This window comes from Pagrus major, chromosome 1 (assembly GCF_040436345.1).
Source record: "Pagrus major chromosome 1, Pma_NU_1.0".
NCBI lineage: Eukaryota > Metazoa > Chordata > Actinopteri > Spariformes > Sparidae > Pagrus > Pagrus major.
In genome coordinates this window covers 23,324,171-23,468,021 of record NC_133215.1, presented here as the reverse complement: position 1 = coordinate 23,468,021, position 143,851 = coordinate 23,324,171, and the positions used below count along the sequence as shown (strand labels likewise).

At 40.4% G+C, this 143,851-nt stretch overlaps 11 protein-coding genes across 11 annotated transcripts; 4 read left to right on the top strand and 7 right to left on the bottom strand.

Annotated features, from left to right (window-relative positions):
* The first annotated feature begins 5,015 nt into the window (after positions 1-5,015).
* On the top strand, positions 5,016-6,693 carry LOC140997906 (ecto-ADP-ribosyltransferase 5-like). The gene is made up of 2 exons (XM_073468008.1): positions 5,016-5,075; positions 5,959-6,693. Exons 1-2 carry the CDS (start codon positions 5,016-5,018, stop codon positions 6,691-6,693), a joined length of 795 nt encoding a protein of 264 aa, XP_073324109.1.
* A 1,594-nt stretch (positions 6,694-8,287) lies between these two features.
* On the bottom strand, positions 8,288-11,845 carry cbln18 (cerebellin 18). The gene is made up of 4 exons (XM_073467894.1): positions 11,752-11,845; positions 10,491-10,670; positions 8,917-9,048; positions 8,288-8,589 (listed from the first exon to the last, which is right to left on the bottom strand). The coding sequence occupies exons 1-4, from the start codon at positions 11,843-11,845 to the stop codon at positions 8,288-8,290; spliced, it is 708 nt and encodes a 235-aa protein (XP_073323995.1).
* Positions 11,846-18,076: 6,231 nt separating this feature from the next.
* On the bottom strand, positions 18,077-20,039 carry tppp2 (tubulin polymerization-promoting protein family member 2). Its single transcript, XM_073477332.1, has 3 exons — positions 19,849-20,039; positions 18,760-18,913; positions 18,077-18,268 (listed from the first exon to the last, which is right to left on the bottom strand). Exons 1-3 carry the CDS (start codon positions 20,037-20,039, stop codon positions 18,077-18,079), a joined length of 537 nt encoding a protein of 178 aa, XP_073333433.1.
* Positions 20,040-23,521: 3,482 nt separating this feature from the next.
* On the top strand, positions 23,522-28,394 carry ftr84 (finTRIM family, member 84). The gene is made up of 7 exons (XM_073475950.1): positions 23,522-24,201; positions 24,674-24,769; positions 24,906-25,139; positions 25,357-25,513; positions 25,613-25,669; positions 25,843-25,896; positions 26,102-28,394. Exons 1-7 carry the CDS (start codon positions 23,629-23,631, stop codon positions 26,641-26,643), a joined length of 1,713 nt encoding a protein of 570 aa, XP_073332051.1. The 5' UTR covers positions 23,522-23,628; the 3' UTR covers positions 26,644-28,394.
* Positions 28,395-35,992: 7,598 nt separating this feature from the next.
* Positions 35,993-37,067, bottom strand: LOC141004773 (NAD(P)(+)--arginine ADP-ribosyltransferase 1-like). Its single transcript, XM_073476436.1, has 2 exons — positions 36,996-37,067; positions 35,993-36,872 (listed from the first exon to the last, which is right to left on the bottom strand). Exons 1-2 carry the CDS (start codon positions 37,059-37,061, stop codon positions 36,129-36,131), a joined length of 810 nt encoding a protein of 269 aa, XP_073332537.1. The 5' UTR covers positions 37,062-37,067; the 3' UTR covers positions 35,993-36,128.
* Positions 37,068-41,404: 4,337 nt separating this feature from the next.
* Positions 41,405-42,169, bottom strand: LOC140997741 (ecto-ADP-ribosyltransferase 5-like). The gene has a single exon (XM_073467773.1). The coding sequence runs from the start codon at positions 42,155-42,157 to the stop codon at positions 41,405-41,407; it is 753 nt and encodes a 250-aa protein (XP_073323874.1). The 5' UTR covers positions 42,158-42,169.
* A 5,169-nt stretch (positions 42,170-47,338) lies between these two features.
* On the bottom strand, positions 47,339-48,978 carry LOC141003016 (NAD(P)(+)--arginine ADP-ribosyltransferase 1-like). Its single transcript, XM_073474393.1, has 3 exons — positions 48,741-48,978; positions 48,450-48,534; positions 47,339-48,366 (listed from the first exon to the last, which is right to left on the bottom strand). Exons 2-3 carry the CDS (start codon positions 48,513-48,515, stop codon positions 47,617-47,619), a joined length of 816 nt encoding a protein of 271 aa, XP_073330494.1. The 5' UTR covers positions 48,516-48,534; positions 48,741-48,978; the 3' UTR covers positions 47,339-47,616.
* A 94-nt stretch (positions 48,979-49,072) lies between these two features.
* Positions 49,073-52,051, bottom strand: LOC141003000 (ecto-ADP-ribosyltransferase 4-like). The gene is made up of 3 exons (XM_073474392.1): positions 51,767-52,051; positions 51,417-51,556; positions 49,073-51,263 (listed from the first exon to the last, which is right to left on the bottom strand). The coding sequence occupies exons 2-3, from the start codon at positions 51,552-51,554 to the stop codon at positions 50,358-50,360; spliced, it is 1,044 nt and encodes a 347-aa protein (XP_073330493.1). The 5' UTR covers positions 51,555-51,556; positions 51,767-52,051; the 3' UTR covers positions 49,073-50,357.
* A 164-nt stretch (positions 52,052-52,215) lies between these two features.
* LOC141007315 (NAD(P)(+)--arginine ADP-ribosyltransferase 1-like) lies at positions 52,216-55,101 on the top strand. The gene is made up of 3 exons (XM_073479696.1): positions 52,216-52,288; positions 53,042-53,186; positions 53,439-55,101. The coding sequence occupies exons 2-3, from the start codon at positions 53,049-53,051 to the stop codon at positions 54,291-54,293; spliced, it is 993 nt and encodes a 330-aa protein (XP_073335797.1). The 5' UTR covers positions 52,216-52,288; positions 53,042-53,048; the 3' UTR covers positions 54,294-55,101.
* Positions 55,102-57,339: 2,238 nt separating this feature from the next.
* Positions 57,340-66,352, top strand: vwa10.2 (von Willebrand factor A domain containing 10, tandem duplicate 2). Its single transcript, XM_073479796.1, has 18 exons — positions 57,340-57,460; positions 57,939-58,429; positions 58,917-59,124; positions 59,327-59,412; positions 59,510-59,603; positions 60,182-60,310; positions 60,552-60,738; positions 61,110-61,279; positions 61,642-61,754; positions 61,984-62,100; positions 62,204-62,407; positions 62,493-62,628; positions 62,733-62,885; positions 63,090-63,182; positions 63,469-63,578; positions 64,149-64,313; positions 64,878-65,201; positions 65,445-66,352. The coding sequence occupies exons 2-18, from the start codon at positions 58,229-58,231 to the stop codon at positions 65,874-65,876; spliced, it is 2,922 nt and encodes a 973-aa protein (XP_073335897.1). The 5' UTR covers positions 57,340-57,460; positions 57,939-58,228; the 3' UTR covers positions 65,877-66,352.
* A 4,766-nt stretch (positions 66,353-71,118) lies between these two features.
* Positions 71,119-141,802, bottom strand: LOC140999859 (cytoplasmic phosphatidylinositol transfer protein 1-like). The gene is made up of 10 exons (XM_073470410.1): positions 141,554-141,802; positions 87,197-87,345; positions 82,925-83,013; positions 81,743-81,750; positions 79,799-79,870; positions 74,707-74,802; positions 73,926-74,081; positions 73,350-73,413; positions 71,808-71,953; positions 71,119-71,208 (listed from the first exon to the last, which is right to left on the bottom strand). Exons 1-10 carry the CDS (start codon positions 141,599-141,601, stop codon positions 71,203-71,205), a joined length of 834 nt encoding a protein of 277 aa, XP_073326511.1. The 5' UTR covers positions 141,602-141,802; the 3' UTR covers positions 71,119-71,202.
* Between the last annotated feature and the right edge of the window lie 2,049 nt (positions 141,803-143,851).

Sequence of the window (143,851 nt, the reverse complement as noted above, 5' to 3'; positions counted from 1 at the left end):
ATATTTGAAAAGGTGCATTGCAGATATGTTGCACTGAAATGATTCTGCTATATGAGTGTAGTAGCAGACATGAGTTGTTTGCATGAATTTGGTTTGAGGTGTTGTTTCGTATTTAAACTGCACTGTTGACTGTTAATGGACCCCCATAGCTTGTGCTGTGGGTGCAAGTCTTCCTGTCTTGACTTTTGATGTATTTTAAGTTATAGACATCAGTTATATAAAATACAACAAAAGTAAAATAGCATGACCTAAACAAAAACAAAAAGCAGAAGAACAAAAACAAAATAAAATCTCATCCAAAGGTGCACTTAAGTGGTGTTTCCAAAGCTTTCACCTGGCCTGAAGTAAAACATTTAGTCAAATTATTGTCAAGTGGTGGGACAGTTTGTCTAACACCAAATTCATTTCCTGTCAGAGGCCACAAGCAACAAAACCTGTGGTTGAATATGAAACTGTGAAAAAGTTCTTCTGCATGTGAGGATAGGTGAAAAGACCCCATCATAAAAATAATATTAACTTAACGAGGAAACATTCATGTTGAATCAATAAACCTCAATGTTTATTCGCTGTCAACATAGTTCACATGTTTTTCCTACAATATCTGCTTCTTGCAGCTAAAGTACGATTGCTAGCTGCCTGGTGCTTTAATGAACATGCTAGAGGGCATGGTAGTTTCAGTAATCGGAGGCTTTATATGCATATGGCTAGCAATGTAACATGTCATCTACTGTGGTTAGGTTAAAGCTGCTACGATTGATATGTTTATATTAACAGTGGACCAAATGACTTTCCTTTAGCTTTACAGAGCATTTTAGCATCTTTAAGCCCATTCTTTTGGTCTTATTGCTATCACTAGTGTCATCTCCAGATGTTTCCAGCCAAATCGCTTCATTTTTGTTTTTCAACATCAAGACAAAGAAATGCATCCTCCTTGAAATTAACCCTTTTGTCTTGACTTTCACATCTCAATGCTAATCTTTCTTTGCAGTCCAATACATTTAGTGTTATGAGTGTTACAACTTCTCAACACAAACATAATTTTTGTAGTCAGATTTCTACTTCTTTGCAGAACATGCAGGTCATTTAGCACACAGTCATCATTACCACTCAGATTCACAATATATGAAATAATTCACAGTATATGCCCTATTTAAATGGAAATGTATTGTCTGTGCATGAACTGATTTCACTAAAATCTCATATCTCTGCTCAGGTTTTTATGAAACTAATACAACTCCCTTCATTTTGTCAATTTTTTTCTTTCCTGGGTAGGAAGAAGTGACATATTCATAGTTAGTTACCGCTTCAACCCTGCATTTGCATTCTTCCCTCAATATCTTCTTCTTTTATTTCCTCCATAGTTGTTTTCTTTCTTCACTTATCTCTGCACCCTTCCTTCATCTCCTTATATCTCAACTTCTTCACCACCACTGTAGTGGCATTAGTGCACAGTGGGCGATACCACATAGACAGCTGTTTCTCTTCTTCAAGTGTGAGGGGGAAAAAAGAGGTGAAACGCTTAAAGAAGTCTGACCTGGTGAGGAGGGAAACACAAAGCAAACAAACTACTTATGCTATAGCTAATACAGGTCCTCTGTAGCAACCATCACAACCTGAAATTACTGACAATAGATTGACACACAAACAAAAGTGTGTGTGTCTGTGTATGTGTTCCTGGTGTTTGTGTGTTTGTCTTTTTTTTCACAGTTTTGTAGGTGGCTTCTCACATGAAAGGTTGTTTGTACCAGATAAATGACACCTACGTATGTAGCCGCTTCAGAGAAATGACACAATCCCCCACAAAGTGGTTCACTGACCATTAAATACTCACTCAGTTTTTATTTTGTTTTTATCTTAGTTATTTTCTGCACAAACTGTCACTGTTTCTAAAAATACCTGCACCTTATGACTGAGGATAAGACCATATATGATCATGGACTATAACTTTGAAAGTATAAGAAAGTATGTACTTTATATAAATATTAAGGATAAAATAATATAAATACTGCTGGCCAGATTTCTTAGTGTAACATATTTTGGTTCATTGTAGGTTTTAGTTAAATTTGTAATTCTACATAGTGGGCACAGCTATTGGATAAATGCAGTGCGGTATAACAAACGGACAAAATTCACAGTAATGACGATACAAACAAACATAAAGTGTGTTTTTGGGACATTGTGCATTTTTATTTTAATTCAGTTTCTTTGGGTTCTCAAAATCTGATTAACAAATTTAACTTCAGGAGAGTCGAAACTAACAGCTGACAATTTTTCTAACATTCATGAGGAATTCAGAAATTTCACTCTGCAGCTTTTATTAGATTTAACACCTTAATTCACCATCAGTCACACGTCTCATAGTATCAAAGTGGGTTAATCCACAAAAACATGACCTTAAAGAAAAAGTTTCTCATGTTGGAGAAACACATGAGACATGAGAAAAGCATACTCACATGTTCCTTTCGTGACCTCAGATGGGGGTTGCAGAGGAAAAACATCATCAGTATGGTTAAAGTGTGAAAGACAGAGAGAGACTTGTGTCTCTGTGTGGGTATCACTGCTTCCAGACACCTTACTTTGTACCCTTTCACATAGGTGGGCCCCACACTTCTGAAATTTCTTGATTGTTAATGTAAGCACAAAAACAATATTAAAAAGATGCATTTTTATATATTCTGTCCAGAACATTGTAAATTATCTTTCATGTAGAGATTAATCGCTAAAAGTTGGAGACCTTTGTTCATACCATAAGAGATGTCAGAGAATAGTCTCACTTGCTAAAAGCACTTATCAGTAAATTGAAGATAAGATCCCGAAATAAATTATTTAGCTAGAGATTGCTACAAAAATATTTATAGTACAACCACCAACAACCAGAGGGTTCCCCTGGTCAGGGTGACACACAGGGCCCAGTTTAAAATATACCAAAAAATATTTATAATATAAAATATACAAAATATAAAGTGTTTAAGGAGTTGGCATGACATTGAAAGTAATATTGACAGTGATATTGAAAGGTAAAAAAAAAAAGTAGTAATGCACGTGATAACTAACATAACAATCACTCAACTTCCTGTCATGTGCCTATATAAACCTCACCACGCTTGACCTGCACTCAGGTTAACCGGTCGCGCTCACACACTCCAGTCAGATCTGCCAACGATTCACTTCTGTCTGACTGAATGGTGGCGGGCCTCCAGAGAGGCTTAAAGAAAGAAGGATCATCCTTCACCGCTGTGGTAACAAAGTAAAACTTTTCCAAGTCCTTACACACTCTTTCACACAATAAAAGTCGTACATCATAACAACCCTCACTCAGGTAGGCGCTGCAGGAGTGCGTTCATGTGTGACATCATCACGCTCTCTATAGCGCCTCCCGGGTTGCCAGCTCTGCTCCATATAACCCCCCATTCCCTCCAATAACTTATTCCAAGTCACACCACATCAAATGTGATCAATGGCACCAGGTTGTCAGGTTCACACAACACGTCTCATCCTTCCAACAACCTCTCCCTCACTCTACTGGTACAACTTCATGTGCTCGTTCCCAATTGCATACTTTTCGTTTTTACTCTAGTATGTACTGCAGCCACCCTTACAAATACTGTTGCATGCAGTATGCATGACAGCCATGTCCTTTCTCCTGTTGGAGGATCGCTGCATGTAATGTAATTAATATTTTCCTCATTAAGGACATATTTCACCCTCTCATCCCACCCATTATTGATCAGGACGATACTTTTTTCTTCCTGTCCTGCCTGATCCACAGACTGAGAATCGCAGAGTAGTCGATGGGACAGATGATTGTGAAATGGTGGGGCAGAGGTTCCAGCAGCCGAGGATCACATCCCTTTGTCTCAGCAAAGACAAGTGCTACTGTTTGATATGTGTCAGGTCCTGGCACACCTGGCTCTTAAAGGCAATGGGAGATGACACTTGGATTGGTTTGAATTATGTTCTGCCCAAAACACACCCATGACTAATTCAGAGTCTAAATACCACCTCTTTGCTCCATACGTCACCCAGAGTATACACCATTTAACTAGCAAAATGGACTTGGACACGCCCTAAATGCACTTGCGTGCTGCGCCTTGGATCAAGCGCCATAGACTGTCTAAATAAGGCCCTATGACTCTGTCCTCTTCCTGTACAATATATGACCATGTAGAGCAGTTTTCAGACCTCTGACATTACGATATGATGGCATATATATTTTGGCATGTCTCATACATAATATTTGAATTTTTATTATTTGAAAATATTTGAAAAAAAAGATGAATATGACATCCCTCTCACTATTACTTACCTACTACCACTGTCACTTTGGAGCACTGTAAGTACTTGCAATTTGGGTAACATATTGAAAATGATTCTGTTAAAACATATTAAAAAGTATCGATTGACACTGATAACTGACATTTAATGTAAACTGGCTTACTTGTGGATTTGTGATTCTGTTACTTGGTGTTGGTTGTTTGTTTGCTGCTGACTAAAAAGTTCTTTGACTAATAAGATAAACCGCAACTCGGGGTCAGGGTTTCCAACCTGGTGAATAGGTGTGTATTGTTACACGCAAATAAGGGTATTACACAAATACACACGCTAATTTAGGGGCACAGTCATGGTTAAACACATTCACACAGTCTGCCCACAAACTTACGTGCTTAGGCCATGCAAACTGCGCATGTGTGTGTGAGGGTATATAAAGTTGAGCATGAGTCCTCTGAACACATGCTGAGAAACAGTTTTCTGAACCAAACCTTTGGCCTGACGGGTTCACTTTGAGTGCCACATCTTCTAATCCTGAAGACTGGTAAGTTGAGCTTCAAGATAAACTTTTAAGTATTGTTAATTTTTGAAATTTCTGAAATAGTTTTAGCATTTACCATTAATTTAATTGACAAATTAATGTTTTAATATATGTGTTACTGGTAGTCAGTGTGATACAGTTCATTGTTGTTGACTCTTATGATGCAGGAACAGTTTTCCTGACTGCAGTGATGATGGGAAACACGATGATCTTTGCTCCACTGTGTTTGATCCTTTGCTGGATGCTGCCTGTCTACTCCATGAAGGTGAGTGCAGGATGTGACAGTTGGTGGAAAATTTTGTAAAGATTAACAAACAATGAAGGGTGTTTACACAACTTTATTTGGTTTCAGTTTCTCACACAAAACTTTGAGGCAAAAACACCTAATCAGAATAAAAGTCAACTAAAACGTGCTTAAATAAATACAGCACAGCAGAAACGTCAGATAGGTCAGACAATTTTGTTATACTATGCGTCTTTAAATGTTACAGTTACAGCTTAAAGTACATCTCCTGTAGGGCTGTCACAATATCAGATTTTCACTACACAATTATTGTGGCCAAACGACTTCATGATAACATTATTATCGCGATATTTATAGACATTAGAAAGAAAATGCTAGCAATCAAATTTATCTTTAACTCTGTTTACTGTGTGTTTTGTCTCTTTTTTGGCAAAAAAATTACCCTCAAAATACCAAGTCTAGGGAAGTGGAGAGAATCTGTAATCATAACTTTTAAAAAAGTGTGCAGGAAGAACAATTACACTCAATTACTAGTGAAGAGGCAACCAAATTAACTACTCGGCATAACATCTTCGCCAGATTATTCACACGATATTATCATATGTGTATTATTATCACAATATCCATATTTCATTTTTTGGTATCACTTTTATAATAAAGTAAATATTAAGATATCGATCAATGATGGTCTTAAAGTAAACATTAATTAGGAACACCAACACTAATATTTGATCGTGCCATTGTGCAAGCTTAAATACGATAGCTGCTGCGCTACTTAGATACCATTTACTGAGTTTTTCAGGGTTTGGGCCAATTCAATTAGATGTGTGATGGTGGGTGTTTCCATTTTTAACAGAGTCTGTTTAATGACCTCTCTCTTCATCTTTCTTTGTTTCCCTTTTAGATCCGTTTCAACGTCAATATACGAGATCCCAAACCAAGCATCCCGTTGAGCATGGCCGAAGATTCAATTGATGATATGTACTTTGGCTGCGACAAAGCAATGATGGAAAGAGTCAAGGAAAAATTCCTTGAGGAAGAAAAGTATCAGAAACCATTTGGAGAAACCTGGAAAAAGGCAAGGGAATGTGCTGAAAGGAAACTAGAACACAGGGAGGATAAGGCTCTAACCATAGATCACTTGCAAGCGATCTGTGCTTACACAGATGACAACATGTACAAGATGTTCAATGATGCAGTCCGGACACAGGGAAGCCTCTATGATTCCTCATTTAAGTTCCACTCTTTACATTTCCTGCTGATATCTGCAATACAGATCTTGAAAAGTGATGGCTACTGTCACACTACTTACAGACGATCTGATGTCAGGTTTACTGGGAAAGTCAATGACAGAATTCGGTTTGGTTCCTTTGCCTCCAGCTCATTCAGAACATACTTGACAGATTTCGGTCATGGGACCTGCTTTAAAATTGAGACCTGTCTGGGTGCTCCTTTGAAAAATTATTCAGTTTATGATGATACAGAGGCAGAAGTGCTCATCCCTCCTTATGAAGTATTCAATATAACTGAGATAATTAGTGGTCAGGATAAAATTGCCGGTCTGACTGATTGTGAAGTCCTCTTTGTCTTGAAGAATGCAGGGTGTAAGAGCAATCTAAACTGCAATGCTGTGTGCTAATGACAGCCTAGTGGTTCTTCTCTGACTACTGGGGAAAGAAAGCATTCTTCCAACCTTATGCCTGCTAACTGTCTCGTCAGAACTGAATTATTTAGATTGATATATGACATAGTTAAACACTCTCTGCAGCCACTGACTTTATTTTTTGGCTTTGTTTACTTACGGTGTACAATTTCTGTTGTTGGAATTTCTTGGAAAGAAATGCACATTTTCCTGCTTTTGCTGAGTGAATATTTGTCATTAAACTACTTGTTGCACTCATGTTGGTTTTATGGTCTCATTCCCTTGTGTGATGCTTAGAAGTAGGTGGACTACTTTCACTAACGTTCAAATCTAGCTGTTGACAAACAAAAGTAGCAGCTGGTGTTAAAAGGCTTCTTTTAGACAATGGTTGCTTTTCAGCTTCTGTATAGAGTGACTGGTTGTTGGAAATGTTCTTAATTTTTAAAAATTAAAGGTGCGGGGCTGTACACAGACGTCATGTGTTAGGTGGGTTGCCTTCCAGTAACTCCATAGTTGCCTTTTTTACTTTATATGTTGCATCTAATTAGTTGGATAGCCACTGATAAGACATTCACAACTTTTCTTAGTGGAGTGCTGCTGGCATTCACAAAACAAGAAGCAAGCAAAAAAGGCTGGTAAAGGAAGAGACGTGAAACACAGGAGACACTTCTCTTCTCATATCTCAGCTTGTACCTCCTCGCCCCCTGTCCTCGCCGCCTCTCCTCACATCTTTAACCCTAACCCACATGAGAGCGGAGGAGTTGAGGAAAAGACACAAGGACAAAGGTGTTGAGACAACAAACATTTAACAAATTGCGACATCTCTGCCTCAGAGACCTAAATCAAAGAAACAACAATTAAGTATGACGTGTAGCATAGTTGCACTATCAGACCATTGTCCATTGCAACTCATGACGTGTGAGACATAAATAACATCAAGGTAAAATGTCATTAAGGAATGCGTTTACAACAGTGCCTTACAAGGTGCTACACAAACAGTGAAAGGTAAATTGCTCATTATAATGAGTTATACAACTTCTGAATTGGAGTCCTCCCTCCACCATGGTTTGACTGTTCAAGCTGGATATCACGCATCATCATCTTTTGGTCAAGGGTGCTTCACTCAACCAATTCATAACTTTAAAATCAGGCCATTGACCGGCTCACAGTACATTTAGATCGATACAGAGGTCCAGGTGTCAGTGTAGTCGTATCTTTAACTTTAAACCTGATTTCCAATTCATATGAGTTAATTTTTACACCCCTAGATTCTGGGTTGCCAACTGATATGGCTTAGTGTGGTGCCATTCGTTCAGTATTCAAGACACCACCTCCCACTTTCACCATTTTTGAAACAAAAATATAAATTAAATGTCAGAAATACATTAGTTTTTATTTGTTTTTATTAAAGTAAAATAAAGTTAAAAAAGCCCACACAGTGCAGTTACATAAAGGACGATAGCATGCTTCAAAATATGTACTTTATGTTTATCCTCTCTTTCATGTGGGAATTTTAGCTTGAAGAAAAAATAGTAAACGCATGTAAGCTTTGGACAAGGCATACATTAGACCACAATGAAATACATCAATATTAGGCCTGAGTGGAGTAAATCAAGGAGCCAGAGAAGGTGTTCAGGCCCTCAACGATCCCACATAGCTGCCTGCCGCTCAGCAGCTCTACATAGACCTGGCCCCCCTGCTGCAGGGACAGCAGTACAGTCTGGGAGCTGCTGTCCTCCGAGTCCTCTCTGTTGTCTTCCCACGTGGATGCCACCACCTCCCTGTTTCTCATGAGTTGCACTTTGTAGTACATCCTTTCTCCTTCCCCTCCCACCTTGGAGTAGATCGAGAAGGAGAAGGAATATACTCCAGAACGAGGAGCTGTGAATATACCTGGAAATGATAACATGTTTAAAAAATGAATTTGCACATGGCACCTCTGCACTTTCACAGCCTCAAATGTCACTTTGAGGAAACAGAGAAATAATATTGTTGTTACAAAATCTGTAAGGTGACATCACTGAACAGCACAAAAGACATTCATGTGATGATAGAGTTCTGCACATGTCTACTTGTCAAATGTCTGCCAACCAAATACTAAAGCAACTACTCATGTGTGGTTAAAGATGCTCATCATTAGAGAGAAATCCATCCAAGACATAAATGATGGTTTGACAGCACTTTTATATGCCGTTAAAATAACCACTTGTGAACACTTACCCAGGGCGGGGTTGTATCCATGTCCATGGTTGAGGGTGATGACATCGTAAGGAATGGGGCTGTTCCTGGTGAAAGGCCCAATGCAGTTTGTTCTGCTGCTCACGGAGGCTGTGAACCCAATCCTCATCCCTCCTGAGACAGAGGGACAGGAGGAAAAACACTCTCTCATGTTATTATTGTCAGATGTGTCTTGTGGCATTGTAGATGTTCAAAATGTCATACTTTTTTAAGAACTTTGGGGACTTCTTTAGCCTAGTTCCAAACCACAGCTCTGTTCACCGACTCAAATTGGTCTTCTGTTATGCCCACAAACATCTTATCTAGAGAAAACATCGACTAATCACACTTTAATATTGGTGGGATTAAAAATCTGGAAATCTTCCTACATAGTTGGCGAGCTACCCAGCTACATCTTTGAAAAAAAAAACAGCTTTACAATAAAGGCAATGAGCGCAGATGAGATTGATGCAACTGTACAAATTGTGTTTTTCATTCAACTCTTAAATCAAAATATTTCTTTCACAAATGTGAACAGTGAAACAAACAATCAACAGCAACCACAGCTTTTTGTATTGACTGGAAACGCTGTATTTTGGAGAAATTGCTTATTTCTGGTTGGTTAGTCCAAAAGAAAACAAACCTCTCTCCCAACCAAGAATCCTGATAGTTATAAACATAATACCAACAAACACATCGCAAACTTGGTCTGGCCAAGTGATGGTCCACAATACAGCACTAAAGTATGGTCCAGATGTGGTTCAGTTCTGTTAGCCAGGTTGCCCATGACATATCAAAATCTCACTCACCTGCATGACTATAGCAGGCCCTATTCAGAACCAGAAGTTGGGTCTGTGTCACTAGCAAAGTGTTCAGTAAAATACCAAGAGGTGAGTTTGTTTTGTCAACATCCAGTTTGCACTTCAGCATAGACCGTCCTTTAAGTAAGTGACAGACTCAAAACAGCAAATAGTTTTATCAAAAGCTACTGAGGTGTCTGCTGTTAGATGCAGCATACTTATACAAATGGTTTGTATTAAGAGAATATATTGGAATGTTAGTTGTTGTTTGGGCCTTCCTGACTTAGAGGTTATTTGGTTAGGGGTACCAGAATGTAGACATGATGGTACTGCTGTCAGGACAACATATACCAAATGTTAGGTCAGCAGAGTCATGGAAGTCCTGGGTCAGAGGTGAAGAGACATGGTGGGGCATCCTAAAAGAGGTGCCTCTATTCTTATCTGTCCCTCTCTTAATGTAAACCATATGTGGTAACTAAGTTTTTGACCAGAACAAGCTCGGTATATAAGGAGCTGTCTGCATATGTTCGAGAGAGCTTCATTATTCGGCTGGAGGCTCTCCAAGTAACGTGTTACTTGTTTACGATACTGAACTGTACTGAATTGTAATAAATTTGTTATACAACTAAGACAGTGTCGGCGGAGTTTTTCTTCAAACATCTTCATCAGCATCGCCACAGAATATACGACACTACAATCACATCAATATGGATGTATGCAGATTGTAGTCTCTTGATTCTGCGGACTATTTCTACCAGTGTCCATGTCCCAGAGTACCTATCACTTCAACGATGCTGCCCCCCAGCTGGGACATGCTCGCCAACAGGTCCATCATTCGCGTGAAGATTTGGTCCTCCACTTCTTGGAGCTCAGCGGCGGCACAGCAGCAGCCTCGCTGGTGCTTGAATGCACAGTCACAGTCCCACTGTCTGCATGGTAGCTCCCCCTCCCACGCCACTGCAAATGTGGAAGGACAGATGGGAAAACAGTGTCATGGATCATTATAAACTGGCACACTCACAAGATGGATATATATATGTATATGTATGAAGTAAGAGGAGATCCTGCCATAACATTTCAAGACAAACACCAAATATTAAGATGCCACAGCACGCCGGTCATTGGTTTTGAACAAACTTCATCAAATTCACATCACATCAATTTCATACACAGAGTTTTTGAGTTGGCGTGACGGGAAATTAACAATGAGTGCATCAAAATAAGGTATAAAAGAGATCTCACTGGAGGAATTTGCTATAATATTTCAATCCAGTATAAAATATTATAGTATACTATGACGAATACAGTATAGTATAATACAGTATAGTATAGTATATTGTGAAAGGGATGAACACAATATAATATAATGTAAAAATCTTTGTCATTTTATAATCTTTTCTACATACAACCTATCGCACAAATAAGAATATCAGGGGCTCAGCCTTTAAAAACTTTGCACCATAATTATGGCCATAAGATATTCAAGCTCTGTGAAAATTGGGAAAAAAATAAACGACAATTGAAAACATATTTATTCAACATTACTTTTAACTAACTGGCATTGTTCCTTTGTTTTAGTTGTATCTTGCACATATTTTATTGTTCTTATGCCTTACTTTGTTTTTTTTTTTATCTTTTATCGTATTGTTCTTAGGATACCTGTTGTTGCTACTGCCTCGCTTGTTTTTTACCCATTTCTTTGCTTGTTGTTTTTATTTTCTCTTGTTCCTATGTATATATATATATATATATATATATATATATATATATATATATATATATATATATATAAATATAATACGTTTATTGTTTACCAGTACTTTGAGCTACAATCTTGTAAAAAAGGAACCATACAAATAAAGTTTATTATAGTATTATCATTATCTTTTTCTCTTATCTTTTGATCTTCTTTCTCTGATATCTTTGTCAGCTATCCACAATGTGCAGTAACACCCCTCCTAACCAACATGCCCTTGTTTACCCTCAATTATTTTTCACCATGTGAAGCGCACTCAGAACAATATACGGTTTGGTTTACCTGCTGCATCTCGTAGGCTGCTGATACTGTTTTCGGCTCTCACCCTGTCCCACAGCAGGTCCAAGATGAACAGAGTCCATGCTATAACTCTCATCTCACAACACAAGGAAATATCTGCAGACAGAGATTTTCATAGAATGAATACTGCTTAAAGTATTTCTTGACAGTCAACTTTATTTTTTAACACAAAAGACAACGTAACGTGGAATTTCATGTTTTGTAGTTATACAGTAACTCAATGACTCATCTCAGTCAAAAATGTTGCTTTTATCAAGTTATAAGTTAAAGTTGTCATTTTTGTTTTAATTTTGTTTTATCTTATTGTGTGTCCTTTGAATTCACTTAGTTAAAAAATAAACATTCCTCAAGGCCATCATCTTTGCCACGTAAAATTGACAGATATGTTTCTTGTTCTTTTAGCTTTCAATTACACTGGCAGACAATATTTTGTGCATGTGTTACTGTGGGAAAGATTATACCTTCCATCAAAATTGACTTTTTTCTGGACAGTCTGTTTCCAGCTTGGCTAAATGTTAAACAAGCTGGAAAAAAAGACGTAAATGTTGTTGTTTGCCTTGTAACTACAAGAATAACCTGCATTAACTGCCACAACAATAGCTTGTAAGAAAATTTACTTTATTTATTTAACACATTTTAGCAAAAGAAAAGAAAAAAAATACTCACAGCAGTCCAGCAGAGAATATCTTCTTCAGTCAGTATCCACTTAAAAAATCTATAGTCCAGCACAAATTGTGATAAAAGATAAAAGGTAAACACACTAATAATGAGGACCTTGGGGTCTTGCAGTAGTATGCACAATGATGGCTTGTAATAAAGGTCCCTTTTCACATCACTTTTATTTCCAAGTGGGTGGAGAGATATCTGGCAGCTCACACACTATGAACAGCTGATTTCCTTAACTTTATTCCCCTCCCATACACACTTGCAACCCTGTGCTCCTCAGGCGAGGTGTGACCTGTGAGGGCAGGATTCAGCAGGGACCTTCCTGATAAGCTCCCCAGTGTATATCAAAATCTGCTAAAGATTGTATCTTACAGAGTTGGTTATTAGGTCGGAGGTGTCAGATTGGCTGATAGGACCGTCCGGTTTGTTGTTTATTATAAGCCTGCTGCATTGTCCCTCCGCACCTGTCCCTCTATTGATGACACTGGGTCAAAGAAGGTTTAGTTTAGGTTAATGTTTCCAATAGTGTGTGTATGTATTCTGTCAATTGTGGTTGGACCATGAGAAACCAGTTTGAAATGGAAAGTGTTGAGCTCAATATTGACACCGGTATTATTTAAGTCTTAGTTAGTCTTTATGAGCAGTAAAGACACTCAGTAGGTCATAGGAGCTGAATTGTCTATTGTGTATCTTATTACCTACAATTAAGACTTTTGTAATACTGCACCATTAAGGGTAAGATCTTTGAAGCTACACATCAGTTTAATATCAGCTGTCTTACTATATGTAGGTTAGTGGGTTTGAACTGTGGTTTTCTAACAGATTTTAGAAAATCACAATTTGTCGTCAACTTATAATTGTTCTGATCATAGCGCCATTCTTCTGGTTGTCCCATCCCATTGTCCAAATCTGAAAGGGATGATTATCACTGGACTCTACAGTTCCCCTTTGGAGCATTTTACTCACTATTTTGGTTTACCGTCAGTAACTTTAGTGTCTTGATTGACTCTTACGGCTTTTATCTTCATTGTTTTCAGATGCAGCAGACATTTGTTCTCACTGAAAAACTCTAAAAACTGGCTGTTCACTACATATCTAGCACCAAACAATAGACGTATTTAGCGATTAGCCCAGCTTGTGAACATTGTGGAGAATTGAGTTTTTAATGGGGTTGTAAAAAAAACACGTTATTTTACATATATGTGTTAATCTTACTGCAATGCTCAATGTTTTCGATGTTGTGCTGCAAAGCGCATTGACTTGACCTGTGAAACACACATGGAGAGAAAAAAGGAGAGTAAACACTGGACCTAATATTCATCAAATGGCCATAAACAGGGCTCCAAATGATCATTTTGCAACATACCTAATTCATTCATCAATATTAATAAGTGACATACAGTCAATGCTGTGTTTACAGCTTGTTTCAAGTGACCCAAAAAGCAGAAAGAATGACAAAAATCGTAACATCAGATAACAAGCAGCGAATACATGAAAAAGATTTATTTTCTAAAAAAAAAAAAAAAGCACACACACAACAAAGCACAAATAATTACTCAAAAAGTACTACAGTTCTGCTAAACAGCATGAACTTACTGAATTATTTCTCCATTATGTGTTAAGATCTTAGTAGTGGGTCATGAGTTAAGCATGGTAAAGAATACATGGTCAATTGTGGAGAATACAGGCTCTGTATTATGAAATTCAATGGCAGTGTCCACACAAAACCCAAGTGATGCTTATCAGCTCAGGCCTATAGTGCGAGACATAGAGGAGGAAAGCGATCTTTAAACATGCACCATATGATGAGCATTGTTAAAATGGTACCATAAATGCTGCCAGTGTCACGTTACAAGGAGGGTCCAGAGTGTTTATTGTTCAACAAAGACTCTTTATGTTGGGAAATTGTATCCTTGACATTTCTGGTAATCAGCAGGGTTTTGATGAGGGTTATCCTCTTTAACCTTCATGGTTTCAATAGTTATTTATTGAGAACATATATTTGGGAAACTATTATTTTCTAATACTGCAAATCCATCTCCTGTCTGTTAAAGCTAACACCAGGGGCTTAAAGTTGTTTTTTAGAGGATTACAATGTATACTCTCTTATTTTCTTTTGTTGTGATGTTACACTGCAGCATCCCATACAGGTCAGGAAAATGTAAAATAAATGTAAAGTACAACATCATTTATATTCATGGAAAAACATTATGTTGGTGCATTTTCATACATCTATTTAAATTTTTACTTTCACTCCCCTCAAAATGCATTTTCAGATAAATAGGACATACAACTGATTCAACTTGTAATTAAATAAAAAAATAATAAAGCAACGTGAAACATTATGTGAGGATTAGAAATGACAGCATAAAGTTGTCAGCAAGGGAGAAATAAGGTATAAAGAAGATGTAAAAGTATCCTGTACTGTAGCTTCATCAGTAGTGTTCACAGCTCAGGCTCAGTAAGCCAAACAAAAAGGAGCCCACACAAGATTTGAAGTAATTTAAACAATATTTTATTAGAAACTGAGCCAAAAGCAACTTAATAAATGAATCTGTAGTCTGTAACTCTGTAATGTTTGCAGTGATAAATGTACTGTTTGTGTGGTTTTGCAGAGGCAAAACAAAGAGGAAAACCAGACCAGAAGGTTAGATGATAATGAGGAAAGACAGAGATACAGAATGAGAAACCAGCCTCAGGCAATGTCCACACTTCTACTGATATTTTGTAAAACAGACATTTTCCTCTATGATTTGGCCCCTCGTCTATGCACAAATGGCAATTTGTGCATGGAGATTTTTGAGAACACCTTGCAAAGTGCATTTTTTTTTAACTCTGGTTTCTGTCTATCTATGTGTACATGCAAACAGATTGTTCGGAGAAACAATGACGTCAGAAAAGCACCTCAGTGGAAAGATGTTAGGGTATGGCTATATGTGTCAAATAACAGTAAATTAATGAATAATTAGCTCCTACTCTTTTTGTTTTTAAGTCACTACCCCCAAAGGGGATAAAGTTCCTCACATGCTCTTCTCTGGTATTTGACATTTACATTTAGCAGATGCTTTTGTCCGAAGCGACCTACAGTAATTCATACACTGATGGCGGTGGCTGCCATGCAAGGTGCCGACCAGCACATCAGGAGCAGTTTGGGGTTCAGTATCTTGCCAAAGGATACTCTGACATGAAGACCAGGGGAATCGAACCAGCGATCTTCCGATAACAAGACACTGGCTCTACCCCCTGATCCACAGCCGCCGAAGTATCAGTGAAGTTGACTTTATCTCTACCTACAGGCCTGGCATGCCTGTTTCAACATTTTTGCAGTCCCGTGTGTACAGAGAGTCAAGTGGACAGGATTTTTTTTTTTTTTTTTAAACGGAGCAGAAAAAATTTCAGTTTAGAAAAATATCTGTTTAAGTGTGGACAAGGCCTAAATTACATAGACACAGCCTGCCCAGGTGCAAGACAACCAAGCAACCGGGGTGCAAACAGAAGAAAAGACAGCAGGAGGGTCACAAGCAGAGTCTTAGACTGGCTGTCACATCTCACCCTCTCAAGAACTGGGTCCTACCTGTATTTATAAACAGAACAAAATTACAATTTATCATTTAGGTAGTCCTACCTAAGGCAAAGCCTCTGCTCACACTAGATTTTAATTCAGCAAATTAAGCTATAAAATATTGCCTCCCATACATAAGCCATAAGAAAAGACGTGCACTCACATACATGTCAAAATGTTGTAACGCCCAAATGGAAAGTGGGGTTTCTTTCTCAATGAAGAGAAGGTTAAGCTGATATAAGTTCAACTTTTGGCAGCAATACAGCTCCAGCCCCTAACTCAGGCCCTAACTCAGAGCTGAAAATGATTATCAGGATGAGGTGCAGTAAGCACTGGCTTGGCACACAAAACCATGATAACAAACTAGAGATGAGCTGTAGCTGGCCTCAGCCTTCAACAAATCCTTTAAGCATCAGATGCACATCTGGCCAATTACATGTATCTGCTCCTGCTCAAATAAAGACAAAAAAGTGTTGGGATCTTGTTACTGAATTTTGATAATAACCTTAAATTAGTGCTTACTGTATGTTGAACCTAGAATAAGGTTCACCAGAACCCACACCAGTTCTGTGCAGTTTGTCCCGTTCCAACCTCTTTTTTGATCCTCTGCATTTTGAATTTAAGTTTTTCCAGTTCCAGCTGCATTTCAGGTTCTTTTGGTTGTTTCAGTTTATCATGCTCCAGTTTCTTTAATATTGTCTTTGAAGAGACCTAATGGAGAGGGGGTTGGATTAGAGAAGTTTGCACTTCTTCCCACTCCTTTTCAAACATGTCATTAGAATTGCACTGTTCTTTTGTTGGTTTGTTTATGTACTAAAAAAACACATAAAAACGAATCTACAATTTCAAATAAATCAATCAATCAAAAGTCTTGATGTCATAATGGTTAGCTATTTTTAACAGCTGATCTTTAGTACACGGACTGAGGAAGTGATCAAAGGCAGAGTGAAGAAACTCATCCACAACAGAAACCATGGTCGAAACCCTAACTTAAGGTATTCAAATTGAGCAAACACAAAAGTTAACAACTCACATCCAAAATGTATCAAGTAACTTTGTGTAAACCAAGATGAAGAAAAAGCCAAAACACAATCATAAGAGTCCCCTTAGATGTGGCCTTACCTCACAGAGAGACTCAACCCTTATCTTCAGGCAGTCACATGTGGAGGTCCCTTATGCTCGCTAAAACAGCATCCTTTTCACAGAGATGCTGTTCACCACCATCCTAGAATTCAGGACTTACAGGAGAAAACTCCTTTAAACAATGGCTATCCACTCCCTGTTTACAGAAGAGTAAACCAGTAGGTCAAAATAACAGGGACAACTTATGCTCTTTAAACCCCAGTAACAAGTCAGAGAGGCAACCTGGGTACTTATGCACAAGTATTGAGCCTAGTTGAAGTTCAAAAGCAGAGCAAGCCTACAATTATTTACTTATTCCATGTTCTTCACTGCATGTTACATTTGTCATACAATATATATTTAATGTAATGATATGAATAGTTTCCATGACAGCAATAATAGCTGGCACTGATTGGTCATGTAGCAAAAGGCACTGAAATGTATAGTGATAAGCTTAGCAAGTGAAGTAGTAACTCATTTCTTAAAGCCATTGCATCGAGGCAGCACATTACTGTATATCAGAGCATTCACGCTAGCGGCTACATCAATAGTAAGGCACACTGTTAATCTATAGTACAGAGCAAAGTTAGTTTCTTTAAAGCATGCTTGGCTACACTTATTTCTTTTGGTCCCTGTAAAATCACAGAAAATATACAGAGCAGTATGAGTTGTTCATGCTGCGATCCATTTAACCCATTTCTATACTCACTGCAGTATGTTCATTATCTTTTGGATTACTTTCAGCTGTCACTTATGAAAACCTTGAAACTCCAATTCAATATGTTTTTCATTAATCCATTAATTAAAAGCATGGTGTATGCTAGGCCCACACCAAATATACAGTATATTTGTTTTGTCTCCAAAAATAGTAGCCAATGAATTTATGTTGGTTTTTCTCAAAAACCTTGATTCAAATTATTGGTGAAACAAAGTTTTCATAATCTGTCAGCAGAATTATTACGCTTCTTTCACTTTTTCATCGTAGGTGCCACTGCCCTTGTAAGCTGACACGTAGCCACTCGTGTCTGGGATGTCCTCGCGCCCGGACTTTCCTTTTCCTTTGCCTGACCCATCGAAACGCTCCTTGTGTGATCCCGTGTACTTGGTGGTGTCGGTCAGCCTGTCCACTGCTGCTGCCTTTGCCACTTTCTAAAAACAACAGAAAATCAAATTGACTGTGAACAAACACATTTTTACATTTTATCCCCTCTACTATATTTGACAATTGCTTCATTATTTATTTTTCCCAGCACTGCTATGGATTATCTCAGTAAAATAACATATTCATACTAATTAAATGTCTGTTTAAAAGCCCCTGTGTGTTAGAGTTTAAATTTCTTTGGCACCATCCAGTGTTAGGACAGAGAATAACACTGTGTGCAGCCCAGTAACAGTCATAATTTCAATTTGGAGCTATACAACTGCACATAAACAAGATTTAGCAGCTAAAACAAAAAGATGTTTATCCTTTCAGGGTCTTAACCAAGTATTCTTAACATTAAACCTGAGCTTATTCAATTTTAAACATAATAACTCAGTTGTACGTCGATGGGTCAGTCAGAGGGATCCGTCAGTGCAGTCTCTGTCAGTTCTGGGCTTCAGGGTGAGTGAATTGTGCTTATAACTGGTGAAATACTCACAGTGACTCCCATGTTGGCAGGCTCCTTACCAACAATGAGACCATAGACCTGCTGAAGCGCCTCCTCTTTGCTTTTGCCTTTAAAACGTTTGGGAGCCAACTCCGTAAGGGCCTGGTTGAACTGCTCAAATGTGATTACACGAGCTGACTTAGCCCTGAGGAAACACACACACAGCGTCCAGACTGACATATCAGTGGTTGTCCATGATTTTTCCTCGAGCACCACCATGAGGTTAACAGGTTTTCAGTGAAATGCCTTGACCATATTGGATGGACTGCCATGATATGTGGTACATATATGTGATGACCCCGGTGATTCCTTGACTAATTTGTTCAATCCTTGCATTTATCACCAGATACCTGCAAAACTAATGACTTTTCCAGCAGCCTTAGCCTCAGTAAAGTTGTACTTTACTACACTTAGTGCTAATAAAGGTTGTCAAATGGTCTAAAACAATATTATTTGGACTTTTTTTTTACTTTTTGTCGTGGTATCAAACAGCCCAGTCACCAGGATATTATGTTAGCAGTTAACATTTCTGCAAACTACAGTAACTTCCAAGGTCAACATGTGTACCAAACGTGGCATATCACTTTCACATTATATGCTTATTAGCCACCTGTCGCAGGAGAAGGAGAGGAAAAGATGGTGGCGTTACAAGCCAACAAGGCTGCCAAACTGACAACTGGAGTTTGAGTCACACCACTGGATATCTTTAAGAACACCTGGAGACACTCACAGGAAGTTGGACCATCGCCATCCGTTAGCGTGGTGACCAAAACAGGTATTTTAAGCAAAACCATAAGCACAGTGTTGTGACAAAACAGAGATAGAAAATTTAACCTAAATAATCGGAATGTTGCAATATAAAGAAACTTTCAGTTTTAACTTATCTGTGGTTCTGCAGAAATGTACTTGAAGTGATTGGGTTGTATTGAAAGATGTATCGAGTATTGTTTTTTTTAGACTTGCGGTGTAAGTTTAAAATTCTGGAACACAGACTAACCAAAAAATGTGAGAAACACTGAGTTTACAGCTTTTCTTGGCTGTTTGTTACACTGTGGCAATATTGCCTGAATGAAATCTTACTTGACTTTGGTGAAAACTATATCAACATCCGTAGTGGTGACGTTCTTGCCGTCGATGATGTGGCATTCCTTGCAGATCTTAGCAAAGTTCTTGCCGTTCATCTCCTTGCCTGTGGCCTTGGTGTCTCCATGGATCGCAAACTTCTTGAAGGAGGCCTCCACCTCTGCTACAGACACTGAGCCCTCGGCCATACTGACAGGGACACAGTACACATGCATGTCTGGTCAGTGTGCAGGCAAACATTCAGATACATGGTCACACAACTGATTATGTTCAACATATCAGATTATTAGGAGCATATGACTGCATTGTCCAAAGCCTAAAATAGCCCTTCAAACAGTGATGACAAAACATACTTAAGTTGGCTGATGTTCATTTACTTTTTACCCGTGTGTCAAAGTAAAGAGCTCACATAAATTCATAATGACTCTATTAGCTGATTGGAAAACGGCACTGCCAAGGAAAGCTGCCATCACGGTCAGTCTAAGTGCACATTTTCTCTCTACCACACACACACACACACACACACACACACTTTCACATCCATCATTATGTTAATGTTACTCAAGCTGCTCTCGCGCCAATTTAATTCAATCAGCTCAATTTCCAAATGGCTGCTCTGCTGTTCAATCTCAAGCGAATGACCAAACATGCTCCTTCTCTTTCTCTTCTTCTCTTCCTACACCCGATCTCTCTCTCTCACACACTTCTCCATCATTTTATATGTAAAAATGTACATTCAGTGATGATTTATGAATCCAAATTTTAAGAAAAAGATTTAAAGGAAGACAATAATTTCATAATTGAAATGAGGTTTTTTTGATCAGAAGAAGCAGAAATATCTGCATCTACATGCAGTTTTCATGCATGTTTAAAGTAGCAGCTTGACATTAAGGCATTAAACCCCAAAAACAAATAGCAAACAAACACAGTATGTAAATGACACTGTGGGTCCAATGTGGCTACGTGCACTTTTGGCAACAGTAATGGATCTGTTTAAGAAAATCTAATATGAAAATGTGCCGTTCAGCTAAAAATGTCCACATAAATATTAGAAATTACTCTCACTATACTGGAGCATGAAATAAGACAACATCTAGCCGTGGCAACTGTTAAATATCCTGCCTGAAGACAGGATATTTCCATTGCCCTGATGTTGTAATAGATACCTGGGCATGGGACAGCGATGCTGAAAAAGAGAGAGTAACGTGTACCTGCTGCCGTAAACGGAAGGATGCTGTGTAAATATTCAGGGAAATCCTGATTTGCGTACGGCTGCTCAACCTCTTCGTCCTTCTCCTCCTCTTTCTTCCTCTTTCTCCTCTGCCTCTCCTCCTTCCTGCCACTCCCAGGCTTTCTCACAATGACGACAGAGATGGAGAGATACAGAGAGGCTGGAGGAGAGAGGGAGGGAGGGAGAGAGGGAGGGAGGGAGGGGGGAGGGAGAGAGTACCAGCCAGTACAGTCAATGACATCATGGGCACTCAGCCTCTCTTGTGTCTATTCAGGCTCATCAGCTCCTCGCCTCTGTGTGCACACTTGCTTCTGTGGAAAGATGTATCATGTTAAGTTTATTTAATTTTATTTCAATTCCTTATTCTATTCATTTGTGTTCCATGTCTTCTGATATTTCTTCTGTAACCCATGTTTTGGAGCACGTAGATTAGACATAAGATTATTACTCTTACCATTCTCCCTAGATCTTGCTGTTCTTACTGTCCCCCCCCCCCCCCCCCCTCTGTAATACTGAACTCAACTCACAGCTGTCTGTCATTCCCGCTCTCCATTTCCCTCCCACCCTCTTGCTTTCTCTCTTTTTCTCTCTTACTGTCATCGTCACAAGAGCCCTCTTGTCTGGACAAAGATGAGAGCGGCCCTTCAAAGGACAAAGGACACTGACAATGGAGAGCTGACACATTACAGGAAAGATTAGCCCATCTCACAGCTTCATATCAGTGAAACTGAATATCAGACCAGTAACACAGAGCACGCCTCTTTTCACACTCAGCAACTGCACTAAAGTGGTCAAACAATACTCTGCTGAATAATCAGTTTGCAGACAGGTGTTAAACTTAAATTTGCACAGAAGCTGACAGAGAAAAAAAACCCACTGGTGATATTTTTAAGGGGTTTTTTTTGTCTTCCTCTTTCAAAACTTTTTTTTCTATCAAGTATAATAGTACTGAATTCATTCATGTTTTCCTCCAGGAAAAGAGAAATTATCCTGACAAAATCTTTTTTATATACTTTTTTCACGTATAAAAAATAAAAAACCTTTTAAAACTTTTTTTACACCAGCCCTTTTTTTCCCACCTGTTTTCATGGATGAAAATGTTTTGTTTTTCTCTCTCTTGCCCTCAGGGGTCCCACAGATGTGCAAGAAGAGTTAACTTTGCACTGGGACTCGAGACTCCGCACCTAAAAATGCAACTGTCCACACACAAGTAAATTAATAAAGTCATAGTACTACACAATTGTAGTTCCCACAGACAAGATTATTTCAGTATTTTTGCAAATGTGTCCCCGTGTTAGTATCAGTCTGCCAGCAGCTTTATTTATTATAAATTATGCTCTTTCAACCATCAGTGATGAAACTGTGGTTTCTTCATGCATTTATTATGCATTTAAACATGAATACTCTTCAAATATATGAAGGCTATTATAATTCATACACGAGGAAGCCCACAGCTAAATATTTCACCTTACGAGAAACCAGTTTAGCTGATTTAAAGCTGCTATTTGTGAGAAAAGTTGATTTTTGAGTTTCATTCCTAACTCACTTTGGGATGGCGGCAGACCCGTCCTATAATCTCAAAGTGTTATTATTTGACGAGTTGGGAAAGAGACTCAAAAAAGTCTACATACTAGTCAGTCCATTTAAACGTGATAAAAAACATACAAATTATTTCCTTTAAATGTTTGTACCTTTTCAAAAATAACCAATTATGCTTTTAAATGAAGCTAGAATTAAAGATTTATATATTTTTGTTTCAGCAGTGGTTTCACCTTGCCTTGTTTTTCAGATTTCCAATGTGCTCCTGTGGGTACCCACATACTTATACTTGTGCTCTGTGTTTTGTTCACAGGATCAACAGAACAAGTTGTTTTGACATCATGCACCATCATGAAACTCACCGTTCAGTCAAATGGAAAGCTGAAGGGTGTGTGAAGGACTAAGTTTTCCCATTTGGATATACTAACCAGTACAGTCAATTCCTTCCCCATAAAAAATGTTGGTTTAGGGGAAAACCAATGTAAACAACAGTAGAAAGTGGAGCTTCTTGCTGAACTTGATTGGTTTCTGAGGCTTGTGTGTGTCATGGTGAACATTATGCGCTGACATTTTGTGTTATTAATGTATTTGTATTGCAAACATACAAACTGTTAACACTACAGTAACACTACAGCAGTATCAAGTGATCAGTACGATGGTGGGGCGTGTTGACACTTCTTTAATTAAGTGAGATGCAATCATAAATATCCTGTGTAGCCCACATTAGTTTTTATTTTGCTGACAACTTGACCTTACTGTGTGGCTTCGCCTGAGATTCCTGCTTGTGAAGCAAATTCCGTCATGGTTGCAGACCTCGGTGCTTTCTCTCAGATGCTGTTTGCTTACAGTAGAAACAAAGGCTTCCCTTTAAATATCACCAGAGAACTGCTTTGTCTCTTGTTTGCAAAGAAGTTGTAGGATCACGGGAGCCTGTGGTTGGAACCTCTGACTGACTAGAGAATTTTCTGATACAGAGTTAATCCCTATTTGTCTCATCCAACACCATCATGGCTGAGTCTAATTTCCCTTTACCACCAGAGGCTTACTGTCCCCTGTGTGTGGACGACCTAAGAGACCCGGTCACCATCCCTTGTGGTGACACCTTCTGCCTGGAGTGCATCAAGGTCTACTGGGACCAGTTTGACCACATGGGTGTGTACAGCTGCCCACAGTGCCGTGCAACCTTCACACCACGGCCCGTGCTGAAACGCAACCTGCCCGACGTGAACCACGAGCACCGACGCCAGCTTCCAGAGCTCACTCCTTTTCCCTACATGCACCGGGAATCCTTCTGCGACTTCTGCGTCGGCCGTCGCAACAAGGCCGTCAAGTCGTGCCTCATGTGCCTGGCCTACTACTGCGAAACCCACGTCAAGCCGCATTACGAGTCATCCACCTTCAAGAGGCACAAGCTGGTGGATGAGACGGGCCACCTGGACAGGAAGATCTGCCCCCAGCATGAGAAGGGCCTGGAACTGTTCTGTCGCTCTGACCAGATGTGTATCTGTGTGCTGTGTACTGTCAGAGAGCACCGCAGCCACAACATTACTTCAGCTGAGGAAGAGCGCATTGAAAAGCAAGTAAGTCTGAATAGTTTGTGGGTCAATATGTGTGACATAGGCTTGTTGTGCACTGAGGAAGCTGCATGAAATCAATTTAAAATCCCCCAAAAATTCTATTTTCCTTTCTATCAATTTCATGAATTGGATTTTGGAGGAGAGAAACAGTGGCAGACTCAGGATATCTGAGGTTCAGGGGGGAAAAAAATAAAAATGGTACCAGATGTATGCAGTTGGGCACCAGTGCGCAGAAAGTCGTGATACTTTTATAATGAAGAGAGGTCACTTCACCACATTTTGTCCATTGGAAAGGCATTGTTGAGGGCAGTTTGTCATGTTTTATCTACCAAAGAGGGCACTTTCTGGGCAAATTTTACAAACATGAGTCCATCAGGGGGTAGAAGAAGTCTCTCTCTCTAAAGTGCGACAGATTATTATTATTATTACTATTATTGTTATTGTTGTTGTTCTTATTGTCATGTTCTTCCAACAGAAAGTCTTGGTAATCACCCAGTCTGAAGTCCAGTACATCATTCAGGAGAGGATGAAGGAGCTGCAGGAGCTCAAACATAATGTGGATGTACTAAAAGTAAGATTACACTTATAACGTGATCAAACGGTACATATAATGCAACTCGAGGAAATGGGCATCGTCTGTTGGTGGTATCAAATGTCCCACTGCACCTTTTTCTAAGACTTCTCGACAAACTGGTTTTGCCTTTCAGAGTGCTGCCCAGCGAGCACAGGCAGAAAGCGATAAGACGTTCCACGAAATGCTGCAGGCGGTGGAGCGCTGGAAAGCCGAAATCAATCAGATGATAATGGCCAACATGCAGTCAGCGATGTCGCAGGCTGAGGGCTACGTGGACCGTCTGGAGCAGGAGATACTGGAGCTGCAGCGCAGAGATGCAGAGCTACGGCAGATCCTTGAAACAGAGGACAACATTCACTTTCTGCAGGTGCGGAAAGATCATACAGAACTGAAAGAAATATTAGCATTTATGTAACAATTTTGTAACATTGATGGAATGGAACGACTTTTTAGGTGGCAATACTCAGTAACTGTAGATCAAGGCATTACCATCTGTAAAAATATTGTTTAGCAAGTCTACTTTTCTGTTTGGGTTTCTGTCTTGTTGACTGGATCACGGAGCTCATCTCTTCCTTGTTGAGTAGAATTTTCCCACCCTGTGTGTTCCTCCTGAGGCCATGGTGCCCAAAGTACTCATCAACCCTCAGTTCTCCTTTGGGGAGATGAGCAAGACAGCCACAGAGATGAAGGAACATCTGGACGACATCTGTAAGAAGGAACTGAGCAAAATCTCCAAGACAGGTTTGTGTCCACTAGATAATACTGACAAAATGTCTTTATAAAAAAAAACTGTAAAGTGGGCCAGTGACAGACTAATCTAATGCTGTATCATCTTCACAGTCAGTGAAACTCCTGTGTACATACTTTTGCCAAGAAATGGTGACAAACGACTCAAAGGTAAGTGTCTGTCAGCTTTTATATGTTCAACTTTACCATTAGCACACATGAGTTATCTCATTTAATTTAAGTAACTATGTAATCCACTACAGATTTATTAAAAAACAATATATATAGCAATGACAAAGGACTAAATTAAAATTGATTGTGTCCATGTTTTCATATCCAAACAGTTCCTTCCAGAGTTGATTTTCAGGAGCCAAAAACCAGGACAGACTTCTTAAGATGTGAGTAAAGTGTATGTGGTTCAGTCCATTCGATGCTTATCACTATCACCAGAAACAAAGTGACTACTAACAATATATTGTTTTGGGTTTAAAACGGACAGAAAGTGCATGGATGAATGAATTACAGTTCCTCTCTCAATCAATGAGATGCGTCTAAAGATAACTAATTGTAAAATGTGTATCATGTATGGCTGTCTCTGCTCAGACTCCTGCAAGATGTCCTTCGATCCAAACACAGTCTATAAAGAGCTGGTCCTGTCAGACGGGAACCAGAGGGTCACACGGAAGAAAGCAGTCCAGTTTTACCCAGATCATCCAGAACGCTTTGACGGCTTCTCCCAGGTGTTGTGCAAGGAGCCTCTGACTGGTTTCAGATTTTACTGGGAGGCAGAGTGGGGCGGGGAGTTTTCCATCGGGTTGGCCTACAAGAGTATCAGTCGCAAGGGGAAGAATTCGCACAGCCTGCTGGGCTACAACGACAAGTCTTGGAGTCTCCTCTGCTCAGACTCAGGCTACTCCGCCTGGCACAACAAAGTCGACCGAGACCTTCCTGACGCACCCAGGGCCACACGAATTGGTGTGTACCTGGATTATGCAGGCAACACCGTGGCCTTCTACTCAATATCAGAGACGATGGAGCTTATCCACAGGTTCAAGGCTCAGTTCAGTGAGCCTCTGTATGCTGGTTTTGGTGTGGGCTCCTCTGTTACCCTCTGCCAGCTGAAGCAGAATCCCACTCCTTACTAAGATTTAAAAAAACAGGGAAGTTGTGGGAAGTTTATCTTGACGGGTATAGCGCCCACAGTTACTGTGTACTGCAAGTGTTCAATATTGATTCTGCAGAACAATGTAAATACATGCACGCTCCTGGAATATATGATGATACTGGCTCACTGAACATGATTTCAGATAAATATGTAAATATGTATTTCACGCAAGAGAAATATATTGATTTAATCGCTTAACACTGAAAATAACAATTAAATCTTCTATTGAGTATATTTTAATACATTGATTAATATTCAGACAAATGTTCTCAACCAATTATTTTTTACATGATCAAGCTGTGTTGAATGACTCACTGATAACTAGTTTCTGGTTATAGCCTCTATAATAAGTGCTTTAAAAACATCTTGTAAACATTTAACAAATACTGCTTGTAGACAATTGCATTTACTACACAGTTTCCCCACCCTATAGAGACACAGGATAGGTGGGACTAAACCTGTTAGGACAAAGATACAGATATTTAAAGAACAAACTGTAAAAAATAGGCTTGTTGGTATTACTCCAAACAAGGTTGAAGAAACTGTCACTGGGAGCTGAAACAAAGTTGTATACACCAGATTAATCAAAATAAGATTAAAGGCCCTTTTCTTCATGCTGTTAGCTCTGTGTTGGTCCCTCTTCCCCTCTCCTGGCCCAGGGCGTTTCAGAGCTCTGACAACTGAGAAGCAGCAGAAAGCCATTATCAGGAAGAAGAACTGATACAAAGCGACTATCATTAAGAAAACCCCTTTTTGTAAATAAAAAAGGCATGCCAACAGTGGACATGGCAATCACTACCAGCCAAGAAACACAGCAGCAGGCCACCTTGTACCTCAGAGGTTTACACCTGAGGAATATCACAGGATGGACGGATGCAAGATATTGTTCCAGGCAGATAAAGCTCTGCACCAGGGGACGCATGATAAGGAACAATGCAGCCGAGAACTGGAAAAGTCTTGTCAAGAAACAGATCGATAGGTGGCGAACCAGGAAATAACAAATGCCTGAGAAACAAAGAAGGATTTCAACAACTGTCTGGTTGAGAGGGATGAAATCAGAGGCTATCTTCTCGTCTTCTCCTCATTATAAGCCACAGGACGTAGACATTGGTGGGGAGACCAAAGAGAAGGTTTGCTGCATATGCAACTCCTTCCAGAGTAATCCTCACAGTCCCCATGGTCTTTTCGTCAGTTGACATCAACAGTGGAGTCACAGCTGTGTCGTTGAAGGTGCAGAAGTCCATTTTTTCCTAATGATAAACACATGAACACCAGGCCGCTGAACATATTCTTGGTGTGAATGCATGTACAATAATGTCAAGGTCATACTGTAAATGTTTCTGTAATCATTTATTAAAAAATATAAGAAATGGCACATGCAAATTCTTTGTAATGCAAAACACAATTACTAGTATTATTCTTTATTTCTGTACGTCTCTTAAATAACATCATCAGAATCTCGATGTGTTTATTTGTGAGAGTATTCATACTGCACCACGCACTTTTTTCTGTTTAAAAATCCAAATTAAAAGTCATAAACTTGTTTCTATTTTGATGATTTTTTCATGTTCACAACTTACTTAATATAAAATGTCATTATTTCATTGCCATAAGTCATTTTTTCAATAGACTTGTATATTATACTGGTATATAAATTAGATATACCATGTATAATCTATTGTTCTATCAATCTAAAATAAAGTGTCTCCTACCTGGAGGCTGACAGTCCTCAGTCACTTCTGTGTGGCTCCAGTCTCAGTATATGGGTGGATGCACATTCTTTACATATTCATACACTAACATAAACATGCTGAACAGACGCTCTTAATAAACATGACACTGTTAAATAACATGTTCTATGACCCTCAATCAGCTGCATCAACAATTCAATCTACTCAACACGTAATCATGTACTACAAACACATTGCCACACATACCAACCAATAAAAGGATATTTGACTCCAAGCTCAACTTAAATGACCTCTGGGGTGTGCATAAGACTGGCATGACACCTGTTGTGACCATGAAGGAATCTTTATGAATGTCATTCAGTCAGTTATGTCACTTTAAATGCAAAGAAGATGGGTTTCTTGCCAGGTTTGGCTTCTGGCACCCCTGGACTGAGTAATCTAAAAGGAGCACTAGCTCCACGGCTAATCAGGCTAACTAGCTAATGGTAGCTAGGTACAGTTAGCATCAGTTAGCGACTAGTTTACTTTAGCAACAAGTAAAACTCTCTAAATCACCTTGATTTATCATATCACATAATGCAAAAATGTAAGCTTGTGTACACTGAATGTGTTTCAGAGAGTCCCAACAGGACACAACAGAGGAATTATTCATTCATCACAAAATTAATTAATATTCTTTCATATTACGTTCTTAATGCACATAATTGTTCCTTTATGTGGTGTTTTCCATGCTATTAATGTGACATGATTAACTTATCTTGTGTCATGGTGACTCAGTGGGGAAAAAATAGTCACGCTTTGCTTAGCTCTTGTGATTTGCAAGATAAATGAGCCAAAGATGCAACACTGCTTTACATGTTTGTCATGAAACAGACACCAGGCTCAGCCAAGGCTCTACATGCAAACGTACAGGTGTTGGATTCAGTCAACCAGCAAACTGAAATGTTGGCAGCTGCTGTATTAAACAAAATAAGTGCAAAATAATCACAGTATATAGATTTTACAAAACAGCTTACATGTATTTCTGTGGCAGCAATCCACATGTTGAATGGAATAGAAGTATAAAATTAGATTAGGGTCACTTTTTTTGTATTTTACTTTTTAACAACAAATAGTAATGACAATAAAACTAATGTCTTTCTGCTTTCCTTCTATAGTAAAATAAAAGTTGCCGGCCATGACCTATGCATGTGTAAAAAGTAGCCATGAATTGTCTTTGCCAATGAATGATTGGACGATGTCCAATTATAAAACAATACAGCAGCCAGCAGCAATCACTCCACCACCACCTGGCTGTTGCAGCTGCAGTGCCTTGGCCTCGTTAGGCGAAGCAGAAGGCCAGGTGGTGGGGCAGCGGCATGTCAAGCCGGGAGCAACCCGCCCTGCTTCTCCACCTAATGAGCCTAGAATCACTCTTGCAGCAAAAAGTAGCTGTGAGAGTGAGTGAAGAGGTCAGTGTGAAGAGGTCGGTGTGAAGAGGTTGGAGTGAAGAGGTCAGAGTGCTACTACAGTTCAAGCACCACTGAAAGCAGACATCAACGGAGCTTCTGTGTGAGCTCATAGTTCGAGTCAAGCATTGAGAACCAAACCAAAGAAAGCAACCAATCAGAAGGGCAGGTCTTATGAGAACAGGTCTGTCTTTTTGAGCAGTATGCCTGCTGTTCAAACAGAACAATGCAGTGACAATGAGAGATAGTAGAATGCATTCATACTGATTTCCCTTGTTAGATCCTTGATGATACAAGCAACATAGCCACATGATAAGTTGATAGATATCGTCACAGTCCCACGACAGTATCGTAGCATTTTTAATCGCAACATTCAGTATTACATCTCTAATGACATAAAAGACAAACATCACATTGCATTAAGTATGACCATCCTTCACGTACACTGACAACATCATCACATAGTTAACGTTCATATGTCATAATTTAAGTAACATACCCAGAAAGAATCAAACTATCACATTTCATACATGCAATATAGTAGCGGCATCTGACCCACCTACCACCACCTTAACAACATCTTTCATCACACCGAACCACCAGTCGCCCTGGGCTGAAGTGGTGGTCTGTAGCTGCAGCAGAGACTTGGAAGGAGCCGCCTCAGCCCCACATAAGCCACAACAACCACAGCCGTGATGACTCCCCCGTCCACCCAGGTGATGCTGATGGTCCTGCTCCAGCGGTTCCTTCTCGTCCTGATCTGGAGCCTTCTCCTAGCCCACTCATTCACAGTATACATACAGCACACATTGCCTCATCATCACTATGCATCCTGCAAACAAAAGAAAGAACTAGCATCACCAATATGGCTTCTTAAGTTGCTTTCAAAACAAATGTGTGGGAGCAAGATCAAAACCTTTACAACAAGAGATGGTGGTGATTCTAATACTCCTTTTCTCCACGGGGCCACCAGCATTATCATAAACCTAAGGTTCCTTTTTAGTTGTTTTAATTAGAGTAGCTGAGTAACATAGTTACTTTCCATCACTGCTAGGCATAGGTGAGTTGAGGAAAAAATGATCTTATGTAAGTGAAATGAACTTGCATTTTGAATTAATATACAATAACCTGCTCGTAGACAGACATCCATTCTGTTGACCTGTACAGGGTCACAGTGGTGGCCATCTATCCCAGCATTGGGCAAACAGCAGGGCACAGCCTGGAAACAGGTTTTAAAGGTAATGGTCCTTATTTTGAGAACTCCTTTTGTTATTTGAAATGATTTCCATTTTTCAGCCTGTTTAATGATTGTTGTGTTTGTAGTGTATTTGATTATGTCAACAGCAAACCATGTAACAGGAGCCTGCAAGCCTATCTGTGTGTCACTTCATATCATCACCTCACTGCTGCCTGACCTGAACTCCAGACGCTGTTCAACTCTGTACCAGGTTTGAGTCAAAGTTTGTTGAATTGTGTGATGTATGTCATTGCTGTAAATGGCCTCTCAAATTACTGTAAAGGTTTGCTGTTGTCAAAGAATTATGCTTTCTTGTGTGTTCTTTTTTGTAACAAGCCCTAACTGATCGATGAAACATTACATTTCATGAAAATGTCTCTTCTTCTTTTTTACAGTCACAAAATGAACAACACCTTTACATTCTATGTGGGCTTAACCATTGGGTCAGCTTCAATCAACAACGTCATGGGTCTTCCTTTGAATGGTTATGTCATGTGGCTGATACTGACAGGACCCAGAGAAACTTTGGCTTCAGACTTTCTTTCTCTCAACCTGGCTCTGTCTGAGATCTTTTTCTCTTTATCCACTGCATGGTATTTTGTTTTCGATCGGCTGAAAGTGTTCCTCTATTTCGAAGCCTTCATGTTCTCACGCGGCCTTCTGTTAACAGGCCGTCCTCTCTTCCAATGCTTCATCTGTGTCGAGTGCTATATCGGGGTTGTCCACCCAGTGTTATTTCTCCGGTTTAAACAGCTGAGGCACAAGGTGGCCTGCTGCTGTGTTGTCTGGCTGATTGCCTTGGTTTCCTGCATATACTGTGTGTACACCTTTTCAAACAATCTGTATCTTTATGGGTATTTCGTCCAGAACATACTCTTCCTCTTCGTAATGCTTTTCTGCTGCCTCTCGGTTCTTTCTGCTCTGAAACGCCCTGGGCCTGGAGAAAAAACCACAGCGAAGAAGAAGAAGAGCAATTCAGTGAAGAGAAGGGCCTTTAAAATCATTTTGCTGATCATGATTTCCATGGCCATTAATTTCTTTTTCTATGTTGCCGTTATTCCAATGCAGTGCTGCTTGAGTATTTCAGATTTTGTGACTGTCTTAACCATTTGCACAGGCATAGCTTTAGCAACTGGGTTTATACAGCCCCTCCTTTACCTTCACAGGACTGGAAATCTCCCCTGCTTCAGGGCGTTCTGATTGTCACTGTCAAAATGCCTATGCATGTGTATGTATTTGCACTCTATATTGTAGTATCACTAGTGTGTGTGATGTTTTCTGGTGATTTTGGGTTATATAACATTTAAATTACATAGCACAAATGTGCAAGAATATACCATGTACCACAGAACAACAGTGGGATCAATAATGTAAACAAACGTCTGCTTGTATTCTGCCTCCACTTGATTCTCATGGTGGCATCTTTTTTTCATTATATACTGTACATACAAGTAAACAGTCTTCTTCTTCTTGAACAAGATGTCCAAGCTTCATTCATTTTCATGTTTGGTAAATAATGTTGTGATGATGATGATGATGATGATGATGATGATGATGATGATAATGATGATGATGATGATGATGATGATGAAAAAGGCTTCACCTGTTTCAACTCAATGCATTTTGTTCAGGTTTAATGAGTGTGAGTGAGAGATTGGGAACATAAACATATATATAGGCACAATGGTGACAGAGTTCAGACAGAGTGACAGTGAAACCTCTATCAAAAATTTCTGATGGTTTACTGTGGAGCGGCTGCCCTATACTGCAGTGTTGTATCTGCATAGAGCAGTTTCTGGCTGCGGTTCACCCTGTGATAAACCACTACAGTAAGGTACAAGGCGGCCTTCTCTGGGGTGGCTTGGGGAGTTATCACTGGATTTTCTGGAATTTACATAAACTCTCCAAGGTTAAAACATTGTATTTTTGTGGGTGAATGTGTAGGAAAATATTCACATACGTGTGTACTTGCATTACTTTTGCAAGTGGGTTTGTCCAGCTGCTCCTTTACCTGCAGAGGAATGGGAAATGTTCTTGCAGTAAAGGTGTGTGAGGACATGCAGAGAGTGAGCTTTCCCATTAGGAAAAATACATGTTTATAGTGAAGTGTTAGTCGTACTCTGAAGAAGTCTTCTATCAAATGATTTCTTATGGAGTCACCAACTGATTATTTTGGATGTAAATTTAAAAGTTAAATGTTTATTTAACCCTTGAAGCTACTACAAGGAACTTAAATGTTTTGGTAGAATCTAGCGGTCCCTGTAGACAAAAGATGGCAATGGTGAAAGGAAATAAACGTTGTTTGAGTGAGACTCTTTCATTCCTCAGAAACAGTGACAGGCCTTAAGAATAACCAGTTTGAGGGTCAGACTTTTTATCATCTTTGTTTGAATTATTATACTGAATCTTCTATGAATTGTATTTTGGGTCTTAATTGCTTACAGGGTATGATTCTGAATTTTATTTATAATTCTTGTAAAAGTTAAATGGACAGATAATTCATGTGAGATTTTCCTATTCATGGTTGTCATTTTGCTCAAATAAAATGATTTCTAATTCTTACAGACACCTTAATCAGAAGTAATGTGTCATTTTTGTTATTTTTATGCAAAGAGTAATATATGAAACTGGATTCTAAAGTAGGTTATTGAGCTGTAAAAGACGGCCTGAGACAGAACATTCATGTTAAATGTATCATTGTCACTTATTAATAGCACAAAAAGTAAGGAAATTTGTGTTTGGTAGATAATTTCTTTGTTGTAACAATGCTTCTTGGCAATAACTCTTATATTGTTGGAAAGCCTATTCATTTCCCTTTTAAATTGTGCCACATTTGTAAGGATTTGTGGGATGAGCAGCAGAGCTGAGTATGTGGGTTGCGAGTCACAGAGGAAGACACAGAGGAAGACATTTTAACATGATCATAAAAGGAAAAGCCACCTGGCTGAGTATTTAGAGAATTTCTGCACAAATCATTTGATTTTAGGTGAGCATTTCTGATTTTGTGTACCTCCTTGTTACAAATAAGAGCTCAGTATCGGTTGTGCTACAACACAACACAACTGAGTTGATCAGGTTATTTTACAAATATCAAGTAGCTGATGTGGAGTTATAAATGTATCTATGATTGGGTGTTCAAAATGACATAGGCATATGAGATGTTGGTGGAGTTTGCAGTTCAGCTTCATTGTGTGAGATTCCCCACTAGATGGCACCGTTTCTCTTCTGTGTTGGTTTCGCAGGAGGTCTCTGGCATCTGCATCTCTTTATGACATGGTTAAATACATTGTATTTATATAATACATTGTATTTAACCATTTTTTTACGATTGAGGTCTTGGAAACCTCAAACAGAAGTAATTGTCTGTAGCGGACTTCAGCAACATGTCATCAGTTCAAAATCAGGTTCATGACAAAAAACAGAAAAATAAGAATGTACCAAACTGATCTGATAATGTGATGTGTCTGAGATGTGAGGGACTCAAATGTATCATTAGGGTGAGAAGGACGACTGTTCCTCTCTACACTGCCCCTCCTCTCCTACAGATGGCCTCTGTTTTAAGCCATATTAGACTCACTTTTTTAACAATTTTCACCCCCTCATTAACTGAGGGTGACCAGGGCCGTGTCCTTTCTCGAGACTCATTTTGCAGAATGCCACTGTATGTTGTTAACAATACAGTGTAGATGAAGTTATTATTATCCAGTGACTGAGAGGGCACTTTCATAGTAAGCAGTTGTTATGATGAAGGGAAGTCACACATGGGGTGTTAGATTAGACAGCAAAGTCAGACAACAAGGAAGACATTTTAACATGATTATAAAAGGCAAGTGAGGTTACATGAGGGACTGAGCTGTCAGCACATAGAGTGTGAGTCAAGATACAGAAAATGCAGAAAATAATGGATATTTTCTCTGGTGCATGGCTTATACTGTATAAAGATGCATACAGTATACATAAGGACATCAAATGCACATAATGATATATTAAAATTTAATGCAGTAAAGACTCAATATTTGTTTGGGGGGAAACTGATAAACAGTGAGACAAAAGCACCAGCTGAGACAGTTTTTTTTCTCTAACTTCCTGGTTGCTTAGTCTGACAAATAGGAGGTCAGAAGGAGATCAGTGGGTTGTTGAGACTCCTTACTGCAATCTGCCCTTTGATTTATTTTATTGAATGACTTATATTCCCAAGTCAAAGCTGAAGCTTAAATGCTGTGAGCGCACAGTGTTAACTGTACGTGGCTCAGATAAACAAATGAACTCTTTAATCAACTCAGAGCTTTTACCATTTGGATTTTGTCTGTCAGGCAATGAGAGGACACATTTTAGTAAATGAATCAAACTGTGAAAACATTTGACAAACATCCACAATTTGTGAAACACAAGGCTGTTTAATGCTTTTCTTCTTTTGTGACAGATACAATAAAATTGTATAGAGGATCCAATTTCCAATGAAAATGACAACAAACAACAACAAAATCAAACAAGTACAATGTTTTACTGTAATTGTATACATTGAAAAATATCATTCAAACATTTTGCGCAAGCGGAGGAGCGAGCAACCTCTTTCAAAGATGCATCATCAGGCTGTTAAAAGCGGCTTAAAGCAATTTTCTATTTCAGATTCACCTACAGTGTGTGTTGAGAATGTATTTCATGTCATCTCATGGGTCTAATCTTTAACACCTGCTGCACAGTACGACTTCTACACACTGACTGTTCAACTTTTAAATCTGATTTGGTATCGTTATTTTATTGGAATATTAATGTATGTGTGTAGCGAACAAAAAAAATCGATTTTCAAAGGAGTTTTGATTCAAGTCAATTTGTAATATATAATGTTTTGTTAACATTATATAAAACATGTCACTACACAATTCATATTGGACAAAGTATTCTTTGTGCTTCTCATTATCTACTCCGCCTCACATGGAGAACGACCAGGATTATTTCTTATCTCTATGACTTTAAAGATCTCATACGGAGGGATCAGCACTCCTCTCTTTGCCCCCTGACCTTAGAGTACAGCGAGACGAGCTGCCCAAAATATTACTTTTTATTATTTTAACATCAAGTTTTTACCTTATATTTGGGTGACTGCTTTTGGGAAAAATGCACAGTTCGTATTGGACTTTACTCCTGTGCTTTTCACTTTGTACACCACCTCACATGGAAGATCCTTCTGCTCAGATCTCCTCTTTATCTCTGTCACTTTAAAGACTTCATACGGAGGGATCAGCACTTCATTCTCTGCCCCCTTGAGCACAGAGTACTTTGTGATGTCTGCTCCAGAGCATGTGACAATCTCAAAGCATGACTTGTTTCCAAATTTGACAGAGCTGGGGTACTTTTGCATTGAGCTGGAGGTAAAAGAGCCAAAGCGAATCCCCTTGTTGAGAACATCTTGGCTAAAGTAGCAGTTGGTTCTGCGGTAGACAGTAGGACATCTTTTTGCATCTGGTATGCAAGCGTTGAGGGTCTGAAGGGCGTCAGTCAGGAAGAAGTGAAGTGTGTGATACCTGAATTTGGTCTGGTACTTAGATTTCTTGGTTCGAACTGCTTTGTTGAAATCAAGATAGACATTGGGTATCTCGCGAGTATAAACATTAATAGCCATAGCCTGTTCTTTCTCCAGATCGGTGAATTTTTTCTTTTCTGCCATTTCCCATGCCTTTTTGAAGTTGCTGTCTCTGTTTTTCTCATTCTGCAGGAATTCATTCAGCACCTTGGACTTCATGTTGTCTTTGCAGCCACTGTACATGTCATCAACAGATTCTAGAGCCATGTCCAGGTGAATGACATCGTCCAAGCCAGTCTCAGCAGAGTCCTTTAAAGAAACAATAGACATATCAGTAAAGAATTAATGATCAGGTTTTATGGTCACCTTACTTACAGACGTTAATGCTCAACAATTACAGTTAAACAAGCCATCATCCAGCATATACACTACCATTGCAAATCCTGTAGAGACTCCAAAAGTAATTATCCCTGCTGCCATCAGTGCCATCACAGCCATCCTCCACCAAAGTAGGAACAGACGGAGTTGTTAAATGAAATAATCTGTAGATACTCGTGGAGTCGAGCTTCAGTGAGACGGAACAGTCTGTCTCTGCAGTCTTCACCGACTGAGAGGGTATCACACACTTATATAGTATGCAGTCAAGGAAGTTAAACATTAGGTGTAAGACAGCTCATTAATGCAAATAACAAGGAAGAGACTGTTTAGCAAGATAAAAATGACCATAAAAGGAGACATTAAGAGGGTACAGCTAGGTGTCTACTCCAGACTGATAACTCATAGCAAATCTGCCAGCTGCTGTAGCAACACAACAAACTGGAGTTTGAAGAGCTGAAAATGTCGCCCCCATTCAGAACATCTGAGCGTTCAGTGCAGATCTTTCTTTCTGTTTGATGTCTAATAACAGTTTTATATGTTAATGCTCGGTCTTTTGTCATGTACTAATGAAAACAGAAAAAAGTTTGATTTGAAAAAGTGATAACTGAATTTGGTCATGTGGAATTCTGTGTTCACAAAAGTAAAAATAACCATAAAATCACAAGTGAATTGATGCCAACTTTTCTCTCAGACGTTTGAATGTTTTGTAGAGCAGTGTTTTTCAACCTTTTTTGTGCCACGGCACATTTTTTACATTGAAAAATCCCACAGCACACCACCAACCAAAAATGTTACAAAATGACACACTGTAGCCTAATACAGCATAGATACTGACAATTTGTTTCACACTCAGTGTGAAACCTAGGCCTGTTCAGATGAACACAAAGATGATATCCTGGCAGGAACTGAAGAAAGGCACACACACAGCTCTTCCTCAACATCTCTCAGTCTCTCTCTGTTTTTAGTTTTTATAGCAGTCATGCTTGAAAAGCTCAGCTCACATATATGTTGTGGAAAATGAGAGCAATGTCGAAGTAGCTCTGTTTTCCAGAATGGGGAACTCCTTGGCAGCAGTCAACCAAAACCTGTCCAAAGGTAGATCAGCACAGCGTAGCTTTAAACCACGGTCTTGTCTCAGTTCAGTTAGTTCCTCCTGCTCCTGCAGAGTCATGTCCTTTCCAAAACCTGCTGCTGAGCTATATGGGTCCCTAACCCAGTCAAGGCATTCAGTGAAGGTTGAGGGGAAATAAAATGACAACTTCTCCTCAAGAGTTTTCAAATGTTTACCTATTATCTCACACAGTGCAGCAGTGTTGACATCTCCTTGCCATTTCTGAGTGAGGGGGAACATGTCAAGGTTGGCACCTTCCAGATGTTTTTGCCAGAGGTGCACCTTTGAATGGAAGCAGTTTATTTTGTCTGTGCTTGTGAGCAGGTTTTCATTTTGGCCTTGCATTCGTGTGTTCAGTTCATTCAGATGCTGAAATACATCTGTCAAGTATGCCAGCCTTGCACACCACTCATCACTTACAAGCAGCTCTGCATTATCGCACCTCTCATCAGTCAAAAATACTTTTAGTTCCTCTCGCGGCTCATACACACGGGCCAGCACTTTGCGGCGTGACAACCATCGGACCTCCGTATAGAGCAATAAGGTGTTATGCTCCGCGCCCATTTCCTCACATAAAGATGCAAATATGCGTCTTGTCTTTACAGAGTTTAACATGCGCATGACATCATCCAACACAGGAGCTAGGTCTGCTGGTAAAGTCTTGGCAACAACTGGGTGTTTTTGCTTTCTTTTGACCACCTCTCGTACTAGGCTCTTCATCTTGGTTAGCATTTTGTCCAGGGCCCAGTTCAGAGTCTGAATTTTTCCTTTTTAAGTATTTATTCATCGCTGTTGTACGTCTTGTCACCGCCAACTCTCGCGCGCATCACTAATTCTATTGTTTTAAATTAACAAGGTCATTATTGCACTACCTGCTGCCACCCACTGTCATGGAAGAGTATTTAATTACTTAGCAAGCACCTACATTGCAGGCACAGATGCTCAACAATGGCATATTATTTGCAGCAACTAAATACCTTTTTTTTTTTGGACCGATTGGTGCCGTGGATGTCCCGATTTCCCACGGCACACCTGATGATCTCTCACAGCACTGGTGTGCCACGGAACAGTGGTTGAAAATCACTGATAGAGAGTGTTATGTATGAAGTCTGGTTAAATGGAGCCTCGGTTAACGGATTCATTTCACAAAGTCACTCTTTCAGCAAAGAAGATTCTTATTTGATTTGATTTTTAGTGTTGACTTCCTCTGACACTGCTTAATAATGAGAATGGAAGGGAGGGACGAGATTTCAGTCACTTCCCTTTCTGAAATCAAAAAGCAAGTTTACTACTTCTTTGATCATTTTGATCATTTGCATAAAGTTGAATTCTGATTACTTTTACCCATTAGCCCAACATGGCAGCCCGTTTGAAAACTTTTGTCGCATAGGACGACAACAATTTGCATGAAGTTGCCAGAATTCAACTTCATGCAAATGAGGAGCTGGTTAGTGATGCTCTGTCTCTGGAAACACAATGCTGTCAGAATGCATTGCATGGCTTCCTACATAGACAATGAATGGAAAACGTGAAAATGACGGATCCTGTGGACACTTACCTTCAGGATTGTCTCTGTTACCAACTTCAGGCCTTTCTAATTACAGGTGGGACCTCTACACATTCAAGTCATTTTACCTCGTCAGTGTGCAAGTCTATGAATTATTCGCACAAACATTTTTTTTAAGGCTTCAGATAATGGCACAATTAGTGTAACACAGTGGCATATTATTCAGTTTTTTCTCGTAAAGTTTGACAATTTTGACAGGATTTGGACAAATGTTTGCCTGTAATGTACCAGATTGCAGATGACATGAATAACACAAAAGTACACAACTGCATTATAATAGTTACATAAGTTAGGTTTTTTTTCTCTTTAAAGTTTTAATCATGCAATTATTATAATACTGGCATATGTGTGTATAAAGAGAATAGTCAATATGATGTTATGTCTTAAATCCACATTTAAACACATTTTGAAAGTGATGTGAAATCACTTATCTGTTGCAGCCCAACGTATTTTTTCAAATAATTTTGTTGACATCAAATGTTAAATGTGTGAGACTGCTCATCAGAAAAGAGCACAATTTGTTTTGGACAGCAATTTTATGGGAAGAAGCTGGAGTACCAGAGAACCCACACAGACACAGGGAGAACATGCAAACTTGGCCAGGTCTTGAACCCAGGACCTCATTGCTGTGGGGTAACGGCACTGACCACTGTGCTGCCATGGTGCCCAAATTTCAAATCACCATTGTAGTAACGGGTGCTTTTATGAAATGTATGTCTCATAAACATTCAAGGAATGAGTCTCACGGAAACAATCAGTGTACATCCAGGGCAATTACTTTAGATATTCAGTGACCTTAGACAAAGCTTATATCTTCCTTGTGGTGATATATTTTAAAAAATTATGGCTTTATTATACAGCACTTTGCTTTTGAAATGTTGATTAAAATACACTATATAATACAATTATGGCATAGTTTGTGACTGCCTGTCAAACATGTTATCTAAATGTCACAGAATGTAATCCGTTGTTTTGCAGAAATCGCATCACTGATGTCAGACACTAAACAAGGCCTTTGTTCAACAACAAATTACTGTTGGTGTCTTTGAGGCAGTGCTGCACTGTTTTTTTCCTCACCTGCAACAGTTTGGACTGCATGCACCCCAGTGGCCCAGCAGAGGGTGTGGTGATATTAATAAAGTGCTGTACTGCAATTTTGGAGCAAAAATCGAGCTCTTGTGTTCCATAATATTTTGGTTTGTTTGTTTGGTGAAGGCATGCCTTTTTCATGCTTTGCTTGTCTTTCTATTTTCATTATATATTTTTTCAACAAGATGATGTGATTACTGAAGAAATTAAGTTATATTCTGATGACTAAATTCTGATTAAGAAAAATCACAATTCTAAGACAAAAATCTTTTAAGGCCTAATAAACAGTAAATTATATTCACCACTATCAACTTGTTGGCAGATTATCTTCTGCTATTAACAGAGGAAAACGGACAAAACGTTGCCATTTAAACATGTATTTATTTCATTCAGAAAATTTCTAAACAAAATATTTTTGCACAAAGAAATGCTGAGGAGAGGCAAAAATACATAACAAATGCTCTTTAGAAAATTGTAAACAGATGTGTCTCATATTGCTGTGCTGTTTACATCAAATGTTGGGGAAGTATGAAAACTTAGCTTAATAAGCTTGGATTGTGTGGATATGTGTAAATTCTTGCAAATAATGTGTAAATATATAGATATGTATGGTGAGGGGTAAGTGGATGCTGGAGAATACATACTTAAATCATTATAACATATATAATTAATTATGGGAATCAATCAATCAATCAATCAATCAAATCTAATTTGTTTTCTCCACCAGTGGAAGACTTTCCTCCTGTAATGTAAGTTAGAAATATGGCAGTCCAAGTTGCTGAAAACTCCAAGTCCTTCCAGGATATACACAACATTGCAGTCTGTCAGTCCGTAAAGAGATCTGTCCTCTATTTTCTCCTTTATCATGAACTTCTCATAGGGTGGAATGAGCACCTCCATCTCACTTTTAACTACTGAATATTTTTCTATTGCACCACCTGAACATGTAAAAATTTTAAAGCAGGTCTCTTTACCGAACTGTTTCAAATCCATTCTAATAGAGCTGGAGGCAAAGAAACCAAACCGAACAATGTCGCCGACATTACCAGTAAACCTACGAGAGGTTCGTCTGTAAGTAATGTCACATTTTTTATTGAGGATCTGTACAGCAGATGTCAGCCAGAAATGTAAGGAGTGAAACAGGAAGAAGGTGCCATAGATTGCTCTGTCAGTCTGGACTGCATTATTTAACGTCTTATAAAACTTTAGAGAATCTGATGTATAAACACAGATTGCTTGTATGTGATCTTTAGTTAACTCCATATCGTCTTTGTCTTTACTGTATAGATTCATTGTTGTTGTCTGTGTCTTCGTTGCACAGGTTGATGCAGCATTCCAGACACGTGCAAATTCTCCGAAGTTCTCTCTTTTAAAGTATGTGTGCTTGACCATCTCAGCCATTTTCGTTTTGCAGTTGGAGTACATGTCATCAACAGCATCATCAGCCATGTTTAATTGGATGACTTGGGGAACATCTTCTTGTCGCTTGTGCTAAGGGGTTATAAGAAAAAGAGGGTTGATTATTATTTAACACGATTAATTATATAATATACAAATGTGATGCTGGACACCTGTGTATTTAAAGGGAAATGACGCTGAATTAGAATCAACATTGCTGCATTACATTGCTTTATAACTGCATGAGTGTAAAAAGGTATATAAGGCCATTTGGGGCTCAAGAACATCATCATCAATATCTGATGAATTGCCACAAATGGGTGACCCTTGGGGACTTCAAAATATTATATACGTTAACTGAGGACTCCAAACCACTTTCAACATCATGGCTCTTCTTCAGTATGTTATTTCCTGACTCTTTCTGTCTGTTTATAGCTTCAAACCAAAACTTTTAAAGTTGGTTGGTTTTGTCAGCTTTTCCTCTTTATTTGGTTTATAAATATTCCTCAGGATTTTATAGAGGTATTAAAAACTATGACACTCTTGGTCTTACTTGTATTGAACTGGAAGCTATCTAACACATAATTACCCTGCCAGAGGAGTGTTTCAGGCTTGTGCCCAGTAGGAACTACAGTCTGACCACATTCAACAACAGCAGAGCCAAAATATTTGATGTTGTTGTTGAATGAGGGTGGAGAGCAGATATGTCATTGGAGTTGTCAAGCAGACACACACCATCAGACATTTTATTGAATAGTCCCCCTCAGAACTCTTAGTTTCAGCAAAAATCACATGTTAAAATATGTCAATTATTTGAATAAAGAATATTAAATTAACAGGAGGACAATAGGTGCACCCATGGGATGCAACCAATGCTATATGAAAAATGCAGGCTCTGTTGATGGTAACTTCAAAACAGATTCACCAATATTAAAGGTTAATAAATTAAGATTGCGACATATCAGAGTATAACAGTATCTGAATCGTGATTTTATTCCCACACATGCACAACTTTTTCTGATTTAGTGGTTTTGACCCAAAAGTACAACGTGGGGAACATCCACCAGTTTCCAAATGCTCCACTCACCCTTGTGGAGTCTGCAGGCAGCATCCAACAAAGGAGTAAAAACACTGGAGCAAAGATCATCATGTCTCACTTCATCACTGCAGTCAAGAAAACTGTTAGTGATTATGCAAAACAATACACAACAAACTTACACAAGTAGTCAACAAAAAGTAACTGTGTCACTCTGCTGACCGGTAAGACAAAGATATATATAAAACCTTTGTGATGCAAACTTCAGATGTTGGAGGCAGTCAACCAGCAACCGCTGAATTGTAGGTAATAGGTAATAGGTAATGATGGTAATGGTTGATAGGTAAGGTAAATATGATTTTAATTCACTGACTGAATAAATATACAGTAGTCAGAGATCCATCCATCCATCCATCCTTGTATTAGTTAGGAGAACACCGATGGTTATGATAAGCATTCATGCAGCACTGAGAGTAAGCACACATGCAGGTTGCATCAGTACTTCTCTGCGCTGCATCATAAAGGCAAAGAATTTATACCCTGATTAACACAGACAAAAGTGGCTGAGATTCTGGAGAATGTTGAGTCCCCATGATAGTTAAGGGGGGACTCCCTCCTAGGCTGGGCTTTCCTCAGTTCACTAGTCAGGAGTATGTTACTCAGTGAAACTAGTTTGTCCCAACAGAGAACACTGTCATACAGAAAATCAGGGAGTTAAGGGTCCATTGCATGTTTTGGGGGCAAAAATGGATAAAATATAATAAGAATAATAAAAATAAGTATGTTTCATAGTAAAGTCACTGGAGACTATGAATTGATGTGTGTTCATTCACTTAGGATGAGCCTTTAATATCTACAGAGGGAGCAGCTGCTCTTCTACAGAGTCTGAAATGTTGCACTGCCATGTTTTCTCCAGTAGCCTAGAACAGACAAACTAAATGCTGGCTCAAGAGAGGGCTTTTTATGTTTGTCGCATTTTAAGCAACCACCTAAGGTGCAATCTGCACCCACACAGCTAGATGCCACAAAATCATTCATACCAGCTCTTGATGCCTAATTTCCACTGCATGGTACGGCTCCAGCATTGTCGGCAATGTTGCCTGGTTCAGCTTCATCCATGTCGCTGCCTTCACCCACTCTAATTCCATCCTGTAAATCTGTTCCTCCACCATCTAGACCTGTATATCAGGAATCATCTCTTCATGAAACTAGTTAAGGGCAGCTAGTGATTTTCTACCTCTCATTCCAACATTCCCATGCTAGTCCAAATCTGTGAAAGGAAGGAACTCAATCTCACAGCAGAATGCTTGCCACTCACTTCCAGCTCATACAAGCTGCTGATCACCTGCTGCTATCTGACTCCTCGTAGACATGTGTATGTATGAAAAGACACATTACAGACTTCATCATGTAATCATGCAGCAGTCTGGTTGTTCAGATGCGTATTTCTTCCTGCCTGTCAGTTCTGCTCCTCCACTTCAAATAACACATAGAGCTGATGTTAATAACATCATGAATATATAACATATTTTATGTATTCCTAAATCAGCAGGACGTTGCAAGTTAAAAGGGCCATAGGCTTGTGTGATGATCTGTAAGAAGGGGTTTCTCTGCTGCCTGCAGCCTGTGTCTTCTTGTCTCTCTCGCTCCTTGTTTTGACACAACTGACAAATATGAGAAATAAATACATAAAAACGCAACCACAAAGAACAGTGACACTATTTCTAATATATCAGAGCGTTTTCTTCCCAGATCCACACATGGCACAGCCAGATTGGTTAACATGGGCACCAAAAGGAAGCTGGTGGTTCTGCGCTTCTGTCTGCTGTGTGTCCCTGGGGTGAAATGGAGAGGGCGGAAAAGAGTACCTGCAGCTTGTGAGAAGTGGTGGTACACCAAAAAACATCACGGTACCAGTTCTGCATGCCAGTGAGTACCAACCCACTTCAAGCACTGACCAAAATGGAGGCATATTCTTCACAAATGCATACACTTGACATGAACATGATGAACAGACCCTCTAAATAAACCTGTGCATTATTGCACCCTAAACACTCTTCATGACCTTAAACCAGTTTATATATATTGGATGTAAGCTAAGACAATATCAGGGTCATATCATTACTATATCATCATGACAGTTTTGCAAGTGAAACATAGCCATAAAAAGAAACATTAGGGCTTACCTTTACAACCCTGCAGTCTTAGAGTACGGCTAGTTATCTGAGCCAGACTGTATGAAAATTCAAAGCTAATCTACAGTGTCAGCACTGTGGTAGCAATGCACTAAGCTGGAGGCAAAAGATTCAGTTCCTCTTTTTGAGTAACCTTTCACTGTGAAGCCAGACATCTTTCTGTTGGATGTTTGCAAGTTTTAATGTCATTCAATACAACACTGCACCCAGTTTTGTGCAAATTAATGTTTTGTTTTGATTTGCACTGATAAAAAAAATAAAGGTTGAACTTTTTGCATCATGAAAGAGCTGAGTATGTTATAACTCTTAGATTTCTGGGTTCATGTAAGTCAGACAATCAGGAAGAAAGCATTAGAAATAAACATAAAATGACACATTCATTGATGCTGACTTTGCTTTCAGACATAAAAAACAGCATTTCACATTCTAAAAATGTAAAAGAAAGGTTCTCCTACCTGGAGGTTGTGAATACTCATCCCTTCTGTGAGGCTACAGTTTCAGGACCAGCCATAAATAAACATGCACACTGTTGCACCTTAAAAACTCGTCATGACTTTCAAATAGCTGCTCCAACAACTTGGACTATCCCACAAGTTGAAATGCAGCACCAGGCTCCACCAAATATATTTATCTTCAATACTTGCAAAACCCTGGTCTCTCATTATTAAGAAAACACTGTCTCATTTTTGCATTAAGCCTACCTTGTAGTACCTTGTACTACACACACGCCAAACCAACCAATAAATGGACAGTAGACCTTAACCTCAATTTTGATGACCTCTAACACATTCATTCGTTATGCATTTTTTTAAAGTTATCTGGAAATCTTACAGTGACTCACAGCAGGAACAATAGTCTCCCTTCTCTGAACTCTGTCACTTTCAAGAGAAAAGATCGAAAGATACAACACGAATTTACATGTTTGCTATGAACCAGATATGAGGCACAACCAGGGCCCCATATGCAAACTAGGATGCAGTCAACCAGCAAACTACTACAGAGATGTTGGCTAACCCTAACCCTAACCATAGTGAATGTAAAATATTAAAGCAGCGGTACTATTAAACCAAAACTTAAATGTGCCAAATGGAGTTTTCTTGTAAACTAACAACTGTTATGTTTACATTCAGCACACCAAATCTCAATGACTGTATCCCTGAGCTCTAAGAATCATGTTGAATGACTTTGCAAAGCATTGTTTACATCCATGTTTACTAGCAGTCCTCTTCTTTACTGCCTTTGTTGGTGCATTGCAACATTTCTTGGAGCTTCACTACCAGCTGTAGATTAGTGGAATAGTGTGAAACCATCGGCAAGAATGTGCACATGCATGTACATCATGCAAGTGCATGAGCCAAAAAATGGGTTGATTGATTGGTCAGATGTGCTTTTATAAGTGTTGGTCAGAAGTTGAACCACAGTCCTGAAAACCCAGGATTAATCCTGAAGTTACCCTGGTTACACCATATCGTGCTTCATAGTAAGTTGGGCAAATAAAGTTATTTGTTTAATTTACATTAATAAAAACTTAGATAAAGTTTGAAGTTCAGCATTTTAACCTTAATTTCTGTTAGTGACAGTTTTGAATTTACCCATGTAAGAATTTTTGCCTCTCAACCTACCGCAAGCTATTGTATATCAGATATGTATGCTGTATTCACTAGAAATATTCAAATTAAAAGGGAGACTACTTCCTCGAACAATGAAAATCTAAATGGGGGAGGAGATCAGTTACTGGAGGCTCGTAACATTTTTATTGGCTTTCTCTGATATACTATGTCACCCCCCTCCCCCATCAGAGAGATTGACTACCTCTCACACTTTCTTTGATCAGGTTAAAGATCACAAATAGCATGTTAAATGAACAAATAACAGCTACTTATATACAACAGTTTGAATTTCACACACAAATAATGGTGACTTGGGTGACACAATTCCCAATGGCTCATATCTACTCAGTCTCCAATTTCAGGCCTTTCAACCACAAACACATTCAAGTCATTTTACTCTGTTCATACACGTTTGCATGTTTATTATTTATTTTATGCATGCAAGGAAAGGCATTAAACAAACAGGTCAAATTTGTGAAACAAAGCTTGTTTGAACATTTTTACCAGATTTTAGGATTTTTTTTCATTCATCCAACAAATAGTCAAATGATGTCATAAGATTTATCATATCTACAAACATATCAGACATGTGAATTCACTACTCTGGTCCAGCCCACAGATTTGTTATTATTTTGTTAACATCAAATATTAAATGTCAAAGACTGCTTATCAGAAAAGGACACAATTAGTGTTGGACAGAGTTTTCCCCGTGCTTTTCACTTTGTACACCACCTCACATGGAAGACTCTTCTGCTCAGATCTCCTCTCTATCTTTGTCACTTTGAAGACTTCATAAGGAGGAATCAGCACTTCTCTCTCCAACTCCCCGAGCTTAGAGTACAGCGAGACGTCTGCTCCAGAGCATGTGACAATCTCAAAGCATGACTTGTCTCCAAATCTGTCAGCGCTGGGGTACAATCCCATTGAGCTGGAGGTAAAAGAGCCAAAGCGAATCTCCTTGTTGAGAACATCTTGGCTAAAGTAGCTGTTGACTCGGCGGTAGCCAGTGAGACATCTTTCTGCTTCTGGTTTGCGAGCGTTAAGGGTTTGAAGGGCGTCAGTCAGGAAGAAGTGAAGTGTGTGATACCTGAATGTGGTCTTGTACTTAGACCTCTGGGTTCGAACTGCATCATTGAAATCAAGATAGATTTTTGGTTTGTTGAGGGTATAAACATAAATAGCCATGATCTGCTCTTTTCCCAGGGAGGTGGAAGGTCGCTTCTTACGCTTCCATTTTTTGTTGTAGTATTTTTCTGCTTCGTCCCAGGCCAGAGTGAAGTTTTTATCTCTGTTTTTCTCATTCTGCAGGTACTCCTTCTTTACCCTGTACTCCATCTTGTCTTTGCAGCCAGTGTACATGTCATCTACAGCGTTTGGAGCTAAATCCAGTGGAACTTTTAAACTGGGTTCTGCACAGTTCTGAAAAATGTTAGAAACAATGAGACAATGGGAAAATCTTACTTGGTGATAATCTATCCTACAGTACACAGCATTCACACTACCTTTGTAAATCCTATAGAGGCTCCATATGCCATTAGCACTGCTGCCCAAACTGCTATCATTGCCATCTTCCACCAGCTCAGAAACCTGCACACAAAAATACCTCTCTCAGTAAATTCATTTGTCAGCTACGAATCCACTCTAACCTTGCTGAGTAATTTCAATTTCTTTAATGTGAAAATAATCGGTAAAACTTAATTGGATGGATTGAAATAGGCCTTAAAGTGCACTCCTTAACATTTGTTTTCAATTTAGTTTTAACAAGCAAAAAATACACATTTTTATCCACTTACCACAGTTCAGTTCTCGCATGGTGAAGTGCTTCATTGGTGACTTGCAGGCTAAGTGTGAAGCTTGCCTTTCACCAGCTGCAGGTCATTCCAATCAGGGGTGGGACCTTCATGGGGACTGCACTACAGATTATTCCTCTTTGATTTTGATGAATTATACGAGTCTGTGCATCTGGGAATCATGCAGTTGTACCTAAGATGAGCCAAGACAAGGAATCAGTGAACATGCAGGGTCATTTCTTCAGACACACAGTGACCTTTGACAAGCCCACTGTATCATTGTCCTTTATCTTTTCAGCCCCAAACATATAATAAATGTAAAAAAAAAAAAAAAATTGATGATCAATTTCCTTTTTTTTATTTATAGTAAAATATGTGGTGATTTACATGATGAAAGGACATCATAACTTAACATGCTGTACAGTTAGTGCAAGACACAAGATAAACAGAAGAGCGTGTGATATACAGATACAGGGAAAATAGAAAATAGCACAAAATATTCTTCAGTAATGACAATTTGTCTCAAAAATGTAAATAATAGTGATAAGTTACTTACAGAATAACTTACTATATCATGTATCATCAATATTGCTTTCATACAGTGCTGTAGTTATTGTAAACATGATAGTTTAAACTGTGGTACCATGTTGGGAATAGCTCTGCAGACTAACCCTAAGACCTGCAGTACTCCGCCTCTGATTAGTTGCATTTTCTACTAGGACTGACCAAGTTGGGCCTGCAGCCCAAAGTTGGCCCACGGTGAGGTTTAATTGGGCCACCAGATGTTTTGAGTAAAAAAATACATAAAAATAAATTCATACAAAAATAAAAAATATATAATGATCTATATGCTGTAAAATATGTTTATGTAAAAATGCTCCTTAAATATGTAGAGTGTCTCTGGGCTAGGCAGAGCAAACAGGCTGGGTGTCCACAAGGGGGGCTGCCAACGGTCTGCCCTGCTGCAGATCCACTGAACTAGCCCAGAGACACTGCAGCTGTGACATCCTAAGAGGTAAGCGTGTTTACTCAGGAAACTTAAGCTCACAATCTGCTGCGTCAGCTCTGCTGCTGGCTGTTTGATTTACAAACCATCGTGACCCACTGACCTCCCTCTGGTTGTCCAGTGAAGTAAAAGGGCACCTCTCTGGTGAACTTCTCGTGTTTCCCCAATCAAAAAACTTGCTCGATGTATTTAGCATACCAGGACCACAAAGCTGTTGAAGGTTTCGGCATACAAAAACAATAGGAGCAAGCCATCAGAGACAGTGTAGTGCGGGTCTTGCAAGAAAACCAGTATGATCCATAATAACGCATCCTTACAGAAAATGTAAACATAGTTTTAGTCAGCCAACTTGTGCTTCTGTGAAATTTGTTGAGCTGCAAAATCAAACATTAAGCAAATCTTTAATTTAATATTTTGACGTATAAATATTAGTTGTGTTAAAAAAATGTATATCAATAATCAACATAATATGAGTTTTCATTTTTTGGCATTATTGTGCACAGGTTGACCTCATAAAACTGGAAAAGGTAACATTTTTATTGCCCCATCACTTCACAAACGTAATTTCTGACTTATCTCAAGGAAAAACATTGATTAACATTACATCACCCTTCTCAATGGCTAACTTTCAACATCAGCAGAACAATCAGTAGCACCAACAGAGAACCCAGCACTGCAGCCACAAAGCACTTCTGCTTGCGTTTTACAAGAACTAAAGAAATAATAGTCAATAGCATTAGCCATATCAACACCATCCCAACACTTCCTGCTTGAATTTGAGTGTTTTGTGTTGAAAATGTTGCAAAATATAATTGCTTTTGTCTTCGATTCAAATTACAATTTAAATCTCTCCTTGGTATTTTGGTGCTCTGTAGCTTGTAGACCACATTGCACCATGGGTCATTTGTCAGGACATCAGTGACTGTGAAGACCTCATAGGGAGGAATCAGCACCTGTCCCATTTGGTTTGAAGCAGAGTAATATGTTATATCAGCACCAAAGCATGAATGAATCTCAAAACATGACACATTGCCATTAAATTCAAAGGACTGCTTGCTTGAAGCTGCCCAAGTGAAAGCCCCAAAGCGCATGTTCGTGTTGATGACATTGTGGTCAAACTGTTTCCGTGTCCTGTGATAGCTGGTTCTGCACGACGTCTGATTGTGACGCAGAACTTGAACAGCATCAGTCAGGTAAAAGTAGAAATAGTGGAACTTAAACCCATAAGTGCTGTACTTGTGTTTCCCCGTTTTCACTGCTTTGTTGAAATCTCGTTTGATATTTTTAATTTTGGTGTACATGTACAGAACTATAGCGTGCTCTTCAGTCAGGTTCTTGTGCACAGGTTTCTTTGCAAGTCTTTCAACTGCAGCCCAGGCATAACTGAAGTTTCTGTTGACATGCCACTCGTACACGCCAAACACGTCAATCACAGAGGCTGTCTCAGATCGGCAGCCATCGTACATGTCATCAATGGACTCTGTTGCCATATCCAGATGTACACCGCCAGTCTTAGGTTTCTGCAGTGACAGATAAGACACAGCTACAGTGAGCAAACCAACAATTACAGAAGGTTCAGAATATTCAATGTCAATCGGCAGGAAAAAAATCTATTTGTGATGACTGACTGAATCTGAGCAGGTAAACTGTGCAAAGAAAGCGCTGTCACCTACCTCAGCAGGTTTCTGAGACCACCAGAGGAGTAGAAATGGGTCATGATACAAGAGGAATGCCACCACCAACAACACACAGAGGCTTGTCCGGTTTCTCACTGACTTCCGCACATGCACTGGTCCTTTGCAAAACTTCATATCTGAATGAAAACAAAAATACTTCTTTTGAGTAAAATGGCTCTTAAGACCAGTGTGATTGTCCTCTTTCAAACACAATGACTCAGTTTGTATGTGCAGGTCAAAGTACAGGCTCATATAAACAGTAAACCATAATCAGAAGCCCCACAATATTTCCTTGTCAACATCCTCATTTTCTCCACCAAATATGAAATTGGATCATGTTGTCTTACCTTTCCCCTGACAAGTGCTCCTAACAGCAGCACCATATTCCTTTGAGGGAAAGTGCGGATGCAGTGTTGTCACTTAATCCGAGCTCACTGGATTTTCAGGTACAACCACACAGCACAGATATTCTTCTACCCCCTTTCCCTGAAGGCATCAGTGCTAATATGGATCTTATCTTACATTGTTTAAACGCGTTTGTTTGACAAGGAACCACTCCAAAAAAAAAAACAGCGTTTTAACAGTTTGCGACATATTCTCGTGCTATATGTGTATGTATTTGTCAAGTATAAATGAAGTCCTCTGTCAACACTGGCTCTGTCACGTCACTGTTTGCACTGCCAGGAGGGCGGTTCTACATGTGGTAATACAGGTAAATCCTGTTTGGTAGCTTGCTTAAGCAAAAACAAACAAAGGTAAATCATTGAGCTGCAAAAAACACAAACTAAAACGGAAGACATTTTTCACTCTGGACTAGGTTGTGTAATGATTAAAGACAAAAACTTCACCACAGTGCTGTTCACCATGTGGTAAGTTATGAAAACATTTTCAACATTGCTAGTTTGTTTTGTACTTTCTGACCTACACACTAGAGTGACGAGTCAATGGCTAAGCACCACCTAATTTTAATGAGCAGTGCAGCATCTTTAATTGTGTTTTTGATCAACTGGAGATATACCGTAGAGCTTGATATACAAGAATACATTTTAAAGCTAGAGTCACAATCGATTTACGTTTTAAACTGTAAAGATGTAGTAGAACTTGTCTCTGGTCAGGTAGATAGTGTACAGAGGTGTGTGTGTGTGTGTGTGTGTGTGTGTGTGTGTGTGTGTGTGTGTGTGTGTGTGTGTGTGCGTGCGTGCGTGCGTGCGTGCGTGCGTGCGTGCGTGCGTGCGTGTGCGCGTGAGTGAGTGAGTGAGTGAGTGAGTGAGTGAGTGAGTGACTAATTTGCTATCAGGAGAGTCAAGCGCACACCAAACACCAGTGTGCTCCTGTGGTGCTTCATTCATTCCCCCTGCATGTATTTCCCATTTGGGAGCCTACCAGTGTGGAGATGTGGTGTGTACATAAACCAACTTACAGTACAGTTCCCAATTTAAATTCAAATCATTTAACAGCACACACGTATAGCATCAGAAATATTATCGTCATCATTCAGGAACTACTGTAGGGGTTTCCCCCCTTGATTCCAAGAAAGACAATATGAAAAGCATTTCACATAGAACGAAATCCACCCCGATCTCAGTTCCTCTGGGTTTAATGACAGATTTCCTCTGTTCCAGATGCAACATGCCTTCCTGGGAGAGGCAAGCATGTCAGAGAACAACATTATCTGCTTGTGCTATCACATCTCTTGTTCTTTTGGTGGGACTGCTCATGTTTGTTGTCGTATATCTGACACTCAGCTGGCAGGATATTGTTGGAGAGGTAAGCTATTTATTGAACACAATGCATATGACATCGATTTAGAAGACTTAACCAAAATATAAAAGGAGCTACTGATCAGAGATAGTGTTTAAAAAAACATATTGTTCTAATCTAAAGTGTGCACAGTCAAAGATTCTGAAAGCCATAATTGTTTGTTAAGGAAAACTATGGACTGTTCCAGTTTAATACTGTTCATTTAGTGTAGGTTTCCATCTACTGGACAAATACTGAACAACACCCCTCTCCTTTCAGCATTCTACTCAGGATCTGAACTTCAACGTGAATGACGACATGGATGACGACTGCAGAGCCAAAGCTATGGTTGTGACTGATAAAGCCATAATGCAGACATGGGATACCAGCACAAACTTCAGCAAAGCTTGGAGCAATGCAGAGCAAAAATCTAGAGAGCCTGTACACATCTACATGGAGAAACATCATTCGATTGCCATATATATGTACACAAATGTTATGTTGCAACCTGTCAAGTCCAAACATGACACTGAAGACAGAACCGAAAAACAACTAAAGGAGACATTTGCGTCACGCTCCCTGTATTCTTCTCTTAGTGAGGCCATTCAGGTTCTGAAGCACAGTCAGCTGACGTGTCTTAGTACAAAATACAGAACAGAGACACTCTTGAATCAGAACATCTCTAACAAACTGATCCGGTTCAGCACCTTCATATTAGGTTCTGATCGGAGGAACTTCACACGGAACGCTTCATGTTTTGAAATATATACATGTTTTGGTGCTGACATAACAGCTTACTCAGCCTTGAAAGGAACCAGCCAGGTGCTGATTCCTCCCTATGAGCTTTTCAAAGTCACTGACATCGAGACAGATGCACAGAGGTGTAAAGTCGTCTACAGACTGAAGAGCAACCTGAACTGTCTTTATGACAGAGAGAGCAATACGCTACATCTGATATCTGCATTACCAGCCGGAGGATTCTGGCTCATTGTTACCATCACTTGTGTAATTATTGTGTCTCTTTTGCTTCCCTTTGTCGTTGTGAAGGTTTTAGAAAACTATAAGAAAACTGCTATTTACAGTGCTTCATCTTTGCATAACAGCACTTACTTTCCTGTCAGAGTTGCCACTTAAAGAGGAAGGTTTGACTTTAATAAAAGGCGACTCTATGAGCTTTACAGTTGGCTGTAATCACACTGTGGCCTGGATTAGGCTGGCTTTTCAATGTTTTAAAACAAAAAGGGAAAGTAGAAAATGTGGTTTTCATATTCATTAATCCCATATTAAAAAAATATACAACATATTGTATATCTGTAATGTATACAACACAGACATTCTCATAATTTCATGATGTAATATCAAAAAAAGGCTGTTGGTCATTGGCTGTGTCTGAAATCTCTAACTAACCACTAAATAGTTGACTGTATAGTGAGTTTGTCATTTTGTAGTGCTGTCCGCATGTATAGTGAGAATTATTATACCCTAAAAAGTGTTTTTCATTTGACCAATGAGCTCACTATATAGTTCTCTATATAGGGCTCCCTGTAGTGAGTAGGGTGTTGTCAATGAGTGGGTGATATCTGGCACAACCATTGTCTTGTTACTAAAATCCACATTTCAGAATTACTGTCCCTGTTGAAATAAAGTGTGTTGAAACTTGAAAGCCTGTTGCAACTCACCAAACAGAAATGTTAGGTGTGGTCTGAGGAACACAGGGTTAATAACTATAACTAATAGCTATAACTAATCAAACTCCAGTTTCATCTTTTTGGGGGGGCAATGATGACAGGATTTGGGATTCGGGACAACTGCTTCTTCAGGACGTCTGGTCACCCAACTTACCATCCTTTGATTTTGGTACTTTCAAGTGAACATTATTTGTGCTATGTTTATATGGTGAAACCGATCAGGGTCATTGTGACTCCGATATAAAGTACATGAAATAAACCCACGGTCATTCAAACTTCAACACGTTTAATCTCTTTCTGCTGCATCTGTGTCCTCCTATTTGCCCTCATAGTTTCTGATACTTTAAATTGAAATCCATAACAAACAAGAACTCAGTGAATCCATTTAAACTGCACAGGCACTATGCACTAATGAAAACTGAAATCAAAACAGATTTATGACGGCACAGCCTCATACCTACTGCAAAGCCTAATGATCAGTCAAAACATCATCTAGTATGAATACTGAGCTTCGATAGGAACGCTCACCCCACTTCTGGCACAGTCTACTTTGTATTGATAACTGAGGAATGTAACACTACAAGTTAATCTCACACACACATTCTTCTCTGAAATTTCACAATCACTTGACTCAGGTCCTTTAAAATGTCAACACCTTATTGAGGGAGTGAGGAGGTGAAAGCACTGAAAGTGAACTACTTTAGCACCCAAACAGAGGAAAGTTTATCTTCTTGACTGTGTTGTTTTAGACCTCGCAGTTACACACGCATACTGAATATATCAAACAAAGCTTAGACACAAATATGCTGCTGAGCAGGACTTTGGAGGTGGACACTGGAGGTTGGAGGTTCACCTGAAGTCTTCCCGAGGTTCTACTGTGCATGTATATAGGTAAAAGGTCTCCAGTGTATCTGACTTGAAATTATTTCTAACCAAATCAGATGAATACGACCTGACATTTCAGTTCTATCTGTCTATCTGTCTCTATGAGACAGAATTAAAGTTAAAAAAAACAAATGCTATGGTGAAATGTAAGGTGAGCATGGCTGCTATTTGTTGTGTAGTAACAGAACAATGGCAATAAATAAATTGTATATCTCATTTCAGGAAGACTGTCCCTAATGAGCCATTGAAATCTTTTGTCCCTCTGAATTATTGTAAAGGTATTCCACAGTTGCAGCATTTAAAGGAAGTGTTTCTGTCTTGAAATCCCCCTGATACACGTTTCAGGCACTGACCATTGTGTATGTATGATCCAGCCGGATGTCAGTTCTTTTCCTTGATGAAAGTAGTATAACCATCTCCTCTGACACACAATCCTGATCCTGTATCATCACTTCATGCTTCTGAAAATGAATGCAAATCACAAGATTAGGTCTTTCATGGCTGTCCTCATTTATAAATCTTGCTGTCTGAAAAGTGTTTGCGAATAGGGAGAGGCCAGTGGAGGTTTGAAATTGATGTGAAAATACATTATTTTACCCCAAGTTGAAATCTTCACTATGCCAGGCCAAAAGAGTTGTGTGGTGAAGTTGGTGGATCTCTTGCTTTTATTTTCTTCGATGAAAATGTAGACTGTGTTTTCATTTAATATCATGAGACCCTTCTTTAATAAAACATATAGGGCAAATATTTCTAAATGTACGTGGGTGTGTGTGTGTGTGAGGTTACAGTCACAGAATTAAAGGTGAGACTACTGACGAGGCTTTTCAGGAGCAGTGCTTTCTGTGGGAGTTTCTGTTTCTGTTGCTGTGGACTTAACTTCAGTTCTATCTAACTTTGGTGTTTTTTTACTTTCAAGATCTTTTACATGCACAAGAACCTATAAAACACTGAAGGAAAGGAACAAAACAAAAAAGCATAATAGGTCACCAAAAATAACCTCGGCCAAGGAGGTTATGTTATTCACCTGTGTCCATTTGCTGGTTGGTCGGTTTGTCAACAGGATTACGAAAAAAAATACAGATTTCCACAAAACTTGGATGGAGGGCGGGTCTTGGCCCAGAATACACCCCATTACCTTTTGGTGTGGATCTGGATAAATGAACGGATCCAGAACTTTTTTCTGTCTTTCTTGAACATTGCGTGACAGGATGTTTTTAGACATTTTGGTTGATTTCTCAGAGAATATTACATGGATCTTGATGAAAAAATCAAGTGTATATAGATGGTTAGTATACCAAACGAAACTTCCCAATGGATGTGAATGGTTTATCTGTATGTTCTAGCCATGGACGGATGTTGTCAAATGGATCTGGGGTTGATGGAAAAAAAAAAAAAAACGTTTTGTAATTGAAGGATTACATACAATGAAAAGTACACTCACACCCATGTTTTCACTCAAACACATGCAAAAGAAAAGCAGGGGGTGTGGAGGCTGATCTGTGGAATTCTATTTATCAGCTCAATCAGTCGTAGCTATAAGTGGGAGGACGCTGGGCACACCCCACTGTCTCTCAGCGCACACACTCACACACACTGCAAAGGTTTCCAGATAACGCAGGAAACACACAGGTCGACACACAGTACAATCTACCTGAGTATAAACAAGGACTGCTGACATAGTGAGACTAAAGGGGGGGCAACATCTGAAAAAGACTCGAGCTGACACAGGTAAGAGTGTGTAAAACACATTTGCATCTTCTGTATATTGTACCATTTGTAATTATTTTAAATATCTTAAAATTATGTGTGACGTAATACATTTTTTCTAGTAATATTTGCATTTTTGTGTTTTTTCTATTTAAAAAAAGCGTGTCATTGTGTCTTTGAAACACTGATTTGAAAATCATTTAATTAAGAGGCTGCTGATCATATTTTCTTGGGTTTATTTTTCAAACTATGTTGACCTGGAGATTCTCATATTTGACTGAACAACAGTTACTGTGTCAACCCTGAAAATTAAAATAGTACAGGCATTTAAAAATCTTACAATAAAAGCATGTTTTATTCAGAAATCTCAATTTTAATGTAATCCTATGAAAGCTGCAACACTTATGCTATCTATTTGTAAGTTCTTACTGTATTTTGTCATGAAATTGTAAACTTCCTCCTTCCTGCCTTCTGGACTGATTTTCTCTTGCTTCCTCAGGTGTTTTCATTTTCGCCTCGTTACACCTGGTCCTGGTAACCTCCTCTGTGCGTGACCACAGTGTTGTGGAAACCCATTGAGGAATTATTAAACACAGTGGGGGAGATAATCTACTATAGATGCCAAAATTCCCCCACTCCCATTCAGTTAATATTTTGGTTCAGGTTGCGGCAACACTAAACGGGTGAGGTGGTGAAGGCAAGAGTTGAAAAAAGGGCTTCAGTGTCGGGACATTTAAGAGAGATTTGCATCCAGATTTCTTCTTTTGTCCAACTTCATCACCCTCCATCATGGCTCTCAGACAGACAGTCATGTTCCTGCTGCTGGTGGTCCTCTCCCTGCCAGGTCTCATCCACAGCTTCCAGCCGCTGTTCTCATTTGATGGGAACTCCCTCACTCACCGTGACATCACACAAAGGGCGGTCCTCAGGAAGACAGCTGAGGTCTGTCGAGACATTGCTGTCTCTGAGGGACGAGACTTCAGCCTGACTGTGAGTTGGAAAGCACTGAGAAACTGAGAAAATGTGCAACTGTGGTTCACTTTGATATCTAGGATATGTTTTGTATTAATTTCTGTGATGACAAAATGTAATGCTTCCCTGGGGGTTGGGGCAATCAAACATGCAGTCTCACTAATGAAAGTTAGGGTTGCTTCTTGAGCATGATGATGGCAAATTATGAATAGATATTTTTATCAGAGTGGAACTTTTGAAGTAAAAAGTGACTAATTAATTTGCACTTCTAGTATCTGAAGATTTTATGATAAACATTCCTGGAGGTAAGAACCAATGTCCTCTGCACGAGATCTCTCACAAAAAATACAGGAAGATGTAGATAGGATCCTCTATGATTGATGGTGATCTTTAAAACTGTTTAGTCCTCCAATAAATCAGTGTCCTCCAATCAATACAGCGTTTTCTGCTTTAAATGTAGATTTTCTAATACACACTCAGTTATGTGTCATGTCTTTGCCTCTAGATTGATGACAGCCTGTCAGCTGACAAGGTGCAAAGGGCCTGTTCCTCTACAGGCACCTCCTCTTCTCTCCTTTCGACTGTCATTTTCCAAACATCCATTTCGAATATGTACTTCAGCAACGCAAAAGTGGACGTGGTTTTTGCGCTGAGTGAGGAACATCATTTTGATGACGAGACCTTCCAGGGAGGACGAGATGTCATCACAGCAGGTACACATTTAAAGAATTCTTTTTTCCTTGGCTAGAAATGCGAACAACTCGTTGTCAGTTTTTCTACCAAAAAGAGCAAATGTTTGGAAAGTTAAAATGAGCTCTATACAGCTACCAAAAGCAATGCTTGTATGAGATTTTTTTGGGAAAGTGCATCTTTAGTTTGCACGTAACTCTCTCTGTTCTCTATTCTACTGTTGAGGCGTGTCTGCTGTGAAGGCCAGCGTGAAGCTGGAGAACTTTGTCGCAGGGAGGTGGACCCTTGGACGAGTCTGTCACACCCTACAGGTGACAGATTTTTGAGGTGGTGGCAGTATCATTGTGGATGTGACGGGCAGGAGTGATGGTGTTGTGGTGATTGATGTTTGACATTCTGTGTGTTAAGGACTTCTACAGCCACAGTAACTGGGTGGAGCTGGGGAACAGCGCTCCTTACAGCACTCTGATCAGACCAGACCAACCTCTTGAGAACCTGGCAGGTAGGATGATGTTGTCTCCTGTCCACAAAACTGCTGCTTGGAAAAACTGAATGCATATGCTTCAGTAAGAAATCACAGTAGGCACATTGTCAGTTTATCTGTCATCTGTCAGTTAAGAAATACCTACCCTGCCATGACTTGTAAAGCTTTAAACAAGTACACACAAAGCCACACGTGAAAATGGGCACATTGTTGCTCAATATTTTTTGACTCACCACACAAACTCATGTTTGAGTTTGTCTTTGTTAAAATAAACTAGGTCAAACTGTTCATTACTCATCCTTTTAAATAAAAAAAGTCCATTATTCACCATTAATCTGCTCATTTAAAATGAATTTATAGATTTTAAACATATCCTATCACTTTTAAAATCAGAATGACCTCAACTGGTCATCAATAGAAACCATTAAATGGTAATAACACTTAACGGACGCCAGTTTGAATACACAAATATTCCTCTCTGGTTTGAATAAATGTAAAGTGTAAAGTAATCTGTTTGTACTTGTACTTGTATAACTTGTTTATTTTAAATATGTAAGATATGTCAGGTTTGATTTTTGTCATTGATTTTGCTGCAGGCCCGACTACTCCTACCTGTAGAAACTGCACAGGAGGGAACTGTGATAACAACCTCCTGCCTGAGCTGCTGCAGCAGGGGCTTCTCACGTCAGGCTACTTCAACATCTTCTCTTCAGCAAAACCTGCAGGTAACTTTTCAAGGTCCAGTGTGTAGGATTTAGGCATCTAGCATCTTGTCTTATCCTCACCTACAGTGGCCACAAAAACAACGTGAAAACTGAATTTAATTATGAATATTATATTTCTGCCAATTGATCCTAAATCCTTCACACTGGACCGTAAAGAAATCATCCATTTTTGTTGTGCTTCAGTAATAGTAGTTTGTGAACATTTAACACACCGAACTCTCTCTATTCTCTCTACCCCAAGGTAAATGCAGTCACGGTGGATCATTTGATCGTACAAGCATGCAGGACCCAGTGGGGGGCATCAGTAAAGACGACATCGGGTCCAGTCATGGCTCACTTCACCACAAAGCAGCAGATTTGGCTGTGAATGCCACTATGGAGCTGCTGGAGGACGTCAGACTATCTGTCGGAGACAAGAACTTCTTGCGGTATGGGCCACCTCAGTCATTTTGTGACCCCAGGCAATAGGTGAAACTATGACCATTATGATTCTAAGTGCTGGATCGTTGGCAACTGGACATGTTTCAGTTTCTTGAAGACGTTTCACCTCTAATCCAAGAGGCTTCTTCAGTTCTAACTTACTGGAGGGGAGTTGCAGGCTTTTAAACTCTGTGTGGGAGTGTCTCTGTAAGGACATACCCACACAGACCATGACCTGGATGACTGAGAACCTTCATCAATATGACCATTTTGGGGTGGATGTAGGCTGGATGGAGCGGTAACACTAAATGATGGCAACGATGATGAGCATGTAGGTTACATGAGGTCATTATGTTTGGTCTCTCTTGTGTTCTCACAGATTGATGGGTCTCTCCCAGTCCTCTGTGCTTTGTTTTGTCATTGACACCACAGGCAGTATGAGTGATGACATAGCTGAAGCTAAGAGAGTTTCCTTTAACATCATTGACAGCAAGAGGGGAACCCAGCAAGAGCCCTCCGCCTACATACTGGTACCTTTCAACGACCCAGGTACAGACGTGTTTATGAGACGGTAGAATTTGTTGTTAAGAGGCTCCTACTTTGGGAAACTATAATGAGGGACTCTTGTCCGTCTAAGGCATGGGTTAACAAGTAACAAGACACTATATGTGTGAAAAACTCTTTTCAATATTTCAATTTCAGGTCCGACATCTCAAGTTTACAACAGCAATTTAAGCCAACAGAAAATGATGATAAATGGGAATATTGGGGCTCAAAAATGAGACAGCTGCTTTATTTTCAATATTCAGAACAAATTTGTCAAGGAATAAAAATATTAGCAGACTAAACATTAAAATATCCCTTTCAAAAACAATCAATAAAATGTTCTATTTTCTATATTCTTTATCCAGGTTTCGGACCTTTGCTTGTGACGACCGATGCGGACATCTTCAAAGACAGCATCAACAAGCTGTCTGCAAGTGGAGGAGGAGACATCCCAGAGTTGTGCCTGTCTGGCCTGCAGGTTTCTACAAAAGTCTATTATCTATCTAATATTATATGTACTTAAGTTCTACATGGACCTGATATTCAGCATTTTTCCATTTATTGGAATAAGTTTTGCCAAAGCAATAAATATATGGATTTGATGCAACATGCAATCAATGGAAATCCTCAAGTAAAGTACTTGAGGATTAATAAATAGGATGAGGATAATAAATGACACTTTTTCCTGTCCTGTATACAACTGACAGCTTGCCCTGACCGCTGCTCCACCCTCCTCTGAGATCTTTGTCTTCACTGACGCTCCAGCCAAAGATGCTCACCTGAAAAGCACCGTCACTGCCCTTATAGAGAGCACCAAGTCTGTGGTGAGAGTCCACCTTTTATCAGTCTTGAGTTTATCGATTGCAAATATGTATCCAGTTCCAATATAACCTACACAAGGTTTTTTTTCTATGCCTGCACTTTTAGGTAAATTTCATGTTGACGGACGTCCTGGCCAGTCGACGGCGCCGCAGAAGCGTTCAGGGTCATGTTCCACGTTCAATGAGCCAGTCAGATGCCCAACTGTACCGTGACCTTGCCCGTGCCTCTGGAGGTCAGGCCATTGAGGTCACCAAGTCAGACCTCTCTCTGGCTACAAGTGTCATAGAGGATTCATCAGCCGGTGCCGTGGTAAGACACTCAAATCATATCTGACTGAAGATGGCACTGTACAATATGTATACAAATGTGTAGTCACTCTTCTTTCTTCTTGCAGGTGACAGTTTTTCAGGTCGTGAGGAATCCTGGAAGGCCTGATAATTTTACATTTACTGTTGACGGTTCTCTAAGGAACGTGACTGCCTACATCACAGGAGACTCATCTCTCACCTTCAGTCTTACCAGCTCCACAGGTGTTGTCACATGCTATTTTGGATTGTTCCATCAGCCTCTTACTCCCTCCATCATCTGCAATTAGAGAAACAGTGTTGTTTTGACATGTTTCTCTCTCCTCCAGGTGTGTCTCAGAGTTCCAGTCAGTCCAGTGGACCTCTGGCCTCCTTCACCACAGTGGGAAACCTACGTCGTTTAAGCCTCAACACTGACAACCAAACAGGATCATGGGAAATCAGTGTTGACTCTAATAATCCCTACTCTGTTAAGGTCACAGGTCAGTAATATGATAGAGATCACCTATAGTGAAAATAAAAAAAACATATTTCATTTGATCTTTGTTGTGTACAGTTTGGTTTATTTAGCCTTACTGATGTTTTCTGTGTGTGTGTGTGTGTGTGTGTGTGTGTGTGTGTGTGTGTGTGTGTGTGTGTGTGTGTGTGTGTGTGTGTGTGTGTGTGTGTGTGTGTGTGTTCATCAGGTCAAAGCTCAGTGAACTTCATTTTCAGTCTTGTGGAAGCACATGAAGGAGCCCACGGGGACTTCAGTCTAAAGGAGGGACGTCCTCTTTCAGGTCAGACCACTTTTATAGTTATTGTCATCTTAATTTATACAGCTTGTACCATTTTCAGTTGTACAAGCTGTATATTCAGTCATTTTGTCTCATTGTCCTCAACAACATTAACTGGCTTTTGTCTGCAGTGGGCGAGGGTTGAATCTGTGTTTCTTGCGGGGTCAAATGACTCTGCAGTAGACATGGGTATTCATCGACTTCAGCTTTAGTCAGCAGAGACGTAAACCGGAGTGGACATCACCCCTTTTCCTTCGTCATACTCATCTAATTTCTCTTTCTCTTTCAGGTGGTAATACCAGTCTCTTGGTCTCTGTGACAGGAAGTGACACAGTAAAGGTCACAGAGGTCACTCTGTTTGACAGCTCAGGGCCAACAGAGGTCAACGGATCACTGCAGGCATGTCACATACTGTGTCACACTTGATAAAGTGGTCCCTTAGAGAGCCATTCCCAGGAGCTACAGTGTATACATAACTCTTCTGCTTACCGTTTTCCAAACAAAATCATTAGAAAAATATTTTATTTTCTACCTTGAAGGAAGCGAGTTTGTAGCTGATGTATCTATACTTTCTGACAGCCGACCCTGACATTTGAATACTACAGCGTCCTCGAATGCTCCACTAGAGAGTCTAAAAAATAGTCTTACAGCTTTTGCAGTTTCATGAGATGCTAATGTAAATTTGATTAAAAAAATACATTTGACTATAAGTTGGTTACTGAGATGAATTAACTGCTGACAGCAAGTTTATTGCCTATAAAATTTGACTTTTTCCGAGTTAGATGAATTTGAACCACCAGCTGTAGGAAGCTAAAATGTAGGAAACTTGGCTTTAAGGAAGAGTTTCATAAACCATACATATTTGTCAGTCAAACACAGAACCGTTCCACTTGTTGTCATTCTGTAGACTTTTACAATATTGTATGCGAAGCAATGAAACATCAGTCTTTCTCTCACTGTCCCCCACAGTCATTGGGCAGTGGTAACTTCCTGGTGACTTTCAGTGGAGTCCCTGCAGGTGACTTTGTGGTTCGCCTCAGAGGAGAGGACAGCAGCTCCACCTCCAGGTCAACAACGAGCACCTTCCAGAGACAGGCCTCCACGCAGATCAAGACCTCAAGCATTTCTGTTACTGTGAGCTCCCTCCTTTGCATATTTTATACCAAGCAGCTAGTTTAAGGGGGGCCTTAAAGAGACATGAGCTAAAACAGAGCAGACAGCGGGAATATAGTGCTGCTGCACTGAACAGTATGAGAAAACTGATGTGTTTTTTGAACCTATTCTAGTAGTGACCCCTCAAAAAATTATGAACCTGAAAATGAGCATAATATCTCTCCTTTCAGCAAGAGCCATGCTAACATTAGCTAATTAGCTTCTAATACTGACATCACCACATAGTAACTAGGCTTCATCTTCAGGGGCTTCAGCCATTTGCAATCACACATAATTATGGGATATTTTGATTTTTGTTTTGATGATTGGCAATAAAACGACTTCTTGACTGAGCACAGGGCTGTTTTTTGGTCTGCCATTGTTTCCCTATCCTCACTTTACCAAGGCAGACAGGAAATCATTTTCATGTGAATTTCTAATGTCTTTTTATCTGTGCTTCTTTCCATTAAGGCTACTATGATCCAACAACATATAATAACATGCAATACAAGAAAACAACAAAAAATTCTCCCTCACTCTTTTCAGGCCCAAGTCAACAACACCAACGTAGAACCAGGCTCCACCATCTCCGTCCCTTTCACAGTCGCCACAACCACCAACGGAGTTGTTAACGACTCTGCGACTGGGACGTTCACGGTGCGAGCCAACAATGACCGCAGCTACGCTTCAACTACACCCAGCACCGTCACCATAGCAGCGGGCGGTGGAGGCACAGCCAATGGCACCGTGACCTTAACCGTGCCAACCAGTGCTGCATCAGGAACGGACGTGACTCTTACCATTGAGGCGGAAAATGCAGCTGCCACTGATGTCAACTATGCTGTCCTCAGGTTTTCTGTGGCTCCCAAGGTAAGAGGACTGTAGATAGATGTTGAAATAAACAGGAGCAGGAGAGGTTGGTGGTTTGAAATGTAGAAGAAGAAAATGTTGCAAGTTTGTTTGTGGCAGTACTGTATGTGCCACATTTTTCAACATAAATATGTAACTGTAATGACAGTTACAAAGAAAAATAGATAACTGCAAAAGTATACCAAATATAATTGTCTTATTTTGAGTCAAATGATCTAAATTCTCATCTATTTGTGTCTCCAGGTGACAGATATCAACCGTCCAGTGTGCCAGGAAGTGAGTTCATCATCCAACTGCCCCTCCTCTTCATCACTCTGTGCTTCCTCTCAGTGGGAGTTCATTGCTAATCTCACCGATGGCATCAACGGAACCGGCATAGAGAGCGTCACCATCCGCCAGGGGAACGGTACCCTCAATACCACCACAGTGGCTGGAGCAGGGGGCGAGAACATCACAGTGGTCACCTACAGCGCCTCCTGCTGTTCACAGAATGTAGAGCTGACTGCTGTGGACAAAGTAGGAAATGTGGGGACATGTGTGGGAAAGGCCAAAGAATCCACCACAGCCGCCCCTGTGACCACAGCCGCAGTTAACACAACATCCACTGGAGGGCACACTTTGAGCATGTCACAGTGTCTCTGGATCAGTGCTGTGGTTTCTCTGCTTTGGTATTAAAAGGGATAAATGGAAATTACAGAGTTATTATGGAATTGTATCTTTGATTTATTTCATCAGGTGTATTTGAATTTTATTTACTATCTCTTTCATTTCTTGATGTATAAAAGAATATGTTTTAACTGTATCATTTTGATTTATTTTAATTTGGCTGCTTTGTGTTGAGAATATATACAAAAATTTAGTTACTTTATATTTCTGGTGTGTGTGGATTAGTTGCAGCCATCACAGCATGGAGAGAGTGGTAAAGCTAATGTCGAAGTGCCAGCAAAGTAAAAAATCCTCCAACCTCTCTCTTACAAATAATACTGAATATTTTTCCACAAGTAGTTTTAAGGTTTCAGTAGATACTTTTTCATTACCTCTAATGTGTGTCTTGGTGGCACATTTGTGAAACACTGTTGTATTAAAGGGATATTCAGGTAACATTAAGTGTTTTTTGATGGTGGTGAACAATAAAATTAACTCTAAATTCAGCCTGTGTCTATAAAACCTATACAATACATTAAGTACATGTTGCTGCTAAAACTTAGCAAATATTACTTACAGGGTAACTGTTGAAAATGTGGTATAAAGCCTTAAGTGGCTCCAGAGGAAGCTGCATGTAATCTGATAAATTGCCTCGAGTGATATCACTCAGTTGCATTGTGGGTAATGTAGGCCCCAGGTTTTAAAAAGCAGTCCACTCACCGTTTGACTTTGCTTAAAAACAAATGATCTAATCGAATACAGAAGAACCAGAGATATCACCTATTTTCTTCCACTTTTTTCTGCCTTTTCAAAAACTGGTGCCTACATTACCCACAATGCAACTTAGCCACTTAGTGACAACACTGGAGGCACTTTATCAGATTGCATGCAGCTTCCTCTGGCGTCACAAAAGGCTTTATACTACTTTTTTCACATATTCAGTGGTACTCACCAAGACCTTTAAACACAGTTAAATGTGTAAAAATGGTGGAGTTACCCTTTAAACACACTTTTGGAAGCAAATTTAATTTAGTATCTTTATAATGTAAAATTACTACTTTTATAAGAAAAAGATCTCTCTCTCAGTCAATGAGAGTCACTCATTGACTGGAAGATCACATTCTACGCATGTCTTCACCCTTTAGTTAAGCAAGTTATCCACAGAAATAACAAATGCATTAAAAATAATATTACACCGTAAAACAAAAATGGACAGAAAAACACATTTCTAGTGGCTGTAATTTTTAAATAGTGTTAGAGTTTAAGGTGGAGTTTTGGCCCAGAGGTCAAGTAAAGAATACCATCAGCTTGTAGTAAAAAAGGCAAAGATAAGCTTTCAGCAGGACCCCTAGAGTAGGAAGATACTGTTGACTTGGGAGCTGCACTGTATGGTTTTCATTGGTTTATGTGAAACATGAATGGTGAACAGAATGAATAATAACACTGTTGCAATCGCTAGTAAAGTTTATTTGTCTATTTCAGAAAAAGTAAAACAATAATTACAACAAAGAACCAAATTAACTTCAAAGAGCAGTAAAAATATAACAAATACAATATTAGATAAAGTGGAAGAACTAAGAGCGACTTCCAGCAGCCGAACACCAATGGCACTTCTGAGGCCTGTTTCACACGGCAGGATTTACATAGAAAGCTGGTTAATACAGAACCACACCTGGTGAAGGACACAGAGCTGTTCCTGGTTCCACTCAGCGCAGTCCTACAGCTAACTCAGTGATCCTGGTTGGTGAGACAGGTCCCAGTTATCAGAGGACAGCACAACAGCCTGGCTGAATGCAAACTGCATCATTAGAAGGGGAGGAGGAGTGAAAAGCTTGGTCCTTTTATCCAACAAAATAATGTTCAACTAATTTAGATTTTCCTTCAAACATTACAGCAACCACAAAATCAAAGTACAGCATGTTTACTACAAAAGAAAGAACAGAAAAGCTGATCACCTCTCCATTAACATGGCAAGTAAACGTCAAAGCAGCCACCCCACTAAAAAGAAAAGCTTCATTTTGTTTTGCAACTTGCACAAATAAATGTTCTGCCCTGCACGGTCACCAAAAGCAACTGGAGAGTCAAAAGTGCACCACTACAATGAGGAATCTAGATACTCGATTGAGAAGAGCAAACTGAACTGAAATCGGTATCCTCAATAGATGACAATGACTTCATAGATACAGACACATAACTCCGAGATTAAAAAAAAAAAAAACAACCTTTTACTCATGTCTGTGAAGATGTCATCCTTATCGCACAAACACTAAAGAATATCCTTCTGTCTGAAATCACTGAGCACATTCATGTCACATCAGTAATGCAACTTAGAACAATGTAAGAAACTTACTATATTAGTCATTAACAACAGTATTTACAATACCTAATATGTTACTCTTTTAAACAGAGCAGAGCTTAATGTTACACAACTGGATATTTTGCATTATTTTTAATAGCCCATGGTAGATCAAACGTATCCCTGGATCTCTGTGTGCCTGACAAGAGAGACGGCCAATACCAGAGTTGTAAGTATGTATAATCTATACATAATAGATCAATACAGAGTGCCAATAACTGGTATCTAACATTTTTATCCTCAAAAGGCAAAGACAAAAGCTACAGTTACAGATAAATAGCTACAGTTTTGTTGTTTTTAACAAAAGCAAGTGAGAAACTGTACATAATATTAACAGTATTTTTATGGCAAGACCACTGAGGACTCTCTCCTCGACCTGCTCTCTTCGAAGTCACTATGCTGTATGATAGGACTTTGGTCCAACAAACCCAACAAGACTGTGTAAGATGCAATACATTTCTTCATTGTCAAATAAGGTGTCAAAAGACTGGAAAGTGCGAAATGCAATTGCGCGGTAAAGTTACAAGTCATTGGCTTGAAGAGGGGAACAGAAATGTAACAGTTTTCTAAAATATAGTCACAAGTTAATCCTGTAACTTGAGAGACTGATGATGTAGTTTGATATGATTCATTTGCTCTGATTATGTTGTAGTTCAGCTACTGTGTTACGGGGCTGTAGCCCATTTTTTTACTGGTTCAATGCATCAGAAAAAAGGCAAAGAAATGCAATGAAAATTTGTGTTTCTAAAGATGAACTAGAAGATTTTGGTTTACACGCATGTCGGCGATGATACAATAGTTGCATGCAGAGGCACTGAGTTGAAAGAGTTTGTAGGCCTATATTCTCTGGGCATGCTTACATTTCAATCGAAATCAGCTTTTTCTATAATACAAAATTAGTACAGAGCTTCCATAGTTGGCATTCACTTTTTTCATACAGTTGCATCACCAAATATACTGTACCAATCCATTCATTTACAGTATATACATATATACTATACTTCACATAATATATATGTTGTGAACGTTCCATGCAGCATATGAAACCCTCTTTGAATAATATCATTGTATGGAAATAAGGGGTTCAAAGAATAACTAGCTGTCTTCATATATTTGTTTCTCCTTTAGGGTTTTATGGTAACTTGCAGTACAAAACCCGCAGAACTAATGGTCACTGCAGAGGATGTTCCCATTTTGAAATCATTTTCTGTGCCCGCCAAAGCACTGGCTCAGTATTACCAACCAGCACTGGCAAAGCAAAGGTGTCAGCACTTTTGCAAATGCTATGCAGCTAACAAAGCACATACTCAAGTCAGCTTGATGCATGTGCCCTTCACCTCGAATCAAGCTTCATCGCCTCCACTGTGCACAAAGATCAGTCATCGCTTCAAAACTCCCCAAAATGGCCTTGTTCCTGCATATGACATTAAAGTGATTTGCTGATTTGATAAAATTGGATCACGTTTATGTCACATGAGATTTCCAGCATTATTTTCAGGCAACATTTTAATTTTTTTGTTGTTTTTCATTATACTGACCTCTCAGTCAACTTTAGCAAGATATATGCAGTAATAAACTTCAAAAAATTCAATTTTAGAGTCATCAAACTGTCATGCTAAAACCGCAAGTGCAGATATAACAACAGCTTAACCTACAACACTAATATGCAAATCCTCCAAGGTGTCTGATGTGTAAACATTGCAAGGGTTAAGTAGACTGGTATCGTACATACAATAGTTGCTGTATTGTAATATCTGTGGAGGTATAAAATGTGGCTGTTTGGCAATAAGCAGGGAGAGAAAGGTACAGTAATATCCCTGCCTTTGGAGTGTGAGTCAGGTAGAATTGGGGAGACCTGAGGTGTAAACGCTCTATGATTGTACTGATCTTGCATCTGTTATTTAATTGGATTGGGGATGGAAAAGGATGGATGCAATCTGATCCGCAGGCCTATTTGAATGGCCCAGGAAACAGCTTCTAAGCGAGTCTATTATGAGGGTACTGGCTGTCTTTCTGGTGTGTGTTAAACTAGATTTATCAGGTCTAATGTGCTACTCTAATTGGTGTCATTGATTGTATTTCTAATTTAACACATCCAGCCACTTTACAGGGTGAAAATTGACAATATTCATCATTCATTCATTTGCGCACATTGTCAAAACTAATGAGCACCACCGGCTCTGTGGTGCTAAGGCAGCTACTTCATAGTTTAATAGCTTTAAAGCAATCAGCTTGTCTGACTGAAGAAAACATCACTAAGGAAACAATACGAATAATTTATTCATATAACATAAGACACTGCCACTCAACAAAAATAATTACGGATGCTCTTTGTTCTGATTAGACATCACAGGTGGTTGTTAGAATAGATAAGAGATGCGGCTGGCTAAACTCACAGGAAGAGGAAACCAGCCACATAAGGGTGGCTATGCCTACAGCTGCCTGGATGGTATTAATGACACTGATGAAGGCTCGTAGAGTGATTGTTGTGTGTCCAGGATTATGGCAAATCAAAGGATATGGCTAAAGAACTTGAACGTCTGGGCACTGGTGTCTGGAGGTTAGGCTAGTCTTGTTGGGCTACTAAGACAATAGGGTTAGGGGATTAAGTAAAGCAAGGCATAGGGGAAGACATCCCGAGGTCCCTCTACTGCTCATCCATCTCAGTAAGATCAGAGTTGGAAGATGGCGGTGTGGTTGATTGGAGGTGGTTTGAAACGGGTAGTGGGCTCATGTTAGAGCCCTGGGGGACGCCACTAGGGGCAGGGTCAGGGAGGGTCAGGGTTTCCGGAGCGGACTTTTTGCGGGGTCGGTCCTTGGGGACAGAGAGGGACTCAGGCGCATCAGTGCACATGGGGGTGGAGGGGGCGCTGGCAGGGCCGGTGAGGGCACAGGAGGACAGGGGCGTCTCGCTGATGGAGATCGACGGAGGAAATATCCCGATCTTCTCGTTGGTAGCCTCCTGGATGGCGCGCTCAAACTCTCTCACCTCATCCATCGTCATGTCTGGATTGGAAAAAGACCAATTGGTAACAGTGAGTGGAAGATTTGGAAAGTAGAATTGTATTTACTCTTTGTAGACAAAATGTAGTTTTTAAAAAGGGTAAGTAAACCAATTTTACACAATAAACTGTTATTATAGGTCTTGGGGAGTACTGCTGCATATGTGAGAAAAACAGATACATTGCCTGTCACTCGGGGGCTAAGTTGCATTGTGGGTAATGTAGGCACCATGTTCTAATTATTATTAGAGCAGAAAAACACACATCAAGATTCAAAAACCAAAAACAAGTACTGTTTTGTTTTTTTCTCAGCTCATATTGTCTTATCTTAATTACCAATATGTTTCTAGTGTTCATTTGTGTTGCTTTAGGTTTCCTAGATACCTTTCCAAACCTTTGGGGAATTTTTGCAGACATTATCGATTATATTCTTCACATGTTCAACAGTTCTTGTATGCATCGTTTGACTCAATGTAGGACAGAATGAGTGGATGTATGTGGAAAGTTATATGCAACTGTGAAAACTTCATTCACAGACAGCAATGGTTCAAATATGAGACAGGAGGGACAACGGACTGAAGAAACAATGAAAAAGACACATACGCTTGCTTTGTCATGGATCTCTATGTCATCCAGGGAAGATGGGTTTGTTGTGGAATGCTCTTGCTGCTCATGGCAATTTACGACTTTAATGTTGGTTTTCTCATGCATTTGTCTCTCGTAATCCCGCACATCATCCAAAGTCATATCTGGAAGAAGGGGGGAGGGGTGGAACCAGGGTTGAGATGTTGGTAAATCCTCCATAATGGCACTCCAGTTGACGGAAATGTGGAAAAGGGGAAGGGTTAGGTGCAAAGGTGCACTCCTTGGGTGAGTATAGTGTGTTTAGCTGATGATTACAGCTTTTTAAGGTTAAAAGCTATAGAGGTCACAGTGCTAGCTTCCCATGACCCAGAGAGTTTACAGGAGACAGCCAGACAAATCTGAGCCACTCAAGGAATAAGGGAGGAAAGGAAGTATGAGGTCAAGGACGTTTCAAGATAAAGAAAAAGCCAGAATAATCCACACCAAAAGAAGAGGTTGGATCATTGGAAGCACATGAAAGCAACACCTAGCTCTATTCTCTGGGCAGATTCATTTCACACTGAGGGAGTATTTCAAGCATCTGGGTTGTAGGGAGTTGTGGTAAAGGTTAGTGGTTATAGAGGAGAGGAGAGGAACATGTTTCATGGCAAAGATAACAGGCTTGTTATCTTTATGCCCTGCAGCTATGGAAAAAGCTGAGAGTGAGCAAATGTGTTGCAGTCACTTATGGCTGCAAACAGGGCTGCCTCTTGTGCAGCCAGACTCGCACGCAAGCGGACAGAGGCAGCTTTCATGTTTCAGTAAGTGCATCATTCTTCACTGAGGTACATTTCTAATTATCTCTCTATGTAATTGCGGCCAATTTGTTAGTTAGATTTACACCCATACATAGAGGTAGGTCTGGTAAGTTTGGAAAACAGTGCCAAATACATTTAAAATTAGTTTAACAGTATTGCAACATTTATACAAGTACTGTGTCTACGGTTGATTCTCAACAAACTCATGAATTTCTCCAACATGAAACATGAAAGAGTGCGGTTTAAGAGTTATTTGTCTCGTGCAGGTTTTATTTGAAACAAACACAGACCATGTCTGGACACAACAGGACAGTGTTTGTTTTTAGTGTGTTAGTGGTGATACCAAGAGGAGGATCCATGCTGTAGGAGAATGAGCAAGACTGGCAGTGACAGTGCAGGTTGAGTGATTTTTCATGCACACCGAACTCTAAATAAAAAGTAATAACACAGTAATTTATATCACGACAGTGCTAACATTTCAAAGGATAATCAGTTATAAAACATAATAGTTCAAGAAGAGTTAGAAATCTTCCTTAAAGGTTCAACTCTGCAGTAATTCACAATACACAACAATGAAAAAGAAAAAGATTGCTTCGATGTATGATTACAGATAATATGTTCTATTCGTATTTAAATAAGAAAACTCAATGCTATTGTGTAGGCAATGCATTTATTAAAATTTGGTGTCAGTGAATAGTTGATAACTGAAAGACTGAAATGTTGCTGGAGTGTGTGTGGACAGCATGACAGTAGAAAAACCTACCAATCCACTCATCCACCCAGGCAAATGCCTGTCGATGTCCCAGCAGCAGCACATCCCGAACCACCTATAACACAACACAACAGTCAGAAAATTACTCTTTTTTATCTTTTTTTTAAAAAGTCATTATATGTTACTATGTTTAAAAGCAAAATAATCAAGATTCAACCTGCAGGACAACAGTCATGGAGACTTCACTGATCTGCTTTAAGTTGACCACTGTATCTAAGCCTATCCCTTACAATAATTACGTACATATTTGTAAATATCATCATATCAGTTACAGAATCAACTGAAAGATGAGCTGAACATGTTAAACTAGTCATGCATTGTGACTGGTTATGCATAATATGTGTTTTATCATTATTCTCTACTGACAATTGTTGTTATTTGTTTTAATAAAACAGGATATGAAAAAAATATGAATTTGTGTATGTTATCCAATTGTGTTTCTAAGAACAATGGACCAAGAGATGAACTTAGCCAAGCAAAAAAGGATATATGTAAAGATACATTACTGCAACTTAAAACCAAGGTTCATCTATGACTAAAAGAAAAGATCCAACATGTTTTTGTTACCTTGTGTACAAACTGCTCCACACGGGTCTGCAGACCCCACACCTCGAACTTGACAGTGACCAGTTTGTACGAGCACATGATGGGATCCTGGGTGTCCCTCCAGCCCTCCTGAAGAATCCCCCGCGACGTCTTGTCTGACTTGAAATATCTCAAGTCCTGCAACAGTGGGGAATGAACACACACACACACACACACACACACACACACACACACTTAATACTACAATAATTAACCCAAACCTTCAGGCATCGTTGTTTCTGCATCCCAGTGGAGAAACAACTCCCCAGTGGAGAGAAGTATTGAAGAACCTAAAATTAGATGCATGACTGAATTCTAGTATTAAGTACAATTTGAATTAACCCCTCTGGTCCTTGGAGAATTTCTATTCAGACTCATTAGAGTTGAGGCAATCTGTTATCAAACCTCTCTGAAGACAATTACCAGCTCTCACACTTCACAGACTCAGAAGTGCAGCTGATAGACGAGTGGGATTGAGGTCTCAAGTCCCCAAAGTTCGTATTAGACCGAGTGCTTGGGCTTCAATAACAAATTAAAAATACAGTATTAAAAATACTGGATATAAAACAATTCAAACACAAGGATCACAACATGACAAACTGAAATCATAGCGTTTCATCTAAATCACATTGTTTTACTACTGCACCTCAAGGTTCAATACTGCATTTACACCCCTGCAGTGGTGTGAATTCCCAGTAGCCACGAGCATCTACACACACACACACACACACACACACACACACACACACACACACAAGCTCACCTCAGACTCTTTATAGTAGCGCTCTGGGATCTCATCGTAGGCGATGTCGACGAAACACACCTCCCTCTCCTGCTCCTTCAGCTCGTTGTCAAAAATCTGAAAAACAGAACAGAACGGTTTGCCAACGTGAACTGTAGCCTCTGCCTGACAATCCTCACAGATATAAATACACCTCAGCAAAGTGTCTTTTCCAGGTTACATCATGCCTGCCTTACTGCTTGACTCAAAGGCTGGAAATTATTCATACTGTTACTAACGCTCGACTGAGTATCTTGTCACGCTCTGTCCCCTCATCATTCAGTCAAACACTAGAAACACGTATTGTAGTTGCTTACACAGCCATTAGGGGGTGCTCTATGCACACATCTCCTATTTGTTACTGTGTCAAATGACATTGCAATGAGTTCAGAGCTGATTGTAAAAAAGTGAGTGCCATTTTCTTATTTATTATTAGTCCTATTGTGTCATCAGTTCTAATGCTGTTGGGTAAATGGAACTTCCTACTAGGGCTGGGTAATATATCAATATCATATCGTTTTTGTGATGTCAGAGTACATGTAATCTTAGATTTTGGACATCATGATATCGAGATGTGGCATATGTGTTGTCTTTTCCTGGGTTTAAAGGCTGAATTAGAGAAGAAAAGGGAAGCAGAAGGAAGCAAGAAGATAAAGGAAGAAGAGGAAGAAGGAAGATGACGAAGACTTTCAATAGTCATCTCTACAATATTGTTGCAATACCGATATCTACGTATTTGGTAAAAAACATTGTGATATTTCATTTTGTCGCTTTTACCCACAACATCTCACATGAGCATACTTGAAAAGAGCTCTGACTACAGCCCCTGCCACATAGCCACCAGGGAAAGTCTGTGCGTGTGTGTGTGTGTGTGTGTGTGTGTGTGTGTGTGTGTGTGTGTGTGTGTGTGTGTGCGCATTTAAAGTGAGGTTAGAGGCCACAGGCTTCATTTAAGGGATTTTTTATCTTCAACTTAAGTACAGTCGGCTTCTGAAATATTAAAATGAATGAAAACAAATCATCAGAAACAGATGGAGATACACCATAACTTTCCACATGTTATATCTTGTTTTCAAGAATTGGCTCCTATAAAAGTTGGAGCCAAGTGTTGTTCTCTATGAAAAGTGCGGGTCTACTGTACTTTCACACTATGTGGGCTAAGAAGTGTGGAATGTCAATTTGTTTTTGTAATGATCTTTTTAATTTGAAAAATTTGATAATTTGTCATCCACAATTTAGTCACATCAATTTTTTTTTTTTTTCTCCTGTAAACATACACGTGTGTAAACAAATGTTAGCAGCAGTCAATCAACAGCTTCCTTCCACAAGCTGTTAGATTGCTGAACTGCTGATCTGGAGCATGCGCACTACTGCACTTCATAAGCCTCAGTCATAGTTTTAGTTTTAAATTATTATAGTAATATATTGTGTGTATTTATTGTGTTCGTGTTATGGGATCCCGGAGAAACGTAATCTCATTTTTGCTGCACTACTTTTGTAGGTATAGCTAAATGACAATAAAGCTTTGATTGATTGATTGATTGATTGATTGATTGATTGATTGAATGTTAGCAGAGTGACAGTTTAGAGTCCGGAAAACTCCTCCACAATCGTCCTGGAGCCTTTCAGTTCACGTCCATCCTTTCCAGAATTACATATCTATTTCCACATTTCCTTGAGTTTCAGGGTAAATACCTCCAATCCAAATGTTTCCTCTATTCACCTGCCTATCCACCCATATTTCCCCTTCCTCTATATGTATGCCGTCGCCCAAGCTCCAGCCGCCCACTCTCCTTTTTTGTTACTCAGTAATTTTAGATGTAGGAATCATTCTATAAGAGGTAGCGGATTTGGATGAAATCCTCGACCATGATAAAGGTAATATCAAATCAAAATATCAATATATGTCACGATCAGAATACAGGATGTTCTGCATTATAAATATACATGTTTTCATGACAATATTCTATAGACATATTGGCTAATGTGGCTTCTGTTTTCATTATTTAGATCTTCATCAGTCCATCTTTGTTAACGTGATCTTTCTCTCTCCACTGATATCCATACATCCTCCCTCTTTCTTACTTCCTTTTCACTCTCATTCCCTTCTTTATTCCTCCTCCCCTCCGAGGGGACATTCTGTCATTTACAGTGAAGATGAGCACTGCTGGCACAATAAGGGTGATATGTCAGCATGCATGAGCGCAACCAAGCAACAGGAATGGTGACCGGGATGAAAAGAAAGGGAGAGGTGGATGGGAGAAGCAATGGAGGGGGTAAACACTGAAAAGGAGGCGGTGGTGGAACGGAGGGCAGGAGGGTTGGTGTAATCAGACATGAGAAGGAAAAGGAAAAATATCTTCAATGAGCATGTATGCATTGATTTCAGTAGTAGAGTGTACTAATTTGAATTTGAAGAGTTGTTGAGTAAGTATCAAAAGTATCAAACCAAAACTCTATGTTCTCCTCATTCAATGCTATGTGCCAATATTATGCACTATTCTACTGTAGATGCCAGTATTTGTTGGTACACTTCATTTTATTAGTTTTCCAGTGTGAACACACAACAAACTCAAAACAAAGACAGACATTATGCAGTATTCTCCATCCAAAGAAGGACATTTGTCCTAAAATACTCAGCAGCCAGGGTTTTTTAAAGGCTGACTGTGATCACAGACTGTAAGAGAAATCACTCTGGTTGGCTGTTAAGGTAAGCAGATCAGTGCAGGACAAGAGAAACGGAAAAAGAAAGGGAAAGCCCCTAGAGCCTGTTGCTGTTGTATCCATGATTTCACAACTTTAGCATGCTGTCTCCTTATTTTTCTCCTTTGCCACATCAGCAGCGCCATTCTCAACTTTTTATCATACATATACTCGATTAGAAGTGGCTATCTTAGCGAGAGCGGTATCAAAAAAATGCTACTTACTCATAACAATGCTTTGTATATCAGCAGAGAGGTATTTCTTTTCACGCAGGCGAATGAGCTTATGAGCTTGTTGGCCGTCAGATGTGTTTTTTGCGCTGTGTTCAAGTGCATCTTTGCAGGCAATTCCATGGATGTTCATACTGGAGGTAATTGTACCTCTAAGTTCACTGGTTTTATGGCGCTAATTGGCAATGTGTCATCACACGGGAGCGGTTAGACAAAAAAAAAAAACATTTAAAAAGTTGTACTTGTACTAAAAGTTGAATATGGCAAAAGAAAACAGAGAAAGAGTGAAACATGCATTTTCTCATTCTGCCTGCTGTGTAGTTCAGGGCTCCTTGGAGAGATTACAAGAGCAACATGAGCCTCAGGACACATGTTAAAGCTTAGTGTGTGTGTGTGTGTGTGTGTGTGAGCGCACATGTGTGTGTGTGTGTAAGCGCACATGTATGTGTGTGTCTGACATTGACTGTGGAATTCTGCATGTCATGCAATGTTACTGCAGCCTCCATTCAATGCATGATGTCAATTCACACACCCACTCATTTCCTGTTCACCCATCCATGATTTTCCTCACTTGCACCATTCCTTCCTTCCTTCCTTGCTTGCTTTTCCTTCATCCCTCCATTTCTGAGTCCTTTCCACTCACCAAGTCCTTCTTTGGTCTTTCCACACACAGTCTTAAGACACCCAGATTTGCCAGATATATGTTATGCCATCAGAATCCACACATGGGAAAACACGATACTTGATCAGATAGCATATTGTTATATAAAATGTTCAAAACAAAGCAGCGCACAGCTGCAATCATATTATTTCACAGCATCCTTTATTGCAAAACCCCCTCACAGACTCATGAAGTGGTTATACAATGTCATAAAACATGCAGAGCTTCTTGTTTGTTTGCCCTGAAGATGTAACACAAAGTAGTGCAGCTGTATCATTGAATCATTGACTGGAGTGTGTGCATGCAGACGATGACGTGCTGCTCTAATATCTCTGCTCATATGCACGAGCATCTCAAACTGTCTGGGATGTAAACACACAAACAAAAGCATATTTATGTAACAGAACTGTGATTTGTCTCAGCTTTTACCAATGAAGTGCTGTGACTGCAGGCGATTTCTGTTAGATTTCATTAAAAAGTTCCTGATCTGTTGCCTTCTCTTGTCACACCGAAGAAGCATCAATCTAAAAGATCGCTGCATGTTTAACGAACACGACAGTCTGCCCATTTCTGTCTCCTTACTTTCCTGTGCATGTATAAACTAGTCTGTCAACAAGAGACTTGAGTCAAGTTGGGAGCCATTCCTCCCTTATACAATCACTAAATCGCTGACAATTTGAAGAAAAATATGAAGACACACTAAAATGAACCTGTTTGCTGCCCATCATGATATATTACAGGCTATTTGTCTGTTGCACACTACCCTACCATTCCTCTTCCTCACTGTCCAGGCAGTGGCAGCGTTTCATTTGATGACTAATGCCCCTATAAACTGGAGAGTGGAGGAAAATATAGAGAGAAAGAAAGTGAGTAGGCCAACAGCCCAAATGAAATTAGCTGTCCAACAAGTGAAGCCGTTTTTTGGCAGACTCTCAAGGTGCATTGTATAGTTGGCATTATGATACAACAGGAGGGTCTGTGTGTTGCCAAATCTGTCCAGATGGTTTTACTCATTCAGCCGTCGCAGAGGTCTTGTTTTCAACCATATGTCTGCTATCAGATAATTGTGTTTTAAATAGGCTTATTTTGCTGTGGAGATTGGTGTATAAGAAGGACAGAAGACAGGCCGAGTTAACATAATGTCAGAGATTAGTATTGGAGTTAGAGCCCGGCTGATTAATTGACCTGGCTTCATGCAGAAATATCAGTGTTTGTGTGTATGTTAACCAAGAAACTGCAGTTCAGAAATGGACATGCTGGAGGTATTTTAAAACAACTGGAAAATGTCCTGCACATTTCAGAGTAAATTAAAGGGATCCTTGTCCAAAGTAATTGCATTTGTTGTGTGTTTTGCAAAAAAAGCTTGTATATTGTGTGACATTAAACAAAAAAACAAAAAAAACCATCAGTATCACAGGATTCCATTCTTTCTCGTGGATGTACAAACATGCAATACATGTCACACACGCAGTATACTCACATTGTCATTGCACCCTTTGTTGTCCTCGTATTTTGTCTCTATGTGGATGGAGAACTTGGGCAGGAATGAGCACTGTGGGAAAAAAAAAAGACAAGAAAGAATAAAATAAAAAGCAAGCTGTCATGTGTTGCCTTACTGCCTTTAAAAGCATTTAAAGAGTATAAATAGAAGTGGTGAACGGTCCATTCTGCAGAAATTAAACACTTCTTACATCTGGTGATAATTCAGACGGAGTTTCTGGGTTTGGATTTACATCTTAACTCTACTTTATGGTACACAGCTGTCAAAAAGGGACCAGCTTCTTTCACTGGTAGTGCGTCAAAGTACTTTTACTGCATTAACACTGGCTGTCAAAGCTTCTGTTGGAACTTTCTGTCTCTCTCCGTCTTTGTTCTTCCTCGCTGTATAGTATGTCGTTATATCTCCTTGTCAAAATTGGCAAAAGTCAAGACAATTCTTAAAGCTTTTGTGATGGTTTTCTTTTTTAAAAAACTATCTTGGCATTTAAACTGACTCATATGTGAACACAAATCTCCCCCACACATAAACAGAGACAATATCAAGCATTCTGTCATCGCAGTGTTGTTTTTTTTCCCCTCTTTTCCCCGCACCCCAAAGTGGCATGACTCATGCGTTCGACATTTCTCACTCTGCACGACAGAAGCCCTGTAGCTGAGTCTAATCGGATGCATGTGTGTCGACAAAATGTGTCAGCTAATTCTGCCAAGGCTTCAAGTGTTTTCAAGGGTTAATCACAGGTCACATTAGCAGTTCTGCTTATTAGCAAAGACAAGCTGGCTGGTGTGTGTGTGCTGTGGTGTGGACACACACATCAGACTAAAGACCAGTTAACTGGGGCGACTGGTGCAACTGGGGAAAAAATCTGTCCCCCAAATTGAAAAACGCTGATAAATGAGTCAGCTGTTTAGGTCATTGTTAAGGTAAGGTTAGGGTTAGGCACGGAGTGGTTATGGCTCGGGTCCAAATAGTCTCCAGGAAATGAATGTAAGTCTAAGACAGTCCCCCTAAAGTGACATAAGCAAGATTCTGTATGTGTGTGTGTATGAGTGGGTAAGTGTTTATATTACGTAGTGGGGACCTTTTTTGGCATAAACACCGACCGTGTCAGGACCAGTAGTCCTCATGGGGACAAAAGACCAGTCCTGACAGCTGCAAAACAGTTTCTGAGGTCCTGAGCAACATAATGTAACTTTTCTATCTTAAGATTTGCCACTCCGCCTCCCCATCACTTGTTTCTGCACTATGTGACTTCAGTGAGAGGGTAGGATCACAGCGTTACATACATGTTTACTTCTACATACAAGTTTTCAACACATGACATGATGTAATGATGTTTCGTTTGTTGTTATCACCTACATTATGTCTGACAAACTGTTACAGACCTGGGATCTGGGTGAAAGTTAATGTAAAATCCTAACACAGATAGATGTGCATACCTGTTTGTGTGTGTGTGTGTGTGTGTGTGTTGTGTGATGAAGGGGTAAATTAAGTGTGCTCACAGCAGAAGTTGAAGATGCAGGTGTTGTAACTAACAAACCTAATCCCGTTGTGAAAAATTATGTAACAGCAAGATACGCGAGCTGCACTTCAAATAGCAGCAGGCTGAATAATTCACCTCTGTAAACAGACATCATAGCTTCTAAACAGAGTGAACCACAGACGCTTTAATATGTGCATTTTAGCATTTTAGTATTTTTTATTCAAGCTGTCAGACGCTTCAAATGTAAGACAGGTGATTTCCAATCCCCAATGTTAAAAGCCTTGCTTTTACGTTGGGTTAAATAGAAGTTTGCAGTTGCTACATGGTGGACACCATGAACTGGACCGACAGAAGGAGACGGAGCAATGAAATAGGCACTCTGCTCAGTTCAGTGCTGCCTCCCCAAGTGTCTTTATTTTGAAATATGCACAGAGGGTACTTACTGTATATTCTACAGGCCGTGGCATGGGATGACACCGACATCAGGTCAGAGCAGAGACAGAACACAAGAGAATCACAGTGAGTCACAAACCATCTTCAAATTTCCCACAGCATGAAAAGAAATGAGAAGACCACAATGTAGAAAAAATCCCGTCACAGATCTGATACCTCACATCCTCCCCTCCTCAGGGACTTTTTCCTCCACTTTCTCTAATTTGCTCTCATCAAGAAGAAATTCCCTTTAATCCGTATTCCTAAGACTTGTAACACTTCCCCCTTCATCAGGATTGTGAAAACGGAAATATGTTCTGGGCTACTGCGGCTCTGATCGTTGCACTCCTCCTGACTACTGGTTGCTTGTCAAGTCTGTGATTTAAATGGCCAAGCTTGTTCCACTGCTGCTCTCATTCTACGTCTGTGTGGATAAAACGCATTTGCTTCGTGTACAGTGCATAATGTACATGTTGGCATATAGTGTTTACAAAAACATGGTGATGCTTTCTCGCTGTGTATTCCTGACACAGTGACAAACAGATGGCTGCTATGGTGCGACTGATCGTCGTGTCATCACCACATTTAAACCGGGTTATCTTTAAATGTTGCGTGTCAGCATTAGGGGCAATATAGGTTGTTTGTAGTCTATCCCTGCTGTCAATACCTTTTAGAGTCTAAAGTTACTTTATTGATCCATGTTGCAGAGTCTCTTTTGTGATCAGGCCACTGATTTTTCACATTTCATTTAAATTTAGGCCTAGAATGCACGTATTTTCACCATTTCACATGTTCTTCTGAGATGGTATATGGAGTAGCTGAAAAACCAGGCATTGGAGCTTCCTGAATTATACAACACATGTCTGAAGTTGCAGTGGAAATTTACAATATTTTGCCAGAAATATGCATCACGAAAACTCATACTGAATAACAGTTTTGACATTATGACGTCTATGTATTGTGTTGTCGAGATATCATGCTAACCAGCTAGCCCACCAACACATCCCCGGTTCTCTGAAAACCCAGTCTGGACCACTAGCTGCAAGGTTAACTGAGCTAACTAGCTAACAGCAGCTACAATTAGCAGCAGTTAGCAGTTCCTCGAGTTAAACGCTAACCCCCCTTCTAAAGTGGCCATTTCTTACATATTACACCTTTAAAGTAAGGCTCTTTTTGTTAGAGCACACGCTCACCTGTTACGGTGTAAGGGTAGTAGTTCCATGCTTTCTCTGTCACGTAGAAGATTTTCGGAACCACTGCTCGAGCCCAGCTGGGCAATTTACTGCAGAGAGACATTGAGACAGACACGGACATATTAGGAGAGAGACTGTGAGAATGTAGCAGCAAAGCAGGGATTGGGCTGAAATTGCTTCTGTTATCACGGCAATCTTCCAAAACATGTTCCACTTTTTAAAGGAATGTCTGCTCAAAAGACAGAACAGTGATGGATGGTGTGAAAAAAACATGCTTCCAGAAGCTTTAATCCAGGAGGAATCAAACACAAACAGATTTTACAACATGGTACCTTTAAAGGTTTTTTTGTTTAACCCCAGACCAAAAAAAAACACAAACCTCACAATGCTTTGTGATCGTATTAAATGTAATTTATCCAGGACATTTTAGCTGAAAGCTCTGCTCTCTTTTTAGTTACACCCCGTTCACATTCACACAGTTACACACATTCATACCAGCAAACTGCTCACTCCAATCACAGTCTGATCTGCTGACCACTGAGCAGCTCCACTAGAGTAGTTGGGGTTTGAGGGAGTTGCTCAAGGGCACCTCTGTGGCAGTAACGAGTCAAAAAAGATTCTCTATCAATTTGAGGAGTGGCTGCTTTTCTTTGTCACTAGGTAGGCTCATATCATAGTAAAATGAACATCTTTGGTTTTAGACTGTTGGTCTGACAAAGCAAGCAATGTCAAGAAATCCCCTTGTGATGGGCATTTCACTGTTTCAATGTTTCTGAGTACTGCGACAATATTCAAGAGAATAATTGTCAGACTAATCATGAAACATTGCCCGTGAAGCTACAGACAACAGTCAGTCAGCATAGCTTAGATCAAATACTGAAAACGGGGAAAACACCTCCATCTAAAAGATAACCAATTCTGCTAACAGCTCCTCTAAAACATTGTAACTTCTTTGTGTAATCTGTCCCAACACAAAGTGTAAAAACCACACATTGTGGTTTTACTGGAGGATTATGGGCTGGACTACTTCTTGACTGGGCGATGTCTATCGTTGTTCCAACCTACTTTAGATGAAAACACTCCCCATTTCATACGACAAAAGCCTCAACTGCTTCATTCCCGTGGAAACTGCCATCACACTGATCCCGCAAAATATGACAGCAGAGGTAGCATGGAAAATAACGATACGGGGCATTGAATTTGATCAAAAATGAGACGAGAATTAGCTCCCTAGCATGCCATTTCCTCACTGTAGACGGCGCTGTTGAACATTGTTTCCAGTCTTTACGTTCAACTAACTAGTTGCAGTCAGTAGCTTCATACTTACCATACAGACATGAGAGAGGTATACATCTCCTCAAACTCTTGGCAAGAAAGTGAAGCAGCGTAATTCCTAAAATGTCAAACTTTGCATTTGAGACCCTTCTGGCAGCCTTTGCATCATCTACCATGTGTTCACTGTTCACAGAGGTACAGTATACTGCCAATATGTAGACTCGGGGGACTTTGTTTGTGACTATTCATGCTTGACATTCCCTGATTTTGAACCATGAACTCTGCTAAGACTATAATTGAAGCTGCGTTCAGAACTTTTATTATGAGACGTGTCAAACACAGAAGTGAACAGGCTTTTATGTAGCCTGCCTTCATCTCCACTTCATTTGATTGACATGGAAAACACTTTCTTAAGGAAGACAAAAATGGCGCCCACTGCATCGTGACGGCTGTGAATAAAAACAGCCTTCGACGGTCACATTGTGTGAATGTTGGCAGGCTTTTCCACTCTCTCTCTCTCTCTCTCTCCCCCTCCCAACAAAAGAGACTGACACTCCTCCCACACCCCCATCTGTTGATTTCTCCCATTCCCTCCATGTTCTTTTAAAAGATCTTTGCCAATAGCTGCTGGGACGGGGCCCACGTTTCCAAAACGTGCAAGCATGGTGGGTTGTTTTCACACCAACGCCTGAATTCGTATTTAGAAAACTTGGAGAAAAAAAACACACACCCTAGTTTAGTTGAACGCTTCAAAGGAAAGGGAACACTTTATTCATAAAATCAACCAACCCGTCTGCACTTTTAATGAAGGTTATTGACAGAACAAGCATGGAATCGATGTTCAGGTCGAATGGTATTTGGCCAAATAGTGAAGTACAGCACGAGGCAGATTGTGAGGGCTAATGGGGTGGCTGAAGCGTGACAGAACGGGCCCAGATTTACTTCCCTGCTGCTGAATCAGAGCTAAATGTTTCGTTGTCGCAGAACCAGATGGATGGTAAAATCCTTACAATAACATTATCTATCATGATTGTTCATTACTTGATATGAAGATATTAGTTTAATCTACTACATTTTGTTTATCCAGAAATCACTCAGAGTTTTGTTTACTGTCATCTTCAGTTTCTCTGTTCATTTGCGTCTTTCTGTCTTTTTTCATTCAGGACCGATTACTTTTGATTTACAGCACAGATGGATTTGAACAGATTGTATGGGGCAGTCGTAGGTGATTATTCACATTAATGTCTTAAGTTTTTGCAACCTGTCAGGCAAACAACTCTACAACAAATCACCTTTTGTGACAGGGCTGAAACATTACATGGGAAACTGCAAACCTCTCCAAAGCACCAATTCAAAGAAGTGGCATTTATGCATCGTCTCATGTTCATCCTGAGAAATGAACATTTTATCTTAACAAGATGGCAGATACTCTGGAAAAAGGTCAGTGTTTTGCCTTTTTCCATCTAAGCTGCAGATGTAAACGGACATAAGAGCTGAGGGTTTCTTTCACTCTTCTGTTCTGTATTGCTTTCATCGCTTCTCACTTTCTCTCTATTACAGTTGCCTCCATAGATAAAGAGAGTTGTAAGCAAGCTGTTCAAATGTCTGGCCGGGAGCAAGATATTTATTCATACTTGACTTAACACAATAGAGACTCAAACACACAAGGTGTAATGGCATGAGCATATCTAAGAAACTACTACTGCTGTTAGCCTTTTGGAGAAGCTAACATGGGTGTTAGCCTGTTAAAGAAGCTAACACCGATGTTAGCCTGTTAGAGAAGCTAACACCGATGTTAGCCTGCTAGAGAAGCTAACATCGATGTAAGCCTGCTAGAGAAGCTAACATCGACTTAAGCCTGTTAGAGAAGCTAACACCGATGTTAGCCTGCTAGAGAAGCTAACATCGATGTAAGCCTGTTAGAGAAGCTAACACCAATGTTAGCCTGTTAGAGAAGCCAACAACAATATTAGCCTGTTGGAGAAGCTAAGACCTATGGTAGCCCATTAGAGAAGCTAACACCGGTGTTAGCCTGTTGGAGAAGCTAACACCTAGGTGTAATGGCGTGAGCATATCTAAGAAGCTGTCATGGATGACATTTTTTAGTCTTGCAACAAAAGCTACAGTTGAATAGGTGTGCAAAGACAACAATCCATAAAACAACCTCCTCCATTCGTTAGCTATTCACACCATGATTCCTTCACCGTCCAAACAAAGCCTTGAGCAAATGTAAAAAATGTCTTTTTCTGAAATTGCGGTATAGACAGAGCAAATTGGATGAAAGTACCTCAATAGAAGCCTGACTTATCTCTGTTTGCTCCCTCTGCCTTCTTCCTCTCCTCTCCTCTGAAGAGCAGAGCTGTGCTGACTCAACATAATTAGTTCCCCGGCATTGCGAACGCTGACACAGGTATTTGTGCTCAAACAAATGGCCCACAGCATCTCTGTGCCTCCCTCTTTTCCCCCCTCTTTTGCCCTTATGTTTTGTTCTTTCCATCCCACAGTCATTTTCTTTTCTTCTTCACATATTCTCCACCCTGTTCTTTGTCATCCTTCTGTGATTCATGTAGATGTAACAAAACTGTTTGTACATGCAGATGTGTGACCACACACAAACACGGGATCACAGGATGCAGTGAGATGCTGATATATAACCATGATGGATAAGTCACTCAGACAAACGGACGTGGAATGAATTTCAGGGCCTGCATGTGTGTATCTGTGTTTGCGCAAACCTTTACAGCCTTATCCAATGACTGTAATCTTTGCCACTTCATATGCAGATACACTTCAGGGGCCACATTACAGAAAAGGTGGCTCATGTTGTCCTTTGACAAATTATGTCCTGTGGACCGGATGATTCTGCTGATAAAAGACATATCCACTCCCATGAACTGGCTACATACTTAACCAAACATGAGCTAAATGACCTGCCAGTAGGGTGTAAGAGTACTCCACATTCAAATTAAACACATGTATAAAAGGTGTGCCACTGACCTGTTGAGGTAGACTCGTTTCTCTGTGAACTGCCCTTGGCCGTGCTCCGGGTCTTCATACGGTTCATTCTGGACCACCTCCACCCCTTCCCCTCGATCACTCTGCTCATGGCTGTGTTTGCTGATCATGTACAGCTGCCCAATCCGGTACTGGAAGATAAAACACAACAACAAGTTCAAAAACTATCGTCTGACAACAGCCACTTTAGGAGACCTGGAACCTAGAAACATTAGTACAGAGTGTAACAGGCTGGGGACAAAGTTGAGTCAAAGATTTACAGATATGTTGACAGCAGGAATGCTTTCTGTATTTATCTAAACTGTCCTTTTGTGACATTTGGATACATGAAGAATCATATGCAACTCTAAAAATGAAAAACTAGAGAATCACACACACGGTTTCTGCACTGCAACAAAGCCTTTCTGTCACAGACATTCATTACAAATGGATCTGAGGCAAATTTGTATGCAACTTGCGCAGTTTCAGCTGAAAAAGTAACACCCTGTCTAATTATCATGGAACATATTCATCACACCAGTAGTGGATATTTTATTATCATGCATAATGATGACAGGAACAGGAGGCCGGTGATCACAATACAAACACTGGTGATAATAAAAGAGTCACCGTGGAGTTAAATTAAAAGGTAACAGAATGCAAAGTGTGATATTATTCACACCATCTCAATTTCTAGCATGTTTTTGTTCCATCTGTAAAATCAGAATTGAGTGTATTTCTAACTCAAAACTAATACTGATAAATACTAAAAAGGTCTGAAACGACACCTCAGATTCATCAATGATCCATCAGATAACTTCCCTGTTAGAGAATATAAACTGTGCAGTCATGAATGAAACTAAACGTGCTGCTGCCTTTATTTCTGCCGCGAGGCCGACAGTGAGTGGGAAACTACTCCTCCACAATCTTAAAGGCAGATGATCTGCGTGTCCCTGAGTCAACACCAATTCTTTGGTTATTGCCTTATTTTGCAGACCTCGTTGAGAAAAGGTCAGAAAACAAAGTAAAGTCATGTCGAGCCTCTGCAGCAAATTCTTCAATACAACGCCAGATTCACTGCTGGTGTCTGGCTAAGCTTCTCTGTTTCAATGAACGTGACTCTGTGGCACTCGTACACACCGGACCGTGTTCACTTAATTAAATACTCTGGCCAGGCAATAACAGCTTTTTGTTTTAGATGCCCTGCAGCTTGTTCACTTTATTCAAGCAATACATTGACTGTAGGCTGCACTTGTGTCTGCTTTTGATCTTTAATCTTCTAAATCCAAAGCTTCTGTTGGTGACAAAAGAGCCGGGAAGGAGAAGGAAAGTTATGGAAATGAAAGGACAATTTCAAAGAGGGAGAAAAGGAGCTGACTGGGAGTGAGAGCCCGAGGAGCATCAAAGGAGGGCGAGTTGAGGAGTTTTAATGAGAAAGAGGCGCCGGGATTAAATCAAAGACAGAGGAAATGGACACAACTGGAAATGTTTGACTACAGATTCTGGGTAAGAGAGCAGGACGATGAGGATTAATGAAGCGTGAACGGCAAGAAAACGATAGTTTGATGGAGGCCGATGATGCTTGTGACCTTTTTCTGCGTTACAGGCTCAGAAGGAGCGAGGCTGCACTCTGTTTTCTGCTCAGTCACCTTACGCTCCTCCACACATGTGCTAAAAAGAAATCTCAGTGAGAGCAAGAGTAGGGCACAGCTAATGAAGGAGAGCTAAAATCAGCCGTATTCCCCTGGACTCCACACTTCCTCTTCCCCCGACCTTTACCTGCCACGGCTGTTGGCTGTGCTGTGAAATGCCGTCAGGGAAAAATGTAAGGTGCTCACCCAGAATAGCTCCCGGAGGGGCTGAAAACGGTGTCACCGCCTAGCTGCCGATGCAAATCTCTGATGGATACGCATATTTTACTGGTATGTGCTAAAATAAATGAAACAATTATGCACAGTCCTGCAGGTCATTAGACCAAGCGTGGTGGAAGAATGCAAAAGCAAGCAGCTATAACAGAAACTATCACAGGGGGATTTGCATAGTTGGGGCATCTGTGGCTTCCTGAAAGCCAGTTTTAACACTTGCGTGATAATGTTGGATGCTTCATGAAATTTAATAGAATAAACATCAAAAATAGAGAAACTAAAAGCTGGTGGAAGCGGCTTATTTACGCTTGAATTCAAGTGAAAAATTAAAGGACACAAAATCAACCTGGTTAAAATGACCACTATCCCATAATTATGTCACAGTGGATGCATGAGGGTCAAGTGTGCTGGCTCTACTACATGTTATTTTCAACAATATTTAGACATACTATACAATATATTCCTTGTATCAAATGAGCATCAGTGTTCTTATGAGGTGTGTTGATGACTTTCTTTATGCTCAATAGAGCTTTCAGTGGCCAATTGTCCCCCAGTAATCACTGGAAAAAAACTGTCCCACCAGAGTAAAGAGGCTTTAACAGGCTGCAGGACAAGGCTGATGAATTAGAACAGCTTTTGATTAGTTTGGAATAATTTTAAGTTTGGTGCAAGGAATGAAAATCCTCCTGTCTGCATTTCATACTAACTCATTCTCCTTTTTCCGTTCGATTTAAGACTTGCAATTTGATGTAAGGAGGATCCCACAGCTTTAGTTGGAATATGGAAACAGCACATGGACACACATGGTACATCCAAACCAGGGTCAGATAGATTTGAAAATACTTGTCGTAAAACAATAAAACACCAGGCACGTGTTCAAACACTTCAAAAACCAACGGTACCTAGACACAATCCACAATCATCAAATCAACAACCAATGAATGTTGCATCCACACATTCCTCTGATCATTCTGTACACAGTCTACTCATTAAAGGTCACAAACCCAGCTGCAGCACCTGGTCTCTGTGTCCTCTGTGGTGCCGCAACTAGTTTCACAGTGAAACTGTGAAAGGGCAGCAATGTAATGACTCACTTACTGTGTGACCCCCAGTCTCTAGACAATGGTATACGTGAGGTATCAGAAAAGGACACGCACTTAGACAACAACAGAATAACAAGAGAGAGAGAGAGAGAGCGAGAGAGAGAGATGAAAAGCAGCAGCAGGTTAAGATCAGGCACTAAAAGTTATTAAGGCGCTGACTGCTTGGCTGAACTCTGCCACAGCCAGAGAAGTGTCTACTTTTCTGTGTACTGGTGTAAACTGATGACACAGTGACAGCAGTGAGTACTAAAGAGAAATCTCTGACAGTTTGTTTATCGGCTTTCCCCTAAAATCTGAAAGTCATTTTACATTTTTACATTACATCATCGGTTCATTAGTGAGTTTTAAGTGTGCTGGTTGACATGTTTTTGAACTTCGGACAACACCAGGCTACACTCAGTAGCTGTTTGCCCTTGCCTCCATTCATGCTAAGCTAGGCTCAAGTTTTCTATCAAGGACACAGACTTGAGAGTGTTACAAGTAATCTCATTCAACTCTTTGGAAAGACTAACTGAGTGTTTCCTCCTTTAACGACTTAAACCTGCAGTAACAGTTTTTATGGCAACTTGTTGGCAGCAGAAACAAGATGTAAATACAACACTGACATTTTATTTATTACTGTATAAAGCTGATATCACACGCTTGTTAGAAGACAGTTGCCTCTTCATAAATCAAGCAGATACATAGCAATGTAAGGATTCATTCAGAGACCAGTGCCAACTCTTCTTTTAACTCCCGTTTGCTGTGTCAAACAACTTCTGAGGGAAATTCCTCATTCTTCAGCTGCTACATGCTCCACTATGCTCCTGCAGCTAATTGATAACTTTGTTTGTTAGTCATTTGATGCCAAGTAAAAAGCTTACAGAGGGCTTTGGGGCATTTTTTTTTTTTTAACCAAAGCAATATCCATTTATATTATCAAGCTAATTTGAAGTACGCTTTTGAAACGTCACCAAACAAAGAAAAAAAAAAAGAAATGTGAAATAGACGCATTTCCATTAATTGGCTTGGTGCGAGAAAACTAGGCTATGCAAAACATATTTTCTCTAGAAGTTGGTGGTGTAGACTGTAAGTCATGCATGAATGTAATGCAAATAGAAGAAGTAGAGGCGGGAGGAAGATGTAAACAGTGGAAAGAGTTTCTTTTTCAAACACATTATAAAGCTTTGTAGGAGAACTGCAGAGTCAGGTGATGATTCTCTGCGAGTTCATCCATGACTACAAGCAACCCCCTTCAGATACAAGCAGTCATGTCATACATTGTTAATATAAAATAATTAATTATAGACGCCTTGACGGCCACTTGTGCTTACAATTTCCTAAACCGTCTTGAGCAGCAGTGGAGCAGAACCAACAAGCCACTAAAAAGTTCTGCAGAAGTTGGTGAGTGCAGAGCTGTCATGTTGCCACATTATGAAATGCATCAAGCTAAAGGACATTTGCGGCACTCGCAGCACAGCTAAGGGACGTTGTGAGCGTCTGCGGGATCAACCCTGAAATGACCTGTACGCAGTGTGAGGCTCTGAACGGCTCAGCCGGTGCTGCAGCTCTGAACTTAATGACCAATCTTCAGGCGTTATCTAACACTGATACAGCAGCAGCCCCCGTTTAGCTAAGCATGAGGTAAGTGCATTCATTCAATAAAAATGAGGTCTGTGTTTTAGTGATCAGGATTTGGACAACTAAGTTGTTTAAAACATTCTGCCAGTAATATGATAACTTTTGAGACAATTCAGTTCAGTCACAATGAATTCATTATAGGGAATGTTGAGAGGATCGCACTGAAGATGAACACGCTTTCAAATATGTATGAATCCAAACATGGTGGAGCTTATGTTAGAAAAGGTTACATAATTCAGCGTTTAAAGTGGAAAAAGCCCTCTGCCCATTTGTGTGTTAATTTATTAATGCTGCATACATGAGCCGAAGTTATTACATTACATCAACAGCCAGAACAAATTGCATAACGCCTTCTTGTTGCGTCACCTCCTGTCGAGTCAGTCTCTTCTTTCCTAATCCGCCACCACATCAGCTCCATTAATAAAAGTTCACCTTTTCCTTGAAGTCTCGAAAGCAAAGGCAGCATTTCTAAAAACAGCTCTGAGCTGCGGTGACTGCGAGCCTGCCAGGTTAAGAGCTACTGTAAATAATGCAGACGTTCTCCATCCCTCTTCTTCATGCCACATACGAAATGAGGGAGGCAAGTGGTGTGGATTGAAAGACACTCAGGACAAGCTGAGGGGGGAATTAAAAAGGAGGGCGAGGGAGTTTTTTGTGAGTCCTTTGCTCACGCGCGAGGACAAAGTTGCAGAAAATGAGACAGGGGCACAGACGGACAGAAATAAAGACAGCCAGTAAAGTGTGACATCAGCTTAATTTAATGTCTGTTCAGACAAGAGATGTCCTTTAACGTTCATTTCGTCATCGATGAGCCGTAGCGGTCATCGACTTCTAAAAATATCAAGGCCATGCATATATCATCTAGGCCTCTTATGAGGTGCGACGATTTGAAATGTTTGAGGACACCGTGATGAATGTGCTCGACCGTGAACAACCGAAAACAGACCGCTCCATAAGAGGGGAGGTTTGCACAACAACAAATAAAAGCTTGTACTGACTGGCTGAATAGCCCTGTTATTTTCCCCCATTGAAGCAAAACAGGCAATCACTTGAGAGAACGCTGCAGCGCTGAAGTACTAGTCACTCTGTCTCTTGTCTGGAATCTTCACAGCGTGATCGATCATTTAGCTACATGACGCAGCCAGCACAAAGAGGCCAGTGTTCGCCTCGTCTTTATTCGATTTGTCTGATGACAAGGCACTCTAGTTTGTTGTTGCTCATTAATCAATGCCCATAAACTGGAGTGTGTTGTCATCATCACCCCCTATTAGAAGGTTCTGGTCTAGGTACTTGAAACTCAAATCCACACACCGAGGGCTACGTTCCAACAAGTGTGAAATCATATCAAACAACATCCCCAACCCCTTCTCATGTCCACATTCACACAAAAAAAAGCCATTCATTTGTTTTGAATGAATCCACTGTGTAAAAGATTGGTTTGCCACATCTTTGCACAAACACAGCTGAGGCACACAGACTCACTAGTTGATGCTAGTTTTGACAGCCAGGTGAGATATTTTTAGTCACAGATGGAGTCAAGACAACCTAGCTTTCAGTTTCTTTTATTAAACATACAGTATTCACCTGGGCTGGAAGTTTAAATACTAGTTAAGTACACATAGTTTCATGCATTGCTCATTTCTATAGGGTTTAAGTAAGAGCCAACAAATCTTAACAGCACAATTTTGTCATTAATTCCTTTCATAAACTGGATGAATTCAACCTGTTCATGTGTGAGTGTGTGACATTTGGTCTTCAGCTAATTTGCTCTGGATGCTAACTGTTTGGATCCATGTGAACAAGCTTAGTTTTTTACAAAAAGGTCAGACATGAAAAGTAATTTCACACCGTGTAGATTGGAGTCACACTTGCCATTGCGATATATACCATCAAATGCAATATTTTTCTCAAAATTGATATATCGAACAGCTGTTACGGCATCTTTGGGTATCCATTTCGAAAAGAAAAGAAAATGCCTGGATTGAAAAAATTGTGGTGTAATTCTGACTGATTGAACACCCAAATTTGTATCGATACCTCTGGATTGTTCTCAGTCACACAATCAAGTACACTTATCCAAAAAGAGAACATCAAGGTGGGTTTTTAACTGAGACCAGTGAGAGATTCATTTTACACTGATTTGCATTCAGCACATCTGGGACTCACCCTTAGAAAAAAAACAGAACAAGTAGTTTCATTAGACATCACTTAAATTATTCACACTTGAATTATTTTTCAATTTTTCAACGCAGTTCATTTTCATCTCATTTATTTCTGCCCACCTGAAATGTTTCTATGTAGTAGCATAGGCCTTGGCCACCCAGTAATTCACCTGAAACACAAGTAGCTCCATTCATCATACAAAACAAAAACAGAAGAGGATAAACCTGTGCAAAACTGCTCACATTTCTAAGGGCTTAAAAGGGTCTAGACAAGCTGTCAGACAGCCAGACGTACCGCCAGACTGGAGAAACACAATATGAATAAACAACATTGCCGCGTTAAGCTGTATCAATCAATATGTGGTCTATCTGGACTCCCTCAGCATTTCTGTGCAGTCGATACTGCTATAGCACCATCGTTAAGAAAGTGGAGAAGGAGGAGTAGAAAGAGAGGAGTGTATGATCAGTAAAGCTACAGCACTGTTGTCGTAGGGGTGAGAATGATGAGGGGAAGAGAAGGAAAAGCAAGCAAAAATGACAAATTTTAAGAAATGGAAAATCAGCAGATACAGAGGAGAGGAAACGGAGGAAGGAATGAAACAGTAAGAAGGGAGAGGAGAAGTTATGATTAACAGGCTGCACATCGCTGTATTTCACGACCACAGGCCTCGGTGCACAAAGGATGGAGAGAGGGAACTCAAATGAATGAGAGCAATAAACCAAGACAGGCGAGAATGGATGGAGGGATGAGTAGAAATCATTTTCTGTCCATTGAGAGATCATCACGCTCGTTATTCTGTGCGACAACATCAACCGTCAAACATGCGGCCACCTCAAGTACTCAGGCTTCGCTGGCACACTCAGACAAACACAGTGATGGAAGCCTCTCAGTTTGGCTTCTGATTGTACTGTATGATGATGTGGGACCATCAATCAATCACCATTCACAAGCATTGAATCAGTCAGAGTTCAGCCTCTTGTTGTTGAGGATGAGTTGCACCGAGTTAAACTATTGTCTCTTATGCAACCTAAACATATGTGTTTACTGGTCTCTGGTGCTGTTAAGTGTTGTGAGATATTACAAACCAGCATTTTGCCGATTTGGAGGTTTCCCACCAGAAGGAAGCAGTCATGTCTGAAGGAACAAGTTAGATTTTGCCAAATAACTAAAAGATATTCCTTAACAAAAGATCATTAATCTTTATTCAGTTTGTATTATTATATTCCAGTAACCCTACATTACCTTTTAAAGGTAACCTTGGCAGATGAAGCAGAATAAATGACCTCCTGCACGCAGAAGTCCTCGGCATCAGCCAAAGAGTCTTGCGAACAACAAAAGTATCAGTGAGGACGTAATTAACCAGCACTGCTCCTCAGCAGCCAGGTCAGCACACCTCTCAATTTGAATGTCAATGTGAGGTAATAGCTACATTAATAGCTCTGCTAATCACAGTGTTCCACTTGTAGAAGGCCACATTAATGCCCTCCAGGAGCACCAAGGCAGCCCAACAGAGAGACCATTTTGTGCTTGGCTGGTACCTAAACAAGGTCGACTTCTGATTCAACCTTGGCGGAAATAAAGAAACTGTTCTTGCCCCAGAGCTCAAGTAATTTTAATTGCTCAATTTCTGCCTGAAAGGATGAAATAGCGACGGAGAGGACGGCGGAAGCTTGAAAATAATCCTCGGCTCACAGCTTGTATAAATGAGCTCAGTGTGCTTTCCATGGTTACCTCGTGAATGAGTCAGTGTGGTGAAGCATGTATGTACATAATGCTATAATAATCACATGCTGAGGACCTGTGGTAACCCAAGCAGAACGGCAGGCTATTGTTTTATTGATAGCTATTTTAAAAGCATCGTCTACTGGCATGCAGCTCACACAGTGAGAGTGTTGGACCCTTAATTACACATCAGACCCATTGGTTTTGTACTGCTCATGTGAAACATGGCTCAGACCAGTTCTAAATAAAAAAAAAAAATAAGAATTTGCGTGGTCACTGTCATTCCATTCCCGTACCTTTGTTGTTGTTTTGTTGATATTTAAGTTAATTTTAGTTAATAAAATAAACTGTATGTGTGGGAAACACTGACCTGAACAAAGTAGAAAGACAATATATTTAATGTTTCACCTCATCAGCTTCAATGATTTTTTTATAAATATATGCTTATTCGGAATTTGATGGCAGCCACAAGTTGGGACGGAGGCAACAACAGACTGGGAAAGTTGTGGAACGCTCCAAAAACACCTGTTTGGAACATTCCACAGGTAAACAGGTGGATTGATAACAGGTGATAGTATCATGATTGGGTATGAAAGACTCACTCGTTCACAAGCAACGATGGGGCGAGGATTACCACTTCGTCGTATAAAAGGATATTACTACGCAGGCTCAGGAATGCTTCATAAAACTCTTGTCGGTAAACACAGTTCGATGCAAATGATTGCACTGGAACACAAAGTGGTGTTGATAAGCACTTCAGGTATAAATACAATTATAACGATGCGCAGTAAGATAACGTACAGTTTACCAACCTCCCACAGATGTCACGCTGTCAGGGTTGATGCTCAGGCAGGTTGAGTAAGTAAAATTCTGGGGAAATCTTGAACATCAAATAATAAGAAAAACCCTTGTGCTTATTACATCTCTTTAATCAGCTCTTCCCCTTCCCGCCCCCACAAGCACTCGGCCCTTCACACTGATGGATGGCTGCATTAGCGGGGCGATAGTGGCTTGAGTAATGGAGGGTGGTGGCGGGAATGTGGACAGAGGTGCAATATTGGACCAAGCTGTGACGACCGATATCAGGAAATGAGGGGGAACGTGAGATGAATAAAGCCTCTTTCACTACTGGAACCCACCAACAGATTACATTTATGTATGAGTGTTCTTGTAATTACTTCTAAAGGTGGCACATCAGTAAATTAGCAGAAAAAAACCCTAAATAGGAAACTAGTATGCTTTACTCATTGGCTGCTTTTTCCCTTTTGACTTTCAGTGGCTCGAATAGGTGATCCCACAGAAAACCCTGAACAAATTTCATGAGGCCAGCAACGTCAACCAGTTTCTACCATCCTAACCATTTGTTGCTTTAACCAGTGTTGGTCCTGCAAGAATTGTGCCTGAAATCTGTGTGAAACCTACAGAAACTAGATGGATCAGAAACAAGAAGCTGCCAGAATATCTTACCTAAAATAAATAAAAAAATAAAATCAGCCCATGGTCCAACACACATTTTTTATGCCAAAATTCACAACGCACCCACATTCAAACCACCCAGTCTTTCTCTCACCGCATCTTCTCTAAATCAGAAAAATTTGTTCCTTCTTCTTTCTTAATAGAAACAGGTCTGTTTATGGCTTTGTGGCAATGATATGAGATAATCCGATGGGTTTTTAAAAGCGTTACTTATCTTAAGAAGTAAAAGAATTCCCCCAACTCGTAGAGGAACACTTAATCGTTCAGTTTATCTGAAAAATTCAAACCCACCAAATTTGGAGATACATGGTTTTCAATGGACAGAAATGATATACACTCTGAAAATGCAAATGAAAAAACTCATTAATTTCACCTCTGCTCCATAAAGCGTGTAGGTAGGATTACACCAGTTGGCAGCCTCTCCAACATCCATCTATTAGACACACACACACACACACAAATGCATACATACACAATCCCATACTGCTGGCACAGCTATGGACCCATCACTTTGCAGTTTCATTACCTATGATGGCAAAGGCACACACACAGCTACACACACACACACACACACACACACACAGCTACACACACACACACACACACACACAATCTTCTCCCCTGTTCTGCGCACATTTAATCAACTGGGCTGCAGTGTGCAGTGCAGTGCTCTGAGCTGCTCTCTCCAGATAAGATTATCCTTCAGCTGTAGGCCTGACAGTCAATAGGTGGACCAGGAGTGTAATTAGTGCATGTGTGTGCATGAAGGCAAGAGAGTAGAGAGAAAGGGCAAACGAACAAGACAACAATAAGATGGTGATGATAGCGACTGAGTGAGTAAGAGAAAAAGACAGAGACAAGTTATCGGCGTTGCTCAGGCTGCAAAATCTGAGCAGCAGAGACTGGAGGAAGCAGGACAGAAAGACATGTGTAGTACAGTCCTGTCCTCGAAAACAAGCCTCACAATTCTCCAAAGCTTCCCTGCTGTCTTTCCTGTGGGTAGAGTTTATATGAGAAAAATAAATTACTGTACGTGTTTGTCTGCAAAAGAAGACAGCCGTTGTCTGTGTTTGCGCCGGCTTATAACAACACCGGCACAAGAGGTTTAACTGAGATGGTCATAACAATGTCTGCTGGAAGCTGGGGGACAGCTGAACTGTGACAGAAAAATTATGAAATAAAAAGTTTTCTACTGTGCTTCAAGTTTGCTGTGAAAGATTTGAACTGGTCACAAATGTGTTTCGTCAAAACCAACCTGCTCTTTAACATTCAGTATGTATATGCAGAAGTCAAAGCTGGTGCTCTTATCAACCCAATCGCAAGAATAAATGTTTGCAATGTAACTCTCTTGAAAACTAGGGATATGTTGAAACATTTCTTCATGTTGCAACTTTAAGGTGACAATGCTGTGCTCATCTTCTGGTTAGGTTCAGGCACAAAAAACGCTTGGTTTGGGTGAGGGGAAGATTATGTTTTGGCTTAAAGTTCCTGTTTTTTTTACCCTGAAAGTCCCTGAAAATGATCCGTCGGTGTGACGCTTAAACATGTTGAAGCAGTAACCATACTACATACTACCTGTTCAATGTGAAAGGGACACATGCCGTCAGTTTGGACAGTTGTACAGCACACAAGGTATAGCTGAGGCTGATGTGTCATTTATTGAAGTCATTCATTTTGGTGCTGGATGAAAAATTAAGGGGGTATTATAATTTATTCTGAGGGGGACATGAACATATGTTTAAAATTGCATGGCAATGTGTCCAATTGATGTTGTGACATTTAACCCAGAAGTATCTTGGTAGCACTAGATTAAATTACATCCTTGTGTGTGTATTGGATTCAGGCTAAATAGCGTGTATCCACACATTATCTTTAATGAAAGGGTAGAAACTGTATGTTGATACAGTCTGATCTCACAGATTATTGATTACATGTCAATGTCAGTAAAACATGCACAAGTCTGAAATATTACATTTAAATGGGATAAATATTCAAAAAACTGATTCCAACTGTTGTATATTGATTTTGATGGCGGCTCCCTTGACCTTTAAGTGAAACAAACTGTGCTGAGGTGCCCACCTGTGACTCAACCTGATACCTGTCAGCTTCAAGTTCCTGCTAATGTGGGATAAAGTGCCGGCCAGCTGAGGCATACACCGGGGACGCACGTCTCCCCTCAGACAAAGCTATTAATCACCTCAACTATTATTATTCATCATTTCATCACACATGCACACACAGATGATGCACAGTGCACATTTACACAAACAAATTCAATGCCAGAGACAGTTAGAGGGATGTTTCCTGCAGAGACAATTTTGGTCATGACAACATGAAGAAAAAGAAAGTGTTAGAAAGATAAAGTGTCTATTTATTCAAGGAGTTTACCAGGTAAGAGTCTCAAAAAAGCGCTGATACTTGAAAATAAAGCAAAAAATTGTCGCATTTATTCAAATATCAGTCAGCTGTGAAACAAACAAGTTTGTTACAAAGTAGCTTGGGATCACGGATGAGGTGATGTATTAAAGTTTTATTCATATTATTTATTCACATTCACCACCTTTCCTCCTCACTCTCTCACGAAAATCCTTGATTCTGATTCTGAGTGTTGCTTATTTTCAGAAAACTGCACTGCTCTGACATAGTAACACATCACTCTGAATTGGTATGCACAGGCGTGTGGATACAGGTTGGCAGATATAGATGGAGTACAAAAGGTAATCTATTACTGGAAACCTGCTGTCCCAGGAGTAGGAGATAAAGCAATATAGACATGCCGCAATACTTGGCTGATATTTCCACATTAAAATCTCCCTCAACGCCAAATTCAAATGCTGGCTTGTCAGGATGATGTTACACCTGTCTGGACCAAAAAATGCTCATAACGGCAGAGGAAGTCGAGTCAAATCCCCGGCCTGTATGGAGCTGGGCTGAAGCCCAGTTAGCTGTTGGCATTGAGGTGAAGGTCATGCTAGTTGTGCTATGAATTGCAGATGGGCGCCCACAGCTGCTGCAGCCTGTGTGTGTCACAAGAGAGTGGTGTGAAGAGCACTCAGCAACATGCCACCATGATGTGTGTGTGTGTGTGTGTGTGCCTGAATGCATGTGTGTGTGTGCGTGTGTGTGCGCGTGTTGCTTGGAGCACGGTGAAGGGGGGCAGAACATATGCTCAATGCTCTCTGTGTGTCATTGGCTTTGTCTTTTTAAAGTGGGCAGATGTACACTTCCATCAACAGTGTGTATGTGCAGATTACTTTGTGAGTGATAATCTTTATTACACTGTATGCCCTCTGTACACACACACACAAGCACACACACACACACACAAACACAACACTCAACACCTTTTTCCTCACCCACCTACAGCAGCAGCACTAAACAATCACTTATCCCCGGTGCTTCCTCTACACCAGTTTGTTGTTTTCCACCAGAACCTCAATGACACAGACTTTGGCACATTTTCTGTCATTTTCACAGTTTGAGCGATTATTTAATTGGCTGTATTCATTAACCTATCACTGAGTCTGCATTCAGAACAATTAATTCCCGCCGACCCACGTGTGCCAAAAAAAGACGGATGTGCAGGGCATCTGAGAGAAACATGGATGAGGTAAGTGGCAGGTCAGAGCAGCCTAATTAATACCCTGCTGCTATCACACTGCATGTGGGTTTCAATTTCATCAAAACATGAACATGAAAATGAATATCAGAGAAGTCAAAAGGCAAATTACATTTCTCAACGGTTTTGATGTTTCAAATTCAAAACTAGAATGACTGCCCAGCGGCTGCGTGCCTCCAGGTACCAGTCAGGTTGCAGTTCTCATTCATGTCTGTCCAGTTTCATATAATTTATGTTTATGTGAAAACTTTGAGGGAATCTGATTAAGGGTTAGGGCTAACCCTATCCAACCTAATATAAAACATGGTGTGGTGTGTGACAATCTCCCCTTCTGTTCCTGAGTTATGGCGTTGTAATAATGCCAAAAAATAGTTTTTTGCAGAACACTATGATGTCACAGTGAAGTTGACCTTGTCACAATTAGCATATGAATACTTGAGTAATGTCCAAAAATGTGTTTGTGAGGTCACATTGGTCTGAGCTTTTATTGCCAAATTCTAATGAGTTCATCCTTGAATCCAAGTGGATGTTTGTGCCAAAGTTGAAGAAACTCCCTAAAAAGGCATTCCTGAGTAATCACTTTCACAAGTATGGGAACCGGCCAGCCGGGAACGGACAACCCAAAAAACATAATGCCTCTGTCCAAGGCTGTCACCGGTATCAAAGGCATAAAATTTGTAAAGTGATATAAAAGGTTTACTAATGATTTCGATTATGACTGTGGAACAATTCTGGAATCTAGACTCACAAAACAGCAGTTGAATTATGATTCAAGGAGAAGGTGAACATGGGGAATAGACTGAAAACTTGCGGCACCCCAACATAACCAATTTCTGATGGGGCTTGATTTTTAATATCCGAGGGAGATGTGCAGCAAACAACAAACACACACAAAAAAAAAGGCAGAAGGGGAGCAGAACCCTGAGCACATTAGAGAGAAAAATGGATACGAGGACAGGGGGAGACGAGGAGTAATATGAAGAGTTAGGCAGGACCCAGCCAAACAGAGACAAGAGAAGGAGAGAGGGAGATAATGGAAAAGAAAGTGAGAGAAGAGGCCCAGACCAAGACAAATGAAAGGAGTGATGGAGTGAAAACGAATTTGACAGACAGCCAGCAAGAAAGGAGTGTTAAATTAATGTGGAGGAAAAAAAGAGAGAGAGAGATGCTCTACATTTAGGTGGGAAAGGAAGGATTTCATAGGGAAGGAATGAGACAGTGAAAAACAGGAATGACAGCAAATGACGGAGAGGCAAGACGACGAGTGGGAAAGAGTAAGAGAGAGACTGAATAAAGCATGAGAGGGATGTAACAAGAGAGAAGCTGGGCCGAGAAGGAGAAGAAGGATGCACAGGAGGCTCCTGTAGAGCCGCCCTCCTTGTCCTCACTGGCCGACACAGGGACTGTAAATCCCCCCGAAACTTGAGAGGATGTAAACAAACCGTTAGCCCTCCTCTACCGAAGGGAAAACCATCCTAAACACACACACAGGGGCATATTACACAGACACGCAAACAAACAGGTGTGAACGTGCGGACATGCTCATCTTGGAGGTGCACACGTGTAAACCATGTGTGCATGCCACACACACCAAGGACACATACATGAAGTGCTACAGATCTGCCTCTCGCTGCTACTCTGCCCTTTTTGTAAATGGGACAGAGACCATTATAAAACCTTCCATGTCCAACCACTTCTGGAATAAATGACTCGCAGTTTGTGCTGGAACACGGAGGGCCGCCGGCTCAGAACACACAGCGTGGCCAACAACTAGAGGTGTGGAAATTTCTCGATTATAAGATGCATCGCGATGTCGATGTGGAAGATTCTGCATCGATGCAGAGGCGGAGCATAATCGAGAGTCTGCAGCTTATGTTGATTGTTGATTGTCCGGCCTCAGCTGGACAATAAAGTTAAGTCGTCGACATTAGGCTAACGTTACTTATGCAGGAGGTATGTCTACATTATCAACAGCATGTTAATAAAATTAGAATAGCTTGTGTGATATTAAGTTTAAAGGAACTTTAGGGTTAAACATAGAAGGAGAACTACTTTATATTCAAGCCTAACAGAAGTCTGAAGAGCTGAACATGCTACAAATAACACAGCTCATCTTGAAATCAACATTACAATGTGTGCATGTTTGTGCAAATAGAAAGGAACCCGTTGAAGTTGGATTTACAGGGCGAGAGTGACAGCGGCCGTGAGTGAACACTAAATCTCCTTAAAGAGCCAGAAAGCCTGGTGAAGAGGACGATGAGGAGGGGAGGCGACGGATCGGAGCGGCCTTGGTGCTGTCCGAGTAATCAGGCTTTTATATGCTTTTACACAACCAAACACCACTCCCTACACTCCGGTCACATCTGTCTCACTGTCAACTATAACCGTGTCATCTGCTTTCTCTCTGTCGCTTCATTCGCTCCTCTATAACATCCTTTCACTTTCTGCCCCATCTCATGATATCATTTTCCCTTCACCTCCATGTCATTCTCCGGGGCTCTTGGACTTTCAATCTGTTTTTCATTTTCACACTTTTCTTTAACTGCCAAAACACTGAAATGTTCTCTTCTCAGAGCCACAGTGACCCACAGATGAGCAGATGGACCAGATGGATCAGAAGGAGAACGTGTCAAGGTAAGCATAACGTTTAGCATATAGTATTTTTACTTTTCAGAAATTGGTTTTCACACAGCTCTGCAGATTGCAATTTAGAGCTCAAGAAGGAAGTCTGCAGTGTGAATGCATACATGTGGTCACTTATAGCACTTCCTGTCCTCCATCTCAATGCTCAGAGGTGTTCACACATGTACACAACACAAACAGGCAGCATCGGTGCACAGTGACCACAGCAGCCGGGAAACAGTGACAGTGACAGCTCGCTCAGACCGAAGACGATGAACCGCAGTTGCACGCTGGCTTGCAAGCGCATCTGCATTTACTGTCCCCAAACTAGCTCTTCAACTTTCTTTAACGTTGTCCTTTAAAAATTGATACACGGAGAGATCTATTTATGAACACCAGTGAGAGTCACACCTTCCATTTCGAATACTCGCTCTCAAGTGGAGACAATCTGATGGTTTCTAATGAGTGTGAACAGCAAAATGCTGTGTGGTGTCATTTCTTTTTTTGTACCCATATCTGAATTTGACCACCTGGGTACGTGTTACCAAAGAGGAGCCAAAGACATGCAACCTATATATAATTTGTATACGAATATTCACAGTTAAACAATTATTAGTCATCATCACAATACGGGGGGGCTTCCTGATAAAGTCAAAAAGGCATCACAACTGAGTTAAAAAGAAATAGCTCAAGTTTAAAAAGACACTTTCTTGAAAGGAGTTAGACGAGAAGGTTGATACCGCTCTCATGTCTGTGTGGTAAATATGAAGCTACCAGGAGGGAACAACTAGCCTGGTTCCCTCCAAAGTTAACACAATTCACCAACACCTCTGAAGCTCACTAGTAAGCATGTTTTCACTTGTCATTTCAATCCATGGAAAAAACAAAGTGTGACATGTGCGAGGCCACTTCTTGACCGGGCACAGTGACTTCCTGGAGTCTCTGCAGGTTGGCTGGCAACCTCACGGTGATGACAAGACTTTTGAGAGTGGCATCGATCTTCTCATCAAACAGCTGCAACAAGGCAAACAAATGTCGTTCCCAAAATGTTGAACTATTCATTTAAAGTAAAGGTGATACTGAGAGCACCTTCTGCACTAGCAGGAGATGGAGCAGTGTGTTTGTGTGCGTAAAATAAAGCCACGGCTCTTATTCAAACTCATGTTTGATAGCTGAATGTAACACTTTAGATAAACAGCAGTCAGAGCAGCTCAAGGGCTTACTCAGTGTACACTGCATGTTAGGCCAGCCTGAGTTATGAAATTCAATTGCAGACACTTTCACCTTTATAATGTGTAAATACTGTAAAAAAAAAAATTACTAATAGTCTTTAATAATTGCAACAAAAAAAGGGGGGAATCAATGACACGAGTAGAGCTACAACTGCTGCTGAAGATCACGTGATATAATTCCAAACTCTAAAACAGCTACCACATGGACCTTGAAGTTTAATATTTAACGTAAAATCTCACTAAAGAACAGAACTTACATTGTGTATTTGTTGCTTTTGTTACAACCGAGCATCGAGTTTGAGGTTAGAACCGCCACGTTTTAAAATGTCAATGAACCCCTTTGTGCCTGTTGTTTCCTTGGCTGCACATCACTCAGTGTGCTTTGCTCTCACATCATTCATGAGTCCTTTGCTGCCTTGGTTTTTCGTCACTTAAAAGCTCAGCTGCTGTTGCTGCACAATGCATGCTGAGGAAACTAATGTGCAAGTTGTTCAACTAAATGCACAAAGGGCAGCTCCACAGCACAGAGGAAATCATAGGCTGCTGGTTACAAAGACAGGTCGTGTGGGATCTGTACTGATTGTGTGTGGGAAAGGGAGTGTGCGTGTGCGTGTGTGTGTGTGTGTGTGTGTGTGTGAGAGAGAATGGTTTATACCACACAGGAAGGTTGTGAATGGCAGAGTGAGAGAGTGAGCAAACATAACTTAAATGTAAAGGTCAGGATGGGTGAAGGCAGCTTTGATGGGAATCCCCACTGGGGATGTGTGTATGTGTGTGTTGTGTGTGGTAGCAGCAGAGCCACTACTGTGCTATTTTTAGCCATGATGGGTGAAGTTTGACTTCATCATCAGGGACAAAGAAGAGTCAATTTCCCTGCCTCCTCCTCCTCTTTCCTTTCTCTTTGTCTTCCTCTGCTCTCCATTTGTTTTCACCTTTCCTGTCCTCACCATCTCTTACTCACACGTCAGTCTTATTTCAGGGCTCAACCCAATGACTCCATTTAAAAAAAATAAAAATCATGCTTATTACAGGTGCATCACAACAGGAGAAGTTGGTGTGACAAATAAATTCTCTAGAGGAGATTTTTACTCCCTCGCCTTCCAATTTAGTCATTACCAGCTGAACCTGATAAGTAGAGGTGTGGAAATTTCTTGATTATAACATGCATCGCGATGCGGACGTGGAAGATTCTGCATCGATGCAGAGACAGAGCATAATCGAGAGTCTGCAGCTTATGTTGATTGTCCGGCCTCAGCTGGACAATAAGGTTACGTCGCGACATTGCTCCCATGCTCTGAATTGTGGGCGGACATTAAGCTCACGTTACTTATGTAGGAGGTATGTCAGAGGGAGGCAGAGATCATCTGTGACTGATAATAAATCAATCAATCAATAAGTATTTTTTTTAAATGGGGCACATGTTGGATTTTATGAACTAGTGTGCATGCGAGCGTGACTTCTGCCTCATGACAATCACTAATCATGTTAGCCATTTTCACCTGAAGCTAACGTTTGCAGCCCTAAACAATTACTGTTACATCAAGCCAAGCTAATCAGCCAAGATCTGAGGAGGTGCTGTCAACTGTGCCGTCCAACTCTGAGAGGTGTGTGTGCAGAGTCAATAAATGCCTTATCTTAAAGCTGCTATGTGAAAACAATATTATTGTAGATTACAACAAATGTAAAAGGCACTGCAGATTAAATTCACTATTTATCAGAATAGACGTGTCATGTGTCACAGTAGGAAAGGCAAAGGTGTATAAATGATATCATAAGTGACGGATTTGTTCCATTTATGCATACACAATACCAGAGCCGGTTATCCAGCAAATCTAAATAGAATACAGCCATCATTCATGTTGTTAATTACACCTGTGCTGCTTCTGCTCTTTCCAATTACCTTGTATTTGTAGTATTCACTTGTACTATTTCAAACTGTCTTACATGCTCTTCTCTTCCACATGAGCCCTCAATGTAACAGCAGGGTGAACACAGCTGATATAATTTTAATGAATATGATTTAGGTGTGTCATTAATAATAATAAACTACCATGCTGATTATATGACCCATAATTGTTTTTACTAGCGGCAGCTGTGCGCTCTACACTATGACACTTCCGCTCACCTCAGGTCATCTTTTACATTTTCATGAGATTTTTATGAAATGTCACAAGTTGGAGTCGTGCCGCAGGTCTCTTCAGTCTCGTCCAAATCAGAGTGTGGAGATTTACTGCATACTATAGCAACTAAGGACCAGCTTGAGACCCTAACCCTGTGTAGTACCTAATTGGAGCAGCTGTGCAAACACCTGCAGGACATGGAGACCACGCAGTGGCCGACTGCTGTCAGCCAGAGTGGGGTGAAAAAAAGTGTTTGTTACATTTTGGTTTTTCAGGGGGTATCGAGGCTGATTAAGAAAAGGTAAAGGTAAAAGGAAGAAAGATCTCTAAGTTTTATTAAATCAACTATCCTTTGGAATATCAAGAACACTAAGAAACTCAATGAAGGTAGATTACTTAATAAATTAACCTCAGCAGCAAATAAATTGAATGCGACACAAGGTTTGTAATTTACAAGCACCTGAATGCACCATGTAAAACGCAGTCAGTCGACACGGTCCGAACAAACTGCAGTTGGTGGTTGAGTTGGGTTTTTGTCCTTTCTGGGGACTTAACTGACAATTAACAGTAGTAAGTTAGAGTTGACCCCTCTGACCCCTGTGCCTTGTTCAATAATGAACACGAAGATGTGCTGACCATACATATGCTTCTCTCTTGTCCTTTTTCTTCCCTCCCCTCCCCATCTCTTGGTCTCTGACTTTTATCATCCATTGACGTCTGTGTCACCCTCTCATGACCTGTGCATTACTGATGCAATGTACTTGTGAGTGGCACGTTGGGCTATTGCATAATGATAGGTCAGATAGTGTTACTGTCCACGCTGGTGTAATTCTACACGCACTAATGATTCTTGACGTAATACCACAGCAGCGGTCCAGTCAGCTGAGGTTGATTCCTCAACAGCCGTGCTCACAATCGCTCCTCTGTCATCAGGAACATGATTTTGGCTTTATTTTACCGTTAGATTTGTGTGACAGTGAGGAAAGGATCAATTTAAGGTAAATGGCTGGCAAAGTGGCTTGTGCTTCCTGAGTTTGTAATTGATGAAGCTCTTGAGAATAACCAGAAACCGTTTAAAACCCTAGATTCAAACCTATGTCTGTATGGTTGAATAGAGAACAGCATTGACATAAAGACGTATTGATGTCCAATAAAATTTAATTGATTTGTTTGAGGTTGTGAACTTTATTGACCCTGGTGTGAAACAGGCCTGTTTACAAAAAAAGGTTTGTCAAATCGACAAGCTGAGAAAAATCAATAGCTTATTATTGGAACAGTAACGGCCTAATGGATACTAAGCTTGGGCAACACATATGATAACATGCATTAACCCTCACAAGGACCGCCAATAGACTGTTCTGGCAGTGGGATAGAATGGGGAGCAGAATATATGCCTTAAAATAATACCAAATTTAAAGGAGACCAATTACTGTATGCTCATTTTTAGGTACATATTTTTATTTTGGGTAACTACTAGAATAGGTTTACAAACTCAAAAGAGGCATCGGTTTTCTCATACTGTCCGTTGCAGCAGCCCTGTATTGCCCCTCTATCTGAAACGCACTGTTTTAGCTCCCGTCTCTCTAAGGCCCACCTTCCGAATGCTCTGATTGGTCAGCTCACACACGCCTGAGCCAGCATCACTCGTCGTCTTTTCAGCTTCCAGTTAGCTTCACTTCTACCGTGAATATAGGCAAAATTGTGCAAATGTGCGACATGGTGTTCAGTGTGATGAAGTCACAGAATTTAAGGCGGGACTACTGACGATGTGTTTCAGGCCCTTCAGGAGAAGTGTTTTCTGTGGGAAAGAAGAGCTCCTGTTGGCCTTTTACATGCACAACACACTGAAGGAGAGGAAAAATATGAAAAAGCATAATAGGTCCCCTTTAACTGTGTTGCTGAGGTTAAATATTGTTTCACAAAGACTATAATATTATTTAAATAGATTAATAATTACAGTATATTTTAATCATCATTGATCAGTCAGACTACAGATATCTTGGAATTTTCACATTTATGACTAGGGCTGACCCAAATGCTTCAAGCTTCTACTGTTGCCATGGTAATCAACATCCAAATCCATATTCGAATGTTTTTCTGTTTTTTGTTTTTTTTTGTCAAGAGGAAGGAGATGTTGTGCTGGCTGCACTGAGAAGAGGCAAAAGACTGATAAAGAGTTTAATGAGTAAAAAGTCACCCTCTCTACACACATGTGTGGCTTAACACTTGCCCGTTCATCAAGTTGAATTTTGAGACTTTATGTACGTAAGAATTAATCAGCTGATTACAGGAAAGCATTAAAGGCGGGCACAGGTGTTATGAAGCTTGTGCTCCAATGAATCTCACGAGTGCTGAATTATTTTGTAGCAGTGCAAAGACTAGTGGAAGAAGCAGCTGACATGTTGGCATTTTTTCCTGACTTTGAAATGCACTGAGATAAGACCTGGTTATATTTTGGTGAAAACAGACTATTTGACATTACACTGTGGATAGGCAGCAGATGGCCGTGTAGGTGTAACCCAGAAGATTTGTCAGTTTATGCAATAATGGAAACATCTTGAACACACTTATTTCACTCCGAGTTTCGGCAGCAGTTACTAGTAATAAGACTGGCTAAGACGATTACTATTAATCACCACACCTGCATTTTTATACACAAAAACAGGAGGACCCTCAAAGTGCCTCAAAGCAACATCTGACTAAATGTGTTTATTGGGGGTTTGATCTGGACCACAGTGGACTCGATTCACCCTCACACTGCCCAGTTAATGTAAATCAGTGTTTTGTAAATGCTGTCACATAAACTCAGAAGCAGCAAATTAATAGGACAGAAATTTGGCAACCAGTTGCAATCTTAAACCACAACAAAGTCTGTCTTGTCTGCACTATTTCACGTATGTCATCTTGAAGCCCGTACCAGGTAAGAACTGAAAGAAATAGCCGAGCATCAGTCCAGAGTGCACATTACTCTCTGTTTTGTTGTGCTTAAGGAAGTGCTGGCTGCTGCTCATGCTTTAACTTCGGTCTTGGAACAGCTGCGATCATGTTGTCTTCTAAATGAATACACTGTTGTTTTCTTGGATGAGGACTGGGAGTTTCATTTTGATGTTTTGTGTTGCCATGAAACGCCAACTGAGTTTAAATGGCACTCGCTATTCCCACTGAACCAAAGCAAACTGCTCCAGAGTTTAAATAAATTGGTACAAAGATTACTGATGTTAACACAGTCAGTTTTACTACTGCTGTCTAATATTATGCTTCTGCTGTTGTTCAAATGAGGGGTGTGTTTCTGATCTCAGAGCACAAAATTGTGTGCCTTTTAAAGCTCGTTTAGGTTTGTCTCGTACAGAGATATGCAGTTGACTGATAAAGGAAAAATGCCATTGCGCATTTGTTAAGGCAAATTCTATCACACACACACACACACACAGCCACAGTCACATGGACTTTGTGGCGCTACCAAGGCAACCAAAACACAAGAGCTAATTATAGTTATAGCTGTAGACTCTGGGACACAAACTCATACTCACTCACACTCACATGTACAAACACACTGAGCAGGCAGGCAATTTATCTTCAGTAAACCTTCAATGAATCCACGTCCTTACGGGTTTTGGTGTCTCAGTGGACATGATGCTTGGGTAAAAATGAACACACCTGCTCAATCTGGTGCCATGTGGTCTGTCGGATTCTGCACCTTATGGCAACAATCCTGATTCACACACAAGCGTGCTTCCATCAGGTACAACTGGGACAAGCACGAATAATTTGATATTATTTGTAACTATAAGCACAACCACAACTCCATTTTCCACCCAGAGCATCAAGCTTCAGACATCTATATGCAATTTCTTTTTTTTCTATTCTCATGAGAATGTATGCAAAACGAAATACAAGAGTAACGACTAGCTGTGGTGACGTCAGCCATCAAAATGCTGACTACAACCATAAATTACTTCCTGATGATACAGTATGTTAAGATAAAATATGTAGTCTAAAGAATAATCATATGTACATGCTGACAACAATTCAAGAAATAGATCACTACAACTCACTTATATACCATCACTGCTATACATTAAATGTACATCCATATAATAAGAGCACTGGTGAGATTAATCCAGATCATTTTTAATGCTAAATAAATCAATACCTGGTAAAAAGTTGTAATATGTGAGATACAGCCACCAGTCGAAGGTTGTTCCAAACATATACTTTTTCAAAATAGTGAGCAACAGATAGCGGTATAACCGACGACGGCTGGCCTCACGCAGTGCTGTTTCAGTCTGCATGCCAGCTTGGAGAGCATTTCGGACCTTTTAAAGAATTTAGATGTGGGTTGCAAAAACATTTTGTCAGTGAACCCCTGGAAAAAACGTACATAAAGTGATAAATCCTTCCTGTCCCCTCAACCAGCAGGAACCAGCTACAACCTGGAAGCAAGAGGAGGTGAAATGTTTGTCATCGCTGTCAATAATTAAGAAACTTCAGCTCAAATGTTTACTGCTTAAGGTAGGTTTCAGTAATTGTGTTATGATAATTCTCATGATGTGTTCTGCAATTTTGCTCTGTGTTTTTTAATCTAATAGAGAATGAACATAAAGCCTTTTTTCCATTCTCCAAAACTCAGCTTTTGAGAATTATTCATTAGATTTGTCCCGGAGGACAATGCCAATGTCGCATTACTTCAGTAAATAATTCAATTATTTCACAGTTTTCACAAACAAGCATCTTTCACTGTTGTGGAATCGAGTAACCCACTTTCTTTTTTCTTTTTTTCTATAATGGCAACACAAAATACTATCCAGGCAGTGCTTTTTCTATTAAAAGGCTGAACAATGAAAAACTACGTCAAGGCTTTCTGCAGATTTATGTGTGTGAGAAAGCAGACGCCAAAATATGCTGGAGGTTATACAACGCATATTAATCGGACAGAACAAACAGTACTCCAGTATTTAACAACAGGCCAGAAGATATTTCAACAATCACGCTTCTTCTTCCAAATTCATAGAAGTCTTCCCCTGGGTGCTGCACCAAAATTACACTGCTCTGAGGTTTGTGGTCTGAAGCTCGCCGCTGAGAGATGTATGAAAAAGAAGCTGAAAGCAACTACTTAATACATAATAAGCTATTCCGTTGCAAAAATAACAATCATGCATCAGCTGCGAATTCCCAAATTGCGCCTCAGTACAATTACATGGCCTTTTAAAGATGAACATTTACCCACATGTACGTACGTTCCTTTGTTTCCTGCAACTGCATCTCTTCCTCCCCTCCCTTCTCTCTACAATCTAAATCCATAGATTAACCTTTAAAGAGCTTTTGTAAACTTCTGCTTAATCCGTTTCCATCCATTTTTTTTCACCCTGAGCGTTGCTGTATAGACTGTAAACAACCCCTTTCCACCTGTCACTAAAATCACAATATGCAACTCTGTTTTTGTCTGGAGACAGCGTGCAGTGTTTCCCACACATTCATTTATTTGTGGCGGTCCGCCACAATATCAACATTGGCCGCCACATATTGATTTTCTATTTTTGGAGCTGCGCATTCTCTCTCACTCAAGATAGCACACCCGTCAGTGAATAGCATGATGTTATTTACTCCGACGGCTGGCCTCATCGTCAAGATATCATACATGATTAATATGAATGCTTTTGCATAAACTTGTCCAAAATGAAGACATTAAGCATAACCCTGATAAGTCGGTCAAAGTTATCAACACAAGCTTGAAGACCCAACTCTTGAAATAAGTTAAGCATGCATGCAGGGTTCACGTGTGCTGACGATACGTTGGTAGCAGGGCAAAGCTGTTAAGCCATCATGTAACATCTCAGCCCAGCCCCCCGCCCGCCAGACAGCCACCACCACAATTAAAATCTGATTCTTTGGGCAACACTGAGCATGTTTACACGGTTTGTACTCTTCCGCCTCAGTCGGTCAGGTATGCGCCGCAGCACTCATCACTCATCTTGATAAGTCGTCTACCTTGAAAGAGTTTCTAGCCTGAGGCTGAGGTAACTGGCATCTATAAATTCACCTCAGGCGATGAAGGAGCAGAAAGGGTACGCTGCCAAACTGTGATTCTCAGACATCACTAAAAACAACCATGTACACTGACGTCACTGACAGACACAGATCACCAGTCCGCAGTGTATTTAGCTCTTTTTTATTTAAATTAGCATGTATAGTGTAGTATGTATGTAGTGCTGTATGAGCTGTGGGTAAACAACTTTTACCTCAAGACTTTGCATGAATATAAAAAACGTTTTGTTTCTTTTCAGCAGCTGTTTGTGAAATTATCTACATGAGCCAGTTAAGTGTGATCACATTTTAAAACTGGTGCGTGCAGGTGAATATTTATTGTTAAAAATATAGTGTGTGGTAGACACAAACATGTGCACTGTTTCTACATCACACACACACACACACACACGTCAGCGCCTAAAGCAATGAGCTGCTGCATCATGTGCCCTGCAGATGCTTTTCACCAAATAGAAAATAAGAAGCAGAGCAAGATTTTAAGAGTCTCTCTCACATGTACGCACGCACGCATGCACGCACGCACACACACGTACATGCATGCATGCACACGCATGCACACACACACACACAGATTGATTTGTGCCACTTTTGAGGACTTTGCATAGACTTATTTCCTGGAGACGTACGCTAAACCTGACCACTGACCCACAAATTTTCCAAGTGGAGACCACAGTTTTTGTCCCAATTTAACTGGTAAGGTAGCCTATGTCGGAAAACACACACATACACACACACGCATACACAAACCGACCATTGACCTCTGACTGGCTGTAAAAAAAACAAAAAACAAACCTCATGGAAGGAGCGACGTGCTTCACATGACGTTGTTTGTTAGCTGGAGGCTCGATAAAGCATAGATGTCAGCATTTGTTTCCGACTAAGTAAGTGTGTGTGTGTGTGCGTGTGTGTGTGAACGCACAACGTGCCAAGGCCAACCACTTGGGCTGTAAACAGAATTCAGTACCTTGGACAGCTACAGTTTCCTCACAGAGGGAAAGTGGGTGCAGCCATTTATAGCCCGTGTTAACACTGCAGGAACACACCTGTGTGTGAGAGGTAAATCTTAAAACATGACATGCTACTCTCTCATGTATACACACATGCTGACCACCATAAAAACAACACAGGGCTGCGTTACAGAGATGTCAGTTTGATTGCGCTGCTATTTTCAGATGACCTCAGAGTTGACTGAAAACCAGCAGGTAATTTGTTTTAGATATGACACAGCAGATGTATAATGGATTACGATTGTGGATGGATTGATAATAATTAGAATTACAGAGCCTGCCACTGTGAATTTAATCCTGTTTAAATTGGACTCAAGCCTGACGGCCTCCTGATAGGCGCAGAGTGGAGCTAAACAGCTGCTGGCACAAAAAAAAAAAAAGGGTGAAACGTGGCTGCAGGATGATTGCACATGTTCTGGCTCATGTGCAGTTATGCACTTTGAATAACGGATTAAATGGGTAAATGGATTGTAAACTAGAATATGGGCATGCATAAATGGATATCTTGTATTCATCATTAAATGTATAGATTTCCAGTGTTCTCAAGAGACCACACAGCAATGTAGCCTAATAGCCTAATAAGACTAAAGGTGATCTCACTTTAAAAGCCTTTGCAATTGTTATTTCTCCTTCCATCGACATCCATTAGCCACAGCTGAACGCAACAAATTCACACATGAGAAGAGGCTAATGGGAAATGAGGGAAAAAATAACTAATTGAAGGCAGGATGAGAAAAAGTTTAAAAGATTTGTGCTGAGAAGGTTAGTTGTTTAATGTAGTTGGCGTACGCAAGAACATTTTTGAACTGTTGGGTGCACAAGCAGGGTTATTTTACACATCATTCATCAATGTGAATAATTCATTACACAAAGTACATCAAAACTGTTCATCACTCAGTCCAAGAATACACTGGAAAGCACAGACTGATGCTATCTAAAAGTGTTAAGAGTATCTGTGAGGAAGCGATATCGTACCGAGTTTCTTTGTGTGAGCACGGAGAAGGAGGTCTGTACGTACGATAACGTGGGCCTTATCTTTCTTTAGCTACAAGGTGTTACACTTAGATGTTCACCGTGGAATCTAACGAGGAAATGTCAGCAGTCGTCAGCATTCAGAGGGGGGAAAAATGTGTCTTTGAAAAATATGTGACAGGTGGGGCCTCAGGGAGGCAGTGAGTCAGATGGAGATAAAGTTCACACAGACAGTAACAACAGAAGGTCACACAACAACACATTATAGTCCACAGAAATGGCACAATGGTGCACATACATGCACTCTTCGCTTACCTGTGAAGAGGGTTAGTAGTTGTGTCATTAATGAGCACATTTACTAAATATGAATATGACACAGGACAACTGTGTTTTCTGCCCTGAGATGTGACTGACTGAGTTGACAATCAATCAAGGGCACCAGTTTTCCTTCTATTACGGATTAGACTTGGACAACATGACAATATGTGCCCTGCCATGCCAGTTATTTGATATTATTTGATTTGATTTAATATCTCTGGATGTATGAGGTCATTGAGCAATGCTGAAAATCATGAGGAGAACTGCTTTATGTCAATACTATTTCTTTAATATGATTTTCGCATCCACACGAGGCTCCAGACCAAATTTTTACATTGATTGCACATTTCTTTGGAAATGAAATTGAATTAAATCCAATTAAATGATTGTAAAACACAAATACAATTGTCAGTGTTTGTTAAAATATTTCTATAGGCTACATTTTTTTATTCTCCTGGATATCAGGAAAATGTTTAGCCGCACTTGGCAGATTTTTGGGTGCATGTGCAACCAAAATAATCGCACCCTGAAGCCCTGATCAGGATACAAAATCACATATTTGATAGATGATTGTATCCATATAACACGCCCCCAGTTACTGATCTGGGGTGGTTATCCAAATCTCTGAGCCGACCCAAACATAAACTAGAAGAAGATAGTTATTAATATTGACTCCAGTTGAATACAGTTACTTGTTTTCTGCTCACCATAACTAAGTGATAGAGGCAGACCACACAGAAAGAAGCAGAAACAAAGAAGCAGAGAGTGATCCAACTCAAGTGTTCGTTCTGGAAGATTTCTGCAACGCCTACACTTCCATAGACGATAAACTGGACCTGTTACAAACTTCTGATTTACTCTCTGACCTGGGAGAGAACCACAAACACATCACAGAGCACAAACAAATCAACAGAGTAAGAAATAAAGATGTCTAAAAACCCAGGAACAGTGGAAGAATAGAAATGAGCTCAGTTGGCTCTGTATCAACACGGGAATCAAAGCGTTTCCAAATCGCCCCTCTGTCTTTCTTTCACAGAGCTTACTGGGAAGCAAAGAATGGACTTGATTTTCCTGGAACTGGATAATTGGAGGTTGATGGTGAATGCCATGGTGATGGTGAACGGTAAATGTCAAAGGTGAGGAGAGGTACCACCAAGCATATCTATATGCATATCTCTGAGGATACAGAGAAATATGTTGACAGACAGCAGCCTTTTAAAAAATATATTGTGGTAAGATATACAAATAACAGTGAAACACAGAAGTAAGCAAACACTACTGCATGCAGCGCACATACACACAAAGACCTTTCAGAAACCAAATTAACGACAGTCAGCAGGGTTACAGTATGTCAGGAATGTTGAGCAACAAGATAATTTTGTCATGTTAACACACCACTTCTCTCTTCACTGCGTTCTCAGTTCTGACTGGGCTCATTGTTAGAGGTCATCACCCTTATAGGCCACTTAGAGCTAACGTTTGTATGTTTTGTGGGAAACTACATGAATCCAACGATCCCTATTCTGTCCACTTCCTCTGGTCTACGCATTTTAATCAGGGATTTCCACTAAATGTCACAGACATACAAACTGTGAAAAACCACAACACGGGAGCGATCATTATGTTCGAGATTGAAAGTAAATACTTGAAAGCATTGCATCAAAAAGTCAGTGCAGGAAATGTTTTCAGTTTTCTTCCTCGTCATCCATTAACACAAGAGAAACATTTAATGGAACAGAGTGGCCTGACTGCCTCGACTCACAGGAGTAAACCACAAGTCAAAAAATGTGTCTTTCCATTAAACAACTGGCATTTGAAAGACCACTGACAAATAAAAAGGCTGTTAGAATCTAAAAAGCAACGTTAAGAAAAACATGTACTGTAGTATTTGGCACGTTGACATTGTAGCGTTGCTGATTGTAGCCATTTCAGTGAGAGAAAGACGAGGACCAAGCAATATTTAAATCAGTCCATTCAACCTTGGGTCACATCGACACTGCACAGAAATTGTCAGACATCCTCTGTGGGAACTTTCTATCACCTCTGGGTGTGACCAAATACATAAAGCACAATATCAGAATTTGAGGGAAAATTAGGATAAAACCCCACAACAACAACAACAACAACTAGCTTGAGGCTTTCTTGGACAATGTAGCATGTTGATCTACAGAACCAGCAGGTCTGTGTAATTCAGCATGTTGAGTCAGTCTCAGTGTCGGTCTCATGCAATGCTCTGCACCACAAAGGGCCGTGTGACTGGGCAGGCTGAGGGCTGCAGAGCCCGTATGGCAGGCTGACACAGAGGACAGTGTGTTATTAAAGCAGTAATGGGCTCTCCGTTACCTCGCCACCTGCAGGTAGATCAATAGAGCTCTCCTTATTGAGTGTCCATTGCAGTGGCTCCCTGACGGGAGGTGACGGTGACTCTGAGCGAGAATGAGACAGAGAGGCTTTGTGTGTGTTTGTGTGTTGTGTGTGTGTGTGTGTGTGTGTGTGTGTGTGTGTGTGTGTGTGTGTGTGTGTGTGTGTGTGTGTGTGTGTGTGTGTGTGTGTGTGTGTGTGATTTGGATGTTTTGTACACATTTCTCTCAGCTGTCTTGGAGTGAAAACTGATGCAACAAGAATCTCAGACATTTCTGTCGAGGCACAGTGAGAGATCGCAGAGTACAGAGCCCCTCTGATAAACTGCTAAGTAACCCTATTCTCTGTTGGCCAGGGTTTCCTCCATGCTGGATAAATCACTGAAACTGTATTAAGGCTGAGTTTCAAAACACAGAGTAGTGCAGTGTTCATGAAAGAAATCTGACTATTCACGAACCATAGCATAACCTACATACTGTATGTCTAAATAACTGGCTGATGGATAACATACTACAACAAAAAGGCAAATATTTACACTGGAGATATTCACATCTGCGTATACACCAAAGACAAACTTCTTGAAGTTGCCTTCCATTTAACAGTATTTTTGATATTAACATCAAATCAGACTGAGCCTAACACGAAATATGCTCAAAGTGCCCGAGTCATGGAGAATTCCCCCTACTTTTAAATTTGACAAGAATTATTTTACTCCCTAATTAGCCTTTTTGTTTGTTTTTAATATGTATGTCAATACTGTATGCTACAGACCCACAACATTGAGCTAATGCCAAGCCAAGAAAAAGTTAAGCTAACAACAAACAGACAAAGCTACGGTTAAAACAAAAAGACAAACTTAAGCTAATGGAACACAAAGAAAATGTTATGCTAACAACAAAGAAAAAGTTAAGCTAACAGCAAAGACCAAGTTACGCTAACAGCAGACTGTGAGGAGGAGCTAAAAGGAGTTTAAAAGGATACTGCATATTGGACACAATTCCAAATAAATGGTAATGTCGTTACCAAAACAACTGTTTGCTTTTAGCAATAATCATAAACAACCTCATAAGCCAGTAAGATGGTAGCTTGTGTGGATATTTTGCTGCCCCCTATTGGCTGAAAATCAATAACTGCTGACAGCACTGCTCTCTGACATCTGCTGTAGTGTAACCTACCACAAAGATTGACATTTCATCCAGTGAGGAGATGAAGAATAAAGAATCCTGCTGTGATTTGGCCCATTTATAGGCTGAAAGACAAAGAGAGCGAGAAACAAAAAGGGCACCGCCAACGAGCAGACAGCTACTGGAATAAATGGATTAAAATGGACTTACGCAGCTAAACAGAACTGCATTACAGGTTTGCAGAGGTCTTTTTGTGCCTGCGAACCATTTGTCTGTGTATGTGTGTCAAGAAGAGGAAAAGGACAAGAGAAAGCAGCAGAGAGATGGAGGCATGAGGTGTTGTGGCCAGGAAGGCAGTCAAGACAAGACATTTCAGTCCTTGTAAATCACTGGGGAGACATTTATTACTTAATGGCTGCTGGCTCTCCGTCCAAAGCCAGCGGTAGCCTGGGATCACTTCTACAAAAAGAAATGTTGACTTTGACAATCCCAGGTGAGAAATAAAAAAAAGTTAAGCCATATCCTTGGAGATTTGAGCCTCCCTATGACTAGTTCAAACTGCATTATGATTGCTAAGCTGCAGCTAGCTCAGATGTTATGCTGGACATAGAAATATGTTTTCAGTCAGCATTCACAGTAACTAATAAAACCTCCAGTAACACCTGCATCAGGAAGTGTGTTGGGATTTTCAGCCGTCTCCCTTTTGTTTGGTCAACAAGCATAAAAGCAGCTGACTCATGAAGCCACTTTGACTCGTCAGCAGCCAAAATGTCAAAAAAACAAAAAACAAACAGCTGTCAGTTCAATATGCTGATAAAACTAAAAAGGCTTCAGTCTGAATGTCCTTGACCTTCTGTCTGTCTGTGTTTCCGTGGCTAACAGTGTCTCCATAGCGGTGTCGCCAACAAAGACCAAGGCCAAACACAAACTGCATAAAGGAGGCAGAACACGCTGTAAGAAACAGACAGGTGAGCAGTCAAAACAATGTTAGAGGCAGATGCAGCAGACTGGGCTCAACTGATCGGTGAATTATGTGTGGCGGAAGAGAATGTGGTCACCTGGTGATGACAACGACACAATGCAAATCTATGAACTGTAACCTACGCCAGTCACTCAGACACAAACCACCACATACAGTATGTATACAAACACCCTGCAAAATATGGCCATTACACGTGACTCCGTTTGGGCTAACACAAGAAGTGCAGTGATGTGAGATGATGATGCGATTTCCCTCATTTTGCCTCGACTTCTCTGGTCAGTAAACAACCTGACAGACGTCCAGACTCCAGTGTGCATAAACAACACTGACTGTGGTTTGAGAATAAAAAAAGTGTGTTGCAGGATATGCAACAATGTTTATATGTAGTTTTGAGACTGGAACAAGCCCAAATTTAGAAATGCCCACTAAAATATTTAGCAATTTCATCCTGAGGTTTACAATTAGACACCATTTTGCTCATTTCATCTGTTTAACTTTGAAAAAATATGCTAACTGAGACTGTTGGCCCAGAATAATTTCCCAAAACATTCATATAATGTGTAATAATCCTGATTAAATCATTAAAGACTGTTGCCTCGGATCATTAATTATTAAAAGCCTTGTCATTTAGGTCACATAAATAGTTGATGACATCCAAATGTTTGGAGTGCATAAATAAAAACAAAATGTTGTTCCTTCTGTCACAAAGGCTTCACGCCACTAAAAGCAGCTACATGTAAAGTGCCCACACCCGTGTGTGCCCATGACTGATTTTCCATGACGCTGGGCCGATCTGTGGTTTCATGAATCTGATCGTAAATTCAGATCAGAGCATCAGAGCATCAATGCCTCACGGTAACTGTTTTAGTTTTACGCAGTCAGATAACCACAAACAAGCCACACGTAAGTCATTATTGCTGAAAGCACGTATCTCATTTCCCCAAGCTTCATTTGATTTTTGTACAACGGACGAGAGCTGATGTGGTGAAGAAAACCCCTTGAGTCTTTGAGCAGAACCGAAGCTCATACATAGTATTAATGTTCTTAACTTCCCAGAATCACTTCACCTTTTTACAAAACCCACTGCCCGTAAACCAGACTTATCTCCACTGTGGAGCTGCCTTGAACATGTGTGAAAAAAGAAGCATATTAAACACATTTTAAATTCCTCCTCACGAAAAGTAATAAAATAATATATTTGGATTGTTTACCCGACTGCCTTTCCAGGTTACTGCACATGCCAACATTCAAACTCCACATGTACTGTGTTATATGCTGCATTTGAGGCCAACTTTCTTTTTTGGCACCGCCTCTGCGAGCTGCACAGCACTTCCTCCCAGCTGTCAACGATGTCAGAACGGCTCCGACTCAGTTTTTCGTCTTGTTTTTTCTTCCTCCTCCTGAATTCCTCTCTTCCTTCTTTCTTTCCTTCTCCACATGTCTCCACTTGGAGCAGCGAAGCCACCCAGTAAAGGAAGGGGGAAGGTAAACAAACAGAGAAGGGAACTCAACGTTCGGCCTCAGCATTACGGTTCAGCCCTCTGGACCGCTTCCCACTTGCCTGACCAGCTGCTTGCGTCATCCATCTGCAAACATGCTGCAAATGTGCTTTTCACACACACCCATGACTGGGGTCAATCCCAAAAACAGACGATGACAGACTGAAGGGTAATAGTCGTCCATCTAGCTGATGACCTGATCTATCTTGGCATGCAAGTTGTTCCGAAAGTTCAATGAGTACTGCATGCATATGATTTTCAACACCATAATATTATTTATTAAAAAGTTGATCAACTGATATGGAAGTAAACAAAACAAGTTAGTGTTGAATTATCTGATGTTTTTACACTTTGATTTCACTGCATAATGCACTGAGACAAACATATGAGCCGGAGACGAAATGGAAAGTGTGATCAACTTCACATCAACAGCAGAACAAGGGATTGTTACAGGCTTTCTCTTAAAGGCCTCTCGAGTGAAGCTTTCAGAAATATGCACCTCGGTCCAGTTCTTCCTCCCACTGACGTCAAAGTCCTATTAAGGCCAAATCAGCCCAGTAGCCGTGCCTCTTTTTTCCCCCTTATTTCGAGGAAATCACTCCGCTTTTTCCAAAATATCCGTTGATTCTTGGCCAGTGTGTGTGTGTGTGTGTGTGTGTGTGTGTGAGCATGTGGATGGAGCTGGATGCGTGTGTGAGGCTGTGTGTGATGACATCACTCGGGGTACAGAGGGGAAGGAAGCTGGAAGGAGAGACTGTTTGGAGTTCGACGGAGACAAGACAGAACCAAGTCTTATTAATTACCCAGCAAAACATTCCTGCCTCGGAGAGAAAGGTTAAATGCTGGCTTGGCTCAGTTTTATGACCGTCTCGTTCTTTCTTTCCACGTCTCTGTCAAACCGAGCGAGGTGCTGCTGTCCGTGCAGCACTTCAACCTCTACTTCAGGGGGAAGTTTGTACGATACAGATAGAATTTTAGTTTAAAGCATTTAAAACATTATCAACAGAGTGGGAAGTAACAACACTTCTAACACAAACACTTCTGTAGGACAGTTTTTATCCTGTAAGCAAGCTAATCTCATTAGCTAGTGAAGTAGTAACCACTAGCTAACAGGGAAGCTTGCTAGTTTCTGGTACTGGTGCTATTAGACTTCATAACTTTTCCTAAACAGCAGCCACTAGTGACCACAAGACACAATTACAGGATGATGTTAAATGGTAAAACAAGTCAAGAGTAGGCATAAAGTCAGCAATTTGGAGCGATATAGAAACATTGGCAAGCATTAGCTGCCATAAGCTAGTGGTCATACCAGATCAAGTAAGGCTGTGACAGGAAAAGCTGTAGTGTGTTGAGCTGAACGTGTTTAATGTCTTATGGATTCACACGTTAAAAGGCCTCGCTTTAAACAACCTAATGACATTAATCACATGATGTGTCTGAGTGACCACTTCAGGGTCTACGGAAGCGTTACACCGACCTTAAATGCATCTCAAGTCCCCGTCTGTATTCATCAAATGTTGCTGCTTTTCTATCTGTCAGCTGTCACACATGAAGTTTGCTGCGTTTTCAAAATAAGAGAATCTAAACCTTTAATGCGACACTGCTGCAAAAGAAATCATCCCTGGCTCTCGCATAATTCTCGTCTTCTCATGTGGACGTGTTTCTTCATCAAACAGAGTCCTTCTTTCTTAAATGGAAAGCATGTGCACACATATGCCCACACACATCACACTTACACACACGGGGAGGCTTATGCAATTCAGAGGTCAAGTTGACAGGAAAAAGCTAATTATTTGGCGCAGAGAGGATGTACCTTCACTCTTCTGCGTACGTGTTTCTGCAAATAGATATTTTTCACATGTATATAACAGCACTGAATAGTTTCCATGCAACACTTTTCATAAAGGCACTATACACACCAGAATCTCTCCCTCCCCCCCGGTGAATTCCAGGATTGTAGCATGGGGCTTTGAAAAGGGTCGTCCTCAGGAGAGAAGGATGTGGGTTGAAAGTGATTCATATGCGCACAAAAACACGAAAGCATTGACACCAAGAAAAGAAATGTGTGTGGGAAGTGATCAGCAGTATGTTAGCACCAAACAAACAGTGCACTTCGAGTTAGAAAGCGACACGTAAGAGAGTAAAAAATAAGCACGGAGTGATCAATATGGGATGAATCACGCCGGTGACTCCATGCAGCCTATAGGAGCTACGGAGAAAGACTCAGAGTTTAAATCAGCCAAGAACAGGCCTGGCTGCCCCCCCTTTTTTAATGCTGCTTGTTCAATTAATGTTAAAAGTGGAAAATAGTAATAGTAAATAAAGATTTGCATGTAGCTGCTCATGTAGGTTTGTGTATCAGAGCTAAATGTTTCAGATCCTGCACCACCCTACTCTGATGAAAAAATGTTTCTTCCAGTAAAAATGTTTCCTGAACAATGTCACCAGCAGTTCTATAGTGGACAGTTAACAGGTTTTAAACAGAAAAAGAAAATATAACATCAAATAAAATAAACTGAGAAATAATTGTAAGCGTTTTCTGGAATTTTTGAGGGGCTGCATACGGCCTTCACTAGAGCTCGGCACGCTGCTTGTTAAGACCTCTTTAGGTCTATTTAAAGAGCCGCACATCTGCCCCCTGTTTGCCTTTCCAGGGCTGTAAAACCTGGACAGTGAAAGGAGGGTGAAGCGTGATAAAAGAGAGGAGAGACCGTCTTTATGAGACGCACACTTAGATTGTTTGCACCGCGGACTTTAAATGAACAGAATGGGACTTGTACATACAAATCAACCTTCTCAAGTGTTTTGTTCCCCTTTCCACTCGCGGGTACACTTAAGATGGCTGTCAAGAAACATTACACTGTTGTTATGGAAACTCTATGAGATTGAAGCGCACACGGTAAACACCTTAAAGCTCTATTATGCAATTTACGCATATCTGTGGCCCCAAATAGCATCTGTTGGAAATTTGAGGACTTTGATACCCAGAAATCTTCTATAACGTGACACGACTCGACTGCACACAGTGCACTCGTGTTTACCAAGCAAGCTGGTGGTTGATGCTTTATGTTGAAGGTTTAAGGAGTTTCATGTTTCTTTTAAGGAGTCAGACAAAATATGTTTTGGGTTTTTTTTTTTCTTTATCTTTTATTATATTTCTCCTTATCGGCTCCTTTGGTCGGGCTTACAATATTTGGATTGAGCATTGGTAGTATTTACTGAAAATTTAAGACAAAAAAATGTATTTGACCCAAATTTATGCCATGAACCTCCAACAAGAGCTGAAACCGCTCAACTCAAACCAGCTCAACATGTACATGTACTGCTTCTTACCAGGCTATATCAATACTGCTCCTTATCAAATGCTAGCTCTGATTCCTGACATTATTAGAGCACAGTACTGCAGGTATTTAGGAATCTAATAATTCTCGCTTGTTAAAAAGTTAAATTTGAAAGTGAAGATTGTTTATCTTTGCTTACACAACATTCTCCGTTTCTGTTCAGTGTGCTCCACGACAATTACAACTCTTGTTGCCTCAATATCACACAGCACTGTTCTTCTACTCTTAACTTTTCACGGCATCAAATCCTGAGGACACGGCTTTGATCATCTCAACTCAAGTGCTCTTCACTGTTTCTCTAGTAGACTGGTCTCTGCCCTCCACGGGTCACCGGGTGCCAAGAAGTTCAGAATTAAATTCTGTCACCAGCGTGCTGTCGAAGCCTCGTCTGGCTGGAATGACAGTGAGGGATCTGACAGGCTGCACTCATGAGACTTGTGAAACAGACTGACAGTCATGCAGAATCACTCAGAGCTGAACTTCCGTCTGTTCACCAGCATTTCGGACTGGGCCGAGATAATCAGTGTTCTCAAAGTAGATATGAGGGGTGAGGAATGGGGCTGTGTGGATTAGATGGCTACAGCTATGTCATGTGAAATCCTTGTTACATAGTCAGGTGATTTTAATCTTAAACATGTCACAAGTCTGTCCTTAAGCTGCCCTAACTTCTTCACAGGCTCTTACCCCTGTGAAACACAAACCCTATTTAACAAGGAGGGGACATTATGATGATAGCTTTTCAGCAAACAGTGTCAGCGTACCGGGGGCTTCAGAGTCATTACACTAGGGTCACTTTTTCAAATCATTAGTTTTCAGTTATTAAATGTATTGAATAAATGACAGCAAAAGCACCAACCTCCTTAAGTCATTGTTAGTGAATAATTGTGTCACAATAATTGAGACATTTAATTGGATTTTTGATTCTATGTGTTGGATTTTAAGTGATTTGCTATTTGAAATGCTAGCAATTATATTTTGGGCCATATATGAGTATATAAGAGCGGCTGTGCCAGAACACTCTTATTATTAGTCATTAAAATACATTTTTAGACTTTTAGCTGTTTAATATGTTATAAATATGTGTCTGGATGAAAATGTACCCATGATTTTTCTTCCACCTTCCACCTTTTAAAAAAGGAAAGGGAAGGAACCCCAAGACCCTCTTCAAATGCCCATGATGATACCAAAAACGTCACATAATCACATCGAGGAAAAAGAGGAACATAAACTTAATTTCTTTCAGAGTGACAGCATGTTTTTTTTTTCTTAATCCTATCACATTTAACTGACTGCCTGGAGTCTTCAATATGATTAACGCTCCTGTTACCTAAATGAATAGATAAGAACGTCTCCATTCTTGTTCCTGCAAACATTACTCCTCTCGCGCCCTCAGTTTCCCTGTACAGCCTGTACACACTCTTTCTCACAGAGACACACACTTCCGTCAGTCAATACATCTTAGCAGGCATTTTCGCTCCCTAATCCTCTAAATCACACTACAAATCAGCCGTGGTCAGGGCTGACTCAGTTGAAGAGGACACTAAAACACAGGAAAGTATACACACACACCACACACACACACACACATCCAAGCTAGCACACGCACATGCAGCAGTGAGGAGAAGAAAAAAATCAATCCTCATTCTTATTTCTCAGAGAGGGGTTGAGAATGTGACCTACCTTTACCTCACAATCATGTGAGAGTAATTCTGTCCTTACATCTCCCCTCTCTCTCTCTCTCTCTCTCTCTCTCTCTCCCTCTCACGCTATCACTGTCCCGCCAGCGGGCCAAGACTGACTGAACATCAACCTTCACTGTGAAGCCATTAAGATAAGACATGGAGTTTATTAGCTTCATTTCAGCAGGCAGTCAGTGGGTTGATGATGATCTCGGTGTCCCTTCATCACAATTCTCTCGTGTGGAATTGACAGAGGAAATATTGACCTTACATCTCTCCCACGCTTGTAGCACGGTGCCCTCCCTTGAAAACCTTGTAGCTTGTATAAAAAAAAAAGACTCAACCTACTGGGAACGTAGACAAACTGGCTCATCCTCCAGCTGACACCAGCCCAGTTCTGAATCCGTACAACTGACCTAAAATGGCCGTCAAGGGAGTGCTTTGGTATTTGGGCGGCAGATAGTTCCACCTGCACTCGAGCTGCTACTTTTAGCAATCACAGGATGCCACGGGCGACGATGATGATTCTCCACACTAAATATCAAACTTGTCATCATAACCACTTGAAGGTAATGTAGTGTGTTACGTCAAATCCAGATAAAAGCATCTTAGTGACGACAGCAGAGCAGTTACTCACTGTAATGTTGTCATGGAAAACTTTTCATGCTTGGAAGTTTGATAAAACATATGCACATGTAGTGTAAACATCAAGGGCTTGTGGGGAAAGACTGCGACACCTACCCACTGAAATATTTCTAATTAAAACAACCTGCTTCAAATCTCTTGAAAGACGTTGATGTCGGTGTTCTCCTGACTTAAATAGATTTGCCACTACTGAGAGGCTAATTGCTACACAGTGGGGTGACGGCCATCAAGGGATTAAAAAATTAAAAAGATTTTTCCTTGGGAGCAAAAACATACAGTGCTACCTCTAAATGCATGCAGTTGTAGATGGCTATAGATCTTTATCAGAGGATGTTTGTTTTTTTTAAATCTGTTTGTCAGACATTCATGTTTACCTCGAGATGGATTGTAATAACGTCTCATCAACCTCGGCTGTACTTTTGGTTTAGTACCGATTAGAAAATGGTAGGCTGCTAAGACAATACAGCATGGTAAACATTATACCTGCATAACATTAGGATGTTAGCATTGTTATTGTGAGCACGTTGGAATGCGGCCGATTCTCACCCAAAAGCATTTAATAGACCTGTCAATCCACTAGAGGATTGGGCAGCATGTGGGTCAAAGTACATGAGTGTATGAGGGTGCAGTATCAGCAGGGGGCGATAATGACAGAAACAACGGAAGAACACAGTTCAAAGAGTCAGAAAGTTGGAGAAGTTCGGGGGTGGTTGAGGGGTTTTATTCAGACGACCAGGGTTTGAATCCCGTGTGAGACAAGAAGCCAGTGGTGTGTGTTGAGGAAGTAGTAGTTATAAGTGAAAGCACAATCTTTTCCAAAACCTGGCTGGGTAGTTTTTGTGCCTTTATTTGAAAATGTAACCGGACATTGAATATTGGTATTGGTAACCATAGAAGAGGCCGTGTTGTTCTCACGGATAGGCGAGGCCAAACTACTGCACAGTTTGGTGCGAAACCAGGTTGTAGCATGCTGACATTACCATGTAGCTTAACATCCTGCTGAGCCTAAGTAGAGCTACTCTTAGTCATTTTAAAATAAAATACATAAAACATAAATGGGAACACTTTACACACAATTTCTAACTTGCTGTATTTTGTTAGTATTTAAATCAAATGCTTAAAAGGAAGAAATAACCCCGAAATCAAACTCTTAATAAATGCTCAGAACAACATTCAACCGCCTGAGAGCAACAGATTAGTACTTATGTATACCTGGAATATCAGCACAGCCTATTTACCTTCACATTATTGTGTCTAAGCTGAAATACAGCAAACACACTGCAAGGAAGTGCTTGGTGCTAAATCCCAGGCTTGAGGGAAGGTAAGACTCCATCATCTGCCTCATTATTTGACAGTTATCCTCGGGATGGTCTTACGCTATAATCACTATAATCCACTCCGCTATTGGGGTAATGGTAGTGATGGATGGCACTGGTTACCATAGAAACGAGAGATGATAATGAAGTGTGTCAGCATATAGCTATCTATAGCCTGTCTAATTTGTGTGTATGTGTTCAGTGTGTGGGCTGAGCTGATAGTTCTTCCAAAGATGCATTGCACCTGTGTGTGGGCTGGAGGCATAGCAGAACAGCATGATGACCAGTGTGCGCGAGTGTATTCTTATCCTGAGTGTACGAGTATCCTGCTGAACACTCAGTGAAAAGCAAACCTTTAGAAACTTTCCAACAGAAAGTACAAAATAGACGCACGACAGTGAACCTACTGCATTTGAGATTGCATGTGAGCATTGACACAGCTGAGGACTTACGCCTGCTGCAATTTTAAGAGCCGAAGCAATTAAATAGTATTGGGGGAAACAACACACACACACATACATTTCTCCATTAGATCCTTTTAAAACTGTTGAAATTACAGCAGCAACCGGTAACAATCATTTTTTAATGCGTCTGTAAACAAGCTTCAATCCCACTGACACAATATTAAAGTGCTTCTCAGAAACCACTGGCTGCATTAAACCATTGATGACTTCCTCCTTAACTCTCAACCAATCTTCATATTTCATGTGACTACTCAAGCTTCTCTCCACTTCTTGTCTGTCAACCTCTTTTCTTTCTCTCCCTCTTCCCATTTGCATGTATTTTACAGCAGGCAACTCATATGAAAGCATCTGCCGACCCTCCTCTTACCGCATATCCATCTGTCTACCCTCATCCTCTCTCGATAAATCTCTACGACTAATCCTAAAAAAATAAGGGAGACACACTTTTTCCATCTCAGAGTCTCTCTTTGCAGTAAAAGCAGGGACTAGCAGCTTCTGTACAAGTACAGGTAGTAATAAAACATCAGGCCTGTGCCTGTGAACACGTACGCATATACAACTCCACACATGCTACGCACATGAAATTATAGCGGGTCAGAAAGGACCACCAGAACATTAAATTACATCGATCAGATGACAGCTCATGCTTCATAGCCTCCAGTGGTGAAAGCTACTCAGAAATAAAGGCAAACAGTTAACAATACAACCAAACCCCTAATCAGTGTCAGAGCACACAGACCATGGCCGGGCACTGATAGTGTAGCCAAATAAACACAAGGCCACTTTGAAGACATTTTCACGCTCGAGCGATTGCATTATCAACGCAACATTTGCTGAAGTAATGGAGATATTACAGGCCTAAATCAAGCTTATGAGCACCACAGTGTGTTTTTATGTGAACCTTGTGATAATGTTTCTCCTCAGCCTCTTCAATAGAAGGTCACATTCTGGGCTGACCAAGAGGATTAGAATCGAACAGGATGCACTTGATGAAAAAGAAGAAAAAGGAAACTCCATAGTGTCTTGCTGTTGAATGCCAGTGTCTATGTTTGGTTATTTTTGGACAATTAAGCAACAGAAAGAAAAAATATAACTACAAAGAGCATCCAGCCATGTTTATTACCAGTCTTGTGTTTAATTCACAAGGTTATAGTAAAAATTATGATGCCTATATTTGAGTAGGTGGAGTGTGTGTTTTATATTCAGATGACCTTGAACAAATTACAAGCCAGAGTAGAGGCCAATAGTCCTGCTTAACCTTTCCAGTTAGAGAGGCAGCCCATAGCTTAAGGCAAACAGGCAAAAAGTGTGCTATTTTAAGCAATGATCCCCATGTGCCTCTGAAGGATAGTTACACTGAATTCACTCAGACAACATTAGTCATAAAGTAGGAGACAGTTCTTTGTTGTTTTGCTTGATCAGCAATCTGATATTGATGTAAGGCTTATGGCACCATATCAATAGTGTTTAGTACCATGCGGCTCCAGAAACACAGCACAGGACTACCTACAGAGGGAATCAAAACACCATCCAAATCAAAATAGTGCTCATAATCTCCCTTTCTACACAATTTTTCTGCATCACAGCCAGAGTCCTAATTCACTTACTGCTATGTTTGTTGTTTTGTAATCTGCAACACTTCACTCTGACAGCTAAGTGATGTTTTTATTGCATTAACCCCCACCCCCTCTGATTTTGGCAGGAATCTGTTCAATAATTCATAAAACACAAAGAGGATTTGGAAATTTGGTAAGTAAGTAATGGGATGTCCTGCAGAGTGTTTATGAGCCAGTCAAAACTATCACTGGGAAATGTAGGTGTTGTTGTGGAGATAAGAATTAGAGATAAGTCATTTGTGAGCGGTGTGACTCCAACAGTGTAACACTGCTGCTAATTAATTTCATTAATTCATTCAATTGGCCTTTAGCTTGAAGTCACACTGTGAGTAACATAGTTGATGGCTTATTTCTCACAGAATGTAGATGGTGCAAAAGGTGCTAATTCATGCGCTGTGGAAACACGTATGTAGCATATGAGACAACACCTACACACATATACACAGCTTTCATGAGGGTAATTTGAAGGCTTGAGTTGGGTTAGGCATTTTTTGCCATCTTGGACAAATAGGGAGTAGCATATCATTATATTAACCGCTGACTGCTTCCAACTGTGGCTGCTGTTATCTCAGTTAGCTGTGCAGCTAGCAGTACGGACTCCTAGTACTCGGAGCACTAGGGGAGTGTTGGTGTTTACAGTGCACTGCTAGCACAGGAGTTCTGGACTGGGAGGGCCAGGGCTAGCTGGTTAGCATGCTAACTTCAGTAGATCTCTCTGCAACACAACAAAACTCTTAGCCAGTATACAGCCCCCCTTAAAATATGTTGATTTATAGATTAGTTGACTGACAGAAAAATAAATAACTACTTTGATAATCAATTAATCATTGAAGTAATTTTGGAAGCAAAAATACCCAACATGCTCAAGCTTTGTAACTATGTACAATGTTTAATCTATGTTATATAACTAAAAATGTAAAAATATTGGGGGTTTGGATGTGTGTAGACAACAAGCCAACATCAAATATGTCACCTTGGGCAAAGGACAATGCAATTGGCTATTTTTCACCATTTTCTGACATTAATCGAGAAAATAATCAGCATTAATCGATAATGACAATATTCCTTAGTTGCGGCCCAAATATGCACTTTTAAAAGCTTCCCTTAACACCCAAGAAAATTTGGTCAACATGTCAGACATTGACAACAGTGTTTTGAGCAGTGTTTTAGAGGGGATTTGCCTTAAAAACACCAACTGTTCACATTCTCTGACTCTCCACAAAATCATCTACTGTTGCAGAGCTATTATTGGCCAGAAAGGGTTCACACCAGTGAGCGTCTATGTGTGAATATATAGTGTCAGTGTGTGTATGCACAGCTGGGTAATGTTCAAACACACATTGAGTCTCCCCTGAGGGAAAAACCTAACCATGATCAATGTGCATGTAGTATCTCAATGACTAGATTTACTCTTTATTCCAAGTCTCCACACGGTATAATTAATATGAAACACAAGTATCATATCACTACATCATTATCATCTTACCTGTCTAACTTCCCTGAAAATACAGGTACAGCCATGCAAACACTGGCATGGACACATCGTTCCACACGTCACCAAAAAAAACTCATCCAGGCAAAGAATAAACTACTCCATGTAATTCCTGTAAACTTTCCTGTCAGAGTGGCTCAACCACAGCCTGTGGAAACTCCTCTGATAAACAACAAAGAAATGTGCGCAAATCCACTTGTAGTTGCTTGGCTGAGTGCACCAAATGAATGTCTGTAATGTCAAGTACTGTAAAGAGGCTGTGAAGCTTCATCTCTCACATAATTCCATTAACTCACCCGCATCTTCTATCCAGCCTCTCAGCCTTCTACCATATTTGTACAGATTTGAGTGCCATTACTTTGACACAAAAGGTCCATTAACAAGACCAAGTATAAAACCAATTCTTCAAATTTCTCCGTCATGTTAATGTCGAACAAAACAGCAAAATGCAAAGTTCACACTTTATTCTAACCTCAGCATGTCATTTCAGCCATCCCTGAGACACAGTGTGAGCGCGTGAACCCACAGCAGCAACAGTAAGCAGTTTTAATGATGATGTCCACATTGAGCAAGAAGAGTGACTTTAGTCTAAAGAATCAGCTGCTTTGTCTCTATTTTCAGCCACACTTTACAGATTTAGCAGCCACCTTCAGACTGTGGCTGCTGCTAGAAAACGGCTCTTATCCCTCCTGTGATTTGTTGGCGCAGCAGAGAGATGGTGGAAGAAATCCTCTTTTTCTCCATGGTGACACAAGGCAGCTTCATACCAAAAGCCTAGAATTTGATTTGTATAAGGGTGTCATCACCCACAATGGATAAATACTATATATGCACAGGTATGCTGTTATTGTGAGGAATAATGAAGGGCTGCAACTCATGATTGTTTTCATTTCTGATTACTCTAATGATTATTTTCATGATTAACTGATCAGTCTATAAAATCTCAAAAAGTTGTGAATAATGTGTGACTTAATAAGTGACATCTTCGAACAGTTCTCCAAGTTAATGTAGTTTTATACGTTTTGCTCTTTGAAAAGGCTTTTGTTTTCCACCTAAGCACTTGTTTTTGACTATTTGTATGCATAAAGTTAGTGTAAATAAAGAATTACAGAACTATAATGAGTTGAGGATTAGTTTATAGCCTTTCAAAAAGAGCCTAAAACCATGTCTGTACTCCAAATGGTTGACAACAGCTTTGAATTTACTTTGGGCTGGGCTGCGATAGATGTTTTAGGATAATTATACATAGATTTCCAGGAAAAAGAAAAGGTTAACCATAATTTAAGATCACCAGATTTAGAAAAGTCAGCCTCAAGGACAACAAAACAATGTAGAGGGATGGATAGACTTTTATTAGGATCTGCAACAAATTGCACTCACTCATAGATACCTGCTACCTAAATATGCTGGATTTTTTTTTCGTCAAGATCCATGCATTATTCCCTGAGAAATTAATGAACATCTTGGAAGACACCCTGTCTCGCAATGTTAAAGAGCATCCCTCTCTTTATCCACATCCACAACAGATGTTAATGGGGTCTATTCTGAGACTCCATAAGACAAACGGTTACACAAGAAAATCAGTGTTTAATTTCGGAACAGAGCAAAACAATCAAGCAACACTCCCAATGAAAGCGGACTGGTTTTCATTTCAAGTTATTTTCCAAAAAGTCATCATTAGGCTTTTACTCTCCTCCTCCATGTTAGGAAACACTGTTCCATTTCACCAGCACACTGAGCTCATCATTGGCCTCATCTGAGCAACTCAGGACTGGAGTGGTGGATGCTGCTACGGAGTACACAGCTTACAACATAGAGACAATGGTGATGTATCCCTGTGATGTGTGCATGTGTGTTGAATAATAGAAACAAGCACACTTACACACAAAGTGTGGCCGTGTATGAGAGACAAACAGAATTTGTGCCACAGATAAGTGAAACAGCCCCTCTCTAGAGCGTGATTGTCAAAAAGGCGCGACGATCTCATGTAGCTCTCGTGTTATGAAACAAGCTTTTCTGGTGATACAACACACACACACACACACACACACACACACACACACACACCCATCTAGGAAATGAGAATGGGCCTCATCCGTGGATAATGGTCCATCACAACCCATGATGGTTTCCTCTAGAAGGGTAAATGGCAGTAAATGGGATGTTGATTGAATCACAGCATTGTCATGTATACCAGATGGCAAAAAGGCCTTGCACCTTACCATGACACTACAGAAACAAACAGACCGCATTTTCTAAACAAACCCTGGAGTGGGTGGGAGGGGTCTGACCATAAAAAGAGAAAACAATATTCTCAATGAAGGGGGAGCAGTGTTTGTGAAAAATAATAAGGACATTGTGTGCCTGGGAGCTTTAATGTCATATTCAGGCTTGGGGGATGTACTGTGGAGGGCTGAGAGATGGTGTAACAAGCAGGGAGCTAGGAGTTTAACCCCAAATCCAAGGGTGAAAGCCCTGTGTTGGCAAACGTCTACGTAAGTGATCATAACCCCTGAACTCCATCTGTGAATGGGGACAAGAGGGGAGACTTTTCCTTCAGGGATCAATAAAGTCTCACTTTACACAACTTTAAATTGCATATCATTACATCACCCATTCTGAATGCAGGAACACCCAGCCCTCCAAGGACACCGTCATCTTTAATTACCTTGACTAAAAAAAAAACTGTTTGATTTGTCTAGAAAGAAGCCTGGCTGTCCTCGCTGAGCTTTTCAGCCCTCCCTGCCTGTGGATACGTGAAATTAACTGCTGGCGTCATGGAAACATGCTCCCGGTTTGAACAATGGCAACCAATCTTGTTAAAGAGCCCTTATTAAAAGGGGGTTTTAACAAACCAGCAGCAATCGCTGAGAAGTAGTTGTTTTTTTTTCTTTTCTCCAACCTGAATGAAGTAACTAGGGGAAGAGACGCTGCCAAAGCTGATGAAACTCTCTGCTGTCTTTTGTGAAAATTGTACTCAAATAAAAATTCATCCACTTAATGGTACTTCAAGCCATGGAGCGTGAAATGGCTCAAATTGTCACTGTCATGCTTGATGGCTGATACAATGTCAGTACAACATGAGCACTTCTGTGCAAATTTATGACGGATAATCCTACGTGGGCGAAAGCACAATACAACGCAGCAGCTCTGATCCTATTACAGTTCTTCATGGGTCCACTACAATACAATAGGTTCAAGGTTCATTTAGTTATTCATCATTGTACAACACAGGATTGTACAAGTTGTAGTCCCTTTATGCTACACAAGAAAAACTATTTTTACGGTGGTGTTGAAGATTTAAAATTAAATATTGATATGTTATATATACACATGATAATATTGTGTAAATAATCTAGTACCTCCAAAATCACTTTTCTTTTGGTCATAGCTGGTTGCGGTAACCTTAATGCAGTTTTCCAGCCATCATAAAAGAGAAAATCATGTCTGAGGAAATGAAAGACATGAGAGAGACAAGAGACAAGAAGTTTTTTGGGATTCCAAAAAAGATTAATTTGACTGAAAGCATTTTTTGTTTTTTTGTTTTTCAAATAGTTTTTCTATAGATATCTGATTATATCACATAATCTAATAAAATCGGTACCATGAATTCTTTTGGCTATGATCATGTTGTGAAAATCTGATTCTGATATTGTGATGGCCCTAGTGTCTGCCCAAACACCATCTAACACCAGCAACAACAACAACAACAACAACAACCAGGGCAAGCCTACAATACAACACTGCTACATCAGGTGTTAACTGCACTTCTGTGCGCCAGCTGCTTCTAGACAAGGGTGATGTGTGTGTGTTTTCATATCTCAAGCTGTGCAGATGCAGGTGTGAAACGTGCACCACACAGTGTGAGCCCTAATGAGGCTTTAGTCAGGTGAATAAACTGTATGTGGTTTTTGCCAAAAGTGGGGCGCACTACATTGTACGATACTCATTCCCTTTAATGAATTCTGGTGAGACCATTACTTTCAGAGATGTTTATGCCTTGAAAAATGCTGGTGTGAGCCAACAACCCAGGTGTCCTTCCAGCTATTCATCCGGCCATTCATTCAAGCAGCCAGCCCCACATCCTCCCATTTCTACAGTCATCCATCCCCTGAGTCGAACCATCTATTCTCTCAGCCTGCCAACAACACCAAAGCAAGCAACTTCCCCTTGCTTAAGTCATAACAGGATCTCAAAGGCCATTTAACATACCCACATGCTGTGTGTTTACAACTACACGCACACACACTGATAAATATGAGAAAACAGACGTGTTATACTAAATTATGCATTGAACCAACTGTTTGGAGGTTTGCTAAAAAATGCAGGGTACTTCAATGATTTGTACAGTCAGTTTGGTGGTTAAAAAAATGGTTACACCTTTGGGTTTATTGCGTATGATAGCCCAGAAAAAAAGATGTTCCCCAGGCACGTGTCTCAGAGCAGATTACAGTCTCACACAATCAGATGGTGCCATAATCCTTCAGTTCTTGCCAGAGCTTACACCCCATTAAACAGCCATCTAGCCAACATGTTCGACAAACTACCGACTTTATCAGATAGACTTAGAACATGTGACTGTTCAGTTCATTCAGCTTTGAATGGGTGTCTTTTTCACTGGCCTTCTCTGAATGTCACTATGCTATGACTCATTACGGTAAATGGAAAAAAAGAGGCTGGCCTTCTGCAATGAGGATCTACTTCACTTTGTTTGCCCCTGAATGTGTCCCTGCTCGTGTAAAACCCCTATTCAGAAGATACTTTCTGGGTTTTTCATGCCAGCTCTGGTGCTCTTTTCACCGTGGAGATGAAGCTTTTAGAGTGTGAAGTCCAAATTGTGACGAAAACTTTATATTCATCAACCATGGCCATGTTGAGGCCAAATACATGGGATGCACAGTGACTCAGGTCAGCCAAAGGTTGGGCGATGTCAGCATTTTTCTCATGAGCTTGAAAAAAAAAAAAGGGCTTGTCAGCCAGAGACAGGGAGGTGCAAGTGAGATACTGCCGCAGAGAAAGACATAATGGTAGACAGGAGAGGGAACACATCTATCCGTGTCTCCTGTGATGCATCACCTCTCCATCCTTTCCAGGGGAAAAAAATGGGCGCGGTGGCTGATGAATGGCCCCGCTCACAGGAGAAGAACAGAGCAGAGTTAGCCCCAAGGGACTGAGAGGAGAAAATGATTATTCCTTGGCTAAGTGGTTCTGGTTAGAGTTACATCTAAATCTTGTCTGAGACTCAACTTTAAACCGGTTCTCAAACACAGAAGCTACAGTGTGTGACTGAACTCCTTGAAAGTTAAAAGACTTTATCCAGACCTGAATTTCTTGATTTGGTTAGCCTTGAGTCATCCTGGCCCTTCTCACTACACAGAGAACACTAAAAGTTAATGGCAGCAAATGTTGTCATGTGATGTGTCCAAATGTTTTTGCATTGTCATAACCGAGAGATTAGAGGATGATCATTTTAACCATCTATTTCAGATGTTCAAGGGAGAACAATATTGCTTGTGTAAGATGTTAACGCTTGTATATGTACTGTACAGTGAGCGATGTGCAGTTTGTGGCTTTAAAGTCATGGATAATTTCCAATATCGCAGTGACAACATTTTCCCACCGGTAGAACTATATCAAGTTACTGTTATGCCAACCGAACATTTCCTGCTGCTGCAGCTTCATATTAAAAACATTTAACTGGGTAAAACACAACTTGACTTTTATTCTTAAGAAGTCACAGGAAATGCAAGCGTTCATTGAGTTAACAGTCAATAATGGAACAAGGACCAGCCTCAGTAATCAGTTGGATGAAAAGCTGCAGGCAACAGGTTGCACACCTCCAACTTCTCAGTGATGTAACCAACTCCTTTCTCCTCATCAAATAATACTAGGTTCCCTCTTAGCATTGGGTTTAAATCCAAAATATTGCCAAATAGGCATTTTTGTTTTTCACTTTTCACAACAAATCCTCCACCATCTTGTCGGTCAACTCTCGTTACTCTCGTCGCGGGAGAAGTGGGTTGTGATCCCTGCTCCTTTGTGCTGCGCCTGCTGCTGCTATGGTCCGTCATCCAATTTTGTTTTAAAGAAGCAAAATGACAGCAGAGCTGGTGGGCAAGTAATGTAATGGGTGGATGCACAAACACAGAGTTACACTGGTAACCCCCCCCCTTTTTTTTTTTTTAAACCAAACACGCCTTGTATTTTTAGGTGGTTCCAGAATTTTAATTGGAATATTTTGGTGGTTTTCCCAAAGGTACACTTAGATTGTGATGTGCAATTTTCACTGTTTTCCAACATTTCATTGAATAAAAAAATCTGAGTCTGAGCAGACTAAACTGAAACTACCATGCCATGCCAATAGCGGTAATTGGAAAATAAAATTAGCAATTTGGGTGACATTTCTGCTCAACAATTACATTCCTCCCTTTCTATCTAAGACCTTTCATACAGTCTTGGTTTTCACAAAGGGGAGCCCTTAATAGGAATTGTTTTACAGTTTGGTGTCGGGAGTTAGATAAAAAGATTTATACCACTTTTGTGTGTCAATTAAATATGAAACTACAGCCGCAGTCGGTTAAGTCATATCAGCATACAGACTGAAAACAACGGGAAACAGCTTGTCTGGTAATGTCCAGGACTATTTCCTGGCCAGGAGAAGTGACTTCCCGGTGTCTCCTCTGCTTGCCTGGCAACCCAACGGTAACAACAAGACTCCAGACGACAATAATAGAGCCACACCTTGTTCTTACACTTTGGTTTATAGAAGAAATGTGTCCATTAGTGAGCTTCAACATTCTTTTCCCCCATTTCCAGTCTTTACCCTAGGCTGAGGAAAACATCAACCTATTCCTTTAACAGAAGAAAGAAAACGAAAGGCTCCACAGTGAAAACTCATTAGTTTGAGTTCTTTGTTGGAAGTAGGTGAAGTGAATGAAGAAAACGGAGGGAAAAAAGGGCAGGAGTAACATGCCAGACACACACCCAGACAGGCAGGAGATGATTAAGAGGACAGAGAATAAAGGCTCACGGAACAGCTCATACGCTCTGGTATTACTAAATGGTTTCTTCCGAGTGCATGGTGTTTGTTAAACTTGTATAAACACTGTGTGGAGAGCCGGTCCAACATCTGCAGTAGTAAGGCTGTGATGACGCAACACAGCCAAGCAGCAGACAGTAATCTCTTCCCAGAGACAATACAGAGAGAGACGTGACCTTGCATGTCCCCATGACTCCAAATCCAAGCGCGCACACACAGTGTATTAGAGCATGACCCTGGGGAATTTTAAAGAAAGAAAATCTCCCAGACTTCCCTCATTACCCCCACTCCTCCCCTCTTCTCTTTCCGTCCTCCCTGCCATCCTCTTCCTCCGTCTGTCCCCTAACCCCCTCAGCAGTCGGCACAACGCACTTCCATCCAGTCCACCCTTCCTTCGTTCATTCCTTCCTTCCTTCCTCTCAATTTGGACAGACATGAAACTTTGGCTCAACTTTTTGGGTGACAATGGATGACCCTCAGCTCAATGTGTGCAGCCACGATAAGAACAGAGAGCCAACCACTTCGTCCCGGAACAGTAAGAAGACTTCTTTCTCAGATAGGACTGTCGACAAACAAGGACACCCTGCTTCTTGGGATTCATCCAAACAGGGCTTTATCTTTGCAAAAAGAAAAAAAAATACAAATGGAAGCAAAGTGCAGTGCCTGTGTGAGCAGTAATGGATGGCCACTCTCCTTCTTGTTTGCACCCAACCCCTTTTTAAATGTTACAATCTGAGTACAGTGTAAAAGCTTGTGAGTTTTTAAAATCTTGATCTGCTCCATCAAATTGTTTTCTAATCCCACAGATGAAGAGTGAATATATTGTATTTCAAAAAGGAGTGTCCTGTTTAACTCCATTATCCTTCAGAACATTCATCGTGACCTCACAGCTGGACAATGACCAGTAAAAGAAAAATCTCCCCTAGCTGATCAACAGAGAGGGGGGGCATAAAATGGCTCCATACAGCGTGTCTGACATAATTCAAGCCCTGAGATCCCAAATTGACTTTGAAAAGACAATGTTTACACCTTTGATGCACGGTCATGTTCGTGCACCTACTTCAGGGGTGCTGTGAAGCTCCAGAAATGTTTTGTCAGGTACGAAACTTCACCCAGCTTTCCATCAGCATGGGGGTGAGTAGATGATGACTACGTTTTCATTTATGGGTGAACTTATCCTTTAAGTCATCTCTAAGCAGATCTGTCATGTTTGGAATAATAGATTAATTCAATCCTGTGGTTTGAGTTCGGTAGTGTGGGAACCCTTTTGATAAAACAGGATCACAGACTGAGCCTTTAATTACGCTGCTCTTGCTTTTCATAACAACCATCTGTTCACAGGTTCAACGGACGTGACAAGAAATCTCTCGCTACTCCTCTGGGCGTGAAATACAAGCATGGTGAAAGCTCAAGGTTGATTTACTGAACGGAAAACGCATGTATGAATGCAAACACCCACATAACACACACACAAACACAGCGCAAAGGTATTTCAGAACGAGCGCTGGACAAACTGCCTTCACATTGACACTCTTGTATTAGAAGACGACGTTACCCTTTTGACCGCAGGTTTCTGCATGAGTCGGTGGTGTAACGCCTATTTCAGCACTTGTGATGAGAAAACACAGCACTGGCAGACTTGATGGGGGCCAGAGGGCAAAACAAACTTGTTCTTTGAGCCTGCACTTGTTTGATGTAAATGTGCAGCCATTCAGTCAGCCTGTAACACAAAGCAGGGATTCATTTCGTCGAAATATCAATCCAAAGTGTTCTACTAACTTCCCATTAAACAGTCCTTAAAATAGGCATGGACTTGATGCGGTTAGCTGTGTTGGTGGAGTACAACATTCAGAGATTAAGGGGGAAAGAAATGTGTAAAGACGTGCACGAAATTTGAAAGCACCGTCTCTTATCTGCCATCATCTCTCGCTTTCTTCCCTAAAAATAACTTTGTTGAAAGTGAAAAATGCAGATTGTTACGCCCGGCTTGTTTGAGCTCTCTGACGTCTCTTCAGAGAGGAACAAACCTCATCAGGGTTTTTCATCCTGACATGTGAGCTGCCAAGATGTCAGTGGAGACAGCGGCGCTGCAGCCGGACCATTATTCCACCTGACTAGCAGCCCTCATCTGTAGGAAGACCAACATCGACACCCACGCATCACGGCAGCAACAACACAAGCGGCGGAGACGAGTAGAGAAAACAATGACACGGGTGATAATTGAAAAAGGTGGCGTTGTGTTGTGTACGGCAAAGCACGCCAGGACAAGAGAGCATTCATCTTCACCTTCTAATTTTAGACTGAGTCGTGAGAGCAAACTGAACAGACTGAATGCAGACCACAGCCTCTTTCTTTCTTTCTAATTACCAATCAGTGCAACTAAAACACTCAGTGTAGAGACCCCTGCTCTGCTCTGCATTGTGTCAGTGCCATCACGTGCAGCCAATGGGGCAGCAGCATGAATTTAATGCAATGCAATTTACATATATGTGTGTGTGTATGTGTGTGTGTGTGTGTGTGTCTGAAAGAGGAACAGTGCTGAAACTACAACATTGCAGTGGTCTTACAGGCAGTGTGACTTCCAGGGAGCTGATCAGTGAGGTGATGGTGATGATACCATTTTAATACTGTCAGTCTATTCCATCAACTCATCATACAAAGTGTCAAGCAGATGTTATTAAAGTGTTTCACGGGCTCACAGTTTAAACTCCAGCATAGGCTACAGCAGTAATTACACGTCACAGAGAGAGAAGGGGCAGTAATGGGGGAATGGTCTTCAGTCAGGCGCCTCAAGTTCATCTGATTCACATGAAACTGTGTTTCTCTCACCTCATGCAGTCTAACCTCCCGCCTCGTGGTTAAAATGAGGACAAACAAGTCTAAACAACAACAAAAAAAGAAATGAGTAGGAAACTCACCTCCTCCACTGTGAGGGGCATGCATATCCTGTACTCCTTCAGCAACATCTTCCCCCTCTGCGCGTCTCTCGTACGTACTCACAATGTGTCAAACCAGCCGAGTGAACGTTCCCTCCGCCGACCCGACGGGATGTGTGTATTATCTGGAGACGTGTCAGCACATGTGGGAGGGTTGGTTAGCCCAGGTTATGAGATGCACTCCGAGTTACGACTGAGTTCTTTCATCGGAACCAGCGGACTCTCTTCTCCGGCAGCGAACGTGAGGGCAGAAATGAGCTCGCTTCGGGATCGTCCCCTTCTATGACACCGAGGAGTCAAGCTGCCAGCAAGTAGCCACGGACAGGAGCGGAAGACGGAGGATGTGGGGTTTCAAAATAAGAGCGTGAAGTTTGCTACGTTCGTCAGTTCACTCTGTTTTTCTAAAATAAATAAATAAAACGAGCCAATTATTACTGCTAACTCAGATGTGCCCAAACTGTTTCTCTTGGAGGGCCAATACTGAAGGTTATTGGTGGGTCACAGACTGAAAACAGCCATCGTCCTCTATTGTTAAGATGTCAAATGGTTCAAGTATTCCAAGTGCCCATCATTGTCTGACTCCCTGTGTCACTCTCTGATCAATACTTTACATACATTCTGTAATGGAAAAAGTAAAACAGCATAAACTGGGATTTTCTTTTTTTTTTTTTAATCACTACAAACATCTGGCGGGCCAAAGATAACCTTTTGGTGGGCCAACTTTGACCCACGGGCCCCTCTTTGGACAGCTCTGTTCTAGGCAAGAACAATGAGTACCAAAAGCTAACGTGCACCACGCAAGTAAAATGTCAACTAATGCAGGTCATGCATCATCAGTTAAATTTGTGTCTTGAAGGGTAGCCCCATGCCAAATCTAGTCATAGGTTTTATTTTGGTTAAATTGGGCTCACATGGTGTATGTTACTAATATAAGTTGTGTTTGATTGAATTACCAACAAACTTAATAAATTATCTCGAAAATGAAGTATTGTTCCAGCATATGAGTACTGTATGTACGAGGTGTTCTTGGAATTGGGAGGCAACTCAGTTTGATTGTTTGTTTGTTGGCAAAATAACTTACTTGATGTATTTGCGGAGTCGGTGGTAAATTGCATTTAATGCATTTGCTGTAACTGAGTCACTAAATTAATTTTGCATCAATTTTCTAAATAAAATTTGGTAGAACTGCTTTTAGTTTCTCTGCAGCATCCACCTGGAATCATTTACAACTAACATTAAAACTACAGACACTTGTGTCTCTGGGTCAGTTTAAAACTATGATAACAAACTCCTCTGTCTATGAATGTAACTGTTTTTAATGGATGAAACTGTCTTCTGTGTTCTTTCCTTCTTTAACTTGTGCTGTGTTGTTGTTGTCTTATTTGTATTTTGTGTTGTAAATATCTGACTTGTACTCTCGACATCATTGAAAATGAGGGCTTGCTCTCAATGATTCTCGAGATTAAATAAAGGTTTTAAAAAAACAAAAAACATCATAATACTGACAGAGGGGCCTGCTTATAGTCTGACATATATAAAATGATATGCAGGTAAACAAAGTAAAGTACATTTCCAGTAGAGGCCTAATAATTGACTGACTCTTTCAGCCATCCTTCGATAAGCCCTTTAGTTTGAAAACTGCTTGACCGGATGTGGCACTGCTGTATGCCGGCTGGCTGCACACGACGGGTCTGTTCTGGATACCGTTACAAGTAAATGTCCAAATTGCTGATAAAGACAATTTATGTGCTTTCGAGGCGGTGTTCCGTGAAACTGTGCTCCCTGTAGAGGCTCCACTTCCAAGCGTGTTGTCTTCAAAGTTATCAGGACGAAACAAGAACTTGAGTCGGAAGAAAAAAGGAGGCTCTCTGCTTTCTCCGGCTCTTCTTCTACTTACAAAGCGGCTTGCAGCAGAGGCATCGGAAAATTCAAGAGGTTAGCAGCAGCAGCCCCCCTCCTCCCCTCCTCACCCCTCCTCACCCCTCCTGCTGCCTGGCCCGCTGAAATACGACGCTGTGCGTGGTGGAAACATCGGCCAACACAACCGCAGCTCAGGAAACATCAGCCCCCCCCCCCCCCCCCCCCCCCCCCCCCCCCCCACCACCACACACACACACACACACACACACATCTGTCTCACCTCTCGCTGTTTGCAGTCTTTCAAGTACATACATACAGTGCAGTGCAGCGTTTTGTGGACAGTGACACAGTTTCTGTTGTGTTGGCTCTGCTCCAGCTTCACTGAGTGTTCACTTTCACCTTTAAAGGATAAGTTCACCC

Excerpts from the sequence above, each read along its gene's own strand:
- LOC141003016 (XM_073474393.1), bottom strand. The coding sequence starts at position 48,515 with ATGGCAATGATAGCAGTTTGGGCAGCAGTGCTAATGGCATATGGAGCC. Across the intron at positions 48,367-48,449 it reads CCTCTATAGGATTTACAAAG|AACTGTGCAGAACCCAGTTT; the intron begins GTAGTGTGAATG and ends AACATTTTTCAG.
- LOC140997741 (XM_073467773.1), bottom strand. The coding sequence starts at position 42,157 with ATGGCTGATGATGCTGTTGATGACATGTACTCCAACTGCAAAACGAAA.
- LOC141007315 (XM_073479696.1), top strand. The coding sequence starts at position 53,049 with ATGCCTTCCTGGGAGAGGCAAGCATGTCAGAGAACAACATTATCTGCT. Across the intron at positions 53,187-53,438 it reads GGCAGGATATTGTTGGAGAG|CATTCTACTCAGGATCTGAA; the intron begins GTAAGCTATTTA and ends CTCTCCTTTCAG.
- LOC141004773 (XM_073476436.1), bottom strand. The coding sequence starts at position 37,061 with ATGGCTGTGATGGCACTGATGGCAGCAGGGATAATTACTTTTGGAGTC. Across the intron at positions 36,873-36,995 it reads TCTCTACAGGATTTGCAATG|GACTCTGCTGAGACTGGCTT; the intron begins GTAGTGTATATG and ends GTTTCTTTAAAG.
- cbln18 (XM_073467894.1), bottom strand. The coding sequence starts at position 11,845 with ATGAGAGTTATAGCATGGACTCTGTTCATCTTGGACCTGCTGTGGGAC. Across the intron at positions 10,671-11,751 it reads CAGCCTACGAGATGCAGCAG|TGGCGTGGGAGGGGGAGCTA; the intron begins GTAAACCAAACC and ends CCACATTTGCAG. Across the intron at positions 8,590-8,916 it reads TGGATACAACCCCGCCCTGG|GTATATTCACAGCTCCTCGT; the intron begins GTAAGTGTTCAC and ends TATCATTTCCAG.
- vwa10.2 (XM_073479796.1), top strand. The coding sequence starts at position 58,229 with ATGGCTCTCAGACAGACAGTCATGTTCCTGCTGCTGGTGGTCCTCTCC. Across the intron at positions 60,739-61,109 it reads GGAGACAAGAACTTCTTGCG|ATTGATGGGTCTCTCCCAGT; the intron begins GTATGGGCCACC and ends GTGTTCTCACAG. Across the intron at positions 62,886-63,089 it reads CTACTCTGTTAAGGTCACAG|GTCAAAGCTCAGTGAACTTC; the intron begins GTCAGTAATATG and ends TGTGTTCATCAG.
- LOC140997906 (XM_073468008.1), top strand. The coding sequence starts at position 5,016 with ATGATCTTTGCTCCACTGTGTTTGATCCTTTGCTGGATGCTGCCTGTC. Across the intron at positions 5,076-5,958 it reads TGCCTGTCTACTCCATGAAG|ATCCGTTTCAACGTCAATAT; the intron begins GTGAGTGCAGGA and ends TTTCCCTTTTAG.
- tppp2 (XM_073477332.1), bottom strand. The coding sequence starts at position 20,039 with ATGGCCGAGGGCTCAGTGTCTGTAGCAGAGGTGGAGGCCTCCTTCAAG. Across the intron at positions 18,914-19,848 it reads ATAGTTTTCACCAAAGTCAA|GGCTAAGTCAGCTCGTGTAA; the intron begins GTAAGATTTCAT and ends GTGTTTCCTCAG. Across the intron at positions 18,269-18,759 it reads CTGCCAACATGGGAGTCACT|AAAGTGGCAAAGGCAGCAGC; the intron begins GTGAGTATTTCA and ends TGTTGTTTTTAG.
- LOC140999859 (XM_073470410.1), bottom strand. The coding sequence starts at position 141,601 with ATGTTGCTGAAGGAGTACAGGATATGCATGCCCCTCACAGTGGAGGAG. Across the intron at positions 74,803-79,798 it reads ACAAAGGGTGCAATGACAAT|ATTTTTGACAACGAGCTGAA; the intron begins GTGAGTATACTG and ends TCTGTTTTTCAG. Across the intron at positions 73,414-73,925 it reads TGGAGCAGTTTGTACACAAG|GTGGTTCGGGATGTGCTGCT; the intron begins GTAACAAAAACA and ends GTTGTGTTATAG.
- LOC141003000 (XM_073474392.1), bottom strand. The coding sequence starts at position 51,554 with ATGAAGTTTTGCAAAGGACCAGTGCATGTGCGGAAGTCAGTGAGAAAC. Across the intron at positions 51,264-51,416 it reads GGTCTCAGAAACCTGCTGAG|AAACCTAAGACTGGCGGTGT; the intron begins GTAGGTGACAGC and ends CTGTCACTGCAG.
- ftr84 (XM_073475950.1), top strand. The coding sequence starts at position 23,629 with ATGGCTGAGTCTAATTTCCCTTTACCACCAGAGGCTTACTGTCCCCTG. Across the intron at positions 25,140-25,356 it reads ACAACATTCACTTTCTGCAG|AATTTTCCCACCCTGTGTGT; the intron begins GTGCGGAAAGAT and ends CTTGTTGAGTAG. Across the intron at positions 25,670-25,842 it reads TGGTGACAAACGACTCAAAG|TTCCTTCCAGAGTTGATTTT; the intron begins GTAAGTGTCTGT and ends ATATCCAAACAG.